Genomic DNA, 144,179 nt, shown 5'->3' with positions numbered 1-144,179 from the left:
TACAGGTATGTGCATAGTTATGTTGGAAACTATGCAAGGATTGATCGTGCAGGTGTCGCAGACATTGTTATTAATGCTTTTTGACATCTAAAATCACTTTCATCACTTTCAAAGTGACTTTCATCTTTACGCAGGGCTGTAAGCTGTCTGTGAGGTGTGAGCGTTTTTAAAATAGTTCATGGTGGAGAATAGCTAGAACTACAATTAAAAAAAAAAAAGAACTAACACAAATAAAATACGCTTCAATTACATACTTAATAATAATAATAATTTATTTTCCCAAGCCATGCGGAGCTGCAGTGTAAGGATGAAAGAGCCTCATGCGGCTCGGGACCTCGGGAGTCTGACAAGGATTTCATCCCAAAACCTAATGGCACTTAGGGGGCTGTTGTCTTATCTAAAGAGGTCTGTGCATCCCTCCATTTATATGCCTCCCCAGACCATCACTGACCCACCACCAAACCGGTTAATGGTAAATGATTTAGCACTCACCAAAACATTCTCTATGGCTTCTCCAGACCTTTCATGACTGTCACATATTTTCATGTGTTCTCATCTTTGAAAAACACAGGGACCAAGTGGTGGAACTGCCAATTTGAGTGAGCTCCATGGTGCTGGGCAGTGGAAGAGTTGGAGTGCCTGTTCAACCTTTGTTGCATTGATGCTCAAAACCCCCAGAACCATTTCCTCTAACCTTAACCAACCTTAACCTGTGGTGTGACAGTCGTGTTCTTTTTATTCCCTCCACAGACCGCAATCACATTATTTTACAACATTTCTGTAAATAGGAGTACCACTTAAGTTATTAAAAAAATAAATAAATAACATGATCCATCCAGTGCTTAAGAAAAACAGAATTTAGTGTGCAATTTAGATAATATACTATGGGACAACATCTAATGGCTGCAGGGAACATTACATGGACATTTATGTTTTCATCTATTTTTATCAGTTTTATTTATGCTTGATTTGCGTGTCTGAGCCTTTATTGTTTCTTTTTTTTCTAATAATATTTTGTCACAGTGGCAAGAAAAAGTAATGGAATTTCCTGGTTTACTGTATAAATTGCCCACAAAATATTTCTAAGCCAATACAACTACTGTAAAACAGTCATGATATTTCATGCCATTATTGAACACACCCATTAAAATGCCTATAAAAAGTATTCACCCTCTTGGATGTTTTATATTTTATTGACATTATAAATCAATCATGGTCAATAAAAGTTGGCGACTTTGACAAAAACATTTCAGAGATCTCACTAATGTCAAATTGAAAACAGGTTTCTACAAAGTAATGTCAATTAAATACAAATATATAAGGTGAAATCAGTGTTTGCATTAATATTCACCCCCTTCAGGTCAGTATTTAGTATTTTAGTGTTTAGTAGATGAAAGCTGAAATCACAGCATGGAGTCTGTGTGGATAAGTCATAATTAGGCTTGAACATTTGGACACTGGAATTGTATGCTATTCTTCTTTGCAAAACTGCTCAAGGTCTGTCAGGATCAGGTGTGAACAGTCCTTTTCAAGTCCATCCACAAATTCTTTATTGGATTGAGGTCTGGGTCTTTGATTTGGCCACTTCAGAACATTCACCTTGTTGTCGGTTAACCATCTCTGTGTAGCTTTCATTGCATGCTTCGAGTTATTGTCTTGTTGGAAAACAAATCTTCTCCTAAGCTCTAGTTGTGACCTTCCAAACACAAGTTCCTTTATACTGCAATCACTTAAGACATATTCACTGCACTCAGGTGATCCCCTGGTGAACGGTGGGACTAGTAGCACCAAATATCTGGACCACTGGAACACTGATTTCACCTTATATATTTTTATTTAATTAACATTACTTTGTAGAAACCAGTTTTCACTTTGACATTAGTGAGGTATTTTTCTGAAACTAACTTTTATTGACGATGATTGATTTATAATGTCAGGGGGTGAATACTTTTTATAGACACTGTAAGTCCAATCAAGGAAACAAGAATGGTGGTGTGGTGCTACCTAAACACTCAAACAGTATCACTGTCAGATTCACAGTGATACTGTGAATCTGACAGTGTGAGGCATCACTCACATCAGCTGATGCTGCCTTGCAAAAGAAAAATAAAAAATAAAGATCTCAGAGGAGCTACAATCAATAGTTGTTGATTTGCTTGTATCTGGAATGAGTCATCACAAGAATTTAAATATTCACCAGTCTACAGTTTGACTAATTGTCTATAAATGGAGACAATTTGGTACCGTGGCTACTCTCCTTAGGAGTGGGCACCCAGCCAAGATCACTCCAAAGGAATAAGAACTGTAGAGTAAAAGCTACAGACTCTAAGATTCAGTGGAGGTGGTTAACACATTTGTTCTAAACAGCTTTATAGCTTTGTTAAATTCACTTCCAGGTATCATGAAAAAGAAATGAAAACATCCTAACTGTTACTTTGTATATGTGAGATACCTTCTTTCTACACTTTAGAGGTGTTTGTATGGCAGCATTGCACAAGTTTGCAGTTGCAGATGGCACCAGCTTATGTGTTGGAAAAGATGAATCTTAAAGCAGGCCGTGGTGATGTCTCAGACGCAGACATGTCTGCCAGCCAGGCCTCTCCGATTTGCTCAGCATGTTTATTATTCTGCTGTTATTTGTTAGGGCTCTGGCTGCCTCTGGCCTCACATCTCGCTCAGCATCTCACTGTACCCTCCAGTCTGTGTCAGCCTTGATAAAACCAGAGCCAGATAAAAGTGAACATCGGTCCCAGTGTCTTTGCCGCTGTGAACAAACGTGACACAAATGTAGCCAAAGACGACAAATGAGCTAAAATATAAGTCAAAGACAACACTACTAATTGGGATTGCTACCAGCCAGGCATGTGACTTATTTGTTTATTTGCGCTGCTGTCTGGGTGGCCGGGATGTGTCACAGACTTGCATATTGTATGGTTCATCAATGAAACTCACTTTCTCATTATGCATCCCAACGCTTTTACCCAAAGCAACTTACGAGTGAGGTACAAAGCAAGCAAACGTCTAAGCCAAGTGAGATGACCTCTGAAGTAAATTGCTCTAGAAAGAGATGTTTCAGTGTCATGGGGAAGTGCAGAGAAAGATTTAAGTGCAGAGAAAGATTCGGAAGAGTTCAAATTCAGGTTTTTGAAAGTTGAGAGTGCAGAGGTGGGTAGGTCGTTCCACCATCGTGGAACCACAGAGCTGAAACGTTTTGCCAGGGATCTTTTGAGTTGAGGTGAGTGGGACCGCAAGACGTCGTGCATTTGCGGAGTGCAGTGAGTGAGAGGGATTGTAGACCTGGAGGAGGGAGTTCAGGGTAAGCTGAGAGTTGGCCACAGAGATCAGATGAAGTGGTGTAACGTGGGTCCGTTTTTGGCTGGGACTTAATGCCAACATTCAGACAGGAAGTAGCAGGTCGTATGGTGTGTGAGGTAAGGCCTCTTTTGTGTTCTATGCCATTGGCTTGGCTAATTGATGAGTTTCTACGCACAGCAGTCCCTGTATCACCTTGTTTTAAGCACAGCCTGAATCTTAATCTTCGTACAACTAACACCTGTGTGTTTGATGCTTCTACACCACAGACAGTCTCTGCCGGAACATGCGAGTTAATGAACCTTTCACTTATGGCGATCCTGAACACGATGCATAATATAATGCAATAGTTGTTTCAAAATAAACTCTACTTTTTCCATAATTACACATGTTTCAGTGTACACTCTAGACCTGCACCAAGAGAGGACTGTTTTGTATTTGAACAGAATGTAGACAGACACTAATTAACCTTAGCATGACAAAAATGCCAAACTAACAGCAGCTCTGTAGAGGTGAGTTCACCTGCTAAATGTCGCCACAACAGATGCAAAACAACCACTTGCTCACTCTGTTCACTGAGACTATTATATTGTTAGAACTGATTCAGTGTTTTAATAGAGCAGTGAGGCAATTTAGACAGCTGTTACTCTGAGGGAAAACATCTGGACACATACGATCCCCTCCAAAAGCATTGGAATGGCAAGACTAATTCATTTGTCAAGATCAGAAGATCAATATTTCGGTGGAAAAATAGTTTTCATTAATTGGGAGGAGATTTTGTGCAGTGCTCACAACTTCAAAGAGCTGCTTAATGATTGGTTTTAAAGTTAAATACAGCATTCATTTGAGCTGACGGGTGTGTTTTATGCATTTAGTTGTAGGTTAAGCTGTGGAGTTACAAAATGCATGACGTAATTGAGTGAGTGTCCTCACAGCCGTGGAAAGACGAGCGAGCGTGCATGTGTGTAATGCTACAGCTGTTCTGTCAGGGATGAGAAACGTACCTTGGTTGTGACAGAAGTGTTGGTACAGCAAGAAGCATATGCTGCGCTTTTATCACAGCGGCACCGTCACAAGAAACACACACCAGCATGTCAGACAAAGTGGAGTAACTGCATCTGCACGTGTCCTCTCGAATGAGGGTTCATTCGAGAGGACACACACACACACACACCTTAAACTGCACAGCACTTCATTCATCAGTGGTGCATTATTTATCAGCAGCAGTGTTGCTACTCCTCACGGTATTTACAGCAGGGACTACATTAGCAGTGAAGGAGGCAGGATTGGAAAAAAAAAAATTCTTCCAAATTAATTTGCACATCACAACTCCTACTGGAATAATGAGACAAGATGTACTGGTCCCACTGAACACAAGTGGGATGGGCTCGTTTAGCCCCTGCTTGTGCCTCTCCTTCGAGTCAGACTCTCCAGATACCAGATAGGTGGTCGGAGTCAAGAACAATCCTGTTCAGTAACGGAACAGTATCATGTTAGTCCATTCCTCGGGAATCACGGTTTATTTTCCACCACAACAAAGATGATGACGTTGTCATTCAAAGAAAGAAAATGTATTTTATCATTTGCATTTGTCATTTATTATCTACAATTTTTGTCAATATCATCCTTGTGTACAAATACTATTTTCCTACTGCGCACAGAGAAAGCATCTTTATCCACGTGAAGAAGAATTTGTCATCTCAGAGAAATGGACAAAAACCACCCAAGGGTAGTCCACTTAATGTAATCTAATGACTACAGCATGATGTGAGAATATCACTTAGGAGCAGGAGTTAGTACAACATATTGGATAACCTGGAGAAAGAGTAGGGACTTAACTGCCTCTGTGATTTTTCCTCTTTCTTTGTTGCGTGAGAACAGAACTGTCCATTGTGGATGTGTTAACGTGAAACATAATAAGCTGTGTTAAAACCGATGGCTCCCACCAGGGTAGTAACTCGGCTTGTAACATTTTCAAAGGCTAGTGAATATTAAATAAATATCAGATTTATGATTCACAAGTGCACTGCCAGTTCCCTGTTTTGGAACTAAAGACTCTCAAAGGTCACTTAACCAAATTCAGGAGGTGAAGAAAATTATAACAAACATATCAAGGAACAGATGCAAAAGGAATTTTAAATGATGCTGCGCCACGGTTACAGACGGAGACACAAGGGTTGTGTTTGTCCTCACTAGAAGATTCATGTATGCTCAGAAAAACACAAAGCTAAAAGTAGACCCTGAGCCTCGGAGATTTGGAGGCAATTAGGAGAATCTATCCTTCACCTATACATCCATCCTTCTACTTTTATTTCTAAGAAAGATACCCAGTCTGGTTATGTTACAATAGAGGAGTGCTGTTTCATTTCACTCCCTACTCAACAGTAATAGAATTCAAACGACAATAAAGAACCATGACAAGATTTGAGTAAGTTCATATGTGAACTTGTTTTTCAGCAAGAGTTCTTTTATCTATCTACCTAAATATCTAGTAATCTATCATACCAAGGGGCAATGGTAAATTTGAGAATGTCAGGCAGTCTGTTCACCAACTTCAGTGTGTTAGGCACGTTGACACACAATTTAATCTTGCATTTGGTTATACATTTATGTAAACCAAGGCCAGTAAATAAACAACAAACCCACTGGCAAGTGAGATGATAACACTGATTATCTTGTTTAATTTGGCACCAGTCAATGGGATGGGATATGTTGTGGATGTGTTTGAAGCTGGAAGGATTGGTCTACATTTCTGGGAGATTTTGACGAGGGTTAAATTGAAGTTAAAGTTAGAGCATCTTCAAAATGCCAGCTTTTGCTGGATGTGTTACACGCTGAGTGTTTTTGGTCCCTTCTAACAGTCGTCCCCGTGACATCTTATGTACTGTGTCTTTTTGTCTCCCTGCAGAATCCTCCCCCCTGTGCATCATCTCCTTTTTTTCCTCCTGGCTCTGCTCGTCTGCTGATCTGGTCATCACAGCTGTTTTTATCGTCATCATCTTGCCTCCACCTCACCTGTCATTATTTGATGACTTTTTCTGTCATATGCATATGTAGTGTGTCATCAGCCTGTCCCTTTGTCCCTGTTCGTCTCTCTCTTCCCTGACCACCAGCTCGTTAACATTGAAATCTGTTTGTGTTTATCCTAACATTTGGTTGTTCTCTCTCCTCTCTTAGGAGTTTATGTGTTTAGTCCAGTTTTTGTTCCTTTTCTCCTTCAGGTTTTTTCTTCTCTGCAGTGATTTTGTGTTCTCCTTATTTTGCTTCTCTTATCTAGTTTTTTCCTCCATGTGGAGCTCTTTATTTCACTAGATCTGTCTGTTTAGGTTTTTTCTTTCTCCTCTAGTGTCTGTTTTCTCCCGTGTGGCCTGAGGTTTTTTTTAAAACAACTGCTAAATAAACATTCAGGACTTGTACTCTGTGAGCGTTGCTACTCTTGGGTTGTCTTGTCAGTGGTTTTTGTAACAGGATGTTTCCTAGAACCCAGTAGTCAGCCTGCCAATCAGCGGTAGTGGTATAAGGACGGACAACCAATGAACCAGTGATAGGGTCATAGGTAAGAGCCCAAATCTCAGTGTTGTACATCTGGTTTGATCTCACAGAAATGCTACTGTAGCAGAAATTGCTGAAATATTTAATGCTAGCCAACTCAGAAAAAAGTCATCTCTTACCAGGATATACTACTAGAGGCCAATCATAGCAGCCCCACCTCAAGATTTACACAACTACAGGACAAGATGAAGACTCATGGCCAAAGTGGCAGACTGAGTCACCCACTTTTCCATAGCAAAAGCTGCTTGTAATTATAGATAATCTATATATACACCAAATGTGACCCATCCGTTGTATTTAGTATTTGTGCTACAAGCATCCTTGATTCTGAATTCACACTGACTGAGACCATTTTTCTTAACATTACCCCCTGTGAGCACAGCAGCTACAAAGGAGCTCACAAAACAATCAAACTTTATTTCATCATGCTGACAACCTTCTGAAATTAAATCAACTTATGTAGTATTATTTTTAGTACTCTCATTTTATTGATTAGATACAGTTCAAACGAAACCCAGTGTGATTCAAACGCACACTTTGACAACATTGACAACTACACTAGTTTATCTGAAGATAAGGCAGACGGCTGTTTCAAAATCTGCTTTTATTTTTGCTTTTAGTTGCTACACTAACAGACTGTATCCACTGCTGCTGTCTGATCAGCGAAGTGGTAAAAGGTCACGATGTTGATCAAAACCATGGTTCCATCAGACAAATGGAAGCATGTTGCATGTGTCTTGTTAAAACTAATTCACTTCAGCACTGAAGCCAGTTGGAGAGTCCAGTTGGCAGGGTATATTTTATGTTAATTTTTTTTGTGTCAGAATATCAAGCACCAGGCATGGGTACTTACCATAATTGTGGAAAACATACTTCTAGCCATACCTAATTTTGTCACTTGGGAAACATAAATCAAGGACTTTCTCACACCATGACGGCCCATTAACTGCGGGTGCTGCTGTGGCACTGGCTCCTTTGCTACTAAGACGCTATTGAAAGATATTGTAAGAGAAGCAGTCGGACTAGTGTGTACTGCCAATTACAACAATGCGCCTATTATCCCATTCTGAAAGTCTAACAATGCTATGAAGCAGATTTAAGAAAAAGTGCATTTGTGGGAATGTTCGCTTATGAGGAAGAGGTAGATCTTATTAAATTCAAATTTATGGAAATTACAAAACATCCCTCATGATGAGCGCTCAACATTTAAAAACAAAAGGGCTTGAGAATCTAATAGTATTAAACAATATGATAATCTAATACATACATTCTTACAATAAGTAAAGGCGGGGGCTGTTGTGCTTGTGCTGCTGTTTCATGCTGAGGTTATATGATCGCAATAGGACATGAGAGAAGACACCTGCTGAGTAATGCACAGCGTGATACAGCAGGAGCTGCAGTAAAGCTTCTAAAAACTGTGTGGGCCGATATAATTATAGACACCTTCTCCTATGATGTATGCATTATTAATACTATTGGATTCCAGACTTAACTAGTAAAGTGGCAGTAAAAGTAGCACTTCTATATAGAAACAATTAGAAAAAACTACAAATAAATGTCCCACACTGTGACATTAAAAATATAGATAATTAAAAGTATTGCTAGCAAAGCTGACTTTGACCTTCAGTCCTTTTCAAACCCAGCCACAAATTCTCAATTGGACATTAACGCTGTTGTCTTGAAACCATGTGTATTGAGTCAATGAAGATTCCAGTTGCAGTGACTCAACTTCCAGATATTTGTATGGAGTGTTGGCTGTGTGTTTAAACAAAAGACAAAATTTTAGTTCTCATAGCTAAAAAGCTAAATTTTAGTCTTATCAGACCATCTTCTTCCAGCTCACTTCAGATTCTCGCACAGTTGTTGTATGTATAGTACATCTACAGTCTCTCTCATCTCAGCTGAAGAAACTCCTCCCTCAGAAGAGTCACAGGAGTCTTGGTGACTTCCCTTCTCTAATTAAACTAACTAACTTCCAAGGAGGAAGAATACTTTTTATAGGCTTTGTAAGATTCAGGACCATCACCATCCATCAGGACCACCAATAAGGCTGCTTGAATTTTAAGAGCCATGAAACCAACTGTTCCAGTACGGTGTATTGTGCAGAGACAAGAGCAAAAAAAGAAAAGACAAAAAAGTTTGCACTGTACTAATTATATACAGTTATTATCAGTATAGTTATTATCATATCCAAACAGACCCCTTGGAATGAATCATCATATTTCCAAGTACCAAAATGTGTAAATGTGGTGCTTAACAAAACACACGCCTACTACTTTGAATCTGTAATGTGGGAATGCAGCACGAGAGGTTTGCTGGCGCAACAGCAAAGTCAGGTGGCTAAGGTCTTTGCATCTGAGGGAGTCATTGTTCAGATGGCCACAAGAGGCTGTTCATCAGCGAAGACTTCACAATCATATTCGGCACTGAAACAAATCACCAATGCTGTCTTTTCTCTGGCCAGGAAACACATACACCGCAAATGAGTCTGGAGTATTATTACCTTTACATTTAGTCGTTTGGCAGACGCTTTTATCCAAAGCAAGTTACAAGGTAAAAGGCAGAAGTAGAGTATGTGTAAGGAGGTGTATTTGCCAAAGGTGGTGATCTTGCCATTACGCTATCCAGCCAAGACTCTATAGCAGAAGGAGGAAGCAGTATTGGATACATTGACATAAAAATATATAATAACCACTGTATTATTTATGCCACTTACAGCCCACGGTAAGTCGTGGGAACCATGCCGTCCTCTAGTAATCACTGCTGTAGATAAATAAAAGTCACTGTTGAAGGTCTTGCCCTAAAGGTTAATCACAACATGTCCTCCGACCTTCACGTTCATATTGGTTGCTTGTCCTTACTCTTTTCACATCATGTACCAAAACCTACTGCTTCTTTTACCTTCACCTGCTCTGCATCATGTGATTTGTTTTATACTCAACTTAAAATCCAGTCTCCTGTGGGTAAGTCCTGTATTTTGTTGACTCGTCCATCCATCCCAACCTCCTCCTGACAAGCTTTTATGGCTCCAAATACTAAATGACTATGTAATGTTCACTGTAAACAGGGGGGGGGGGGGCAGTCTCATTTATCATTATCTCATCACTCTTATATCATTCAAAACAGCAGTTTTGCACACAGGAAAATTAAATTGTGATTATGGATGTTGTGGAAAATAAATACAGCTGCTCTTTGTTGTAATATTGCTGTATCTTGTTAGAATGAACCAGTCCTGAAACCAAAAATCCAACGGATTTGCATGAAAACATCTGAAAATACCTTTAATTATAGTACATTTAAATGTCTTCTTACCTTAATAGGAACAAGACTAAATGCAGCACACTACAAACTCCAAGTGTCAAGGTGAGACAAAAAGACCTCATCCTGAAATCCTATTATGGCATCCTTACAGCTCATTTGTTAATTTTCCCCTCGCTGGTACACTAGAATATGATGTGTGGATAAGGTGCTTAACCAGGGGAAACAATGCAGTCCGTTTGTGTGCTATAAATGAATCTTATCCTTAAAACAGGAACAAATGGCTGGTGTGCATTTGTTTGTGGTGAGACGCGTTGTTGTACACACAGACAAATACGTGCTCCTGCCAGTTCTCTGTGCAATCTCCAGCTAAGCTCCTATACTATAATACACAGACTGAATAGGAAATGTGTCCTGAATCTTGGCGGAGATGCAGCGCGTACTGTATTCTGCAGCTGATTCTTCAAAATAAATCTGTGATGAATGGGAGTATGTTGACCCGGTTAGTGATCATTAAAGGTATAATACAAGAGCGGTGCAGCTGCTTCGCTGAGCTTAGCCTGTTGAAAGAGGAGCCCCAGAATTCTGATGTGCCTTAGCCCTGTGAATTATTTTACATGGCATATTGCAGACGCACATTATCAAACAAGCAGCACTCTCTGTTTAGTCAAGCTGCAAGCTTCCTGGCCTCCTAAACTTGTTTTGAACACATGCCTGATATTCCCACCAGTCAGTTCATTAGGTAAGCAGCTTGTTGCAAGGCTTTTCTCTCCTCAGCATTCCTTTGGAAGCTAATGAGTTTGCTGGTGGCAATCTCAGCGCATGACCCAACGCGATTCAACTCAGATTTGAGAAGTACAGATCAGGAGTGGAACCTGGCTACCCTAGTATGTGATACACAGAGGTGCTTCATATCCAACACTTTGCATTTACCTTTGTTGAACAATCCTAACACAGTGGGGAAAGCTCAAAGATCACAGTGTTGACCAGGACAATATTATTAATAATTAATAATGTTATATCAGCTTAAAGAGACAAATGAATGCACTTGCCAAGTGCCAACACACTTAAATATTAGAGAAGAATGAATGCACAAACAGGTTTTATCCAAATGACTAAATCTATAGTCTTGGGTTTCTTTATTAACTGTCTTTATTATAGTGAGAGTCAAGTTTTTGCTAACGTGCTCACTGTCATTGTACAGGATCAACTGATACAACCAAAACGTAGCTAATAGATACTGAAGGTGTAACAACTAGAGACTACACAGCGTTTACTTCATCTTGGGTTTGTACAGTTTATTCTTGTTAAGCAGTTACAAATACCATTTGGTTTTTTAGATATTTTCTTCTTGCTGTCAGATAGATAGACACCTCTGCTATTCACAGACTTACATAGCAACTTGTGCGGGAGAGAAAGTTTGTCAATTACTGTCAGCAGGTGATAACTGATGAGTGATGGGCACTGGGCCATATGGGCTATATAACTGCTGCCTTGAGATGACACAACATACGTTCATCAGTTGCCACATGAGTGACACCAACGCTCACACACACACACACACACACACACACACACACACACACACACACACAAATAATAAATGTAGCAGCCAGTTGCGCAAGGCAAGGCATCCCTTGAGGGCACAGACACACACACACACACACACACACACTAAGAACTCCTTCTATTTACTCCCGCAGCGGTGTCTCCTCCTCCAACAAAGTCACACACACACACACAAAATATTCAGTGTGTGTCAGAAGAAGCTCCAAGAGTGTGTTTTAAGGACATGACAAAACATGGAGGTGTAGCTCAGCCAGCTCACCAGCTCAGGGGAACATAGAAAGCGTGTGTGTGTCTGAGTTGATATTCAACTGTTCTGATTCCAGCTTCTCTCAGGACCCTGCTGTCAGCACTGCTGAAACAATGAAGAGCTGCAGGGTGGAAACTGCCACAGACACTTCCTTGGCCGGAGCTGTCCCATCTTCACTGCTATACATCACACGGAATCTCGCTACGAACCTCTCTGGTGTTCTGAGTCTATAAATCTACTACCTGACTAATGTATTAATCAAGCAAAAAATTATAAATATGGTCTCATTCCAGCCAGATCGACCTCAACATTCAGATATTGCACTAAGGTTTTTCCGTTACTGTGCTCAGTATTAGCCATTTCCATTCACTTAGATTGCACACGGTATGTTGCGCAGTTCAGTTGTGAAGCACAATTAGTTTTCAGTCAACAGTCAACACTTAGATTACCTAACAGTATTCTTATATTATGAAGTTGTTCATCTTTAGGATGTGTTTCCTGATTGGTTCGGATTGATTCTTGTTTACAAGTCCTCCAACCTGAACGCACTTAAAGTTGGTTTGCCTCCATTTCAGACCACGCCCTTTCCCTCCTGCCCTGTGAGCTCTGTGGTGTGAGCACTCACGCTGCCTGATCAGCTCCACTGTCCTACTCACCTACATTGCACTTCCTCAACAGTATCAGTGCTATTTGTTCTGGCCCATGGTTTGTCATAGGTCAAGGTTAAGGTCACAATGACTTGACATTCATCTAGTTCTTGCAGCCCATTCTTGTGTACACAATATGTGGAGAATTATTTTAAAGAATTCCTTAAACAACCTTCCTTGAACAACATCTTGGACTCTGAAGAACTGATTAGATTATGGTGGTCTGCTTGTCCATTTGGACTTAAGGATGAATTAATTAGAATATCAATCTGGAAAATTATGCATGTAAACAGCAACGAGTGGTTGGCGGAGGCAGACAACCTCAAGGCGGTAATTCTATTCCACTTAATTTTTGTGTTTTTTTCAGCTGGTGAGGGTTCAGAGATCTTGTCCAAGCTTTAGCCTCTGACTTTTTTGTATCTTTACACAATACAAGTCAGCCTGATGCCATGAATCAAATTAATATTTAAAGCCTTTCACAAGTTCTTTATACAAGTCAACTGGAGACATTCAGTCAGAGACTGTCAGTAACAGTTGCCATTTCATACTTGAGAAAATTAGGAGCTTGCTTTCATTTACTTCTGTCTGAGGGACTAAAAATTTATGAATATACCAATAATTTGATTGGAAAATCTGAACCCCTATCGTTGTAAAATGCATATGCAACACTGGACTGGAGCTTGACAGCTGTAGCGACAGTAACTTCGGAGATTACTGGAGGGTCAGTTTGCACCATTTCTAAAGAAGACGTGACAAGATAAATGGATTGGCTGCAAATTATGGAGCATTTTCCATAACAGTACAATTTCTCAAATTGTACATCAAGCTCATCATATGCAATTCTGACAAGAGTGAAAGCTTAATTCTATAAAATTATGATGAAGACTATTTCATGATTGGCAGCAAGCATGAATATCCCACAGTTTATTCTTCTGATTTTTGACACAAACCAAATCTATTCTCTTGTAGCCTTCTCTTGTTGCTATTGATTTGTGTTGTTAAAATATTCAACATGTACTGTATTTGATCCACTCAGCAGAAAACGTCAATCAGCTTCATCAAGTGGAATGCACGACTAAGGTCTATTATAGCTTAATCGACAAGATGCCAACTTGTGCCAAGGAAAATGATTGACTAATGGACCTTGTGTGTGCATGAATTATACAAGACAGCATAGTAAAGTAGGCAAAAGTATGTAGCGGTTCTCTAGTTAATTACTAGAGAGCCACTACATGTTAACACGTTAACATTTGTTATGTTAATTTCATGATTTTTTGAACTATGGTACCACAAAGGCAAAGCTAAATAAAAATTTTAAAATAAAAGAAGTAAAAATTTTAACTGAATTTAGAGGAAAATCAAATTGTGTTTCCTCAACCTCAGTCTTATAGCCTTGCTGGTTTGATTCTACTTGCACATCTTCAGTCCTAGTCATACTAGATGAGTTACTCCCGAGTGGTACTGCCTTTTCATTTTTCTCCACAATAATCCTAATTCCCATCCAGCTTGGCAGTCTGTTTTCACTGTTCAACTGTGACTGAGTTCAGTCAAGCCCCTAGAAACTAACCATGTGTTCCTCATCATGAGGTCAGGCAGAAGTCTTTTTACTCTTACATGTTGGCAATCATGTTTTGACAATCTGCTCATTGCAGTAGACAGATGGTTGCCTGAACTGCACAATGCAGCTGGAGCATGCATGCTGTGTGACAGTGACATCCACCTGTGAATGTGTTAAGCCTAGTAAATCGCTGGGTGAAGTCAGTCAAGAGCTGATAAATATTATGGGCACCTAAGAAACTGATCGTGTTCGGGACAGAACTCAGTTCTTCCTGTGACATTTGTCTGGCCCCTCAAGGGTGTTAACATTCACTTCATACATACTGGCTCATTTAAACAGGATTCTGCCTGCATAACTTCTAGGGTGCCAAAGAATAGCTCAGGTTTATTAAAACTAATTAAAGTCAAATGAAAGCACAATATTATATGAAAACAAATGAACTGCAGTAATATCACATACAGTTTTTTTTTTTCTCTGATAATATAGTATTGCTTTTAAACAGAGGTATAATGAGTACTACATTATTCTATCAAAGTAGAAGTATTTTTAATGTTGTGAAAACCATGTAAACAATTCTAGAATCTATTTATTAAATTTAAAAATCTTACAGAAACTTATTTTAAACTTACTTAGTGCAAACACTAAGACTGTTCTTTACAACTGAAATGGTTAAACTTAAATAAACTGGTTCATGTGGTCCATCACAGGCCAAAAGAAACATAGCATGGACTTCTATTTGAGCGGCTCTGACTTAATATATAGCACGAGTTACCTGCTCTCTAGTGGGTTGAGTTTAGAGGATGTTAAGTTTAAATGTTGAATTCAAAACATGCAAACAGACTAATCCATGCCCTGGTAATAGTCGAGTAAAAGGATGAGTAATACAAAGAAGTGTATAGATCTGTAAGAATCACTTTGCACTCTCATTGGGCCACCATACAGAGCAGAGTCTTAGTCTTCTATGGGACATAAGGACTGTGATTTATCATACTAACAATCGGATCAAAGACCATTACACAAATCAATTAAGCTGAATGTCTGTTTTTGTAAACGTATAATAATTTTCACACTCTTATCTTCAAAGGTTCAGGGCAAGGTAATAGGATTGTTATTATTATTCGTACAGTAGTATTAAGCCTTTTTGTCACTATAAAATAAGGCCACTGTAGCAATTTGTATGGATCAGAAAAAGCATTTATATTCACATTGTGTATTGCACGTATGTATGTGTGTACAGAATTAATATTCTGACCCTTTAAACCTGGAAATTCAAACAGAATCAGACTGAACATGCTTTATTGTATAGACCTTGCTAGAAATCCACTACAGAAGAAGACAGGTGTGTACTTATCCCTGATTCTTGCCCTATCAATAAGCTAAATGTGATTATAACCCTAAAACTAAGTCTTAACCCCCAAAGTCCCTTAGATGTCAGAACTGCCTAACATTCTACTCATCTGTTAGCGTACATTATAGAATATATTTCTCCAATTACCCACTCAGTGCTTGTATAATGTACTTACTGTTTGCAGTGTCTGTGTGTATACAGTAGGTGTGCTTGAATGGCTGTGTAAAGGTGTACCTCACTGGTATCCAGCAGTACTGCCAGAATAATGAAGTCTCCATCTTTTTAAAGACCTTTTAATAGTTTTTGTGTCCACGTCGCAAGTCCCTCCAGCAAAATATGGATCTGTTTTCAGCCTTCCGTCAAACGTCGGCAGCAGTATTCACATTTACAGATAATCTAATAGTCCCCTGCTCTGGCATCTGTATAGAGCGCCAATCTGTTTGTCCTTGGCTCTGACATATCTCTGCTGCTTTTGTTGCATCTCACTTCAATATTCTTCACCCGGGGCTAAACCACTTTTAGGCATATTAATGGCTGACCCTGAAACTTCCTTGGGAGTCAAAGTAAACAGGCTTTGCCCACTCTCCCACCGGATCCACACTAACAGCAACAGGACAGTAAGGAAGACATGGCAGATAAATTGAAAGCAAAAATAGGGAAAGGTTGCTTCGCTGTCCGGCCTACAGCTTTTTACAGCAGCATTATGTTTTTTTTCTCTCTTTTGCTGCAGCAATCAGTATTTTTCAGTACAACTACCCTACAAAAAGTGACTAACTGGTGGACATAGTGGATCATTTAGCTGGTAATGAGCCAAATATTTCCCCCCAGGAGGTGGTAAAGTCCAAAAACAGAAGTAAAATACTGAACTTGCATTTGCCAGATCAGTAGCTCAAAGGTCAAATGTTAATTTCAAGTGTGCTGTTCGCATTGGAATGTGTTGTTGTTGTTATCCATCAAGGCCTGAAGTTTAATGTGAATTTCTAAAATCGTACTGTTTATGTGATGTCAGGACTTTCAGTCAAACTTTGAATGTAGTTCATTTATCAAAATGATGACTGATATTACAGTAATTGATCATACAGTGCATACTAAGTTGCATTTTGGACAACCCAGCAGCAAATCCACAGAGTGTATTGAACAAAAACAATCTGTAACTTTTAGGAAATATTGCTTCCTTTTTTTCTTACATGGTGTTTGATTATTTAAGGGGCCAGTGGTCCAGAATTCTTCCGCAACTGAAGAAGACAGCTTTGTACTTTTTGAAAATGTACTGCCTTCGGAATAGGGCCACTTCTATTCTTCCACTTGAACCTGTTCTGGGTAACTTACATTAGGTCTAGTGAAACTAGGCAATTATGGTAAAAAAGCGACCATCCTGTGCACAGGATGTATATGCTCCTCTATCTCTAAAGTGTTGAGGATGAAAGGAACCAAGAAGAGGCTGGACATAGCAAGTAAGTTTTAAGGTGTTTATTACACTCATGAAACATGGAGGGAAGTTGAAGCTGAGATGAAGCAGATGGGTTTTTTATACAGGAACCACCCGATGATGGGTGGTGCATGGACAGGATCTGGAGAGGAGACACGGGTGAATGTGGAGCAGTTTAAGCTTATGCTTCTCTGAAGGAGCATCAAGGTTGTATTAAGAGTGCAAAGACTGAAGTGGTGGTTAGAGCTGGCCAGGAGCGAGAGGAGTCAGCAGAGAGGTAAGCACAAGATAGCAGGTCAGCAGAAAGAAACAAGATGGCGGCCTTCAGTGTTGGCATTCACTGCGTGGTCGAAACAAGATGAATGGATTCAGGCAGAGGCAGACCAGGAAACAGGCAGGGGTCCAAAAACAGTGGCAGCAGGAGGCAGAGTAAAGAAGCTGCATTGAAGACGGACCGTTTCTAATGTTTCTAGCAGAATTCAAGCTGCCATTTGTTTTAGAAGTCTCAAATACTCGAACGTCATTTATGGTTTAGCTTCCATATGACTCAAATATTTGCCATGAAGGATTCAAATTATGATGAAATGCAGTCAATTTACACTGTGAGTGGAACTTTATGGTTAATGCAAAACATCAATTAGTGCATAGACTTTGATTTTTGATCTGTCTAAATAATTTGTGCAGATGTTATTATAGTAATCTGAAAGAAATATGTCACTTAATCATCTAGTTTGAGACTAAAATCAGCTTTTCAGACAAGTCACAACATGTATCCTGTAAAATAATCGTCACATTGAAAACTCTGACTCATGAAATAAAAATATTTCAAAATAAATAAAAGAAGAAATGCTGAATAACCAAACAGATCTTAGATCAGGTGAGGCCAGGCATGTCCCATTATGCCCTGAGGTCATAAAGGTTTAATTACATATGCATGACGTCAGAGTTGGGATCAATGTACTTTCAATCAGCAATATTAAAGGACTGGCACTAATGGTCAACAGCTGATCAGAGAAAAGACAGAACAGGCCAAACAGAAGAAAGTTGGTTGGTTGCATTGCTTGTCCCCCTTCTTATATGTCCTCTGTAACTGTTGAGGCCTTACGAACTGCCTTTTTCTCTGCTTCTCAATCCATTCTGTTTCTTTTTCCTCTAGGCACTACAAGGTACAAAAAGATGATAACCTCTTGACGCCTTCTATCTCCTTTTCATAGACAAAACTTGTCTGTCTCTCTTTACTTTCTTCCTGGCCCTTCTATTGCTGTGTTTCTTTGTCCCATGTTCCTCTCCACTGGCAGCCAGACTATGACCTCCATGGCTTCTCCAAATCATAAGGACATCTCTATCCCTGGGGTAAAGTGCTGAGAAGAGACACCCTGTGCCTAGAAATGACCTGCATACCAATTATGTGGCATCTGCTTGACACTGCAGCCAGGGTTGGCGAAAGATTTGTCAATTTTTATTTTCTATCACGCTCACACCACTGCTACTATCAGGTGACTAAATGTTAATGAAATTAGAGCTGGGCTTACTTTGTTCCTTCCTCATTTATGATTGAACTTCTTGACTAAACCAAATTAATCAATCACAGCTCAAAGATTTACTAAAGGTGGCAGGCAAGCAGACGAGTCAGTGATGAAAAAAGAATTAGAATTTTTTTCTCTTACCATTACATTGTCTGACATTTCTTTAAGAATGTGTCAGAAGACAGTGTTGACTTTCTTGTCTGCCAGTGGGGCTGGTTATTACCCTCAAAGTCCTTCACTGGAAATAAAAACTATTCAGAAACTTTAACTGCATAGTATAAATCAGGTGAGGTGCATAAAAACATTTAAATTTAGCCATTTGACAGATGCTTTTATCTAAAGTGACTTACAAGTGAGGTATAGGCAAACAAGCAGAAAAACAAGACTAAAGTGATTGTGACCATGTCAATAAAATGTTTATTGTTGTGCATGTCAGAACCCTCTTTGGTCTCTGTAAAGTGACCATTCTATGCTTTATTTAAGGTTTATACTATATTCTTGGGCTGAATTTATGTTTTACAAGCTAAAAAATTGCAAATACATGTTCTAATGCTTCTTTATGCAGTGACACCCTCTGGCCTTCAGACTGATACGTCTTGTTTGGGCTCTTACTCCACCCCATTCTCTTATCTTGTCTTTCAATATTTCAGATACTGTCTTGATAAGCTGTAGAGATGTGCCGTTCATGTGAAAGCATGAGTTAAACAATACATGTTTTTTTGCAAGCAGATGTGGTTTTACTGTTACTGTGTGATGTATAACAAATTGATACAATAGTCCAACTAAATGACTGGTGAAATGACTATTCCTATATACACACACACATACACACAGCTCTCCTCACCTTACATAAAGGAATATAGATTATTCTATGATTGACTGAAGCATGGCCTAATTGAAAACTTGGCCTTTCACTACCAGCCAGCGTGCAAACACACATCTACCTCAAGCTTTGAGCCTTTGACTATGTCTGACTTGGGCTTACTGGTTTTCTCCTATAAGGTTCTCATAGCATATAGCCACATCTTCATGAAAGCCTGTCACCTCCTGTTTCTCTTTATAAATAGGTTTTCATTAAGCATTTGAAGAGGTTCAGGTTCAGTAAATGTTGTGCCCCATTTCACCTAGGGATCACCTGCAAGCCAATCAGTGCTCTATCCTCATCTGTATGCATATATGGAGCCTAGTTGTTTCACAACATTGTTCATAGAGGGCAACAAATACATTTACCCACTACTGTTTTAAATACTAGAGAATTCAGCCTTGCTGGAAATAAATATTAGCCCTAAGAAGTGCAACATTCCTGATAGTTTTTAAACTCCTTTTACAGTATGTACAGGTGACTTGAAAGGTGGAAGCACTTGTGTACATATAAGCATCGAGTGAACATGCATCCAGACCCATTTTTAGCTTCAGTTTGTTAGTGGAAAAGGCTGCAGTACCTTTGTATAGTTTAATTTCTATCCACTCAAGTTGCCACATAAATGTTAATTTAACAGAGGCTTGAAGACTGACCTACATGTGTGCCTTCTCTGGGTTTAGGACAAGATAAAGAATTCTTATGAACCTATAGTGGTGCAGCCATGAGCTTTAGTCATGATCATAGACAGATTAGAATCAGGGTAACAAACTAACCAGTCACCAGGGGCAAAGTCGTCAGGAGTAAATGAAGCAAGATCAAGTACGAAGCAATGAGAACCTTGGCTTGAAACGGTGAGAGTGCTGCTTAGTGAACCTCTGTTGAGTCTTTGAGTGCCTTATATACTGTGGATGGTTTCTGAAAATGCAGAGCAGGTGAGTACAAAGGGCTAGGAGTTGATTGGGTGACCACGCATGGCAAAATGAGGACAGTGGTGGAAATAATAATATTTAATACATTACACAAAACATGTTCCTCATGTTAACAAGCAACCAGGCCACACATGCCATGCTAACCAGTATGCTGCTTCATTTCAAATAAACCAGCCAAAGGTCCACTGCCTCCTCGTTTAGCTTTTATCCAAAGCGACTTACAGGTAGGCAGGGTAAGCATAAGGGCCCCTACTGGAGGTAGGCCACAGCTGGGATTCAAACCCCAGTCTCCCACATGGAAGGTGGTGATCTTACCACTACACTAACCAGTCACTAGCAGCCAGAAACCACTCCTGATGTTCCATCAAACAAACCAGCCAAGGCTCATCTGCAATTACATTTCAGTAAGGACCAATGTCAAAACATGCTAGTTAGTTAACATGCTGCCAAAACCACCGAACATGTTCCATCTTGGTTTGAAGCCAACCCTCTAGAGGTGTCTCATCTTAACAGACATTATCGGCCAACACATGGCTTCCTGAGTTCTACAAGTCCTGTACTTAACTGGTCTCCTCCCCAGTCAGCCATCCACTGATGGCAGTTTCAATGCCTGTTTAAGGCTTAACTCTTTTATACCTACTGGGTGAACCTGAGCTTCGAACCCCCACCCCTCTGCCAGCTGTGTATGTCTCTTCCTCTCATAGATTACCTCTGCAGCATGCTGCCATGTCCACTCACGATTACATACATATGTCATTAAATAAATTTACACATTGAGTGCCAATGTACAGTACACCATTACAGTTTAGTTTACTTTAGTATAATACTGTTACCTTGCAGTGTTGTCTACATTAGGCACCTTGCAACTCAACTTAAAATGAGACTCACCGAGCTCACAAATGTATCCTCCTAAGAAATCAGATACAGAGTCTGTCTGTATTAATTTCACTATTTTTCAACCCACCACTGTCCTTGCTCAGTGTGCCTGAAAAGGGAAGTCCCAGGCTTTGCTCTAGGATGTCAAAATGAAAACCCATGATAAGTCATTATTACAAATATTTAATTTTATAAAAGCAAAACAGTCAATGTTTTATTGTTGTTATTGTTTTTTTTTATCATTTAACACTTACTCAGAGTTCTGTGGACACTTTATTCTCACCCTTCTTAGTATTACAGGACGCTCCATTGGAGAATGACGCTTCCCTCTTGAAAGTTCCTCAAACTGGATCCCTGGGGACAGATCTATGTGAGAGGTAAAGAAAAAAGTGAGGCCTCAACAGTCACATTGTCACATTGCAGTCACTGTACTATTCTCTTTCTATTTCTTTTTTAATTTTTCTTTTTTTTCATTTGTTCACAGATTACAGTGTTCTTAAAACCTCTCGTCAAATAGTACATTGGATTTAACTGGTGTTTTTACTTTACTGGACTTGTTGTGATGTTTGACAACACAAACAGATATATGTGTATGTGAGAACAACTGCTGTAACTGCACTACTGTAACTACAATTAAACACAGTATAATAAAAAACAGATGGGCGTCTGTTAGGCTTACTCCTATTTGCTCTACACCAGATTCATAGAAGAGTGTGAAAAGGGTATTTTGACAGGTGAGGATTATGATTTGAGTGTCGGTTGTGTGGAGGCTGGGAGCCTCTGCCACTCATAACTTTGGGTATTCCTGCCTTAACACAGATAGAAACTGATATGAATACACATAAAAGAAATGTGCGGGGTGGTAAAACTAGTTTTCAAGTCACTGTTGTGAGGATCTAAATTTGATTGCTGCTCAGTGACATTCATCAAATCTGTATTTCATTGTCTGACATTGTAAACTATAATAAGAGATTAAACACAACAACTCAACTTTGTCATTGCAGACAGGTTTACTCAGAATCAGTGACCTCTAATTTGTGCTGTGGCCCGTTATGATCAGCTATCAAAGAACAGCTGCTCTAATAATTAATACCAACAACCAATGTACTTACTTACATCTGCGCATTTGCTGTAAGAGCTTGTTAACGCCAACTCAGTTTGTGCTTCTTCATATGAATAAGCTCCCCACCTTCTTCTCCCCTTCTACCTGTACGTGTGCACATATCACTTTGCAGCATTCTACACAGAGGAGCAAAGCAAATTCAAATGTCAAATTAAAATATAATGGCTTGTTATTGGTAATTTGAAACGTATGTGCACAGCTCTGCCCTGGGCTTGACTCTATCAACTGTCAACAATGCTTGTAATGTATCAGACACATGTGCAAGACATTTTTTATTTATTACCACAGTTCATTGTCTACTCTCATTTAGTTGTGTGTATGTCACGCAACCAAACAAGAGTTGTGTGTACAACAGGCAGGAGCACACCTCCTGACATTGCATTTACTTCACCAACACACTCCCAAACCAATTTTTCTACACAACCACACAACCGAAATATCCATGTAGTAAACTTGACATAACATAAATACTTCTGATGTTTCAGAAGTACACTGTATACTATACTAGTATACTATTATTTTCCATCAGATCTTGATCATTCTACAGTAGTCCACCCATTGGGGGTAATTAAAGTAATATATGGTAACTAATAATGTTAAATTAACAAAGCCATTGGTGACAACTGACAAAGCTGATTTTGCTTTACAAGAAAGTTTTTGCCATTCCTAAACTCAAACTTGATTTTTTAATCTCACATTTGAGCATTCAACTGTTACGTAAGGCATACATCATCCTGCACCTATCTCAAGCGCTTCCCAGCAGGAGAGCCTTGATGCCAAGACAAAGTCAAACCCTGAGGACTGACGTCCAGTCATTGGCCTGTATTCTCAACCTGTTGCTGTATGATAGGTAATCAGATCAAAGGGACACCCTTTGCTCACAGATAGAATCACTAAATTATACAACAAAGAGCACTCCATTCTCCTGCCTTTGTCTTGATACTGTGACACACTGATATGCATGCAGGAATTATATGGTGAGTATGTTGGCTTTTACACTGGAATAGATCAGGATCAGCAACGTACCAGATGTTATAAGATTATTTATTTGGCGATGTCATTAGGAATCTGGTTTTCTGAATCTGAAACCACCCGCTTTTGATAATTGATGGAAGGTTTTACAAGCAGTCAGTCCAGTACCACCACAGTGCTGTCTTGGCTGTCAGTCCAGTACCACCACTGCAGTTTCAAGTCTTATGGACTCTAGAGCCGTTTTTCTTGAATGAATCCGCTTTATTTGGCTGCATTCACCCTTCTCTCAGTTGCTAAAAAGTACCTCCATAAAAATTATGCTGCTATCATCATACTTTACATTAGAATTGGTATTACCCAGATGATGAGCAGTGCCTAGCGTTTGCCACACATAGTGCTTGGACTTCTGCCAAAAGAATTCAATTTTATGTCAGAAGAACACAGAATCTTTGTCCTGATGCTCTTAAATACTGTTTGGCAAACTCCAAACACTTCCATATAACTAATCGGGCCTGACTGATAGAATGTTACCTTCTGCCAGGTTTTCTCATCTCAGCAGAGGACTTCTGAAGCTCTGTTAGGATCAGTTCAAATTCCAAAATTTTCTATTTCACAACTACTGAGGCCTTGGTTTTCATCGTGATTTGAAATGTGAGTTGTGGATATTTATATACCCACACATACCTACTGTATCTAAAAAATCGTTTCAATTTGTGAAGTGAAGTACTAGACACATTTCTAGAATAATTAAAGCAGAAAGCACCGGGCCACAATTTAGAGCCACAGCAAAGGGTCTGATTCATTTTATGGCTGAGAGATTTTTAAGTCATTTGCTAAATTGTTTACAAATACAGTACATTTACTGTATTAGTTTGTCATATGGCATTATTGTGTAGCCTGATGACTGTGCACAAATAGGTGTTTTCCATTTTTAAATAAATCTACAACACTGTAAAATGTCCAGAAATAGATGGTAAACCATCATGTGACAGCGAATCCTGGATCAGCCTGTACTGTGAGATTGTCCCATCCATTAAGTTTATGACGTGAACAGCTTCTGCAATGCACTCCAGAGCTGAACCATCCTGACTGAATGAGGAAATGAATCTCGTTTTCTATGGCTGTATTATCACTGCGTTAACACTTTCAATAAATTAACCTGCATGTGCATATTGTACATGCATATTTCTAAATGCTGTAATAATGTGACAGTGGCTAGATGTAGACAATACCCAAAACCTGCATCCTGCGACAGACAGCGACTCACTGGTTGAAGGCATTTTAAGCCTGCCCACTACTATATGATGAACATGTGCGTTATTTTAACACATTAGTTAGTACAACTTGTTAAAACCTTTGTTTGCACCAGATCGCATCTGCTCGAGAAACATACTCTAATTTTAAATTGAAGGAAGAAGAACTTGAATTAATTTTTAATTCCAGTAAATGATCATAGGTTTATATTTTACTACACCCCTTATCACCATAAGTAGTTCCAAACTGTACTGTTTGAACATATTCAGGTTAAAGCTGTGAGGGGATGCCGTTCAGATTTCTTTTTCCAAATCAAATTAAGCACCTTTAGTGACTGTGAAGAAGCATTTTCAAAGTGAGCCAAAAAAAGTGCATAAAAGATAGAAGTAGACCCATTAAAAAAAGTCTACCTCTGCAAAGTTTTTGACAAAGTGTGATCTGGGTGAGTGCTTATTCATTCTGTCTTTAAATTCTCCCTCTTCCACTCTCCCAAAACCAATTGTCCTGAAAAGTTAAACCTAATGTTTTTAATAGATTACATAAAACAGCAGCTAAGAGTAATGTGTCTGTGCTGCAGGTGTGCTTATTGCAAGTTAATCCATTTGTCAGCAGATGAAATGTGAGAAATGCTTTACCAATCTAAATTATTCAGAAACAAATTAGAAATGAATAGGGTAATTTGTTATGCATTAGTCAGTAACAGTAATTGAGCTTGTAGGGAAATGTGAAGCATTAATATGGTCACCCTCTGCTCTCCACACACAGAGCATGTGAAGCCTCATGCTTTCAAGAATATCTCAATACTCTTACCACCTTCTCTAAGAAAACATCTGGCAGTAACAGCCCTTCATATGCTTTTTGATAGGGTAAGCTGTCTGAACATGACACCTGCTTAATACATGACAGCATTTTGAAACTTAATGCACAGAACTGATGCATCTCAGTAGCACACAGGTGTCAGTTCCTCTGGTAGCGGCAAGTTAAATACGGCTTGATTTATGAGGCAGACTACAGTCCCTGCTATAACATATGGTAAAGACATCCTGTATGCATGATGGGGCATCCATAAAAAGAGCCACAGCCGCTGATTTATGGCAGCGCAATACAAGTGCAGAATCACCAACTTCCAGTTTTTGTCAGAGTTAATATTTCAACTTAATTCAACACTAGAATAAAGATTACCAGGAACTACTTATATTAATCAAGTGCCAAATACATGGAAGGAATACAAAGAAAAGCACAAGAGTCCAAACTACCAGGAATTTCGCTTAAAAATAGACCCAAACTTTACACATCATCCATGGGTGACACAGTGCTGATGTAAACAAAATCAATTCTGACTCATGCCAGAATGCATTTTTCCACTGATTCAGTGCACGGAAGAAACTAATAAGTGGATAAGTGGGTTCAGTGGGTTTTGGAAAAGAAAAAAAAAGAACATCATCAACCTGTAACGCAGAAAATAATTAATCATTAAAGTAGCATGCAGTGGATGATGGGAGAGATGTCATTTTTAATAAAACACAAAATTTATTCATACTCTCTGTTAGACCGTTGTTCCCTAGCTAAAAGAGTCCAAAGTTATTGATATGCAACAGTTTAAAACACAGCATACAATCACCATATTACATTCGAGTTTAGTAGTAGTAGTATCTCTCATTGCTCTGGAAACAACAGATCGAAATCAGCTGCACATATGGCAAGGTAAACTATCAACTATGAGAAGTTACAATCAGCAGTGTAGAGCTGAAACAAAGCCCTTTCTGCTCACTACTCATCCAAGTTGCTTCATCAGTCTGAGGAAAGTTGGTTGGAGACCATTCATTTATCCTCCAGGCTGGTTTCACTTCATACCTGCCCTCATTAGGCTCGTATCATCAAAAGCAGCATGGACATACTTAACTTCCTCCAGCTATACATTAACATGATTATTATTATAATTATGTTTCTATACAACTAAATCATAACCACAAATACATTTCTGTGAGGAAACATCACTGCAGTCAGATTAGGTTTTCTGTCAACATCTTGGTTCATGAGTCCTAAATACAGTGATATCTAATGCATGAATGAAATCTAAAGAGGAATCATATTGTGGTCTACCAAAATATCTACAACATCCTGTTTACTGTTCTAGACATGTAACTCCAGTGTCATTAAAGTTTTTAATGATTGGGTTCAGGCATCACAGCGCCAGGTTAAGGTCTGGGAAAGACTGGTGGCTGGGTTAATAGACTGATCCATGAAAGAGACCCAAACTGGTTTGTACAAAGATATATCCTACAAAAGACTAGCAAATCTAATACATAAAACACCCCAGCTGTCAGACATAGCAAAATATACCTTTATTATTAGTCATCATCACAAAGAAGAATTCCAATGGAGTTGAGCTTCCAGACTTCACTAAATAAGGAGCCGTAGCTGTCAGTCTAGCCACTAATAGGTAGGAGGAAGTCTTCTGTTCAGAGAGAGACAGCTGGCTGAACTTTAGTGGTTTAACCAACACCTTGTATCTTCCCACACTCAAGAAAAAGACCGAACACTACAAAGCCATCAGGCCTTGTGAGACCTCCACCCAACATCATTTGTCGGTGGGCAGAGGAATCTGCAGTTAGGTGTTGTTATTTTTCTTCAGTGCTGGAGCTGAATCTGAACTGATTTCTAGTTCAAAGGTAAAATAATAAGCTGCACATGACTTTGATTTCACTGAAATACACAATGAATTTCAATTGCTACCTACACTGTCCCCCACTGCCTTTTATCCTGCACAATAGAATTAATACTGGCAAAAATAATTAATGGAAAAATCCTTTCTGCTGTTTCCAGGAAGTAGCCAGAGACTCACATTCTAAGTTGCAGTGGTATAAAAGCTCTCACTTTCTTCCACTCACTTGGTTTTTGTATATCATCCAACTGTAATCTATTGAAATGAAAGTATGACAAACTCACTAAAGTTCTCCCCGACAGAGCTCTGCTTGTTAAAGGAGGCAGGTTGTGACTGTCAAGCTTGTTCAATATTTGGCATTCAGCTTGCGGTGCTGAAGATACTGCATGGGGACTTCATGGCTCGCCAGATTTGTTCTTGTCCCAGTGTCAGACAGACTCATGTCTTGTTAGCCGGCTGACACTATTTCTACTGCCTGCAGAGTTTGGCAAGACTTTAGACTACAAACTAGTCCCTACAATAAAGGACTTGTGGTCCATGTTTGTCTTACAACAGTTCTGCATATTTATTTATAAACTAAACTATAGCTCTTTATTTCTTAATTATGCTAACATTAACATAGTCATGGTCTATTTTGTAGTCGTTTTTTCCTGGAAAACGATGATTTAAGTAGATTCAAGACATCTTAATAAGTAAATGTTTTCATTATGTTTTGAGAACTTGTGATAGTGGAGATGATAGTGGATTTTATCCTCTGCAACATTTCGGTGAGTCCTTCCGCTCAAGTGGGAGCAGAACACCAAGAAGGCTCAGCTGCTGTAGAAGTTCCACCTCCCTGTGAGGACGTTGGTGAACTTCTGCACTGCCATCACTCAATCCTTTATCTTACCCTCCGTCACAGTCTGGTTTTCTGCAGTCACGGCCAGAGACAAGGCCAAGCTGCAGAGCGTCATCCACTCCGCTGAGAAGTGAGATCAGCTGCAGTCTCCCATCTCTCCAGGATCTTTACGTCTCCAGGAACCGGAGACATGCAGCCAGGATTGCTCCTGACCCCTCTCATCCTGGACATGTACTCCTTCAGTCCCTCCCCTCTGGCCGCTGGCTGCGGACAGACTGTGTCAGGACCAGAAACTCACACCACACAACAACATACAGTTTCTTCCCCACTGCAGTCAGCCTTCTGAACAGTGCCCCAATCCCCTAAGGTGACCCCTGCCCTCCAACCTACCGACAGTCATTCTCACTTTTTCACTCCCACATTTTTTATTTTTTATTTTGATATGTTGTGGCAACATTTAGCAATTACAGTATAACTATAAATGCTGGAATGTAGCTTAACTGGGGTGCAAGAAATTTTTAAACACAGAAATTAATTTCAGTGTTTGCAGATAGCAGTTGATATTAGCCACTATATGCTACGAAATGTGACGCAGACATCTCACCTTTTAAAGTCTTTTATATATCGATATTGGATGTTTCCTCTCTTCTTGTCATAAGAAGACACTGAGACGCTAACGCAGTGTCTACATACAATAATGCTGTAGCACAAGCAGCCTGTCAGGCTTCCAGTGCATGTGTGAAAGCAGCTCAAGACATCAGTGCCTTCTTCCACTGTGACATATTTCCCTTCATACTGCATAACAATGCACTAATTCATCACAAGCGTGTGGGAAAATGCACACTGAAACTATTACCATAAACCTTTAATGTTGCACTGGCATCTGCAGGTGTATAATGTGAGCAGGTCAATATGTATGCTGTCTCAGTTTAGTAAGTTACCAGTACAATGCAATAAACCGTATCTGGATATACTGTGCAGTAAAAGCTCAAACATCCATTCTGTGGAGTGACAAAGACAGCCCACATCCAGGTAGATGCTCCACACTTCACATCCCGTGGACAAAACCATATTTCAGTCTGGCTCTTTAGTCAGGGTCTTTGTGGAGAGAGTTGTTTGCGCTCTCAAATTTGGACGATAGAAACACCATTATGCGAGGTCATTTTAAATCAGGCAGTATCCCCATTTAAGTGTCCCTCTCTATAAAGCAGGGGGATAAATGAATAAAAGCAACATGTAACTGGTACTAACAGGCAGTAAAATGTTCAGCACTGGCCATCACACCCCCATTATCCTGGTTGCATTTACATTTACTCGCCTCTTTATGGCTCTCACACCCTGCAAGTGGTAATTCTGACTTGTAAAGCGAGCAGAGAGAGAGGGAGACACTCTGTTTAAAAGACATGCACTGAAGAGACAAAAACAAAGTGAGTCACTTTCTGCCTTTGACGCCTCTACTTCTTTGATGTGTTCTTATGACCATGATCGGATTGGTAAAAGATTACACGTGAAGGGATACTACCACTCTCTCTACTGAAGTTCACATGCCTAGACGTGTACACAGAGCCAGACTGCTTCATGTCTTCATGACAGTTCCTCCTTTTTCTAGTCTTTGTGCTATGCTAGGAATGTCAGAAATGAGAATGGCTATTGGTTTTCAACTCCAAAAAGTCCTTACATCATGCACCTACAGGAGTGGCCATGTCACACACACAGCTGCCTTCTTTTCTACCGCCAATAACGACATATGCGCACAACGTGTGAAGCTATAATGAGAGGAGAGTTGCATGAGATGCGAAGATGCTTGTCACTGTCCAAACGACTCTTGTCCAAATTGGTTGGAAAGTCCAACTTTAATAGGAGAGAGAAATCTGGTGGAATCAGGACTTCAAATTTAATTGGCCTGACACTGCAGGTGAAACATTTTGATCTACCTACGCTGTTCTCTCTGTGATTCAATCTATCATTTCAATTCTGTATTCATATTCAGAACTCTCCCATGCCTGTGCACACCATGGACTCTCTTATTCCATCTGCGTTAGTACCTACTGCCACCGTTCCCTTTTTTCTCTGCTTTATTTCAGCTTTGCTTTCATTCTCTGTTTGCAGCTGTGCTCTAACTGTGTCTTGTACTATTGTGTAACCGGATTTGGATTTCTTTTGTTCTGAGAACACTAATTTAAAGCGTGTGAGGAGACATCTTTGCATATGTACTCTTACGGTTGTTCTGCCCTGGCCTTACACTCCTCCGCCTGTTCAGAAAAAATAATTCAGCTGTGAGATTTGTTGTTTGTTGTCAGCAAAACATTTCAACTGAAATGAGCTCGTCCAAAGATGATCATTCACTGTAGGAAACAGGAGGCTGATGCAGAATTTACACTCAAAGACAGATATGTACACAGATGTAGCTCTTCTGTACTCTACTTCACTCTACTACGTTACCTAAACCTTTGGTCAGGTGTTTTCAACATCACCTTCTTGCTCATCTCACCTGCGGACACTCTCAGCACCTGCTGTACCACCAAAGGGCACAGGACTCCTGGCTCAGGCACCTTCATGCAGAGTACTCTGTAACAATTACACCTAAAGAGATTGGACACCGTGACAGAATTACTGTATGCATGCTTATATTTCCCATGTCCAGTACTATCAAGGTTAGGTCTTGAAGAAAGCGTAATTGTATGTGTCAATGGGAATTTCGTTATGTCTGGACATGCACCCATCAAAGCACTAACACTAGTGGAGCTCGCTGTGTTTGGAGGTAGAACAGAAAAAGAAATTTTGCTCAGCAGCTCTGCTGTGCTGTTCAGGAGGTGATAGCGATGGGGCACTTTCAGAGCAGCTGAATGGAGAGTTGTTGTACTGACTGGAGGATTAGGAGAAGGATCTGTCCAGCAACCTCTGTGCAACATTTATCAGCTCACCGGCAACAGCAGAGAGGAGAAAGCTGAGAGAGAGAGAGAGAGAGAGAGAGAGTGAGGAGAGTTTCTCTGTGGTGCTTCAAAAAACCTGTGGTCGATGTTTTCAAGCTTCCATTAATGTTGCAAACCTTGTCTCGACATTGCGAGAGTAGAAAAAGCAGGAAAGGAAGAGAGAGATGAGAGGGATGTGCTGGGAGGACAGAGTTGTGAAGGTGCAGAATGTTTTATCTCCTGGAAAAAATAGAGTCCACTGTATTTGATTGCACCGCTGTGGTGAAAACTTCTTAGAGTAACTGAAACGTTGATCATTCTCTCGCCTTTATGGAACTGTTTGTTATGAGTAATGGGGAGAATGCCATGTAGAGGAAGTACCCGCATTTCACTGTTCTGAACACATCGACCAGGTCTGAATGATACAGGACTTCTTGCCATATAGTTTCATTACACTGATGTCTGTTCTCACTTGGAGATGTTGTTTTTTCTTTATTTCTTGGATTATGTTGTGATATCTTCATATAATATTTTTTTTTTTTTACCACACAGAATATTTGATCAACAATATCTAAGTTTCAAATTGGGCTGAAATGAAGAGCTAAACTGTCATCACCACCATAGATGTATGTGCTAGAAGGAATCGAACCACAGAAGTCAAGCTGGTGATCCTGACAAAATTGCAGCAAACCACTATTGTAAACATCACTCATCCTATTGGAGATGATATTAGTGCAATATCACTATATTCTGAATACACATACTCAGAACACATATCTATAGCATCATGCGTGCTATTTTAACCTGTTGTAATCATGTTTCTTCAATATAAAAGCCAACCATGGATCAGTTTAAACAAATTGATTTATGATAGGTTCTGTTTTCTTGTTCCAATGATTGACTCCATTAACACTCCTCTACTTTGTGTCTGTTTCCACTTCCAGCTGTACATCTTGTCTATTCACAGCACAGGACACAGACAATTTAGCGAGAATGGGAGAGATTCTTTTTTTTTTTTTTTTTGTCTGCATCTGTGATCTAGAAACCTGCTGTGATATGTGTGATATTTTAAATGCACTGTAAAATAGAATTTAACTAATATTCACATTATTTTTTAAATACATTTTAATGAAATACTTTATTGACCCCCTTGGGTTGGACAGCTGCCAGTACAGTACATGTCGGCGCTACTATAGGGTGTCAATGTCTCGTCCAAGGACACCTCAGCAAATAGCCAGGAGGAACTGGGAATCGAACCACTCACCCTGGGGTTTGTAGATGACTGCGCTACCACCTAAAAATGCTGCCGCCCCTAATAAATCATCACATTGAGTTATTATGATTAAAAGACTCTTATTATTCTGGCAGCTAATCTGTCAGATGCTTCCAAAGCAAGCGAAGAACATGTATGTGCCTGCCCGAGGCCACTTCCACTGCCAACCGTGCAATTAGTTGATGACCCAGTCTACCTCCTGAACCACAGCCGCCACTTTTAGTGTAAACTTTTTTTTGAACAATGAACACACACTTTCTTTAGAAAGGGGAGATGCTTGCTATCTTCTGTGAAATCAGTTCCCAATTTTCAACCCTTAGAGATAGGAGTTGAACTGTAACCCATCAGGGTTTCACCGATTCCTAAAGGCACAGGAACATGGGTAATAGCTTCCACCATCCAGCATTGGGAATATGTCATAATATTTGGTTCACTTGGTATAATAGGTTAGAGCTCTGCATATGCAAGTAGGAGAATAAAATAGCTCTGGTTGTTTGCCAAGAAGAGGAGCGTATTCAGGGAAGTGCTGATAGTACCAATCCATTAGCTTGAAGAGCCAGAGAATGAGAGAATAAACAATTAGAATAATTACATTTTCCATTCTGTACTTACTACAAGTGTTAACCCCAACGCTGAAGCTAAACTCATTACTGAGAGAAAAGACAAAGGCGGGAGAAATAGGGAGAGAGCAAGATGCGTGGAGAAGATAGCAAAAAAAAAAAGAAAAATCATAAAATTCTCCTATTAAAATTTGAAACAGAACTTAGGGTACAATTACTATTCAGTGAGTGTGTGTATGTGTGTGTTCTTGGAGCTTTCCCTCGACAGCTAGGGAGATGTAACACCAGTGGAGAGCTTCGGCCATCCACTACAATACAATACACTCCTGCTGAGAGAACTATAGTCTCTCAGTGTGCACACACACACACACACACACCTTAAGGAGAGAGACAATTCCCTTCAGTAAGAAATCAGCAGTTCTATTGGTCATAACCAGCAACAGATGGCATCTCCTGTGAAAGTCTAATCAGTTTCAGATGTGTGCTTCTAGCTGAATAATTGCAAACTCACCCTTAACGACAGGTAATGGTGACTTCACATCCTGCTGGCCACATGCATTGTGTCTCACAGGCAGGGCTCGAGTCCCAGTTATACTTGCTGAGTGTATTAATTATTGCAACCATGACAACAAAAGTCCAGAACACCATCACCAGCAAGTTCTTATAGCAACCATGTGAACTCACGGCATCAGTGGGGCAGAGGCAAAGACCTCTATGCTTGTTCAGTTAGGACGACTTGTTGCTTCCCCCCCAACATGTTCCTCTGCCACATTCCTGGATGTAATAGGAAGGGGTTCATCTGCTCTTTAATGAAGCAGTGCGAAAACAAGGTGGATTGGTGCTACAGTGCACGTTTTGTATACGTGTGTTTGTGCTTTGATGTGTGTGCGTAGAGAGGGAAAGGAGGCACAGTAACCAACCTGCTGCGCCCGACATTCTGCTTCATTGGCTTCAATAACACCACCCACCCACTCAAACATGCACAAACACACAGACTTAGCAAAATGCTCTCTCTGATAATTAACTTTGGCCACATCTCCATGCCCCTCACGCAATACACACATGCGACTACACACATTCACACACACTCACTTGATCCCGAGGGGAATCCTAGGGGGTGATCAATGTTGAGAGTCGTCTTGTGTTTCACTTCCCTGGTCATTGGTTTTTACTGTGTAACAAATCTCATTGAATATGCTCACACACACACACACACTTTATTTTTGTTTGGCAGTCACTGTGAGGACTCTGACATAATGCATTCACTGTATGTCTCTCTCAATGTATTTCTGTGCCCCAAAATATCCGATTCACAACATTCTGTTTTCTTCCAAACATCCAAACTTGCAGTAGAACGTGGTTTGTCACTTCATACACAACATCTCTACAACAATTTCAACCTTCACATCAAACAAATGCAGCGTTTCACTGGTTTGAGAAATTGCACCAAAACATCATACGACATTGTATGATTGCAGCGAATGTACAAAAATCACAGTTAGTAACAGTCATTGTTTAGTTACATAGGATTCAATGAGACCCAGTACTGTTCCTTTAATTAAAGGGGTAATCGGTTATAAAATAGGTGCTAAACTAAACAACTAAACGTTAAAAGAATGTCAACACTAGCATTTAGTTGGACTCCTCTTTGGCAACCAACAAAAACAGCTATGTCTGCCTCATTCATTTTTTTAATTTCTGAAAAGTCATGATTTAAATAAAGCTATTCTGACTTTGCAGAATTGTATGAAATGGTTCATTTTTAGCACTTGTCTGTCTAAGGGTGTCTTTAGGGTTGTTCAGTGTGAAAACCCATCATCATAGTATATCATCATTAGAGTAAAGTTGCACCTAATTTGGCCTTGACATCTGGCCTCTTTGAGTAAATTATCTAACTAATTCTCCCTTCTTGAAGATGTTACCATAACATGATTTACATGGAACTCTAAGGTTTTAACAACTGAATTACAGTAAAAGCTGCATCAGCATCTGTGATGAAGTTTTCAGTTCAGCTTGCTTTCTCCACAGAAATGCAGCTTAGCACAAAGCTGTCGCACAAAGGAATAGTCTCAACTAAAGGAACATGAGTTGTAAGCTATTTCCACTATTAACAGCATCAACACATACCAGTGGCATCTTGGCATGTCTGAGTGGAAAAGTTAGCATGTCTAAGGCTATTAACTGCCATCCTGGTTTGACAGCACCACACATCTCTTCGTGTATATTTTAAGGGCTTTACATTCCATACAGAATATTTTTATCTATTGCTTAAACACTTGACTTGTTGGTAAGCAAGTTGAAAACATTTTTCCTAAACTAATGCAATATTAAATGTTAAAAGTCCAGCTGTTGTGGATTCAACACACATCAAGCCCACTTTATAATGTTGAATGATAAAGACTAAATAGTTTAGGCTTCCCAGACAGTTTTACGGATAAGGGAAGGTTGTACAGCTGCCACAGGAATCAAGTTTGGTCTCCATTCAGTTCCATGTGACACTAAGCTCTGAGCTTTTTTCATCATTAGACTACTGCACACTGGATGGACACTAGGGAGGACCGTTTTGGAATGGATGAACGTCTGTGGGTGAGCATGGACATTTATTTAAATCCATGCTGTATCCTGGTGTAAAAAAGGGTACTGTGCATATTGCTGCCCCAGATTCAAAAAACTTTATTAATCCCAGAGGGAAATTGTTTTGCCTCATTACAGTTGTTCTCAACAAAAACAGAAAGAAAGACAACCACAACCAGGAAAGATTTACACCAACATAAATACACTATAACATCAATACAGAAAACTCAATATACACGATACTACAGATATCCAACTACAACACAGGTGATTCTTCTGCAAGTAACGTGCAACCACATTACATTTTGGAAGGAATATGATTGCAGCCAGATTATATTTTCTATTAATAAGGCAAGTCACGACCTATTATTTCCAATAATAGTGCACAATATTTTGTCCAATTAAAAAAAAGAAAAGAAATATGTTTTTTTTAATAAAACATGAAAATGGAAATTCAATTATTAAAAAATATGCTTGTTTTCTTAGGAATGTAATTAAGAGTAATATTCTCTTAATATTGCATACCTCTCTAGGTAAGTATGTGAACATGTAAAACATAAAACTACATTTTGAGTTTCAGTTTCAACCTCTGATTTAGACAAATAAACGTCAGTTACAGGCTGGAGGCATCATGGTAAAATTGATTTTATGCACAACTGGGTTAGGGTTAGGCACAAAAAATTCAGAGTTCAATTAAAAGATAAAGAATGTACTGTTACAACACAGTGTTTATGTACAGTAAATGGGAAACCTGGCTTTTTACAGCACGCGCATAACAAAAGCTGCCGATATCCACAAATCTACTACTATCAGCTAAGAAGTGCAGTTGGATGAAAGGGAAGATTATTACATCTACATATATTAGTGATGTGGCCTCAGTTTTAAAGCCACACCTTTCAAAATGTGACTAAAACTGAAGCCAACTAAAAGTGTCCTGTAGACGTCTTAATAAGTCATTTTTCACCATGTAATTCAGTTTGTGCTGTAAAAATGAGGACTGTGACTTTGCATCTGTTTTAAAGAGCTTTCAGTCAAGCGGTCAAAGTAGATGAGCTGTAATTTACTAGGTTACTATGAACGTGTTGCATTACGATACATACATCGGGAGATATTAGAACACACCAACTAATTTTTAAGATTGTGGCTGATCAGTGTACATTTGCTGTAGATATATACATTCTTTACCACAGCAGTTTCAAACATGAAACTGAAAAGTGTATGATGATGTACTGCATGTGATGTGTGTAACCAAAGAGAAAAGTTAGGACAGTCTCTTTACATCTCATTTCATACACTTTCTGCTTTTGTGCACCCAGGTGCACTTAACTGAAGCCTTAAACACTGAGAGTCACAAATGATTGGACAAGATGAATCTGGGTGAATGTGTTTTGAGATTGGCAGTTTTGTGCAGAATATTCCATGCCTTGAAAATGGCACCATTTGTGCAGGAATATTAAATGATGACTCTTGGGGGGAAAAGGCAAAAAGCAGGTAACCTGCATTTTATGGAAATTTTAGTGAGCGAAGACAAAGAGTGAATTCTGAACTGAACAATTACCGTACATTCACATTTAGTTAGTTTAGTTTAGTTAACTTACAAGTGAGGTACAAAGCAAGCAAATATCTAAGCCAAGGAGAAGAACCTGCAGAGAAAGATTTAAGTGTATAGAAAGTTCAGAAGAGTTCTGTTTTCAGCTAGTTTTTAATGTTGAGAGTGAGACAGCATAGCATACATGCATGGATCATCGTGAAACCACTGAACTGAAAGGTTTTGCCTGGGATCTGGTCAGGAGACAGGTTAGTTTTACCCTACTAGTGCACCCCAACCAGCGTCAGGTTCTGTACAAGTGTGTGAAGTGGCAAAACATGTTACTTTGTTGGCAAACATTGGGATTCAGTTGTTGTGGCCACAGCAGTGGAGGGACAAATAGGAAGGTTTCATGACTTTCATGACACCAAAATATAAATAATGCTCTAAAAGTCTTATGTTTGGAAAATAGAAATGCTTCAGAACTCCTATAAAAATACTGGAGTTCTTCTATTCATTGCTGAGAGGACAGGATGTATCCAGAGCATTTGCATTTTACTTCACAACCACTTGTGACAACTGACTGTTGTCAGATACATATCCAACTACTGGATGTTGATGGAGACACAGACTCTCAGACAGTAAAGAGTCTTCAGTAGTCAGTGCAGGTTAACTGTCATATTGCCAAGCCAAGGGAAGAGGAAAGGACCTAGTATGACAAAGAATGACTTTTGCTACACATGCTCTCAAGCAACATAGATCTTGAAAATAAATCTCTCTAAAGTTTCTTCTTTATTCCAGCATTGCATATATAGAATTGGAATACATAGTGTTACAGTGTCAGATTGATTTATCTAATCTTGCTGAACTGCACTTGAGCTCTCTTTTGCTCTCACAATGGCAGCCAGTCACTGATTGCATAATAACTGGCTGCCTCGCTAAATCAGACCATATTTATGGGCAGATTGTGGGTGCAAATTGATTAAAATGTGCAGTGCAAATTGGTGCTATGCTTTATGAGAATAATCTAGTCTACAATCTCTAATGGTGTACATACATGTATATCTTCAGATTGACAAATAAAGAGTTGACACTTACTGGTCCTCTCAGTATGTTGGAAGCAATTTAGATTTGCTACTTATTTTACAGCCAGGAAGATGAACACATTGGGAACTAATGCAAAAAAATGTAATTGTGACATGTTTGATGTGACATTTTAGCCACAAAGACACAATGCATTTCAGTTGGAAGTTGGAATTAGGTTTAGGTTAAAGTGAGGGACTTTCAATGAGTGCACAGTTCCAACAGCTGTCACAAATTTTTAGTCTTTGCCTAGAAAGGAGCATACACTTGACAACTAAGTAGTGTGTGGGCTACACAATAAACAACTGGAGTCCATTTAATAGAGAGTAGAATTGCACCTGCATTGAATTACTGCATTGTGTTGTATGACTTTGCCGCTTGTAAGTTGTTAAAGTTGTCATTTACATGCATGTCTGTCCAGACTAATATTCTAACAAGTGTATCAGATATGATCAAATTCCCTTCAGGCGTTTCTCAGATGGCACCTAGAAGAAACAAATACATGAGATCACATTGATGTTGACCTTTGACCACCAAAATCTAATTGTTTTTCTCTGCAGTCCTGGACCAAGTAGTTCTGGCCAGTTGTTACAACTCACATTCATAAAAGGCTCTAAGTGTGTGCCTACTTTTAGGGTTAGGATAACGAGCTGGGCAATGCACTACTGTAAGTCTGCTATTTTAAGGCCGGTGTGTGTGTGGGTGTGTGTGTGTGCCCAATTTGTGCTCCTTCAGCTTGCTGTATGGAAGCCAAACACTCAGCCTCTCCAGTAATCACACCCCCTCTGTTTTAGTGCAGACAAGCCTCCATAATTAACCAAACTGTTTCATAACACAAGCTACATGTCAAAGGAATTTAAGTCATGGTTCAACACATAACAAATCAACTATTTACCTAGTTTTCATGACTGAGATGAGAAGATGCCAGTTACAAATCTGCCCATTTAGGGATCGATTTGCCTATCTTAGCGTAAAGACTGGAAGCAGGAGGGGTGCACAGCTAATATTTGGCAGTCTGAGCTGCAGCCAGATGCTGCACAGAGGAGCTGGGCAGACGGAGAAAATGTTTAAGAAATACTTCCAACATGAAGTGTACCTTTATTTCAAGTCACAAAGAGTCACGACACAATGCAGCAGGTAATTACGACTCCAACCCTGACTAAGGCTCATATGAAAGAGAAAAAGAAAATCATGTGGAGGTCTGTGTGAATGTCAATCAGTGGCATTCATTGGATCCCCACACTTAAGTATTTGTTATTTATAACCACAAATTCCCTGGAAAATATAATATGGAATGCCTGTGTTCTCCTGTGTGGTGCACATAATAAAAACACACAATCACAACTGTGTACAACTCTGACACTGTGTAAACAAGGCTTACAGTATCTGTAGAAAGAGGTTCTCTACTAACACCGTGACCTCAAGAGAAGAGTCACTCATATGGTTTATATGAAAGAGTAGGGAACACCTTAAACAACCTAAATGGTTGGAGGAGGCTGATTGTTGTCTTCAGCTCCAGCCAGCGCTGACTGAGGCGATGTCTACACCTTTTTGACATGTAGTTGTACTCCACCTATAAACCTATAAGCTGACAGGCACAGTAGGTGGTTATCATGCGGTGTTGGTGTGGTTTAGAAGGATGCTGACCCTAACCTTGAAACAAAGTTGTTGGCTTAAAAGAAAAGTACCAACACTAACTGTCAGGTTGAAATGGGAAATTCACTGGTGACTCTCACCAATCCACCCCAACCTCTTGCATCACCTACTGACAGTGCTGCGTCATATTTACTATAGCTGCTACATGAACAACCTGCTGTAGTACTGGTCAGTACTAGCTGATCTTTGAAGCACTAGGCTGAATGAAAATGAATGATATTTCTAATGATCACTGACCACTGAAAAGCAAGAAGCATCAAATCGGCTGATTTTAAAATCAAACTTATGATGCTACAATCAAAGGGGAATTGAACAATCTTTGACTTGCTCTAACTCACTTGCTTCCAGTCTGCTGAGTATAGTACATCATAAGCAGAGCTGGCTCTAGCTATTTTGGTGCCCTAGGCGAGTTTGTGGTCTGTGTTTTTATTTATTTATTTATTTTTTATTTTGCCATTGAAATAACCCATCACTTCCCAAAATAACTTCATGAAGTTAATGCTTTATCTACACCCACATTACATAAATCAAATCTGTCCTGTATTGTTCAGTTTAATTTAATAAATTCATCTACGTCCATCCCTCCTCTCGATTTGTCACTGCTTTCTGTATTTATGATCGTACTGTTTAGACTAGCTAGCTAGCTAGATGGTTAGCTTATGTCATGGAGGGACACACACACAGTGGATGAAGTGTGCGGATGACTGAGGCTGCGTGAGTCAAATGCAGCGATTTCTTTTTGTTTGACAGTGAAAAAACAGCCCGTTCCCGGGGTGGACTCAGAGAGGTGTGGGTCTCCTCTCCTCTCTGCTCTGACTGCAGCTGCGGGAGGCTGCTGTGACACTGAACACCTGTGAGCACTGTGGGATGTCGGAGGGGCTCAGGGTGAGAACGCTAACTGCAAAATGATATGCAACAGCAGCAAACAGCATTTTGAATGTTAGAAAAGACGACGTGCCTCTACTCTTTTCTGCCTCTTCTTTCCTCCACCTTCTGAAAGCTGCACCTCAGCTGCACCTGAGGGCTTGGACAACCTTTTCATGACTTTTTGACGTCTGTCAATAGGAACCGCTACTTCAGATGCCACCATCCACCTCTTCCCACCCCCTCCTTCACAGTTCATGGTGCAGGACAGGTTCATTTAATTAATCCCTTCAGCACGTGGCGCCCCAGGTGACCAGCTGTATGGCCTGTGCCAAGAGCTGATCATAAAGGATGCTACTAAATAGTATTTCAACCTATTCTTTCATTTGGTGCATTGATTGCACTGTTTATTGTGTATTAAATTGCCTTTAAACTCTTATTTTTATAGAGTTGTGATGTCCTGACTCTACATTAATATCGACACCTTTAACTTAAAAATAAATTACACTTTACATATACAGTATACCCCCATATAAACACATAGTCCTGTAGTGATTGATAGCATACAGATTTGCTCTGGCTCCATATAGACAAAGTTAGGTGTGCTTAGAAATGCAAAGAGATGTAACTTTACATTAAGCTTTATGGCACAAAGACTGAAGAAATGCAAGATGTCTGGGTGTCAGCTGTGATTCAGTGCATCTGTTCTCTTTTCAGCACAGTTCACAGTATTGTGGGGGGTGTCGGGGGGCTTAGTCTCGATAACTGATGCAGTAAATAAAACGTGGGTAAACTATGACCATCAGTCATAGAAACTGCTACACCAATATAAACATAGATCAGCTCCTGTTTCCAGGCCTGTTTATTGATGTTTTCACTACAAATTCATCTCCTCGACGTTAAAGTCAGCCTAAAAAGCAGACTTTGGCTGAGCTCGGATGGTTTTACCTCCCACTACATCCCTTGTGTTTTGAATTTATTATAATATTTGAAGGCAAGAGGCATCACGGTAGTGCATTAGCAGCAACATTATCCCACCATAGGCAAATAAAGGTCACGTAAAGTGAGATTACAAGAACAATGGGGTTTGATGCTGTAATATTTAGTGAATCTGAAATGACTGCTTATGGTTACATACAGAAACACAAGAGTGACCTGTGTCCTGTATTTGGTTTCTTAAATGTGGGTGATATTTTACCCAATGTAACACGTTTCCCACTCAACTGGCTGGTGTAACCACAGCCTCAGATTCTCTGCGACAGCCAGGCTGGAATTGGCAGCCTTCAAATCAGTAGCTCCTGTGTCTAACGGCTGGGCTTTTATCCATGCTGGTTTATGCTCATGTCCTTATGATGTTGATGGAAAATCCTTAAAATATGTGTCTGGAGGAGACCATTGATGGGTTTCTCACATGGAGAATTCAAGTCTTGATTAGAATGTGTACAGGCCGCAGTTTACACATCACAAAAATGAAAATGCATTTATATTTAGAATCTCATGTCTTTACCTTCTCAGGATTTGAAGACAACAGGTTTAACAAGAAGTCAGTTTGTTTTATCTAATACTAATGACAATAATGACATACTTTATTGATCCCCTTGCTGCAGCTGCAGTAGATGATGCTCTATCATGGGGTCAGTGACTTGTCTTACTGCTCTACCGACTGAGCTAACTGTCGCCCCCATTCATTTATAAATGTGACTTGTTCGTGTTCATGTGGTTTGAAACCATAAATAACCTTGTTTTTACATTTGAATGAACATGAATTGTACTTTTTTAAATGAAGTTAACAGGGAAATTGATTGACTAAATTCCTGTGTGATATACTGTGTATGTGTACTAATGGTTTGCACTGAAGCCACCACAAGTTGCTCTAGATGCACAGGAAATTAAATTCTCCATTACTAGGCAACATTTGGTAAACTCACAAGCACACACACCTTAATATAACTCATGTATAAAAGCAGTGGTAGGAGTCAAAGTAAAAGGAAGAGAGAGACATTGAAAAGCTGAGTTAGTGTTCAGCACCATGGACAGCGCCACACTCCCAGACTGCTGTTAACCTGGGTACCAACGGTTACCAACAGGATGAATGCACATGTTTCCCCTGTATGTGTGTCTGTGCACTCATACTCACAAAAGAGAGAGGTCTGATGTACGGCAAATTAACAGTCACACACACACAGGGAAGAAGAGAAAGAGAGCAAAAGAGAACTCCAAAAAACACTGTGGATGAAAGCAACATCAGAGGTGGATTTCTGTTTGTCTATTCCTCTTTGAAAGCCAGCAACCGGTCTGAACATGCTCACATAACTACTCAGAGTGAGTGATGATGCTAGGCTTTGTTGGAAACTCCTTGGCCATCCCCTCATTAAAGTTAGTTAGTACTACTATATTAAAGTGTACATGTTGTACAATTAACAATTCATTTTAAAAAAATTTATTTTTCTTGGGTGAATATTTTCAGTCGTCATGTTTTGCTGACATGTTAGATTGACAATAAAAGGAAGTCACCAACTGCTCAACTGATCAATACCTCTACACATGTGCACGTGGAAAATCGCTCCCTCAACATAGAAGGAGGCCTTAGACACAGTCTGCTTCCCATTTACCATGCTGCTCTTTCATCCATCCCCAGAAAAATCAAGACCACTTCACACATCACCAGAAAGACCCAGCTGAAGGAGGGGCTAAAGAAACTATCTTTGATTGTCCATGTAAGGAGCTGGGGTGGCCAGGGTCAGGTGAAACTAACCTGGAGGATAAATTTGTGGTTTTCACCAACTTCTCTCAGCTGGAGAAGCTGCTTATAAGTATGTGACGGGGTATAAGTCACCAGTAAAAAATTAACACAAAAGATAAACGTTAACTCCAAGGATCGGGTCAATGTTCACTAGCAGCAGATACATTTCTGTACAGCAAATCTACAGTACTATTAGACAGCTCTATCAAGCCATTGAATGGTGACTTTGACTGGTGATCAGTTTTTATCACACTCATAGTTAGACAATGTGTTGTCTGGTAATGTTTTATTGATTTGTTCAGTATTTACGTTAATAGAGAACAAATTTGATAAAATGTCATCCAGTTTCAAATATGTTCCCTTCAAAAACATGCTTCTGAATGCTGTTTAGCTGTATAGACGTAATGGGAATGGGTTGTGTTGTCACACAGCATCTAACAGTAGAATCACACTGGGGTGTCAGTCTCTATCAGCAAACTTCCGGAGTCACTGGCTTGTGTGTTACTGTTACTTCTAATGTGAGGCGCTAGGGTCACCTGCCACCTGCGTTGAACTATATCTATCTGATCTTGCAGTACAACATCCAGTTTGACTGACTACAGCATTATTGAGTGTTTTATAGTTGCGTTCGGGCACTCACAGCACTTGGTAAAGGTCAGGGAAAGATTGGCTTAATAAAGAAATAATTTACAGTCATTTCACATACAGTGTGTTAATTCAGTTCTAACCCTAAACAAAGTGCTTTGTCACCCCACAACACTCTGGAGTCGAACTTTGGTGCCTGATTTGGCAGTTTTTAATGTTATACGCTCTACGTCTATTCACTTAGTAACCACTACTGCTCACTTTCTGTTAATAAATGTAACGTTTCCTTTAAAAACTACATTGATAGATCACAACTAATTATTACATGACTACGTTAGCTACATACACACACAAGGGAAATAAACTATGAATCACATATACTAGTGTTGATATTAGATTTTTATTTTTTTTTACTTCCATTTCATCTAAAAACCTGAATGAAAACAAGAATTCAATGAAGTGAAATCAGGTTTTTCAGTCAGGGTCCCACCTGCGCTCAATGACAGGAACACTATATCAGCAAACACCACCTTATTTCCCTGGAGTCGGCTTTTTTTTCCAACAGGAACTGGTACAACATCTTCTGGATTGACAAAGTGGTTAATTTTTTTCTATCAAATTACTTCACTAAACGTTGTTTTGGATCTGTGGAGGTGATTTAAGGTTGTAGCAGCACTCACATCATTTTAAAATAAAGGATGTTTTCATTTACACTTGTTCACTGAGCATGCCTACGTCCCTCCCTTAGTTCAGTTTAGCGAACATTTAATGCTCCTCACTAGAACCTCCAGGGTGCTGAATGGCTTCAGGCACATTGTACTGCCCCGACTGTATGGAGCATGGATGTGGACTTTTAGAAATGCACAGCTGATGCTCTGAAATGAGTTTTCCTTCCTCTGCCAGGAAATGGAGTTGGAGGATAATGGGGAAGAAAAAGCCTCAAACTGAATATAGAAAAATAGCTGAGAGAAAAAGGATGCTCTCACCTTTGCAGCCCTCTCAGGCCACTGCCTGGAAGCATATACACTCTACATGTCCTGATAAGCAACATGATCATTTTCATTCCCACAGTGTATAGCTAATCTGTTCAACAGCATGTTAAGAGAGATGTAATGAGATTTGCACACAGAGTAGGTAACTTTACAAGAAAGACTTTTTTTTTTCTAAATCCAGTAAAAGTGTGATTTACACTTTCAATGACCAAGGAAACATCACGCAGAATTGGATCTGAAGCTGTTAAAAGCCCAGAGTTTCGAGACCAAAGTGATCTGACACACTGTGATTGACCTGTTGAGAGGAGTGGATAACAGCCATTAGGAGACAAAGATCAAATAAAGACATGTGGTGAAGACCCATGAAGTCAGATTATATTTGCAGTAGTTCGGTCGATCCTAATTGGATCTCAAAGACGCTGGGGTTTGAATTTTATACATTTTCTGAAAGTATACTGTCTGCTGTTTATTTGATTCCCATGCTGAGAGCTAAAAATCAGTGTCCATTTGTCTGTCAATCCTCCAGCATCTCGACAATATTTTTCTTCTGCTCTTTGACGATGATGTGTCTTCACTAACATTGATGTTAACGTGACATGATTGACCAAACTCTGGTGCCTCCTTAACTGGTTGTTTCTTAGGCTTTAAAAAATGCAGGAGACTCTCTAGGTCCTAAAATAAACAGTGCAAAAATAACCATTCATCTCACCTTTGATGAGACTTTTACAGTGACTGTTTCATTGAAGCAGGTCAGCGCTGAACAAGTGGAGCATAATTAGAAATCAATGACACTTTGTGAGTTGTCAGTCACCATGTCAGTTACCACAAACCTCTTCAATACAGAGCTCTTATTATATACACACACACACACACACACACACACACACACAAACAACCATTACTCTTGGTTTTACCTTTCTTAGCTAAAATCCCAAAGTAGGTAATTATTTATTGATGGCAAAATGCTAAAAGAGCTACAATGTCATGTCTGTGTTTAAATACATAAACTTCTATATACAGTAGTTTCTTCTATGGTCACTGTAGTGACTGTTTTACCATAACACCAGTTACCATAAGACCAGTCCATAAGGCCACCTGGTCTCAAAATCTCTTGCTCTGACATAATTTCCACAAAACTTTACTTTCTCATGCAAAACTTCAACATTTACATAAGTCTAGTGCCAGCAATAATACTTGCAATGCAGATTCCAAATTTGCACATCAGCTTGGCCCATTCCTAACATATTTGCAGGATTACACCAACACTTCAATACGTTGACACAGTCAAAAGCTTATTTCAATAGACACCACGTTGCCTAAAAAAACTTAGCCATGCGCATTATAAAATTGCCTTAAGGCACTATATCTGTCATAAATAACAAAAGTATGTTTGTGAACCTTTTGAAATGTCCTGGTTTTCTGCATTCATTTGTCATAAAATGTGATCTGATCTTCATCTATCTACAAATATAATTTGCTTAAAATAATTGAGAACAACCATAAAAAACCCATAGTGCTGGTTGAAAAAGTATGTGAACCCTTGGTAGTTAACAGTAACCTCAAGCAGGAACTTCCTGTAGCTGTGGATCAGACCTGCACATCGTTCAGGAGCAATTTTAGCCCATAAGGTGGAAGTACTGAGGTCTGAGAACCAAATACAGTTCCAGAAAGTTGAGTCCAGGTCTGGAGCTGAGCAGACAGAGGTATCAGAGACAGTACAAAGAGCCAAAACATTAAGGGAGAGTAGCAAAGGTCCACAAATCACAAGGCAAGAGCTAGGCAGGGGCAACGTCCAGGTGAAAACACAGTCAGGAAACACGAAACAAAATCACCAAACAAAAACAGTATACAAGGTTCAGGATGCTGGGCATAGTGGCTCGAAAACAGTGTGAGAGCATTAACAATCTGGCAAAGTAAAGGTGAACAGGGTGGTGTTTATGATGGGAGATAATGAGCCGCAGGTGATAATAATTTATAGGTGATCAGTGAAGAGGAGTTCACAGGGTTTCGAACTTTTTCCAGAAGCACTAGGTTTTTACGTTTTTTCTTAATAAAGACATGAAAGATCAGGATCTTCTTTGTATTATTCATTTTAGGCACAATATTTGTTAATGCTCATGACTTGGATGAAGATCAGAGCACATTTTATGACAAATTAAAGCAGAAAACCATGAAATTCCAGAAGGTTCACGTACTTTTTTCCTGCCATTGTATTAAGTTGTATTTCAGGAATAAAAGGCCTAATAACAAATTACAAGATAACATAATACACTGTTCTACGATACAGAGCATCACTCCTGACACTTTGTCAATGGAGGAGAGTGGATCATGGAAACTATAAACACGTTAGAAACTGAGCCTAAGCAATGTTAATTCAATAGCTGCAGGCACAGTAACTTAAAACCCCCTGAAGTTTCAAATTAAGACGTCAACATCTTTTTAAAACTCCTACCTCTGAGCTGACTCCTGGACCTAACAGCTGGGTTCTGTCCTTTGAGGTAACAATTATTTTATTATTTTATTTTATTTGTGACTAAACATATTTTTATGTTGATGGCCATGTTAGTCATCATTCATTCATTTTGGGTCAGTGATCTGTCACTAATCCAACTCATTTATATTTCTTCCTGTACAACTGTACAGAATTCAAACACAAGGATAGAAAATAATTTCCACTTGTCAGCAATGCAAATGAGGAGGACATCATTTCAACGTGTTCAACAAGGAAAAACAAAACATTTATTCAATACTTTTTAATTATTGTAGTTCCTCACCAGCAGAGAATAACAGTCTGCCCAATTTAGCATTAAATAGACGGCCTTGTGTGGCATTCCAAAGTCATAATGTGGTCTATAATTCACATAGGCAGAGGTGTGGGCTCAATTGATAGGTTTATTAAAACAATGCTTGTCAATGGAACAATGCAGTCGTTTCTTGGTGTAACGTAGTTCGTTAATTGGCTCTACAAGCTCACACAAGACAATATTTATGGATGGGAAGGGTGGAGAGGGCTAGTGGAAGGGCGGTGGTGGGGGTATGCAGTGAGGTGTCATAAACACTTCATTGCCCCGGAACAGAAGTTGCCATTGATCTTTGTGATGAGCACAAAAGATGAGAGCCATTACGGGCTATGCGGCGCTCTGTAGCCTATAAATACAAGCCCTAAATACACCTACATGTCCATATGCATATTGTCCTGGTGTAACCTTATCTCATTTTATTGCAGATGAAGGTTTACAACCTCCACATCTATAAAATGTATTAGATTTCTGCAAGCTAAGCAAAACTGTCAACAAAAGATGTGATTTTTTTTTCCCTTTAACTAAAACTAAAACTCAGAGCGATATTGTTATAAAAAGTAATGTTGACCATGAGGAAAAGTCGAATATCTTTTTATTTTGCGAGTGAGTTATTCTCTTACTTTGCATCATTGATGTAGAAAACCCTTCAGAAGTTGTAGAAGAACTAGATAATTCATCTAATAATTGATCCTTGTTGTCTAATTAATGTATGAATTACTTCTTGAACAGTTAAGTCTTTGGTTAACTCATATTTAAAGTATGCATGACTCACTCCCAGATTACCTACACTGTGTACTGTCCCTGAACACTCCAAACACATTGATCTGTTGCACACAAACTGATGCACATCATCGATTACGTCGATAGGTTGTTTCCGGCCCTCCTGACTTCCCGTTGGCCCGTCCAGGCCAGGTTACGGCCAAACCTGTTGAATCAGGAAATCACTTAAATAGAATCTGCCTGACAAAATGAACCACACCACTCTACCATGCCTACCAGAATGACTCCAACAGCACAACAATGATACGTCCAGGAGGTTATAAAAGAATCCAGAACAACAGCTGCAGACCGAGCTGCCTCGGTTAACGTCAGTGTTCATGATTCAACAACGAGAAAGAGACTGGGCAAAGTAAATGGCTCAAAAATAACTAAATGAGTGGTTTGGAGTGGTCTTGTCAAAGTCCTGACTTTAATGCAGTTGTCATGCTGTGGCAAGGCTGGTTAAAACAGGTTTCAATGATCAGATTATATAAAACCCAATATTTTCCCCACTGTACCTTGACGGCGGCTCTGAGATTTCTGCTGTTAGAATGACTGTTGATGATTCACATGCTTTTGGAACAAACCATCTAGTCTCCCATGTTGCTACAGGTAACTACGGTGTTGTGCTGCTACATAATGGTACATGATTATTCTTAGTCTTTTTAATCATATTACAAAAACCTAAGAAAGGGTCATGATCTAAAACACATGGTATTTACACAGTTAAGTAGTTCAGTGCTCTCAGAGTCTCAAAGGCTTAGTTCACATAAAAAGATCAGAACCCCTAAAGCTTTTTAATTACAGAGCAATTACATTTTAATATTTATATTAGCAGCGTTTGTGATTCAAGGACCATGCTGTAGTTTTTTTTATTTTTTTTTTATTTTAATGTTGTTAAAGTTAACAACTCCAGTGATGAGTATCCATGCACAAAACCACACATGGTGAAACACTGCTCCAAATCTGTGCGTGTGTCCTGGATGTAAGGTGATTTACCATCCTAGTAATTACAGTCTCTCTGGGGAGTGTCCCTCCACACACACACACACACACACACACACACACACACACACCACAGAAAAAAAAGACAAGTTCTGGGCTTGGCTATCCATAACCCTGACATTGCCGCAGTGGCTCTAACATGCACACGCACACACACACACACACACACACACACACGCGCCCTGGCAGCCCACCATCCTCGCGTCCTTATGTGTCACAAAATGTTTTATTGATCCACCAAACACACCGATTGCCCCCACAATATGCATCCAAACAATTAAGCTGACATTATACTTTAAATTTAATCAAGTAGCCACTGCAACTTGCCCCCAACATCACATACGGGGGCCAAGTTATGCTGTATCATGAGCAATATATTCAAGGTAGCACACACACACACACACACACACACACCAAACTCAGCTACCTCTCATTTAATCTAAAGTGTAACAGCATCATTTGGGAGCAGAATATACTGAGGGTCTGTAAGAGTGTCTCTAAAATATTTCCAGAGCACCTTTTTCAACCACACACACACACACAGATCACTGCTGTAGGTCTCTAGAGTATGGCCCTAAAACATCTCATCCTTTTTTTTTTTACTTTCCCCTGCAAACTATTAATCTAGCCAGCAGATACTTATCTGAGCACTGATTTACCTGCAGATAAATCTGATGCCATATGGGCTGGATTAGGCGTTGGCATGCAGTTCTGTTTATAGTGCTGGTTTATGATGAAGGCCCAGAGGTCTGTCTCTGGGTTTGGATTAACACTCTCTCTCTGTCTAACTCTGTCTCTCTCTCACACACACACTTTCTATCACTCTCTTTCTCTGTGTGTCTCTCAGTGCATGAGATTATATCAGGATTAAGAGTACAATCAATTTTCTTCTGATTTCTCAGTGCAGAGGGCTTGTAAATTACAGCCATAGGTTGATTTTCATAAGCAATAAAAAATGTAACCTGTATTACCTCTTTCTATAAATATTAAAACCTACAGTGGTATGCCTCATAGATTATATGTGGTCGTGTGTAAATAGTTGAGAGTGCAGCCAAGATTTTCGATGTGTACTTACTGCAGTGTAAAATCTGCTGGTGACATTAAGCAGCTGCTGGCTCCAAGCTTATTTTAAAAGCACAGGTGCACTGATGATGCTTCCACTCCTTTAGCTAAACCAGTTAGACAAAGCAAGGAAGCAGCAGGCACAGGACAGCATACCTCAATATAATAAGTCTACAATAACGTTCATTGAAACGGGCTGTGAAATGTTGAAGTTCAATTCCTCTGTTTGCTGTGTGTGGGTAAAACACAAGGAAAGATCTGAGGCTCTTTAAAGTGCTTTGTCTGTGATCTTAATCAGTTACGGGCTGATGGTTTTAATTAATATCACTTTCACTTCTTGAAATTAATTTTATTTCATTAGCAATCTCTTCTTCCTCCTCCCATTCCTTTTTAATTTTAATTAGAAAATGACATTTACATTGTCTTTAATGTAACTATTAATTGTTTTATTGAAATAGCGTTTTAACTCCAGCCCCAACCCCAGATGTTCTTAACCCTACTAACAAATATCCTTTAAGTTTTCCATATCCTGCTTTGCTACTATAACCCACTTTCAATCTTTTTTTTATTCATTCACATATTTTAAAATGGTGCACCTTACATAAAAAAGAAAGGGAAACATCTCATCTGTATTATTCCATACAGAATGTTTTTCAGGGTTGGATATGCTAATAGCTGCAAGATGAACAAATAATCATCATAAACCAATCCAAATTGATCCAGAAGAAGATGTAGAAGATTGTGTAAGTAGTTAGGAACAGCATCCATGTGAAGAAAATTCTAAAGATGATCCTTTCTTTATTTAGATTCATGTTCCTGAATATATTTAAGCCAATTCTTACACCAATACAAGAACTAATAATAATAATAATAATAATGAAGTCTGACTCTGTCCCTTTTCCAAGTTCCAGACTCATTTCCTCTTACACCTCTTGCCTAAAAGAACCTATGGCAGCCCTGAGATGCAAAACACATTTGGCATTTTGTTAAACACAACATTTTACAACAAAGAGCAAATAGAACCAATGTCCAACCAATCACTGCCCCACTTATCTGACAATATCCCCTACATTACACCCCTTCTGAATGAAATACCTGTGTTACAATCAGTTTTTGCTGCTATGGTTTGTTGGTGAGTGTAACAGTTCAAGCAACTTTACAGAATAATCAGGCGGACACCCTGCCTGTCCTCTTTACCATCACCCACACTCAACACAATCCTCCTCCAACACAGTGCAGTCCATCTTGTTAATGAAATAAATCAGCAAAAATGTGCTACCTCATGTCGGGAAGTAACTAGGACACAGAACAAGCAAACTGCATGCTAGCAACCAGCCATGTTGGCCAGGGCACAACCAGTTTTTAAATGCTCATGTTGCCAAACAGTATTCAAGACCCAACTGTCAAGTGACACTGGTGCTTCACAAAGTGTTTCATTGGTTTACAGCTTGAATAATTTGGTGCTTTACTATGCTACATAAGATGCCTCAGACTCCAAGAAATGGGTTTTGAGAGAGCAGTTTGTATATTGAAAGTAATGTCAAGTATTTCAAGCAGCAAAAGATCTGTGTGTTCCCTGTATCCCTGTGTGGGAGAGTTTTGATTTGATGGGATTTCGGATATTGAAATGTTATCATTATCATGACCTTCATAAAACCTGGGACCTTAGTAGAACCTGGGACCAAGAAGACATATATTTTCATTCAGGTGTGTTGCTTGTTGTGCACACAGGAGTTGTCATATAAAAATACATCTCATCCATGTTGAGCACAATGACAATCATGGCCAGCAAGTACAAACAAGTGAAGTGGTAGTAGTGTAGTGACAGAGGTAAGATACCTATATTAAATTCTTGGAAGAATAGAAGGGTCTTGGAAAGGCGTTAAAGGTTGTGGTGGACACATGCAAAGATCAGAGAGAAGGCCACTGTGGAGGCTCAACAGGCCACAGCCTGTCTCACTGCCTAGTCACACTGTAGATATGTGGACATCCATTAATATGGATGCATACTTTTCCATTCCAGGCCATTTTTTGTTGGACAAATGAACAGCGTCTTTTTAGGAGTTCAAAAGTTCTCTGTCACACACAGCGGCCCACTTGGCTGATGCAAGTAGTGACATCATAGTCAAGTGGGACATTACAGACAGGGTCACTAGTATGATCACAGATGACATAAGTAGTGACATCATAGTCAAGTGGGACATTACAGACAGGGTCACTAGTATGATCACAGATGACATAAGTAGTGACATCATAGTCAAGTGGGACATTACAGACAGGGTCACTAGTATGATCACAGATGAGGCCCACAGAATTGCTGCAGCCACCTGGGTATTTACATTACATTACATTACAGTCATTTAGCAGACGCTTTTATCCAAAGCGACTTACAAGTCATTACAAGTTACAAGGGCCGGCAGGGCAGCGTGAGGAGGTCTTGCCTAAGGACCCCTACTGGAGGTAGCCATAGCTGGGATTTGAACCCCAGTCTCCCACATGGGAGGCGGTGATGTTACCACTACACTAACCAGCCGCTTAACCGCTGTATTTTACATGTATTCTTTTGCTCATGTGCTCAACAAGAAAGTGCTTAGTTCAGTCCAAACTATTATGGGCATGGCTGTACTCAAGCTGGTTGTTGACACAAGGATCAGCAATGGAAGAGCACTTTCACCATGGTACAGAGGCTCTATGCTAGAGACCCTATGGGAAGCTTGGGACATACGGCCTCTAAGTGCAGAGAAGTATAAGGCAACCGGACAGAGTTAATATAGAGCTGTCTCAGGAGTAAAAGCTAGTAAGGTCTAAGGCTTTTCCCCTCATTAAAATGCTTAAACAATTCATTGAATGACAGTGTGGTCAAATGCCCCAAGGCACTGGTGCCTAATTGGCGACTAATTAAAAATCTAATAGAAAAGCTGGAAAAGGTTATGGCCTTATCGGTCATCACGTTGCTTGACCCCAGATTTAAAGAAATGCCATTGTGCAACCAGATACACAGCCAATCTGCAGTCAAATGACTAACTTATGAGTGTCCAAACAACAGGACTTCAACTTCTGGGCCCTGTTGGGTAATCAAACTCAAACTCAAAATCAAATAGCCAACTCCACAGTCAGCACTACTGTGGAAGTGCAGAGGTAATTTGTTGTGTTCATTCTCTATGTTCTATGTAAAATTTTAAGCTAAAATTTTATTTTTATACATCTCTAGTCATTGGAAGGAACCACACGTGGGAAGATCTAAAGACCTTCTGAAGTCCTTGCTGACCAGATAAGCATTCAAACTAGTGCCCAAGTATCTATGTACACCTGCATCAACTTTCCCTTGCGAGAGAATCTTTACTTAGGCTGGGGAAATAGTCAGTCAGAAAACGTGCCGTTTACATTGTCAAAAAAATCTGTTTTTTAATTTGAATCTGTGAAAATTTATGTTGCACAAAGCACTGCCACTTTTTACAATGTCTATGTTCACAAGCGAACTACTAAACTACACACCGCTACTGGTTGTGTACATGCACTTTTAAATGAGTTTTACTGTACACTTGGGGATTGAAACAATGATGTTTTGTGCTAGTGCTTCTGTTAAATTATGAAAAAATTGCAGTCTTCCACCAGATTTCACTGTCCCTGCTCATAGTGAAGCCCCAAAGCTCTGAATCATTTTTGGAGTAATAAAGAAAGTCTTAAGGCTTCACAAGGCTTCATTTGCCCATCCCTAGACCAAACTACAAACTAGCCACACTTTGATGGTGTAGCACATGATGACTGGCATTTTACCAAGATGTTGACAAACATTAAGCATCATTCAGCTTCTTCAGTTTTGCACTTACCTTTCTTCTAAATATAATTATAATTCACTGGAACTTGCTGCACTTGTGAGAGGTGTTGGGTTGTATAAAGAAATAAGTCGGTGCAACAGGTTAGTTTATTGTACTGAATGAGGTTGATCAAGATAAGATGCAGGAGATGATGGAGTTCAGCAGGACAGCAAACAGGATGGTGGAGTCAACAGGAGTACAAGAAGGAGTCATCAACCAGGTGAGACGGATGGTGGTACCCATAATCAATATTCTTGCAATAGAAATATTGTTTGTGGACATGCAATCCAATAATGCTATCCAGAGTTCCCAAGCCACAGATATTATCCACTGATCCATGTCATAGTAATCGAAGTTTCCAGAAAGAGTCTAGAGTTTCAGAATAAAAGCCTGTGTTAAAACGATTCAGAATCACACTTACAAAGCTAAAAATGTGAGTGAGGGGTGTCAGGTCAGACAGCCAAGCAGGTTCAGAATAAACACCTGAATTCATTCTGTTCAGGAACAGGTTGGAAAGTCTTCTTTAAAGTAAAATACAAGACAATCATACAGAGGAGCCAGAGCCAGAGTCAGGGAATGAGAGGGAAATCTCATTCAAAGATTAAAAACTACCAAGATAATAATCTGCCACACTGGAAATCAAATAGAATTGTGACCACACAATCAGCCACATTTATTCACTGCCTGACTCAGGCTTTGCCAACACAGAGACCTTATATCCAACACAGAGACCTTATATCCAACACAGAGACCTTATATCCAACACAGAGACCTCAGTTTTTTACTTAGATCTGCAAAATCTGTGCATACTTAAAGTTGATCTTGAGTGGGACTCAGCAGTCCAAAATGGGCGTCAAACTACATTTGACCAGAGAAAAAACTTTTATATTAATCACATGGAAACTGTTTTGCTTTCTTGAAAGTCTATCACATACCAATGTAAAATATGTATTTTGTCTAAAGTCATCATTAAACTTCTTCTGACAATGTCTAGAGATTTATTTCCAAACTCTTTTACATGTAGCACATCGTAGTTTTCACAACAGCAGATTGTCCGTGTTGTGAGTTCTCTGGACAATTAGCCTACCAACCGTATTCACATGTGGGCTGAAATGGACATTCCTAGGAGTTTGTAATAGGGAGCTTGTAGTGTAGTAATGCCAAAGTCTGTCTGTTTAATGCCAAAGGATATTTGCATTCTTACATAAAGTTGCTCTAGGTGGTGTCTACAAAAGTGCAGGATTGCAGTGCATGTCTAAAAATGGCTTGACAATGATAATAATAGAACAAAAGGGAATAAATAAACACACACATATAACATTGTATCCACAGTTTAACACCAACTGAAGGCGACCTAAAATAAATCTTACACCACTGCTGAAAAATGGTGCTTTGCCTCAAATGACAATGAATGTTCAGTGTCAAGGCTTTTAAACGGATTCATTACCGTCATATAGCAACTTCGGTGTGCTTATGGCAGGTGAGATGCTGAGTTTTAAATGTTCAAAATGCCAAAGTGATTCAGTCCAAGACCGGACATTGTGTCTGGGCTCCAGTTTGAAAATCAGACGCCCCCCAAACCACACTTACTTCAAGTACTTCCAGCACTGGCAATAATTATTGGCGGCTGTAGACTTAAACAGCCAACTGAGCAAACCAACAATACAGTGTTGAAGTGTCCTTTACTCAGTACACTTGAAAAAGGGAACTGGACACAGACAGTGGATACACACACACTTCTCTTGTGTACTTATTCACACTTGTACAGACAGCACTTACGGGTCATGAATGTGTATATGCTCATGCCCACGTGGAATAGTGAAATCTGATCTTCAGGAGGCTCCCAACGGTCCAGTTCTATAAAGCCATGTATACATTATTACTAGAGCGCAAGCTAGTTGGCTCTGTCAGCCAAACTAAAATCACTAAATGTAGAGCTACAGTGAAGGATCAACAAACTAAAACGCCTTACAATAAAGGCAAACTATGAGAACAAAGGGAAAACAGCCTCAGGTAAAGTCCTACAACAGAGACTGCATTCATTAACACACACACACCAAATCCAGTTTGACGCACATCAAATTACTGCACTACATGCTTTCAGGACCTCACATGAAAAGCTCCCAAGGCCACAGAACGATGCAGGAACAAGAAAGAGGCAACCATACCCCAGCTGATGTGCTAAATACGTCTAAACGGTATAGGCAGACTGAGTATGACAAGGCCACCAGGTGCTGTAAAGCCTCCGGAAATCACATGGCCTCTCGGAGGCGCAGCCATGTTTTTGTTAACACGACTGCATGCCTAAAAGGTCTCGCAGTGATGGTGAGGTGTATAATGCAAGAATGTCTGCATTGGATGTCAAACCCAGTGTGAAATATTGTTTTTACAAAACACACAAAAGCCCAAACCACACAGCACAAGCCATTATGGTTCGAGAAAGAACCGCTCTTCTGATCCCTTGCATGACGAGAAAGTCATCCTACAGTACAGTGCTACAGCAGCTGCCATTCCAGGGCTATTTGTACCGACGCCTGCTGCCACAGGGAACATTTCCTCATATTTCAAGAGGCACCTGCCCGATGCCGTTAGGGTGCAATTTCAGTGCGTGCCCACTGCCAGAGAGGTGGTTTATATGGTTTATAGTTTATGGTTTGCAGTTAGACAAACACAAATACTTGTGCAGGGACTCCTGGTTTGTATCTCGTACCTGTGCCCAACTACTTTTAATATGTTTTACAAAAGCCAAGTGAAGTCAATAAAGATGGCGACTTTAGACTTAATTGAGAATGATAATGATGATTTTTATATTAATGGTAGTACACCAAAAAAATTCAAATGCAGCGTATTGTTGCACTGGGTGTGTCACTCCTTCTTGCCACAGGAGTGACATTGCTTGTAATCAATGAAGTAAACATCTGTTGAGTTATTTAATGTTTGATTGTTTGATTGTGTCGAATAAAAAAAACACAGTCTTAATGACAACAATATGAAGACCACACAAAGGTTAAGTGTAGTAACATCCCGATTACTCCACAAAGTGGACATAATAAACTACTATTACAGTCACTAGAATAAAGAGATTTGTTACTTACTGCCTACTGTTCCCTTTACACTACCCCCAAGTGGCCAGATCAGCCCCCCTCACCCAGCCCTCCCTCCTTATCTCTGCTTTGCTCTACTCTGCTCTGCCAGGTTTGTTCTGTAGAACCTCTGTACTGTTGCCAGACTGTTCAATGGGTTTGGTTCACAGAAGCCTTTGACAACACCTTTCTACATTAAGATTTGGTTTGGACAATATTACTAAAATAAATAAATAAATAATCTGGTATATAATCAAAAGTAAACACTGATGCTTACAGCCACCACTTCACTGTACATAACCATTTGATGGTAAGACATATATTCTAGCCTTTTCACATGGATCTGTGCTTCTCATTACTGCTGATGGAGCGATAGGCAAAAAAAAAAAAAAAAAAAGAAAGAGCTGGAGTAAAAATAAAAGACCTTCTGCTGTCTTAAGTTCTACTTTTTTCTATAACGTCGAAGTATACTTTGTTTTACTTTACTATAACAAAAGGCCTCTCTTGGCAATGGGAGTGATCTCTCTTTCTCTCTCTCTCTCTCTCTCTCTCTCTCTCTCTCTCTCTCTCTCTCTCTCTCTCTCTCTGTTCCTCTGTAAACCGTCACGCCTAAGCTGACGAATCCTGCCTGTTAAAACACTACTGAGTAATTGTCACACAACAAATGCATAACAAGTGAAATGGAGCCAGAAGTAGATAAAGTTACTCAAAGCTGTTTCTTCACATCTCACTTATAATTGGAATTTATTCTCATATGCTCATATCCAACCTTAACCATCACTGGGGGCATCTGTTCACCTTAAAAGAAAAATTTAATATATAAAACTGTTTATCTGTTGTTGAAAATGTAGGTTATGTTTGTTGTACATATTTGCTTTGAGCCTTTGAACCCCTCCTTGGCTTCCCAACACACTCAGCTGTGCTCTGGCACCAGACTACCTATTGTGAGCCAGCTGTGGCCTGTATTTGGCTGCTAGATTTGGCAAGGATTTGGGGATGCAGATTTGTATTGCTTTGGGTTGAAAATCACCTGGGCCAGCTTTGGCCAATTTCAGCACACGAAATTAGATTAAGTGTACTTAGGCTAATTCTGGTGTGTGCCAGTTAATTTGCCATGGGGAGTATTATATAGCCTGTACAGATTAGACTCTTGTGTCTCTGGAAGAGTTTTTCAAAGTCTGACAGTACAAAGTAATGTGAAAAGTTATGAACTCAGGTGTGGACGCTGATGCCAGGAGTTTATGGGAGCGATAGGGTCGCTAAGTCTGAGGAAGCGCGCCCAGCTCGGGAAGCTCCCTTTAATTTTCAACAGTGTTAGATCACATCTGGAGCAGCTCCATATCGCAGGTGGACATGGACCTCTCTCCTGGTTGCATCATCTCAACTAAATATAAAGAGAGAACATCACATGAGCTAAATAATTATGTACTGTAAAATGTTTGTTTGTGTGAGAATAAGTTTAACTATGGGACATACACTGTAACAGACTCAGACTCTGTCCATGAGGGCTAATCCAAAGGTACCAGTAGCACCCCTCGAGGCTCAAGTGGCTGACCAAGATTCATTTCTAAGATAAGTCACCATGTGTAGGTTCTGAAAATTTGAATTGGTCCTCAGAATAATGGAGAAAAAAAGGAATGCCCACACACACACTCTCCCTCTTCAGAGTAAAGGCCAGTCATACCCACCTACCCTGCAGCAACAACAGAATCAACAAAGTAGAACCCATGAAACAAATATAAACAGCTATTTATATGCAACAGAAAAAACAACATAGTGACAAAGCTGCGTGAGTGCGTCCACCTACCACCATCATCCACTGCCCTGCCACTGTCTGTCTCTCTCCTCTCTCTTTTCTCTCTGTTGCGCTGCGAGTTCACCGTCTTTGGCCCCTTGATGTCGGCTTTCTCCCACCTCCACACTTTCTCACTCTCTCGCTCATTTCTGGTTCCTCTGTTCTTCTCTGGTGTGATGGCAGCCAGGCTTCCTGTGGTTTGTGCAGCTAAATACAGCTTTCAGTCACACACACCACACACACACACACACACACACACACACACACACAGACTTACAAACTCATTCCTTCACAGACTGCCTCTTTCCAAACATAGTTTCTGTGACTTACATTGTACCAAATTAGAAAATGTTGTTTTTCCTTGTATCAAACAGATTTGTTTGAAATAAATGGCAACAGAATATTTTTAAATATTTAAAATTGTTGTGGGCAGTTTTTGCAATTTCTTTGCTCTCCAGCTGCCTCAGATTTAAAAACCATGTGCTCACAAGGTGGGTATGTATTAAAGGATCATGCATGAAATGATAACTCCTTCTGGGGGTTTTGGTTAAAGATGGGTTAGTCCTGCAGAAACTGCACCCATGTTGCTAATATACTGAACAGGTCACATACAGGTCTAGTCTTTTGCTGACTCAGTTGGAACCTCTCAGCCAATATAAGAGGACTATCATGGTCATGATGATCATGATGATTTCGTTTTACATAGCCAGTTAGTCCCTATCCTGTGTGTCTGACATAGATAGGTCTATGTAAAAGCCTTTAAGTCATCATGTTGCATGTACTTCGACTGTGTCAAACCTCCAAAAAGCTAATTGGAGTCAGGCATTAGCACAGCTGAAAGACTGACATAAAAAGCACGCACATTTTTTGAGTTTGCTCCGCACAAGAAGAAGATGCTTATGTGAGCCATACCTCGCCAAAAGAAGCTTTTAGAGAATATATGATCATGAATTGATGATTTACAATGTGTCACACAATATAGAATCATTAACCTGGCAAAAAACATGCAAACAAAAAACAGCTGCAAGAAAAAGAAAGGTTTTCAAACAAATCCAAGCTATAGCTTTGACTTTGTGCATCTCTGTTTTTTTGTGGTTCTCAGTTTTTGAGAGTTTTCAATGAACCTGGGTTCCAGGGGCACGGATTCTCTCTGCTCTTCTGTTTTTTAGTGTGATTCATGCTTATATCCTGCAAGGAAATTGAGAAAGTGAATTTGGGTCGGAGTTGGCCAGTGTGTGAATCCACATTTCTTTGTGATGTTATTACCAGACAGCGTTGCACATAGTAGAAATGGGAAGAAGAAGAGGGTAAATAGAAACACAAATCATTTGACTATCTATTTAACTATCTTTGTGTGCGTCTTTGCTCTGTCTCTCCACCCTCCCTATTTCTCTGTCTCTTACTTCTGTGTGGGTGCTCTATTGTCTGGGAAAAAGGCTGTCATTCAATATTCTAAAGAAAGTCAACAGACACACACACACACATCCCCAAAATCCACACCGTCTTCAGATACACACACACACATGCGCACAAACATACACCCTCAAAGACAAAGACAAATATTGTTATTTCCAAGTAACTGCCACTCAGGGAAGCATATATCACCACCAGAAGCACTAGAAGATGATTCATACTGAATAGCAGGCTTTTAGGCTCAACATTAGCCATTGTCCTCCAGCCATCACCTTATCTACCAGTGGAGGGGGGAAAAAGACAATTTACCAACGATGTCATTTTTATCTACGTTTTACTGAGACCTAACACTTGGAGGGGGAATAATCATAATGACTGAGGGATCAAACTGAAATGGGGAATAGATGAAAAAACAAATAGGAAGCAAAGGGTGTGGGCTGGGAGAAGATTAAGAGATGCAATTTGGCCAGTCTACTTTTTATCTAACCCTTGAGGTGGGTTGAAGTAGTGATGCTGTTCAGATGCTAACAAGTAATTTACTGCACGATGGATGGCAGAATTCATCTGGAGTTGAATATATCAAATATACTTTGCTATTTTCCAGCATCCAAGTATCTTATCAGTATCATCGCTCACTAACCAATCATCAACTAATCCATTCATACATATTTATAAACTGTAATAATCTACTAGAGACAGGAAATATGACTGCACTCCTCTAAGGTTTGTCAAACATATCCTTGCTACTTCAAGGCCTTGGTTATTTCCTAATGTTTATACATCATGTCTACTTTTTTATACTCTACCCAGTTTTAAGCTATAAAATTGACCTACTATTTCCAAAAATTCAAAGCATATGCTACTAAATGAAGAAATTGGAAGCTCTGCCCTCAGCCTGTTTTCACAATAAACTTATTAAAGACAGTGTTCTCTGTCTTTTAAATACACTGCTGTATGTTCAGTCAAACGTGACAATCTCAGCAAGCTGTCTGGTTTAAGTGATGAATACACAAACTGCCAAAAGTTTGGGGAGAATTTCCATGGAAGCCCAGGATTGATGTTAAAGTGTTCGCTTGGTCCAGCAGTGGGTATCCGTCCATACTGTTCTAGATCATCTAGGTCCAACACAGGTGACTCTATTCTCTGGCCCTAACCCACCTTTCCTTTTAAATTGTGTCTGTGCTGACTGTGCATGATCTATATACACATGACTTTGTTTATAGTCCTGTTTGCATGGACAGTTTCAATGAGCTTGAAATAAAGCTGCTGATATTTCCTGCTTCTGACTGCAGAAACACATAGCAACTCCAACGAGAGTGACACTACTGTTATGTGTGTGTGTGCTCAGTGTGGAATTAGCATAGCTTAGCATAAATACTGAAAGCAGGGGATACAACTAGCCTGGCTCTGTCCAAAGCTTTTAAAATGATGCCTACATTCTAGACTTAATTCCAGCACTGCCCAATAAAACTTTAATATACTTTAAAAAAATAAAAAGTTTTATTTATCATTTTTAGATGTTAGCCATGGTAGGTCTCCATCTTTGCTTCCCTTGAAACCCTTTTTAGAGACATCATTCACTCTGTTTCCATCACCTTCATCTGTCCCAACCAGCCCCCAACGAATGACAGTCTGGCTTGCCTTGCGTCATCTAGCATAAGTCTCAATGATCCATACATCATTCCTTTTATCCCCCCACTCCTGCAGGTCACAGCTGCCCCTCAGAGAGTATGCTCAACATCTGTTGCCAAGCTGTTGTCGAGGGTACCGTCTCTGCGGTTGTCTGCGTGGGCCTCATTATGCTGTGTCCTGTATAAACAGACAGATGCTGCCATCCCACCTGGCCATCTCCACTCCGCTTCTATTACAGAGTCTGTTAGGCCATTAAAGATTAGTGAAGCACACTGTAGTTCACACACTGAATGGATGTTGGACTTCTGCCATTAACCTAAAGAACTTAGACATGCCTCAGCTGACAAACACATTCTGTAGTGTGGACAGCAGTTAATGCCCCTTTCAAAAGCCTCAGCTCAGGCAGTGGTAGCTCCCATTGAAGTCCAAGCTTCTCAGACTCTTTGGGGATTAGGTTATTTTATATGCCAACTTGTCATTTGTCAGTCAAACAAAGTTCTTATCCAATAGTATGGTTTTGTGAGGGCACCAATGGTAGAGAGAGAAAACATAATAGAATAGCCTTTTTAGCAGCTGTGAACAATACATATATATATATATATATATATATATATATATATATATATATATATATATATATATATATATATATATATATATATATATATACATATATATATATATATATATATATTTAATATATTATTACAGTTTTATTCCTGCATTTGTGAAACTAAATAACCCACAACATAACGCCACACTAAGCTGAGTGCATGTCTAGAAAACAACAAAAGAGGACCGTGGCAAGCTGGCCCTCACCAAGCCAAAGGTCTCCTGCATCAACCCTACAGTGCCATAAACAAACAAAAGACAAGTATGGTATTATTATGAGTTCATATGGTTTAAAGCGGCAATACACCCCTTTTCTAATTTGACTGTTTTTTTATTTTTCACTTGGGATTTAAACATTTTCTGGAATTAACTATGAGCATTTTTTTTTTTATTCTCAAATGGCCATTAGTCCTCTAATGGATCAGTTTGCTAAATTACCAACAAAAGCCTTCTACCATTACCGGACATCTCCCATCCTGCTGATGCATGTCAATGCAAAGCAAGCAAACCAACAGCAACACAAAATGTAAATGTAAAGTTGGATCCAATATGTTCAGGACGGTTGATGTCAATATGGAAAGGAACTCTGGAATGTTTCTGTCCAAACACAAAGTTGATATTTTTCAAATCATTTCATTCACGCCAATGTGGACCACAGGTGAGTAACTAGCTAGATCAGCAACTTGTTTCGTTAATATCTGTACTGCAGTTAATGTTTAGACGGTATTAGCCTTTTTGACGATCCTGCTTTTGTACATGTAACTAGAAACTGGTAATTCTTCAAGGATTATCTAATAAATTAAGATAAAACAGTGACATTAACTGTTTTCTTTTCCGTTATACTGAACACTGTCACTCTTTCTCCTAGTAAGTATGTTTACATACGACTTTACTGCTGCCACTAGGCCACTGGGCCAAATATAATATAATAAACATAAAACGTAATAGTACATAACATTAGAGATTTTTGGTTGATATTATAGTTACATCAACTTGTATTAGCTAGTACAGTGGCGGCATATTAAAGTCATTTCTAGGATACAGACTTGTAATGACTTGTAATAATGCTTGTTTCTCACTACTGGCTGGTGAACCAGAACAACAGCTGAAAAAGGAAACAAGCAAAGATGAGAAACAAGAGGACGGCAGAGCCACAGACAGAACAGTCAGAAGCATCACCCACCAGTCCTGCTGTGGCTGACAGCACAGGACGAGAGGTTAAGAGGTTTAAGAAGCAGAGTGACATCAGCTATGAAAGAAAAGAGAAAGAAGATAAAGACAACACAGAGGGCGACAAAAGAGGGACACAAACTGAGCACGCTCCCAGGAGGAGTACCCTCACTTCCCCTCCTTACAGGAGGATCTCCCTGAAGAGACTCCAGAATGTGGAGAACAGTTTGGCCTTTGGGATGGAGATGCTACCTGCCTTTAACAAATCCCTGCGCACCTCCTCCTCAGTCCAGGCTCCCGTCCCGCCCTGCACTGCACCTTCTTCATTCTCAGGAGATCCCAGGCCTGGACTTAATCTTAACTTCCTGCCTCCAGTTGACAAAGGGCTGTTTACACTGTTGCAAGATGCCAGTGTGTTCTGCAGCACGAAGGCATACGAAGCAGCTGTGAGCTCCCTCTGCACTGCCCTGCAGGTACGGCCTCAAGAGCCTGAATACAGGTGCAAACACTCCCCAGAATGTCTGTGAACTTTCTATTAATGTTACAGATGTTACATTCACTCAAGCCAACATCACAATTTACTGGTCATTGCTCTCTGATTCCACCCAAGGCAAGTGCGGCGTGTGGACCTGGAACATGTGTGATGCCAGATGCGACCAGACAAATTCAATAGATTTGCATCTTCAAATACAAATTTTTTTTTTCCCTGATCAATCCAATTAAATAAAGCATCTATGCACTAATCTGAATGAAAAGGTGAATTATATCCACTGCTGTGTATAGACCCACTGGCAGCCTTGAAGCTCTGTAGTAATGAGTTAATGTGACCTTTAATATTTACTGGCTATGTACAGCAAGTTAGCTAGAAGTATAATTATTAGGGAAAATGCCTAATCTCAGCTTTTATTACGTTAATGTAACATTAACATTTATGTCAAATGACACCCAGAAGCTGTCACTCCAACACTTTTACAAGAAAACAGGATCAGTTGCACTATTAAACATTACAGACCCTTTTCTATCAGGCAATTCATGAAAAACTGCTTGGTATGTTTTGTTGTCTATGCAGCCTCCCATTAAAATTAAGTATACAGCAGATCCAAGTGGAACATTCCCACTAGATGAATGTTGAATTCATCCACTTCCATGTGCTTGACATCAGTCAGACATGCTGATGGTCACGCTTCAGCTTTCAGGCTTATGAAGACAAGACAAAAGGCTCTACGGATGATAGTAGCAGCCCTCATTAAGATGGCTGCAAGAAAATGTCCCACTAATCAGTTATAATACTGCTTATCTTGTTCAAATTCAGACTTTTGTTCTGAGCCGGAGCTGTCACTCAAAGCTAAAACTCACTCATTGTTTCTGCTTCATTAACAGGCTAAAGGCCAGATGATTACTGTGATTCCTTCTTAACAATGTTCCTTCTTTCAGTTTAATTTGCCATACTGGTCAGCTGAATCATAAAGATAAAACTTTTTCCCCCAAACTCTATTTCTGCAACTATCTGCTCTAAATTGTAGTTCGACTGACACAAAGGCCTTTACCTCGGTGGTGATCTGGGGCTAAAGAAGTTAATGATTGCTACTTTGAAAGCACTATTTTAATTAGACTGTGCTGTCACATACAGACGCCCCTGACTCGTGGTCTCTCCCTTATTCTAGCTCGCCTCTAAAGGCCATGTGCTGAAGGGCATGCAGCATTCAGACCCAGAGGACATCGACCTTGTCTTCAGCTACATCCAGTCAAGACTGGTGGCGTGCTATCTGAGGATGAAGAAACCCCAGATGGCCCTCGAACATGCACACAGGTCAGCTTTGCACACACGCACGCCAAAGTTTCCATGAGCAAGACATCTTATTTTCTCTCCTTAAAAAAGTCCCACATGACAACAACAGCTTTTATTCTTTACTATCTCAACGATCAAGAGGAGTGTCCATGGCCCTTGCACTTATTTCTACACTTTAAATTCTAAGTAGATAACATGACTTAAAAAACATGCAATCTCAATGCCTTAAAATACTAACGTGAACTGTAAATTGTCATTTAGTATTTTGTAATTCTAATTGTTGATGAAAGTCAATTTTAATTGACTTGATCAACAATTACATTTTCTTGTTTGAACCATGCAAACCAATGCCTTAAAAATACCAAGCAAGTCTTCTGTAACTGTTTTGCTATATCACAGTAAGATGTGATAATTGGTGGACCCCTCTAGTGTCTCTCTTGCTCTCTGCTTTGATCAGCAACAGTGCTCCGTGCCGATTAGCTGTATTTCCCCAGTGCTCGGATCGGTGCCACCACAGTGTTAAATTTACTCCATTGCTAAGGCACTAAGTGAATATGAAATCTATGTTTACTGGCAACAGTGTAAATTTACTGCTCCCTCCCTCCTTGGCAAATGCCAGCAGAGGGTGCTCCGAGAACAGATGGAGAAAAGCTCCATTGTCTCGACTCTTCTTGCATTAGCTTGGCGAGGCACCAGGATCGAACTGTGTCAGGCCGCTTGGACCTGCTCATATTTGCGTGCAGTTTTCTAGTTTTCTACACAAGGCATCGTTTAGTACATTGCTGCCTCCCAGTGGTGTAGTAATGTTATTGCTACTGTACTTGTTTAAGTTTTTGTGTTTCATGTTTTCGTTTCAAGGTAGCAGTAGAGCGTTAAGATTAAAGTTTGTGAATGTGACTAAATAATCTAAGCACACTGAGGTTGTGCAAAACTGCATCGATTCACCAAACTTGGATCTTATTGATCATTAGCAAATGTCAGTGTACAAAACATTTAGCTAATAATTTACTATGTTATTTGTTGATAAAATGATTCATGCCGTGCATGTGCGTAGAGTAACTGAGAGTTTATTTTTCATGCTTGAAGCCTATTTTCTACATCACTGTACAACCAACAGCTAGTGGACTGTTTCTGTAATCCTACAGCGTGATGTGTTTTCATGCTGATTGATCCCATCATGTCGTTTTCTGAAGACATATTCTTCCAGAAAATGTTTTACAAATGTTTTATAAACATAATATTTTTGAATCAGGACCACCAATGTGTCAGATACATACTTTATTTAATGCAGGTGATTAGAAAAACCAGATTGGACTTTGTCTTTGGCAGATACCCAATATTAGAGAACCAAGACTGGGCCCAGGTCCTAATATTAAATAATATTCCAATAAATTGACTTGACTTTGGTGCCTATGCAGACACAGTGTAAATCAACAACTGAGTTTGTTATAGGTCGGAATATTTTTTGCAGTATATATCTTAATGATGCTCAACTGCAACACACTTCCACATACTAGGTTTTAAACTAACGTTTAGGAGATGAGATTACACATTTGACAATGTTTTATTCATGTTAATGTATGCATGCATGACACTGGACACTTACACTTATGCTGTGCAGCTTCCCCACTGAAATAAAATACACATACCTGATTAAACATATTCGCTATTTTGTTTTATTTCATTCAGTCAGTTGTGAATGATGGTGATTGGGATTCTTCCTCTGATATTATCTAAAGTCATCCTCTGTAAAGTATTTCAATTGCCTTCAATATATTGTTATTCCATTAGTGCCGCAAATTACATTATAATACAATTATAATTAAATTCCAACACTAATAATATCATTAAATTTCACACTGATTGTATTAATAATTAATTTCTAAATTTGCTGTTAATCCTCTATGAGACTGACCTGAACACCCCGGTTGCACCCAGGGTGTTTTGATTTCCTGTCGACATTACACACACACCCACACACACACACATACAAATGTGAATTCCTAAACTTTGTAGAGATAATAAGACAAAATATAACTGTTATTCTTGCTGTATATGTATATGTTAAGATACCAAACATTTCTCCCTTAAACCAAGGTGAAACAAGCCTAATCTTTATTTGAAAAATAAAATAAAACCAACAGTGAACTACATCTACACAGTGTCTGTGAATCGAACGTCTAGTTCATCTATAAAACAGCTCCGCAGGCGTAACAGCACTGGTAGTGCAGTTGCTTACATAGTGCCAGTCATACTTACTGTCAGCTTGCAATGGCACAGGCACTTGAGTCAGTGCTGTTGAAAACAGTGCAAGCAGTTCAGCATTTTCGCTGAATGAGTAAGTGTTTATCAGCTATGGAGATGACAAAAGCAACAGCATCTACATATGTTCTCTCATGCTGAGTTCGGATGTTACTTTCTGACCATTTTACCAAGCACTAAGTACTTTTTCCTGTTGCTAAATTGTAGGTTAGTTGCTGTTCACAAAATAACTGCACTGTCATCATGTATGATGTCTCCTGGAATCCAGATTTCCAGAATCCTATTTACTTATCCCCCCTTACAGCCGTACAGCTTGCTTTATGCTTCTGCATTGAATTGTTGAATCTATTCAGTCCTCGTATGTTATAGGTTCGCCAAGTGTCCTACTTCTTTTCCACGATTGAGCCATTTTGGTCTATTATAAACAATCGCATCTAAAACTGAGCAGACCATGTTGGAGTCAGAGCTAACAGTTGTTGAACAGCAGTTAATTTTAAGTGAAATTACTTACTTATTAAGTAGAAAAGAGAAAGGAGGTCTGCGGGAGCTATCACGGTAGTTGAGGTCTGCATTGCTTTACATTTACATTTACCTCCTGTTATTTAGCCTAACATTGCCTCTTTTTTGTTCTCTTCTTTTAGTTAAATCACAAATTGCAGAAATAATGAGCTGTACTGTAATCGGATTCTTCTCAACAAATCATTGCTGATCGGTGCCACTAGTCGTCAAAAACTTTATTCAAATGTTTCTATATGTACATTATTTTCCGACTTTAACATATGTTTCTGGTTGTCACTGCCTATCGTACAACAGATTCATCTGCTGATTCTCTTGTGGCTGGAATTCTTTGTTAAAGAGACAACAGAGCAGTTTCATCTCTCCATTGTCTAGCGTAGACATCTTTCAAGTGGATTTCTTGATGGATGTGACATTTCTGTGGCTCCGGTACCAACTGGTTGTGTTTGAGTGGGGTGAAGCTCAGAAACAGCTGCACGATGCACAATGCTCTCTTTACGCTGCAGAACTTTGTGTGCTTCCATGCATAATGGGATGCCCTAAATTTGTGTGTTTAAGAAGAGCATGAAAAGTCTTCTGGGCGTTATATGGGGGGTATGGATTTGAACAAATTTACGCTCAAAGGAAGAGTACATTTTCCCCGTGGAGGAGTTATGTATAGGTGTGCAAAAATACAAAACTACAACACAAAAACAAGTAGAAATGAAAAAAAAACTAAGTCCAGTGGGCCGGAAAGGAAGATTCAGATGCTCAGGAGGCAGAGTAAATGAGGAAAAAACTTTGCTTGATCTAAAGGCTGGCTTACGAGAGAGCCAGCCAAATGAGGCAAACAAATCCAAAGAGTTTAGACAGGGGGGCCAGGTACAGACTGGGTGAGGAGGATCGTGCTCAACACACTGCCAGCAGACAATCTGGCAGAGAGAATGTGAACAGATTAACTGCTAATAATCATGATTAACATTGTACATGACACGTGGCTACTATTAGAATAGCCCCTGAGCCTTTTAGCTACCGTCAAATTAGCCATATAATGAAAGCTTTCATTTACAGACACATAATCCTACGTACCAGCTCCATTACTGAAATACCATGACAACATAGTAATATTTCAGCTGGCAAACTTGTCTTCTGCATCAAGGGTCAGGGTTCATCTGGCACTGCTTGTCTAAACTAAACTTTGCTTTCTCTTGTAGCATATACTGGATGATGTTATTTCTCCCCCTCATAGTGGAAACACATTCCAAATGTGTTTCTTTGTCAGTCCCCACTCCTCCAACACTGGCAACCTGGAGGGGCAGCTGATTTTACTGTTGTCATGCTATTCACTGGTTAGTTGTTATCATTCCTATAGCATTTACAAATGTTTTTAAACGTTCAGTAGTCGCTGGACATGCTTTAATACATATTTGTCTTGAAGATGACTGACAATACTCACAATCTGCTGCTATAATCATTGTAGCAGCAAATAGTAGGTTTGCATTATACTGTATTTTCTGGTAAGTAAATAAACTCCATTTCAAACAAACAGCAGAAGTAGGATTTACCTTTTTAAACAATTACTTAAGCCCATTTTAAGTGACTGTTATACAGAGATGGTTAAAAAAAAAGACAAATCATCTTAGTAATGTTCAACTATGAGTCTTCAAGCACTGCATTCTTCTAGAAGACACCCTTGCAAGGTGGGGGTCTGTTTAACCGTAAGGCAGGCAGGGAAACATATTTTGTAACGTCTGTGTCATCAAATGTGTCACCAAATGGGGTCGCCTCCGTAGTTTACTGTTGGACTAGTGAGGCTGTACTATGGGTACATCTGTGTTGGGTACATCTGTGTTCCCTTAATTGATCATTCCTTGATCCTCACACATCCCTGGAAGGGGCTAGATAGTGGTAGCAGTAAGATCGCTGCCCTCTATGTGGGAGACTGGGGCTCCAATCCTGGCTGTGGTCTACCTCCTGTAGGAGTCCTTAGGCAAAACCTCCTCATGCTTACCCTGCCTTTGCTTTGTACCTTTTACTCTTGTAAGTCGCTCTGGATAAATCTGCCAAATGACTAAATGTAAATTTTAAATTGCTCTGCTCCTCCATCTTAAAGGTGGAGTGTGGAGAGTGTGAGCATGCATATAAATAGAGCCAGCAACATATTTATTGTTTAAATTATTTAATTGAATCTGGATTAATGAGTCATGAATTTAAAAATAGTAAACCAATCTGCAGACATTGCACGATGAAAAGATGCAATTGTGAGTGCAAGTTATTCCACAAGTGTTTCAGGGTTGCCTAAGTGAGCTGTTTGAATTGGACCGTACCAGACTTTGATATAAATGTAATATTTCTTACCAGTTCCTCAAGAGAGAACACATTTGTAGTATCAATTCCAAGCCAAAGCATTAGCAACGCTATTGCAACTTCTAACAAAACGTTACTGGTAGATACTAAATCTAGGTACTCTCAGGTGGGTGATTCAGGATGTATGCTTTACTGCAATGGTGCACAGTGTGGACAGAACAAAAGTATGCAGCATGCAGAACATGCATTACACACATTGGAAGATGAAGAACTAACACGCGTAAGTGCATGCGCCAGTGGAACAAGCAAATTGGGAAAAGAGGTGTGGGTGGGGGGAGGATATCAGGTGGCCAGCACAGGTGGAGAAGTCATAGGAATGAAGGGGAAAAGTCTATATGAAATCAGGAGTCTGAGGCAGTGAGATTTTGACTGACAAGGACAGAGAAACAGCATTAACGGACAGAAAACGTGATAGCAAGGCAAGTGAATGAACCAAACAGCATGCGGGTTCTTACAGGATTATGTTTTTGACAGCTCCAGGCTCTTAACTCCCTGTAGTGGAGATTGCCAACCTTTCATCACAACTCTTGGTTAAATAGCCCTGTGATGGCCGCACTTGCTGCCACACAAGTGAACTGTGGGTAACCTCAGGTATTGGTTTAGATTTATATACTTTAACCATCATATTCAGTTATACCTTTCAGAAAGATTAAGTTTATACACATAGAAGGTAAATAAGGACAACAGTCAAAGTTTGTTTAATATACTTTATTTAGTTTGTTGCCAGTGCATTAGTTTCTATTTGTAGCGCGCACATTTAGTTATCTTCTGTACTCTTATCCTAAGTTTAACAATTCTTGCATGTGTTAATATATTATTTTGAGTTACCAGTGCAGAGGTTGCAGAGGTTGCCGAGGCTAGTTGCTGTTGCTGCTGCTGCTGCTGGTCGTCTTCTCAGGCCGGGGGCAAAGGACGCGGCCCTGAATACAGACCTGTTTTATATAGGAAGAAACTAATTGGACTGTGCCATAGCCTACCACCTGTGAGGGGGATTTAGGTTGGCATGTTGTGTACTTTGTTGGTCAATGTTAATATTGGTCCTTTGTTGAGGAAGTTACTTTGATTAATTTAATTATTTACAACTGAAAAGACTGACTGTTATGTTTAGTGGGTTTTGGGGTATTGCTGATATTAATTGTTTGTAGTGACCCCCTGTGTGTCAAATGGTCTGATCAGCCATTATATATGTTCCCTTGTGTGTTCATGTAGGGAGGTCAGTTGGTTTTTGTTAGTCTGTTTAGTTGAAGTTATGGTTGTCTAGTCTACTTTGTTAAGTTTGGTTTATTTTGTTGACCTCTTTTATGGGCCCTAAGACTTCTTAAATATTTTGTGTCATTTTTCCCTCACATTTCTGGATAAATAAATTCCTTTTTTGACAATCTACCTGTATTTCCTCTTGCCTGGCTGCTTGGTCCCTTACATATGGTGGCAGCGGTGGGATCAACTGGTTGAGGATACAGGTGTTTTTTTTTTTTCCTCTTTTCTCATCATGACTCGACAATCTTTGTTGTGAGCCATGCAGCGTGGAGGAAGAACAAGAAGTCAAGCAGAGAACAGAGACCCACACAGTGGACAGGGAAATCACGTGGATCAGGAAGATGAGACGGAGACTGAAGGTTGTGGAGTGGCTTCTACTACTAAAGGTGAAGGAGCTGGAGAGCCATCACTGAAAGACTTGGCTGGCATCCTCCAGGCCTTCATGGGGCAGCAGGAGGCCCGTGAGTTACGACTGAAAGAAGAAGCCATGCGACAGGAGCATCGGCTTAAGACACTACAGCATCAGTTCCAGCTCTTGCAAATGGAGGTGCAGGTGCGCACGTCTCCCATTCCAGAAATCTCTCCAACCGTGCTGGATCCCTTGGAGACTTCCAGTGTGGATGACCATGCTTCACAGGCCCAGGCCACACCTCCCCCAGAAAATGTTTGCCAACCCCATGCGGCCTCAGGTCAGTCTCGATTTTCTGTTGATCCAAGATTAGAAAAATTAACAGAAAGTGATGATGTTGAACACTTCCTGATTACATTTGAAAGAATTGCGACAGCATGTCGGTGGTTAAAAGCGGACTGGGTCTTTCGCCTAATACCACTGCTCACTGGTAAGGCCAGAGGTGCCTACGTCAACATGGATGTGGATGACTCGCTGGATTATGATAAGGTGAAAACTGCCATTTTGCAAAAATATGACATTAATCCTGAGTGTTACAGGCAGAGATTTCGCTCCCTAGATGTTGGATCCAGGGAGAGTCCCAAGGAGTTGTATGTGAGGCTAAAAGAGATGTATGGAAAATGGATCCAACCCAAAGGTAAAACACTCCAAGAAATCGGTGAACTCATTATACTGGAACAATATTTGAGAATGTTATGTCCTGAGCTGCAGGTTTGGATTAAGGAACATGGACCTAAGTCAGCTGCTGAGGCAGCCAATTTGGCTGAAGTGTTTGTGGCTGCACGGAAAAGGAACCAACCATGGAGCAACATCGCTTGGAAGACATCTAAAGACACTCGCAGGCCTATATCCACTTATCAACCACCGAGGCCAATGTCAGGAGCGGGTAAGACTCCTGTAAAGGAGAATCAGCAGGCCAATGCACCAGCAAAACTCTCTGGCAAAGCACCAATCTGTTATTTATGTGGACAGGAAGGTCACATCAAACCATTATGTCCAAAGAATCCAACTAAACTCACTCAAATGTGTTTTGTTCCACGTCAGAATCAGAATGTCGAATGTAAGAGTAACCAGTTTATGAAAATGATAACCGTAAAGATCAATGGAGAAAAACTCAGAGCCTTGATTGATACAGGTAGTACTCAGACTCTCGTACACAGGCAGTATGTACCATCAAATGTTGTTTGTGCTCTCGAGACCATTCCAATCTGTTGTGTACATGGTGATGAGAAGCCATACCCCACTGCTGATCTCTATGTTGAAGTGCAAGGGCAGACTTATCTACTGAATGTGGGAGTTGCTGATAATTTGCCCTTTCCAGTGGTTTTGGGCCATGATCTGCCAGTTCTTGTTGATTTATTAGGCACAGAACACCACTGTAATGTTGCAGTTACCAGAGCACAAGCAAAGCATGTGCAGGAGCATTCTCCAACTCTTAGTGCGTTGCCTTTTTACACTGCTGAGCTGGAGACACAACCCGGGAAGTCTCGCAAGTCACGTAGCCAAAGGAGAATAGAAAAACTTAAACGCACTGCTGTAGATTCATCGGTTGAGACTGCTCCAGACATGCCTTTGGGCTTCCCATTACCTACCAATATAATTGGAATGCAGCAGAATGATCCGACTTTGTCCACCTGTTTATTGACTGCAAGGGAGACGGGGCTAGGGACTGAGCCCGATAACAAAGAGGAATACTTTCTGCAGAAGGGGATTCTTTATCATCAGCAGGGCCAGACAAAGCAGCTAGTGGTTCCTCAAGAAGCCCGAGATATGATACTTAACTTGGGACATTCTATTCCTTGGGCTGGCCACCTGGGGAAACATAAGACCACTGCTCGGATTAGACGTCATTTTTACTGGCCAGGCTTAAGCAGAGATGTTGCTCAGTTCTGTAAGAGCTGCCCTCAGTGTCAGAAGACTTTTGCTAGAGTCCCTTCCAGAGCTCCATTGCACCCCCTCCCAATCATTGGGACCCCGTTTGAACGCCTGGGGATGGACATTGTTGGTCCAGTGGAGAAAAGCAAAGCAGGAAATCGTTACATGCTGGTTATCACAGATTATGCTACTAAATACCCAGAAGTATTCCCACTAAAATCTGTTAAAGCAAAAGCTGTAGCATTCTCATTAGTTCAGTTCTTCTCAAGAGTGGGTTTTCCCCGTGAGATCTTGACAGACCAAGGTACTAACTTCATGTCTACACTTCTGAAGCAGGTTTACAAGCTGCTGGGCATTGTGAGTGTACGGACCACTCCTTATCATCCACAGACAGATGGACTGACAGAGCGCTTCAACCAGACTCTTAAACAAATGCTCCGTAAGTTTGTGAATGAGACTGGATCTGACTGGGATCAGTGGCTTCCTTATGTTCTCTTTGCCTACAGGGAGGTACCTCAGGCCTCCACTGGCTTCTCCCCTTTTGAACTGCTCTATGGGCATGAGGTAAGGGGACCGTTGACCTTACTTAGAGAGACGTGGGAAGGAGACCAGGATAGTGTGGAGCCTGTTAATGTGATTTCTTTTGTTCTTCAGATGAGAGAAAAACTACAGAAAATGAGCGAATTGGCCCAGGCACACATGAAGGAGGCCCAGAAATGCCAGAAAACCTGGTATGACAAGTCAGTCCGCCAGAGAAGCTTTGAACCAGGTCAGAAGGTTCTGGTTATGCTACCTACCAGTGACAGTAAGTTGCTGGCAAAGTGGCAGGGGCCTTTTGTGGTGGAGAAGAAACTTGGACCCACCACTTATAAAATCTCTACTCCAGGGCGTAAGCAATCCAGCCGGGTTCTTCATGTGAACCTTCTGAAAGAATGGATTCCAAGAGTGAAGGAGGGTGCCGAGGTGTTGCTGATCCAAAGTGTGAAAGAGGAGGAGGAAATGGATGATCAATACCTGCCCTCACCAGAATCTTCAGAGTTGGATGTGAGTCATCTTTCTGAAGAACAGCAAGCTCAGGTGAAAATGTTGCTAAATCCAGAAATATTTCAAGAATACCCCGGCCGTACAGAGCTTGTGGAACATGAGATTGTGTTAAAGGACAATGCAGCTGTTCGACGCATGAGTTATCGGATACCAGAGCGTCTTCTTGTGTCACTGAAAAAGGAGGTGGACCTTATGCTGTCGCTAGGGATTATCAAGCCTTCAAAAAGTGAGTGGTGTAATCCGATTGTTTTAGTGCCCAAGAAGGATGGAACAATCCGATTTTGTATTGATTTCAGGTCTCTTAACTCTATTTCTAAGTTTGACTCATATCCAACACCACGGATTGATGATCTCATTGAACGTTTGGGAAAAGCTAAATATTTGACCACTATTGATCTCTGCAAAGGATACTGGCAGGTGCCCCTGACAGCCCAGTCCCAAGAGCTGACAGCTTTTCGAACACCCTGGGGGCTCTTCCAATTCTCAGTTTTGCCATTTGGGTTACATGGGGCTCCAGCAACTTTTCAGAGACTGATGGACCAAGTACTCAGTGGCGTAACTGCATTTGCATGTGCATATCTTGATGATATTGTTGTCTACAGCACCACCTGGGAGGAGCACTTGGGACATGTGAAGGTGGTACTGGAACACTTACATTCTGCAGGACTGACGGTCAATCCAGCCAAATGTGCTCTTGCTAGAACAGAAACTGAGTACCTTGGTTTTACCATTGGAGGTGGGTTGATTAAACCACAGGTTCATAAAGTCCATGCTATTAAATCATGTCCTCTTCCTCAAACTAGGAAACAGCTCAGGTCTTTCCTTGGGATGGCAGGTTTCTATCATCGCTTCATACCAAACTTTTCTGCCAGGGCTGCACCGCTAACTGATATGACTGGCTCGCGGTGTCCAAACCAGGTGCAGTGGACAGCAGAAGCAGTAACGGCTTTCCAGGATATCCAACAATCCCTGAGTAAGAGCCCAGTTCTACACAGTCCAGATTTTGAGAAGGATTTTGTTTTGCAAACAGATGCCTCAGAAAGGGGTATTGGAGCTGTGCTTTTACAGGGACCACCAGCAGATCAACATCCTGTTGCTTACATCAGCCGCAAGTTGCTCCCTAGGGAGGCTCGCTATTCAACCGTGGAGAAGGAAGCTTTGGCGATCAAGTGGGCCCTGGATTCCTTCAAATATTACCTCCTTGGGAGGGAGTTTATGCTGGAGACCGACCATAAGGCATTACAATGGCTGGAGAGGATGAAATATACCAATGGACGGATTACCCGGTGGTACTTGGCTCTGCAGCCATTCCGGTTCACAGTGAAGCACATTCCCGGCAAGAGCAATGCCACTGCAGACTATCTTTCTCGCTTTCCCAGCGAAGACTCTGAAGGGGAGGGGAATGTGATGGCCGCACTTGCTGCCACACAAGTGAACTGTGGGTAACCTCAGGTATTGGTTTAGATTTATATACTTTAACCATCATATTCAGTTATACCTTTCAGAAAGATTAAGTTTATACACATAGAAGGTAAATAAGGACAACAGTCAAAGTTTGTTTAATATACTTTATTTAGTTTGTTGCCAGTGCATTAGTTTCTATTTGTAGCGCGCACATTTAGTTATCTTCTGTACTCTTATCCTAAGTTTAACAATTCTTGCATGTGTTAATATATTATTTTGAGTTACCAGTGCAGAGGTTGCAGAGGTTGCCGAGGCTAGTTGCTGTTGCTGCTGCTGCTGGTCGTCTTCTCAGGCCGGGGGCAAAGGACGCGGCCCTGAATACAGACCTGTTTTATATAGGAAGAAACTAATTGGACTGTGCCATAGCCTACCACCTGTGAGGGGGATTTAGGTTGGCATGTTGTGTACTTTGTTGGTCAATGTTAATATTGGTCCTTTGTTGAGGAAGTTACTTTGATTAATTTAATTATTTACAACTGAAAAGACTGACTGTTATGTTTAGTGGGTTTTGGGGTATTGCTGATATTAATTGTTTGTAGTGACCCCCTGTGTGTCAAATGGTCTGATCAGCCATTATATATGTTCCCTTGTGTGTTCATGTAGGGAGGTCAGTTGGTTTTTGTTAGTCTGTTTAGTTGAAGTTATGGTTGTCTAGTCTACTTTGTTAAGTTTGGTTTATTTTGTTGACCTCTTTTATGGGCCCTAAGACTTCTTAAATATTTTGTGTCATTTTTCCCTCACATTTCTGGATAAATAAATTCCTTTTTTGACAATCTACCTGTATTTCCTCTTGCCTGGCTGCTTGGTCCCTTACAAGCCCTTACACATACGTGTAGTGTGTGGTTCTTTGTCTTTTTGAAAAAACAAAGATGGCCCCGTTAGGCACCAACCAAATGATGGTAGTGTCTCACCAGCAAAGCCCCCACATCACACGTCCTCTACACCCTATGGCGAGAATCAGACATGCAGATATCATCCACATTCTCGGCATCTTTGAAACACACAGTAGCTGGAAGCAAAATATTAAATTTAGACTTATCAGGCTGCATTCATCTCTTTCTTGGGCCCAGGGTTAACTGATTAGATCATGGTGGTCAAAGGCCAAGGTGACTGTGACTCCAAGTCTATCCTGTTCCTCCCTCCCATTGTGTGAATGTGATATCACAGGTGGCAACAGCTGGAAGGACATTTGAATTAATGTCCACTTGGACTCAAAGATAAACTGATGAGAATTAGGTGGTCGAAGTTCACTGTGACCACATGTATGCCTCATTCTCATCAGCCTGGAGAGAATTTCATTACCTGTGGCACAAATATCTGTTTGGACTCATGCATAAATTAATTAGAATATGAGTAGACAGACATGCATGTAAAGTATAATTTTACTGGTTGATTGCATCACATAACTGCACAATTCCATTGATTTCAGTACAGCAGCTGAATAATGAATAACAGATGGAAGAGAGCAGTTTGGATTGTAGATTTGGATTAAGCGGTGCAGGGAGGTGGAATAGGGAAAGAGAGGAAAACAGGGAATACGAAATAAGAGGTACGTATAAGATGACAAATGTAGTAAATGGTGTAGGAATTAGTTGAGAGTAGAAAAAAAGGCAGAAGTAGAAGTGAAGTTGATGTTGATATGGAAATGAAAAGATGGTAGAGAGATAAAGGAAGAGTCTGAAAGTCAAGACTTAACAGGAGAAAGAGAGCTGAGGGGCATGAGAAATCTTGTGTGTGCTGCTTTTTGTTGCTAATGGAGTGTTCCATCTGCAGGACAAGGTCAAGAAAACAATCTGCACTGACCAGCTACAAAGAGTCTGTTTTTTCCACCTGCTAAATCCTGCTATTCGTTCACACTAGGAAGAGTTACCTCTGCTGCAGAGGATAACGTCAGTATAGTTACAGGCCCCAGAAATCACCAATTAACGGCGCTTTGGACAAGAGACTATATTAATGCTTCCCAGAGTTCAAGCAGAAGACACATCTCAATTCTACCTGAGTTAGGTCTTCAATTAACATTAAGAAAACTGCAGTGTTTCTGCAGATGATGGTGATTCGTGCTGCTTTATAAATCTCATCTTGACTGCACAATGGCTTTTTTTTAAATGAAAGAGGTCCAGATAAACTAATTGTATGATTACCTGCTCTGTTCTGCTACAGTAAATGTTGAATTCAAACAACAGCACATATGTCAAGGAACACTGTCAAATTAGAGAAGCGTGAAGGGAAAATAATGTGAAACGTGGGGCTGTCACTGATTGCACCGAATGATCAATGGATGATAATGCCTTGCGAGGTGCTGCACATTCTACATGACACACAGTCATTTGATCCATTGCTAAAATAAAACTAGAGATGTCCAATTATGGTACATATATTTTAAAGAAACAACACTTACTTAAGGAAAACTGATCAAAATTCAATCTTTATTTACTTTCACTGTGCTGCTGCAGTTCTTAGCCAGGGGTCTCAATTTGTCTGTCCTCTGTGTGTTTATACAGTCATACTATGCTCACTATGGACATTTTCTTTCCTCTTATCAACTTTTCTCCGTTACGATCTTTATGCCAAGCTGCCCTTCGTTGATTTGTATACTGCTTTATTTAGTCTGAGCCAGTCTACTGGCTAATACCAACATACTGTATTTGTGACCAAGCACCAGTTTCTGCTTTAGCCTTGGCACTAAACCTGCAAGTATAGCATAAAAATAAAAACAAAAAGCTTAGTTGATAGCAACTGCAATTGTCACTGTGCTTTTGAGCAGAGCAATTCAACTTCCAGCAGCTCCAGGTTGTAATGCATGCAGCCACAGTTGGTATTCAGTTGACAGACAGAGTAAAGCTTTTGTAGTGGGTTTATTATAATAGCTCACAGGCTTTTGATGAAGAAACCCCTTTATTACCAACTCAAATTTCCATAATTCTGCACGCATCTCCACAGGATTCCAATACTTGCTGAAGCTTCCCCATAGGAAATATATTTTATCCAAACAATAAAATGACCCAGACCACCTGGGGTCTTGAGCAAACTTCTCCCGGGACCCTGGTTTGACCTGAGGAAAAAACACTTCCCACACAGTTGCAACAACTCTGCTGGATACTGCCACCCCCTTCGTTGACTGGAGTTGAGGCTGCCCCAATGCTGCCTCATTATCCAAGTGATCCTTTGCTTGAAAACATAAACAAATGATTCATAAGAAAAAGAAATGGCTGAACTGAATTAATTATGTTATGGTACTGTTAGCTACAACAGATTGTACTTTTTCCCAGCCAGTAACTAAGTGCTGTGAGATTCTCAACATTACCATGATAAAGACAGTAGTAAAGTAGTGACTAGAATTAGAGGCTTAACTACCACAGAAGATATTTTGTTGGAAGTTATATACAAACCCCCTTCCCAGAAAAGTCAGGACTTTTTCTAAATGCAATAAAACCAGAAATTCAGAATTTGTTACTTTGCTAGAATCTATGTCTGACATGGTGCAAAGAAAATACCTTCAATTTGATTGCATTTTGTAAATATAAGCAAATTTAGAGCCCAATGCTGCAACACACTAAAAAAAGGGAACAGTGTTGTTTACCACTGTGTTACATCATCCTTTTAGTTACACTTTTTAATCACTGGGGAACTGTAGATACTAATGGTTGCAGTTTTGCAAGTGAAATATGTTCCTACTCTTGCTGGATACAAGACTTCATCTGCTCAACTGTCCGTGATCGCCACTGACCAGTTCTTCAGTTTATGACATGCCATAGATTTTCAACAGGAGAAAGATGTGAATTGAAGCCAACTCAAGCACATGCACTCTGTGCCTATGAAGCCACACTGTAGTACCATATCCAGAATAAGACCTGGAATTGTCCTGCTGCATTATCCACCGTCTTCCTGTCAGAGCCCTGCCTAGTCTAACCACTCTGTTTTTTTTTTTTTTTACTACATACACTTACCTTTCTCTCCCCTCCTGCCTTTGTTCATTCAAGTGCAGGATTTGGTCAGGGAACTTCCCTTCAAAGTTAAAAGTCTAGTCCACATTTATCCTGCCCAAAGTGTAGGAAGTGTTCATGAAGACATTTATTACAGAATGTCACACCTAGTCACTCCTCAGCCTTCCACTTCATCAGGGGATGATGGTAATAGAAAGAGAGGAATAGGAAGAAAGATTTGATGATCTGTAGAGTGTGAAAGACAAGCCACGATGAGGACAGTGTGGTTAACTTAGAACATATCTACTAGAAGATTCCCAAGAGCACAGTAGAGTCTATAATTCTCAAATGGAAGATGTTTGCCACAACCAGGACTTTTCTAAGAGCCGTCCATATTAAGCAATCTAGGGAGAAGGGTCTTAGTAACAGAGGTGACCAAGAATTTGCTCCCTTAAAGTCGCAGTCGATCCCCAGTTGCTTCTGCCACTTGTGCCTCCTCAGCTCACCACGTGATTGCACTTCTGAGCTCTCCTTGAGGTCCGGCTGTGTCGAGTGTACACCTATCAGTCATACCATTATGACGCCTGACGGGTGAAGTGAATAACACAGACATGTTTTTAAATAAAAAGTTATAAGAACCACAGTATAATTACATATCACAAACAGTATCTGATACCAACTCTGGTTCTGAAAATAGGGTTTTGACATTGCCTGTAAACACTCTACAAGTATGTGTTTAGTAGTTTGCCAAGTATACTGAAATAACATGCAACAACACATCATCATTCTAATAGAAACTAATTTCGTTCACAATTCTATCTTCTACCAAATGTTTTGTCACTTTAATTATGTATTTCAAAGACTCAAAACAAAGCTGTTTGTGCTTAAAGGCGATTCAGGTTCCTAAAGACTATTGGACTGTAGTCAAAATGACATGTTTAAAGCAGACCATCATGTTAAAACACTGCAGAATTGTTTTAACACACCAAATAGAGAGGACCCAACTAGACAGAGGAGCAATACAGGTACAGTATTGGTAACCTCAGTGTTTACAGAAAAGCAGTCAGAAACCTAAATAAAACGAGCATTAAAACCAGGCAGACAACTCAAACTAAAGATAAGTTCAAAACCCAAGACGTGTCCACAAAACACAGTAAGTTCGAAACTGGGTAATGAGAGAAACAGGTGAGAAGAACCTGACTGTTGTGAACAGAAAGCTCAATCTGGAGAGGAGCCACACACTAATCAGTATAAATGAGAAGTATCTATACAGATTAGTGTGGAGACAAAATTGGACCCTAATGTGTGGGATTTATGGAGCACAGTCAGGAGAGAAAGGTGGGCAGACAAATCAAATGGGGAGGGACAGGATAGAGGGCAGGAAAAATGCAGGGACATCTACAATAACAGAGGGCAGAGGAGAAGACTGGTCAGAAATAAAGAAACGTCACATGGACACTAGGGGATGGAGAACTGGGGCTCGTGGGAGTATGTTGTTAGACAATGAAAGTTTGTCTGAAAAACACTACAAAATGTAAAAATGTGCTCAAATTCATCGCAGATCACAGCGGTGTGGTGGTTGGACTGATGAGATCACTATCTTGGTGGTCATTTATGCTTGTGAGCCAACTGCCCAATATAAAAGAAAGACACAAACAAAGACCCAGTTCTTTTTCTTGTCCAGTTCCAAGGGTAATGTCTTAAATGGAGCTTAGCAGTTGCACCATGTTTCTCCTAAGGCAGGTTTAAGGGAGAAAATTATTTTAAGTTATTTGCTTCTCAGGAGACTAAAGAAAGACAGTTGGAAGCAACACAGTCTGCCTCTGGGTCAATAGTCACCAGCTCAAAGTAGCACTACTTCTGATTTCTGTCCAACTGAGTACAACTTTTTTATGCCGCTGTGCCAGCTGCAGCCATGACCAGAGGGATTATGTTTAAGTCTGTCCTTCCCATTCAATGGAACATGATCTCAAATACAGCTCCAGAGAATTTCTTCAAAACCACATCCCAAATGCCTATTTGGACTCAAGGATGAACTGTAAACACACCTGGAAGGACTTTCATTACATCTGGCACAAATGTCCACTTGTACTCATGCATAAATTAGACTGTGATGAGACACACATGAACTACACGTTCACTGATTGGCTGAGACACACAGTACAATCTTACCTTTATAATTACAGTTAGTTAGTAAGAGTCTGGAAGATACTTTTACTATTGTTGACTGTGACGTTGCTATCGATTTTGATGTTTTGAAATGCTTACCAACACAAAAATTAAGTAACTGCCAAACAAGGCAAAAAAGCCCTGCAATTAAAATAAATAATTAAATAAAAATGAGGCAGTTGGTAGCAGAGTTGCTGTGGTTACAGCAGCAGCACACATTTTAATAAACAAATACGTCTCTTTCTTAATCTAATTAGTAGTGAGTGCGAGGAAGATTAGTTTGTCTGCATTCTCAGGTCAAAACAAATTTGTCTCCATGATGTAGCAGCCTTTAATAATAATATTAAAGGCAAAGGCAGTGTTTACGGAGGTTACTGGACCATAGTAGACTTTTGAAACGTTTGTGTCTCTCAAACTGTCTATTGCTTCATTTCCATTCAAGCTAGCTGTGCCACTATTGTAGACTAGTTTTATGGCATATTTGGCACTCAGCTTTAGTTTGACTTGATGAGTTAAATTATTACTAATCTGTGATTAACAAAAATCAAAAATTTGGACTTAACTCTAGTTTGGACTTAACTCCATTGTGAAACCTAGCACATTCAAAGCGGTGCTCTCCCTGATTATAAACTGTAGATTAGTGTGTATGAAAATGGTTTGTGATTCCTGAATAGTTAATGCCACACTTTTGTCAGACCCCTTGAATTAAAGCCAAAAGTCTCAACTTCACTCACAAATTGAGTGAAGTTTTTATAGACCTTACTGTACATATATTATTCTAGCACAGTAGTTTTTTGTGTTAGTTCTTGATTCTTTTAAATCTCCTGCTTCCTTTATTCCTGTTTCCTCCTGTTATAATCAATAGCCCATTTTTCACATTTAGCTTTGTTATTGTCACTCACATCACTGGGCTTAGTTAAATAAGCCAATTAATAAATTGAGCCACTGAGACATAGTAGTGGACACATCTCCTTATTCATGGCTGATGGAGCTGTACACTGTAATGTATTGGAATGCACAGTTGCTTTAGTGCTCTGTGCCATGTTGATCAGGCTTCATTTGAAACATCATTGATAGATACAGATGCTTGGTTCTTGCATTCCTTCACACGCCTATTATTCCTCAGCCTGGATCAGTTGGTATTCATTAATTGCTCTTCTAATAGGAGCAGAGAAGTGGAGAAGCACAATAGATGAATATAGGGTGGCAGTAATTGTCCAGACAGAGTACTGTTCAGACCTGAATTTCACTTGTTAGGGATGATAACGTTTCAACGTGTTTGCCCTTCTTTGCTGCTTCCACCACCACGTTGTGTCGATGTGTCAGTGTGATGTCTGCAGGTTGTTGTTCTGCATGCCACCACGCTTTCATCTCTTCCTTTTTCTTCTTTTGGCTTCTTCTGAAACTTTTCATCCACTGGAGGCAGTTATATGAAGAAGCCCTCTGTTTTTCATAAACTCTTGCTCGGCAATGCGAGTGTTGCTTGCTCATAAAAAATTGAATATTGCAGTGTTCTTTAAAGTAAAAGCTTACTGTATGTTGCACAGTGTGCATCTTGCTATTACAGCTACAGTAAGCACGATTTCAATAAGAGCAAAAAAGCTTAAAGTAACTTTTAAATGCTGGTTTGTCTGCTGTATGTTTTTTCTATGTTATTCATCCCTCAAAATACACCTTAAATCATAAAACATGGGGAACCATGATGTGTTCATAAACAAACAATTCTTGGTGAAGAGCCTGTCTGTATGGTCAAAGGGTCATTCTTTTGAAGAAAGACATGCAGCTGTAACAGTATGTAGGGATTTTTTAAGTTTTAAACATAGAGGGGGCAGATTGAATGAGCTGAAAGAAATTAAAACACAAGGATTTTAACACAGGTCTCCACAAAGAACAAACAAATCATCCTGAGAAACAAAAAACTGTCTCTCTCTCAGTAACGTCTGGGAAAAAACTAAGGCAGCAGGAGCAGGCGGAGAGGCTAACAAAAAAACATCATGGGTCAGAGCAAAAAGATCTCACTGCAGTCCACCCACGAGAGACAGCCACCAGAAGCACATAAAAGCAATGCTGCAGAAAGCAGCGGGGGACTGACAATCAGACACAGAGGAAAGTGCAGCCTGAGCTTTAGAGCAGTCCTGGATCAGGTAAGTGGACACAGGTGTGGCCAGAGATGATCGGTGCCAAGCAGGTGAAGCAAGTGAGCAAGCAATGGAAGGGGGAGGGACAGAATCTGAAACAAAGAGGAGAACACGAGGGTGTGTAACAGCAAGTGGGAAATGAAAATCAAAGCATGAACAGAATAAATCATGACAGCAACATTGAGTGAGCTATTTCAGAGCTAGGCTCTCTCCCAGCTGGGTGTTGAGGAAAGAGTCCGTTCGAATCACATCACCTTTACTGCCAACAACACAACTGAACCAGTGTTTTGGTCCTAATGAATAAATCTCAACACATTTAACACTGTGTGCTATAAATAACTGTTTTGGGTTAGGAGTGCTTTCTGCAAGACGTGTTTAGCTCGGCACCAGCTCCCGTGCACCCAAACGAGCAAAAGCTGATCCATTCACAACTGCTGCAGTTAATTCTAGTGCTGTTGGCTAGTACTGAGTACTACTATGGTGGTCAAGAGCCTACTATACCCCCTCCAGTCCACATTCCTTCCAACGGCACATGGCGACTTCAACCACTTATCCTAGACCACACACCAGACATGGGATGACAGAGCTTCCATCATGATCTGGAATATTAGTGTGTGTTATAATTTTTAGTTTGTGTGTATAAAGTGTGAGTTTTTTGAAAAGTGCTCTTCAAATTGTATGTGTAATTATTAATGTTTTTATTGTTTTACTGTAAAATTAATTACATTTCTAATATCAAGGTTTACTTCATGTAGGGGTCATTTGTTCCTTTCTGGCATATTAGTAAAATTAAAAAAGCCCAGATGGAGAGAAGTTGAGCTCATTGTGCACGAGCAGCCAAGAATATTAGATATGGAACAGAAGAAATAAGACTAGTTAAAAAGTGGTTGTAAAGCACACACAGAGCATGTGATTTGCCTTATTAAGGATGGCTGATTATGAAGGAAAGAACCACAACATACTGTATATCGAAGTTGTTTCTGTAGCTGTACAGTTCCATTTTATATTTACTGTATTCTATACAGAAATCTTTGCTTTGCTCCACTGTGACCTGATTAATTTCCTCTGATCTTACTGTTAATAATAATTGGGTCAGGTGGTCCTCTCAGATTCAAATAGTGGTTAGAAGTATTGCAGATTGTAAGTACTAAGTGTGTGTGTGTGTGTGTTTGTGCTTTATATCAGGAGCATCCAGCTGAACCCCAGCCACTTCCAGAACCATTTGCGGCAAGCTACAGTCTACAGGATGCTGGGGAAACCCTGGTTGGCAGCCAAGTAAGACCTGTGTGTGTGTGTGTGTGTGTGTGTGTGTGTGTGTAATACATATTTTTGCACTATAATGTAATCACTGATCAGCATCAATGACCTGCCAGTCATTGTAGCTACTTAGTTAACAATATACACTCACTATGCACAGAGAATGTGTTCATGTGATGGTGGACAGGAGTCAGAATGAGCACTCCAACCAGGCCATTCAGCCCCATCTACAGCAAGCTGTGATGCACTGTGTGTTCACCTGACAATCATGGCCAGCATAACATTTTTCCTATGCTAACTTCTGTTCACTACAACACTGTGGCTCCACAGGTAATGCTAATTCTCCACTACCTGACATAACATGTTTGTTCAGCTTACTCTTCTGCTACATTGTCTGCTTACCTGAAACATCCACCTGTAGGCTTTGGGTCTACATTCACTTTGGGGATGGTGCTATCGTCACAGACATCACACCATATAAAAACTAAGTTCAGGGAACCACCAGTGCCAGCGCTTTTCTGGCAAAGGTCTTGTCAGCTGTTCCGAGCTTCCTCCTCAGCATCACACTCCAGACTCCTGAACCATCGAGTAAAAAAAGAATCTAGTCATGCTTTATAGAAAGTCAGCTTCTCTCTAATTCATCCAATAAAAGAAAAGAAATAGGATAAATGATGAGTGAGAGACTGTAGATGCAGTTGTGTTTTCACTCATTATGTGTTATTGGGTCTACGTTGATGGGATAAATACTTACTGAAGTCCCTGTATACTGTTGCCAGTACGCAGGTAAAGAATATATGACAGACTTTTCAAATCTCTTCATCATTTTGTGATACACGGTTGCCATTTGGCCTGGATGCTGAAGGAGCAGGACAGCTGAGAGATTCATGCAGTGCTTTCAAAGTGCCCAGCTCACAGCTCCCCTAATTAGCATACTTGATTAGTCAGTGTGCCCTGAGAATGGAAAGACACCTGGAGTTTGCCAGGTAGGGAAAGAGAATCTGTTAGTTCACCAACATCCAGAACATCCAGAAGGTTTGCATACATCTCTGGCTGTCTCCTAGTTTTAACAGCGGTTCTTGTTAATTGGTGTCCATGCAGTGTTAAGGGATTCTGCACACTTGCTGTTCCAGCAGCTTTATTGCTACTCGTGGTGTGAGGTGAGATTAATGTAAACATAAGGAAAATCAGAGAATCTGTTTTTTTGTTTTTTTCTCCCTCTCTACACAAGTACAGTGGAAATGCCAGCTAACTTTTGTTTGTGTGCTGGGTTGTGTGTGTGTGTGTGTGTATGCATACAGAGTGCTGACACCAAGAAAAATAACAATGAATGCAAATATGGCTTGCAACATTGCCGCCTGCCGCCTGCCTGCCTGTTTGCCTCCTTGCAATATGTTTTAGAAGGGTGCTCCATAACTGTTAAGATCATAAACATCAACATCCATTGAGCTCGTCTGTCTTCCCTCTCCTAAGAACACAGGTCATCCAGCTCGCACCACTTTTACCTGTAGTGAAGCACTTCTTCCAGGTTGCCATAAATCTGAGATCAATTTGTCAGTTGCTAACACCAGCCAGTCCAGTCCATTTATTTATAGTGCAGCCTTTGTGTAAATCCTGGGTTTCTGCTGCACTTTCTCTCTATAGCTGCCATTTTTGCACCTGATGTTAAAATGGTGCAGTTTCAAACATACAGTACGTGTTTATGTCTTATGTGTCAAATGCAGTAACCTACCTTTAAACAATTATTTATTGATATCCAGCACAGGTGACAGATATCAGGTAAATATATATAACATTAATACATTTTTTTTCTTCATTCAATTTAAATTAACTAGATTTAGTTTGTGTGCATAACTCTGACAGGTGTATAAAGATATTTTATAACCCTCTTGCAACATTTTTCCCCTGTTTAATCATTTCCTTTGTTTTATCAGATAAGATGTATTGTTTAATCACATTATTGTGAATAAATGTATTTAAAAAACATTAGCAAATTACTCAGCAACCGCTACTAGCTAGTTACCTCTGCTATCTATTCTCACTAGCTGCCCCCACTAACTACTTTACAGTAAATCTACAGGAAATTATTATTTATTAATATTATTATTAGTGGCTGCTAACAAATTCTTTAGTTTTATTTAAACCATAGACTCTACAGTACAGTATATAAAGAGCAAATAAACAAAGAGAGCTGGAGCTGAAGTTTAATCTATAATTTTTAATCTATAATCATGGCCGCTCTTTTTTTACACCCATCAATAAATACCAACTCCAAACCCAGCATCTTTTATGTAATGTATGTAATTAGTAATCAGTAAATCTGATGTCCAAATGATTGTCTGTGGGTGTTTTTTTCTTGAGGGAAGACCAGTTTTGGCCACGTTTCCCTAACTGGGGGGTCAGCAGGCTCTCCCCCACCATCTGGCTGCCTCCTTGTGGACGGTGGGTGCGCTCAGTGGTTCCAGCTGTATGATTCAGCATCATCAGTGCACAGGGATCCTCTCGTGGCCGGGGCCAAGATTTGGAACAATTACAGTGCAGTAACTCTTTGAACTGGGGGGCTTGAGAAACCTCAACCTGCTCTTTAATCTGTTGTGTATACTGTGTCATTTATCAGCCTGTGTAGCCGCCTGACTCTCAGTCTCCTTGCAACAGCGTTTCCCCCCACCTCTGTTCTTATTCCCGTCTCTTCTCTATCCATCATATTTTCTATCCAGACAGCTGTCAAAAGGGCACCGGTGTTATTATCTCGACATGAGATACAACATGTCGGCCTCTCTCCCTCCTTTTCACACTAACCCCCTCAGCCCACCCCCTTCATTCTCTCTCCATATATCAGGTAATAGGCATATTGATCTCCGGCCACCTCTGTTGCTGTCCGACAGAGGGACCAGTGGGGATTAAGTGGTCAGTCTGCATTATTGGCCTTCTTGGCCTTTTTATATCTCTTTCTGTGTGTATGGTCATATGCAGAGATGCGTTATTGTATTGTTTCTATGTGTGAAGGTTTTCTTCAATTTCTCACTAAAAAGTGAGGATATTTGGCCAAAGCTTAGCCACACTGATGGCTCGATGGCACTGTGATTGATCACACACCCACCTGAAATTGGGGAGTCTCCATTTTCCATAATGAGAATCAGATGCTTATATCAGCTTGGAATGTCAAGAGCAATTTGGAGAGGTGGAAAATGAAAGCTGTTTGCATCAGCCATGAGGCACTGTGTCCACTGGGGACCTCTTTACAATGTTGCCTTATCTCTTCTCATTGTTTACCGCAGAAAGGATGAAAGGGACACACAGATGACAGCTGAGGGCTGAGAGTATGCTCAAAGTGCTTAGCCTCTAAAATCATGTATACTTCAGCTTGAGCAAAAGAGTGAGATATTTCAAAATCAACTTCCCCTAGTAGCTGTTGAGCATTGAGAAATAAAATGGAGATTCTTTGCAGATGAATGCTTTCTGTGTTTGATGCATATTGCCCATTTGGGTTCTGTTTATTGTCATTTCCATACAGGTACATGACGTACATAGAAATAGAGAGAAATTTGTTTTTTTATGCACCACAGTGCAAAACAGAACAGACATAAGGATGAGTGCATGATGATAAATAGGTTCAACAAATACAGTAAAATAACCGACTGAAAAAAAATGGAAAGTGAAAATGAACAATAATACCACATAGTTTGAGCCTGAGTGAGCAAATGGAGCTTTGTTTTGTGTGCACATCTGTAGTGTTAGGTCTTTTACCTTCCTTTATTGAAAGGTAAATACAAACTACACGCCACCTGCTGGTATGGAGATTTATTTATTTAGAGGGCACTGTAGTGTTGTGCCACTTCTTGGCCCAAATGGAGGTGACATGAAGCAACGGCCTTGGTTGGAGCTCGTTCTTTGATGTCAGCCTGGTATGTCTCTTCCCTCAGAGATAGCACTCTTAACATTTGCAGCAATACCTTGAAGGGAAACAAGATGTAGCGTTCTTTCTCCTCTTCTGGCAGACTCTACATGCTTGTAGAATTCTGGCAAATGGTGCTCAGACTGCTAAATATGCTGTGTGCTGGGGTGAAGAAGCTTTTGTACGGGCTGGCAACAGGTCTTGATACTTTTGCACCTTTGCACAGATGTTAAAAGGGCGAAGAGACTATGTTGGGGTGTGAGGACCTTTTCAAAGTGTTGGAGGGCCACTGAGTTTCATGGGTTTCCTTCACACTGGATGTTTTTTCTGTTCTGAGTCTTACTGTAAGTGAGAGTTTCTAAATAAAAGTTTCTGTCAGAGGAGAAAGAGGAATTCTGCAGGAATTTCAACCTCCACAGAAGCACTCTAGCTAATTAACAATAATACTAGCCCCTACGTCCAAACCTCTGCATGAGCACCTAAACCAGCAAGAGGTAGTCCCTTTCCAGCAAGAGTTATTTAGACAGGAGGCAGGGAACTGGAAAATTTGTGAATAAACTTCATGGACAAGTATCCTACCACTTTATCTATTGTATATCCCCAATTCAGACTAGACAATTAATGTGTTTAATCCTTAGTGACGAGATAAACTGCTTTAAAAAACAGCAATTAACCACAAAAAAAGTTAGCCAGGCACTCTCCTGTTATATATCCTTTTCTCCACAGATCAGTGTTTTATACCCGTTTTAATCACGTTTTATATCATCAGCCACTATAGTAAATCACATGTATGCTGGCCCAGAGCATGCTGGTAAGGCTACAAAACTGCAGATGTGTGTTGCCAGTTTCACTGGTGTAAAGAGACATCACTACAGTTGATGCTGCACTATTGTATGGAGTGGCATTCATACATGCCAAATGCCATTTATACCAAGGGCGCTGTTCAGTGGCAACTGGACTAGCTTTAAGATCCTGAAGACATTTCACCTCTCTTTATCAGTTCTAACTGACTGGTTTGGAGTAGCAGGCTTGTAAACTCTCCTGTGGGCTGTTGTTCCACCTTCATGTGTGTCATTAGGACTGTGTGAACGACTGTGAAACCACCTGGGGAGTGATGAAAGGACTGCATTGTATGTCGGTGATAGATTATGCCTTAGGCAATGTCCTCTGTTGACTTCACAGAGTTTATAAGCCCGCTACTCCGAGCTAGTCAGTTAGAACTGATGAAGCCTTTTAGATGATTGAGAATCTTCACAGACAAGTGCCATTTGCTACAGCCTTTATAAACGCGGCTGCTGAAATAAAACTAGATTAAAACATGTATTAAACACCAACCAGGGAAACGGAACAAATTATGACCTCTTTTGCTTTCAATACATGAAAGATACATGAATAGTCCAGTGTAGCTCTCTCCTCACTATATTTATTGATCAGTCTACCAAACTCCCAAACACCTGCGGTTGCTGGCCCTGTGTGCTAGGAGACACACTCAGCTGGTCAACAGGGCCTGGAGGGGCACTTGCATGACAAACAAAGCTTGACCTTGACTGCAGTCATTTAAATAGCTATCTAGTTTGTCTTGTTAGTGTTTACTGGGGCAAATGGGAAATCACATCTGTACCACCTGCCAATACTAATGATACTCCTCCATTGTCCCCTCAAAAACATAATGGGGCATGTTTATGTCTGGACAGTAGGAATGTCGGGATTACTATTTAGAAGGTGTAAAGAAATATGTAACCAGCACACGCATACATGGGCACACCACTCATGCCTGTGTAAGCTCCCTGCAGTGGGCACATACACAATTTGCATTCACATGTAGTGACAGAATGTTGCTTTTAATGTTTCACTCTTTCAAGGGAGAGCCAGGTCTGTGCGGCCTCTACAACATACAGTACATGCATATTGTCAAACACGTTATAAACACACATTCTGCTCTATACCCTTGCTCCATAAACTTATCACTCTCCACTTACAACATACATGCAAATTCAGACACACATATCAATGCACACAAGCACACAAATTCTAACATGCTTGCACCTAGTGACAGTGCAGAGAAGTGTTTTGACTGGAAGGAAGTCAAAGCTACAATATATGTTGCCCCCACGTAACAGAGCAAAGAACAAAAAGACAAGGAGAAGCTAAATCGGTTTAGTCAAGTTAAATATTGACTTTAGATGAAGGGTTGGTTGCCCTGACAAAAAGCTTTCTCACTATTATCAAAGAAAGAAATAAGCTTGTCTCAGAGTCTCCTTTCTTTATGTTATTTTTCTTTATTAACTTTAAATAATCTCTACTGGCCAGAATAACATTGCGGCTGACAATATTCCCCTTTCTGACGTAATGTCATAATATGAGTTTATATTTGGATTTTCATTTTTAGTAAACTAAACTAAACAACTAAAAACAGTCGGTCTCTACTTGTCTCAAAAAAGGAAGGTTATCTCTGCTAGATATAGCCAAGAGATTAAAGATATAATGGTATTCACTGCAGCTTCCAGAGACACGCAGCGACTTGATCCAATCAGTACAGAAGATGCAGTGGTAGGCCCAAGTTTACATATTTCCAAGAAGACAAGTACTTAAGAGAGTCCTCCTTGAGAAACAGAAGCTTCACTGAATCCTGACATTGTTGAATAGAACAAGAGCAAAACCAGTGCGCACAGACACTGTGTTTAGGAGTCAGCCAAAGATGGCCAGAGATGCCAAGAAAAAAAAAACCCTAATGAGGTTGGTACATTGGAAAAAAGATTTGGAGTGGGCCATGACACACAAACAGGGGTACAAGGTACAAGGCATCTTAAATCGATATGGATACAACTCCATACTGAAGAGGCTTACCATTACCTCTGAGCCATGACTGATTGGTGATAGAAATTTTGCAGCAAGAGAGTGACCCCAGGCATTCTTCCTGGTTGTATAAAAATTATTTTGAAAAGAAAGTAGCTGCTGGAGTGCTGGCCAATTTAGTCACCAGTTCTGAACCCTTGGACTGAAGCTAGACTGAAGAGTTCAGGAGTACTGTCCAACCAGCACAGCAGAACTTTGGGGAATGCTGCAGAAGGCCTGGGAGGAAAAAAGCACACCTACATTTCTGCAAAAAAAAAAAAAAAAGTTGTGAAAGTTGATGAAAGTTTAAAATGCTAATTTAATTTGACTTTTATTCTCTGCTCAATTATATTTTTTAAATACATTTATAATTAATTAATTGATTGAATTAATTGACATTTTATTTGTGATCCAGTCACAACCATTTGACTGAATAAAACAAAAATAATAAGAAAATACATAAGGTGTTTTTCTTGCCAGTCATACTTCACAATTTAGAATTTTGAACTAACATTCAACTCTTAACACTTTCAAAATGCACCTAACCTGTGCTGTCTATGGTCTCTGTATACCTCACGCAGAGTGTAAAGTGTATCAAATGAACATCTCCCTTGGAGCTTATGTTCACCCTGGGTGTTAAATGATACTCAGGTTGCTTAGTTGTAAACTGATATGTCAAAAAACAAATGTAGCATGTTTAGTTAAATAAATCTTAGGGTTAGGGTTATAGGGTTGCATACTGTATATGGTAACCTTGTCTTTGCAATGTTGCTTTCAATATACTATCCTGATCCCAAATTAGATCCACAAGTACATATTAGCAATGTAGCATAAAGCATGATGAATCAGGAAATTCAGACTAATGAAAGTGATGTAATACAGCTACAGTGTGTTTTTATTAGAGAACACTGTTGGCCTCATTCAACCACACAAATACACAGGGCCAAGACTTGTGCGCCTCTTTCTCAGGCACAGATGTGATGTGTTCTGAGCCAAACACATGCTACATTTATCAAACTGCTCCAGCAGGCTAGAGTCACAGTTTGTGTGTCATTCTAACACATGCACAAGGTCTCTCTCTGCATTGCACAATGTACACTGAAGGAAGGATCATGCAAATAATACAAGGAGATGTGTTAACCAAGGATGATTCAGTACAAAGGCCACTCCACTCCATCTGCACAATAATTTACATTGTCATGCATTTCTTTTACTGTGAACTTTGTGTTTGGCCATTGCTCTTAAATAGCTGCTCCGTTTAGAAGGACATGTTAAAGTATTGTAAAAGTTATTTCATTACCAGCTGGTACAAGCTTCAGTGATTTTCCTGACACATATATTTTTTTTTTGTCAACAGGAGTGTGCTGACTGCTGACTGGCTGTATTGCACTGTGTTGGGTGGCACTGAGCGCCATATCAGCACGAAGCTCAAACTCTATTGGCAGGTGAGTAGGACAGATGGGTGCTCAGCGGACGAGTGTGTCTGTGAATCATTATTTGAGGACTTGCCGACTGGGGTCTTCACCAGCCTATCAATCAGGGCTGTTCAGCAACTGCTGGCTGCTAAATTAGGCCTGCTAAAGTCTTTATGATGAACCCTCAAGGGTGAAAGTGTATGTTTCAGTGTGCATGTGTCTTGACCACATACTTAACCTCAAAACTGGTAGCCTATAGTAAAAGGTGCAGTCCATATATTAGGATATATTATATATTATTAGATGTCTTCACATCAATACCTGACAGTGCCTTTTACTGGAAAAAAACACTTAGAAACCTGCCATTTATTATTGACTTATGTGTTGCTTAGGCTTAGGTTTAGAGAAAAGAGCATACTGTAGGTTGAAATAAGATTGCAGCATTCACAGTTTGAAATGGGAAAGGAACCGGTGTCTCATTTCAAAGTCCCCTGTTTTGACTCCCACTCACCTACTTGGATGGCAGTAGCTCAGTTGTTAAAGCAGTCGTCTGCAAACCTTTAGTTTCCTCCAAACTATAGGCACAAGATATCACCTAATCACCACATCTATCAATGATCAACTACTTAGTGACTTACTGGTAGGCCAACTGATAACTCTTAAATTGGATGGCACAAACACTGTAACAAGGTTATTGTTTGTTAGCACAGACACAGGCATTCTATCAATCACAGCATTGCTTAAATCACATAGGGAATCCTTCTCACAGCTCTGGCATAATAAAGTTCCTCTGGGGCACTGCCTACATTTCATTCTGTGGCATAACAATGATCAAACGATTGACTGCGTGAGACCAGATCTATGATCACGACATTAGGAGGAGAGAGGACAAGCTGACAGTGAAGAAGCGTAAGAAGACCTGTCAAAGCTGGAGGACAATACAGAATGTGATCTAGAGCCTGTACCCTTCCAGTTCAAAGAATAGAAATGTGTCCTGGTCTTCATCCCCATCTCATAGAAGAGACAGATTGTCACCTGAGAATGTTATAAGAACGGCCCGAGGGCCAACAAGGCTTGCTGTAATGTCTTACTTATGACATCTACTTCTGCTTTGAGCAGGTCTTTGATTACCTAGCTGGTTATCAAAAGGTGGAAAACATACACCATGGCCTTTCATATATTATGAGCAGGTATATATATTATATATATAATAAATTTTTAAAAGTTTGAAGATCATTTCAGAACATTGATGACTAGAAAGTGCTGAAAGAGGTTTTTAGGGTCGAGTTTGGAATCTGAATCAATGAAATGGGGTTTCACTAAAAAAGAAAAATGTCGTGTTAGAGACGATCCTTTGGACAAGGCAAAACCACTGTGGCGGATGAGCTAGAGGCCAAATGCAAAGGTGAGACATGGGTGACCTTGGACCTTGGTTCTGCATTGTTGGACAGCTGATGAAGCTTCTTAACGGGCATACATGCTTTTGGAGTTGTTATCCCTAGAGCCCTCCGGAGGATGGTAAGAAAAAGTTTCCAGGGCCAGCATCAGGCAGGAGCCATAAGACAACCAGGCTGGTAGGCAGCAGACCTGATGCTAGCTGACTAAGGAGACTGGATGGTATCTAGAACATATAATGTTAAGTTAGTTTGCAGCTAGCAGGCAGCCAAAAGTGAAAACATGGCAGCTCATTGTCTGCAGAGGATACATTTCTGCTGAAGGAAGGATACTATTCTTTGGGACATGAGAATGTAAGTAACAGAATTGGCTATATGTCCAAAGACGTATATTCACTGGACTGTCCCAAGCTGCCCAAGAAAATTAGTACTTTAAGAAATGAAACATTTAATTCAAGAACATGAACAACATGAACTTAAAGTCGAAAAGTCAGTATTTGAATGTCAGCCTTAACAAATACTCTTTCAATTCAACACAAACACAGTGTGCTTCACAGTAATTGTCCTGTTAAATACCTTTCATGAACTGACAGTGTGATTTTTAAAAGTTCCTCTTTATCTCCGAGGTAGACTGTGACTTTCAGGCCGGCAGTGTGCAAACCAAAGTCCTGCAATGAATGGGAAATATCACACAGACGAATTAGGAGCTAAATAGGCTGGCTCACCTTCTCCACATGTACACCTTCAGTTCACTGAATGTTCTGTCTCTTTCCTTCAGGAATGCAATTTAAGTCATAAAACCAAGGTAGACATAATTTGTTGTCGTCTGCCTAGACTAAACTCCTTAATGTGAAAATGTGGGATGTGTTGAATGGCCAAAGTTGAAGGTGCTCAGCTGATTTTGTTCATTACGGCTCGCTAGTCTCTAACAATTCTCTTATTCACATCTATTAATGCACATACTAAAATCAATATAGGTAAAGGTTTATTATCTATACAGTAGTTATTGATGTAGGTACTTATTTATATGTATTTTGCACCCCCATACCATCAGATATGTAGGCTTTTTAAATGAGCACTGGAATGTCCCTCTCCTGTTTAGTCTAGACAACATGGTGCTAATAGTTTCCAGAAATGATGTCAAATTTCTTCTGACCACATAAGGGTTTTTCACTTTGCCACATATCATATCAAGTCTTATTTTATGTTGAGAAACATTCTCAGCTTTTGACGGATTACTTCTGACCCAATCATGTTACTGACCTGTTGCCAATTAAGCTAATTAGCTGCAAAATGTTCTTCCAGTGCCACTTACTTAAATAACAACAGCCTTTTTGTTTCTTATGTAGGTTTTATGCAGTGTCCTTCCCAACATTGGAACATTGAACTGAGGAACTTTTGACTAAAAAGCTAATCTAAAACCATTATTTGGGGCTGGCAAAGCTCAACATGAACTGACCTCTTACTGAAGTAAACTTTGCTTCAACAGCTTTTTATCCTCGCACATCACAGTTCCACGCATTGAGGAAGTGACTTTGTAAGCAACAGGACGTGTTTTTGTATTTGTATTTGTGTGTGTGTGTGTGTGTGTGTGTGTGTGTGTGTGTGTGTGTGTGTGTGTCTGTTGGGGGGGCAAAGCCAGCTTTTTGGCAGTAATTCAGAGCTTCTTCTGCTTTAAACAAAAAAAAAAAAAAACAAGGGCAAGGCAGAAAAAAGGAAACCCTTGATGACAGAATTTTTTATAGTCTTTGTTCTCTTTTCTAATTCCCCCTCCTGTTTAACCTTCTTCCTTTCTCTCTTTCTGTATCTAAGGCCAGGGGATGGATATGGCTTCACCACCTAGGACAACATGGAGGCTCTCCTCGATGCTTCCAACCTGGAACAATGCCCTGTCTTTGTCTTTAGGACTGTTTTACAGATTTGTGCCTCTCTCTGTGTGTTTTTGCCACCCAAGCTCAGACATTTGCATTTGCTTGATGTGAGATAAGTGCAAGGAGAGATTTCAGTACACAACACATCAAGAGACTTTTGCTTTCTGCTCTTTTCTCACCCCTTCCTTCTCTATCCCAAAGGCCTTTCCAAATGTAGTGTGTATGTGTGCGCGAAATGTGCCACATTTGGTTTGAGGACTCTTTAGTTTAAAAAGTTTGAGCCAGGGAAGTTATTTATCTATCCCACTACAAAAACACAGAAGATCCACCAGATTGCAGCAGCACGTCATGTGGTTCGGTATGAATGATGAACCTCCTTTCACTTAGAACCAATCTCTGTTTTCCTTGAACAACAGAGAACATTTTCATCACCTTAAGGAGATGATGTAGGACACATACCTTAATTGTTTCAGTAATCCCCAATTTATAATGGTCAGTTTGGCTATGTCTCCTAGAAATTGTGTGTACATATCATGAAACGTTTTCCCGATTGCATTGTGGAAGCCATCATAAGCAGACCTCCATGACCTCTATAGGAAGCAGCTGTTGAATAAAGTACAGTCCAGCCTTTCTGACAGCTTCCATCCCCTATACTTACAGTTATTTGTGCTGGTTCTGCCTTCTAGGTCTCTCTTTAGGCATCTACAAGTCACCTCCAATGGATACACTCTTTTCTACCCTTAGCTATCAGTATGGTGAACATGTTGGTTCTATGGTGTAATGGTTAGCACTCTGGATTCCAGCAATCCGAGTTCAGATTTCAGTGGGTGAATACAGTGATTAAACCATTGTGGCACTATTTCAGGAGAAGCCTGAGGCCAAATGGGCGGTGTTTGCTCATATTTCAAGAGACACCTGCCAGCAGCTATTGGGATGCTCAGATTCCTGTTACCATAGGGGCGATACTCCAAGACATACATCTATGGGACATATGAGGCAGTAGAGACAAACACACCTTACAACCTTGTGTATGTTGGAGAACTTGTTAGTAAATGTCGTGAGTGACCAGAACCACATTTTTTAATGCTGTAGTCCACTTTCTCTCTCTTGCCCCAGGCTATGCTCCATGAGGCCCAGCTTAAGGAGGAGGGCATCTCTGTGATGTACACACCATACTCTGGAGATCCTACAGCTGAGCATGTCAGCCAAGCAGCAGAGGCCTTCATGATGCAAAACGGTGCCTTCACTGACTTCATATACACAGGTATGTTTCAACTCCACATCTGAAAAAAGGATTTTAGTAGCATGAATTAACAACTGAATGGATTACTGTGAAACTTACACATACAAAGAATCACCATCCCCAGATGATAAATCTGGGGATGCTGAAATTACCTTTTTGGAAATTGTGTGCATACATTTTTATTTCTCAGTCACAGTGAGTTGTTATCACTAAATAAGTTTAAATTTCAGCCAGCATAAGCAGCATTTTGTGTCTGGTGTTAATTAGCCAGTTTTTGCATGCAATTATGCTAAACTAAAAGAAGAAGGGTAAGCATTATTTGTATTAAAAATCAACATGTTAGCATTGTGTTAGCATGTTGACATTAGCATTTAGCTGCCTGAATACCGCCTCACATTTTCATTATAATTCCCAGTGATCGATCTCCTGCATCCTATCTAGTGCTGCCTATCTCAATAAGGTCTCTCAGTAGTTAACGAGCCCGGTCAACCAGTCACTCAGGCTGTCTGCTCTGACAACATAGATGACCAGTCATCCCGTATCTTGTGGAGTCAGCTAGTTAGCCAAGCCTTACAGACACTCGCTTCGCCAGCAGGTCATGCAGCCAATCAGTACAGCAATCAGTCCACAAGCGAATCAGTTTTTCCAGGCAGTGAGTTAGGAAAGGGGGAAATTTTGCTCAGCAGAAATGAGCACTGAGGAGAAGAGAGAGCGAGAGAGATATGGTAACAAGAGGTCAGAGGAGGCGAGGAGCAGAGAGGCAGGACCGAGCAGAAAGAATGAAAGATGGATGCTGAGGTGACAGCGGGTTACTACACTCCCACAACCAAGCTAAATCTCCAAGGACAACCCTGCCTCCCTCTGTAAATGCTAACCATCCACATCCTTTGGGAAAGGACTATCGTGCCTGGGATCACAGGTTGAGATAAAACAGACATGGGTCCAATAAGGACCACGTGACCAGCATCTAAATGATCAGTTGAGCCTCAGTCAGTACTCTACAACTTTATAAAAGAGAATGGGATCCAGAATCATCCAAAACCATATAAACCGAGAATACTAATGATGTTTCCAGAGTAACAGATACATTCATAAACACGCAGCCTGGAGCTGGGTGTGCATATGACCCACATGCATCGTTCAGACTTTCACTTATTCCAAACTTGGAAACACACACACCCCTCTCTACTTCTCTTATACCCAACATAAGGAAAAGGTATATATTTTCGGGGGTTATTAACTTTGATGTGTAACAAAGTGAAATGTTATACATCTAATATTCTCCAGGTTATGTTTTGCATAGCTTGTCTCCATTTACTTTAATTTAATTACTTTTCATGTCACATTTAATTAATAGGTCAGAAGCTGTTAAAATGTCATGTATACTGTACTTATACGTATACTGTCTGCTTTTAATTGCAACCTCAGCCACAACTATTCAATCATTTACAGTTCTACTGTTTTAAAACCAAATCTGTGAAGCATATGGTTAGGGGTTGACCCCCCAACCATAATTGCTATGTTATGTACATGTCATAATGGGGAATCTGCTAAAACAACTGATGCTTTCTCACATCAGTTGTAATAAAACTGCCTAGAAAGTTGTTCTTTATGGGACAGTCTAACAAACACACATACAACTAAACTAATTTAATTTCATAAAATTAACAGTAACAACAGTTACAGACACACACACACACACTCCTGTGTGGCCACAAGTAATTCACCTTTGAAATAGCAGACCAAACACAGGACGGGACAACTTTGTGGTAGTAGATCACTACTCTGTGACACTATGTAGTTGGAGGCTATCACGCTCTGCTTTAATCCTAGGTGTTCTTTGTCTCTGCCTACTCTATTATTATCATATTTCAGGACACCTTGACTGATATAAGTGACCAGTGTTGATGAAATTCTCAGAACTCCCCAGTGAAACACGTGAATGCATCAGCGGAGTCCTCGCAAATGGAATCTCCACCTCGGGAATGGCAAACTCTCCACTGAGAGTTGTAATGAAATTATAGTAGGGGAGATGGCAAAGTGTCCGCTTCACGAGCAGAGATCATAAATCCCCCAGTATAAACCCCAGCATGCCTCATCAGTAATCTAGCTCTGCTTTTTCCTCCTTTTCACCTTTGTCTTTAATAGGACAAGATGATATTTTCTCCCCTGTTCTCCTTCCTTCTCCACCTTTGCACAGTCCCAAAGACCTTAACATGAACTCTCTTGATATTCCATTTATCACACATCAGATTTGTTCTGTTATCTAGTTTTCTTTCTGCCCATCAATTCCACTATCAAAAGAACGGTGACCTTAACTGATGTACTCAGTCATTTCAATGAAGTTTGACTGCACAGATTCTATATTACTCTATGAATATCACTCCCAGCAAATCTAGTAAATCCTTTACATTTAGGTTTGTAGTCTGTTGCTATCATGCTACTGATGACCAGTGACAATATTGTGTAGTTTCTAAGTGATACAAAGCCAAGCTTTACAATACATGTATATCCACATACTGTACTAGTACAGTGATCAGACAGAACATTAACTCCACCTGGTGGTTTTAATGTTGTGGTGGACAGCGATGTGGATTTAGGATGTGCACTCCAACCCACTACGCAGCCCCGTACACACCAAGCTGCAATGCACTGTGCGTCCGACAACACTCTCCTCTGCTGGCCCCTGTCCCCATAACATTAAAACCACCAAGTGGTATTAATGTTCTGGTTGATGGCATGACAGTTCCATACTGTTTCTTTAAAATAAACTGGAAACAAATATGCTTTATAGATAAAATATGACAAATATAATGAGAATGGATTGACAGTTAACATAAATAACAAATCTCATTAATAGATACATCACTAAAATCTTCCAATGTGTCAGGATGTGGTGTTAATCTTTTTTATGGTTGTGTTAAGGCACTCATACATTATGCTAATGGTTAAGGAAAGGTTATGTTCTAGCTTATTAGAAAAAAAATGTAAGAATGAGGTCATGTTTATTAACCTTTGAACAAAACCCCAATTTTTCCCTAACCTTAATCAAGTGCTGTGAGTTCCCTAACACAGCCATTAAATACATTTCCTAATATTGTAGTGACACAAACTGGATGTTTGCCTGAACTTAATCACATGGGACTAGAACCTAGAACTAGAAGGACTGTGGTGTCAGAAACAATTTCAAATTGTACACTTAGAAAAATCATAATATGGTAGCTTGACAAAGAGCTAGTTATTCAGCATCCATATTATATGTACTGACCAAAGTACAATTAACAGAACTGATGCTTGACTCACGATGTACATTCAGATTCCAACTGTCTTTTTCTTTTAATCTCCTCAGATCCCAAAGGTGGTCACGTCCTCCCCCACACTGTGGACTGGCTGTCTGCTCCTGCTGCACCGCAGCAGTATTTCATTACCTTGGGATTTCGCAAGAGAGAGGACAGCCGCTTGCTCAAGAAGATACATTCAAGAAAATGGCCCCCTTTTCCAGGTTTGTCTTCAGAATGTGTGTGTATTGAATCTGATTCATGCTGTCAATACACCAAAGAAGTTAAGTGCTTCATCACTTTGGCCTTATGGTGAAATGTTATACATCTAATATTCTCCAGGTTATGGAATAAATAAATATGCAGTCTACAACAAAGCTAAACACACCTCTGGTCATTAGCACTAAAATTCTAACAATTACACTGATTACCCTAATCCAACTTTATTTGATTTTAGCCAATGGTCAAGAGGAATGAAACCTTCTTCTTCTTTTTCTTCTTTCAGCTTTTCCCATCAGGGGTCGCCACAGCGAATCATCCTTTTCCACCTAAATCTATCATGAACATCTTCTACCCTAACATTAGCCAACCTCATGTCCTCTGTTAAGACATCCATATATCTCCTCCTTGATCGTCCTCTTGCCCTCCTGCCTGGCAGCTCCATCTCCAACATCCTTCTACCAATATACTCACTATCCCTCCTCTGAACATGTCCAAACCATCTCAGTCTGGCCTCTCTGACTTTGTCGCTAACACAGGCAACGTGAGCCGTCCCTCTGATGTACTCGTTCCTTATTCTGTCTAACCTGGTCACTCCTAAGGAGAACCTCAACATCTTCATCTCTGCTACCTCCATCTCAGCCTCTTGTCTCTTTCTCACTGCTACCGTCTCTAACCCATAGAGCAGAGCTGGTCTCACCACTGTCTTGTACACCTTTCCTTTGAGTCTTGCTGACACTCTTTTGTCACACAACACTCCTGACACTTTTCTCCACCCGCTCCAACCTGCCTGCACTCGCCTCTTCACCTCTTTTCCACACTCTCCATCACACTGAACTGTTGACCCCAAGTACTTAAACTCCTGTACCTTCTTCACCTCAGCCCCCTGTAACCTAACGCTTCTACCTTGATCCCTCTCGTTCAGACACATGTATTCTGTCTTACTACGACTGACCTTCATGCCTCTTCTTTCCAGAGCAAACCTCCACCTTTCCAGCTGTTCCTCCACCTGCTCTCTACTCTCACTGCAAATCACAATATCATCCGCAAACATCATTGTCCAGGGTGATTCCTGTCTGACCTCATCTGTCAGCCTGTCCATCAACATAGCAAACAAGAAGGGACTCAAAGCTGATCCTTGGTGTAGTCCCACCTCCACCTTGAACTCCTCTGTCTGACCTACAGCACATCTCACCACCGTCATACTTCTCTCATACATGTCCTGAACTAGTCTGACGTACTTCTCTGCCACTCCAGACGACCTCATACAGCACCACAGCTCCTCCCTCTGCACCCTGTCCATATGCCTTCTCTAAATCTACAAAGACACAATGCAGCTCCTTCTGACCATCTCTGTACTTTTCCATCAACATTCTCAAAGCAAAAATGGCATCAGTGGTGCTCTTACGGGGCATGAAACCATACTGCTGCTCACAAATCTCCATGTTCTTCCTAAGCCTGGCTTCCACTACTCTTTCCCACAGCTTCATTGTGTGGCTCATCAACTTTATTCCTCTATAGTGTCACCCTTGTTCTTAAAGATCGGAACCAGAACGCTTCTCCTCCATTCCTCAGGCATCTTCTCACTCTCTAGAATCCTATTGAACAAACTGGTTAGAAACTCCACTGCTGTCTCTCCTAAGCACTTCCACACCTCCACAGGTATGTCATCAGGACCAACAGCCTTTCCACTCTTCATCCTTTTTAGAGCCTTCCTAACCTCATCCTTTCCAATCTCTGCTATTTCCTGCTCCACAACATCCACATCTTCCTCCCTTCTTTCCCTGTCATTTTCCTCGTTCATCAGCTCCTCAAAATACTCCTTCCATCTTTTCTGCACACTCTCCTGGGTTGTTAGTACCTTTCCATCTCTGTCCTTAATCACCCTTACCTGTTGCACATCCTTCCCATCTCTATCTCTCTGTCTGGCTAGCCTGTACAAGTCCTTCCTTTGTGTCTAACCTGTCATACAGCTCATCGTAAGCTTTCTGTTTGGCCTTTGCCACCTCCCTCTTCACTCTACGCTGCGCTTCCTTGTATTCCTGTCTACTTTCCTCAGTCCTTTCTACATCCCACTTCCTTCTAGCTAACCTCTTCCTCTTGACACATTCCTGTACTTCCACATTCCACCACCAAGTGTCTTCACCTTCTTTCCTCTTTCCAGATGACACACCTAGCACCTTCCTACCTGTTTTCCTGATAATCTCTGCTGTAGTTTCCCAGTCATCTGGAAGCTCATCCTGACCACCAAGAACCTGTCTCAACTTCAGCTTCTGTTCCTCACAAGTTTCTTCATTCTTTAGCTTCCACCACTTGGTCTTCTTTTCTGTCTTCCCTCTCTTCTTCTTCCTGACCTCCAGAGTCATCTTACACACCACCATGCGGTGCTGTCTGGCTACACTCTCTCCTACCACCACTTTGCAGTCACTAACCTCTCGCTTCTGGAAGTAAGTGTTGACTACAGCCATTTCCATCCTCTTAGCAAAGTCCACCACCATCTGTCCTTCCAGATTCCTTTCTTTCACACCAAACCTGCCCATCACCTCCTCATCACCTCTGTTGCCCTCACCAACATGCCCATTGAAGTCTGCTCCAACAACAACTCTCTCTCCTCTGGGGATACTCTCTATGACCTCATCAAACTCACTCCAGAATCTCTCCTTCTCTTCTAACTCACAGCCAACCTGTGGCGCATACCCACTGACTACATTCACCATCACCCCTTCAATTTCTAGCTTTATGCTCATCACCCTGTCTGAGACTCTTTTCACCTCTAGAACACTGTTTACAAACTCTCCCTTCAGGATCACTCCTACCCCGTTTCTCTTCCTATCCACACCATGGTAGAACAGTTTGTATCCTCCTCCAATACTACGTGCCTTGCTGCCCTTCCACCTTGTCTCCTGCACACACAGTACATCTACCTTCCTTCTCTCCATCATGTCTGCCAGCTCTCTGCCTTTCCCTGTCATCGTGCCAACGTTAAGAGTCCCTATTCTCAGATCTATGTCCCTGCCTTTTCCCTTCTCTCTCTGACCACGAACTCTTCTGCCTCCCCTCTTTCTTCGACCAACAGTAGTCAAATTTCCACCGACACCCTGTAGGTTAACAGCATCGGTGGCGGTCGTTGTTAACCCGGGCCTCGACCGATCCGGTATGAAAGTCTTGTGGATGATTCGCATGGTTATTTTGGCAATTTTTACGCTAGATGCCCTTCCTAACGCAACCCTCTCTATTTATCTGGGCTTGGGACCGGCACAGAAGTCACTGGCTTGCAACCCCTGTGGCTAGATTGTCAAGAGGAATGAAACCAAGATTCATATTAAAGAACCAAATGTAACAAAAGTCAGTTCAACCTTCATTAGTGAGACCCCAAACCTTTTATTCTATCAAATATATACATTTTAGTATGTCTGCCTTTATTTGATATTGATAGCAGATATGATCCACCACAATTTTCATATCTTTAATAGCTACCACTATTTGTAGATAATTCTTTCTAGTTTCCCTTTGGAGGGGTTTTGGATTCAAGTCAAGGTACAGTATGTGTGGTAGGTTTGGTCAGGTCAATACCAAGCATGCCTGGTCCATCTGAACCTAAACCAGTTCAGGTTTTCAGTACAAGGTTTGATAGCTGATTTCTTACTTGTTGAGACAAGTAAGAAATCAAAGTATGCTGAATCATAGTTGGACTCATTGTCGAGAGAGACCACTCTGATTGGCTGTTTAGCTTAGCACAAAAAGAGAAACTGATTCCAGCACTATTTGCAGCCACCCACTGGATAAGAAAGGCCACTTTTTGATCCAGGTGAAGGCAACTTTAGGGTGACGCATCACTCAGTCTTAGTTGCCTCTAGTTCTTTGATATCAGCTTAGTGTGTCATAGCCCTCAGGGTCCATATTTTCCATACCGTTCTATGTAACCTGTAAAATATTCAAGACAATTTAAATAAATACTCTAAACTTGAAATACAAAAGACAAATGCTAAAGAAGAGTGCTGTGAAAACACAAGTGAAAGAGGCTGCAGTGAAAGCCTTAAAAAGCATCACAAAAGAAGAATGCAAACCTTTGGTGATGTCAGTTGGTCACGGGATTGATGCAGTTATTGCTAACATAGGATTTACAACTATTTATTAAGTCTTATTCTCTTTAATCTATTAAGTCTACATTTTCCAGTACTTTTGCTCACATGAAAAATGGTTGGGTCAAACAAAAGGTGCTATCCTCAAGATCCTGACCCCTGGAAATAAAAGCTGAAATTTAGATATTTTGTCTCATATTTATCTCTTAATTTTTAACCCAAATGTGTTTGGTGTTTAGCAGAAGTTAAGCAACTGGCCTCACTGTTCCTCTACTTTTGGAGTGAAGTGTAGTTTATCTTCAAACTCAGATCAGTGAGATTTTAATCAATGTTCTAAAATGTTTTTCTTACAGCTGCCATGTAAACATAAGACTTTTAGAAACTAACTAACTGTATTCATTAACTACATGTCATCCAAGTATCCATGTCTTTATCTGTTGTGTCACAAACACACAGGAGGAGAGGAAACATTGCGAAGTCCCAAGCAGGAAGAGGTGGAAATTCCGAAATTCCGTGACATGTTCGAGAAGATGCTGTCAATTCTGGATTTGATGCAAGCCACTCAGATTAATGTGAGTAGAAAAAAACAGTTATAGCAATAATTGATTCCTAAGGTGATGGACAACATCAAGCCATCCAATTTACATAAAGGATAGGGCAAAATGTTTAGAACCATGTCTTAACACACTTCAATACGACTCCTTTGCCCACTACGAATTCAATAACAAACACATTATTATCATCTGACAGTGACATGACAGTTTCATCAAAAACTGGAAAATCACAACCTTGTAAAAATTGAATTCATGGCAGAGCTGCTGTATAGGATTGCAATAGTGCAGGTGTACCAGTGGCCACTGAGACAGACGATGCACACAAACATCTGTAGGGGAGCTCATGCACACTCTTCTGCAGCTTATCATGTTTGACCCTTAATTCTCATCACAAACTCAAGTCTTAAATCTTACACTGTAAAGTGACTCAATATAACTTCTGTTGTGATTTGGTGCCATTCAAATAACATTGCATTGAATTAAAACTGAATCAGTATCAATTATTGCAGCACTGGTGAATTTGGTTATGAAACATTACACAAGTCAGGTCTTTTTTATGGTCTCTCTGAGTTTATGACAGTTCTTAAATGGTACTCAGAAAAATATCTTAACACATCTGAGAACAGTCTCACTTATCTGCCTAATTTGGCTCTGACATCAAAGCTCAAAGGCTACTGTTTAAAACGGGCTTAATGAACAACCTCTGCAGTCACCCAACATCTATGCACCATGTGCTTTTCTTCATTTTCCTGACTTCATAACATTCACACAACATACTTTGTCATCTTGATGTATGATTTGTTCAGTAGGTAATTTGAGAGAGCACATGTTGAGCATGTGTCTTTCTGAGTGATCAAAGTGCTCACTCGCAAAGAAACGGCTGAGCCTTAGACCAGACAAAGACCAAGACAGGTACAGAGGGCTTAATGCAGACAATCAGTTGTTGCACCCAGACCCAGAAAGAAAAGATTACAGGATTAGTGGAGAGAAGGTTATAAGGGTGTTGGTCAGTGTTGAATAAGGATTCGACCGCTCTGCATTCTGTTTATTCTATGCCTTAACAGAAAGTTGTACATTAATTCAATGAGAAATCATCATAATTAAACTGGTAAGTATATTAGTCATCAGAAGTGACCATGAATGAGTTTCTTTTCTGAAACAGCATGCTTTCCATCTGTTGCTTCATTTGCTTTCACCTCCTGGCTGATGCAGGTCATGTCATTTATATTTTATATTTGATTTCCATCTTTCTCCATTATTATTACTTGTTTCCCACCAGATGCGTGTGTTTTATGCATGGGTTAGCAGTTTATTAGGCGCATAACGCTGACGCAGTCTGATCCAATAGCAATAAATCTTCCATCATCAAGGTAGTAGTGTACAGTTTAGTTGATTTATACAGTAGAGGCGTTAATTCAACAGTTTGACATTTACAGAACAATCCACCTTAAACACTATCAGCATCAAGTGCGCTGGACATACCTGCACATTTGAGTGTGTATGTTTATGCCCCCAGACAGACCTTACACAGTGAAAATATCTTTTCTACTTCGTCTGCATACTGAAAAATGCACAAAATACCCTTCTACATTAGCGTTTTCTACTTTTCTGGTCTTACTTTTACTTTTAACAGTAGTGTCACAAGTAGAACACACAGACCCTAGGGAATACACACTACATGCATGACAGTTAGACTCCATTAACCTCCACCAGCTGGAAATCAACTGAGAGTTGGGGAGAAGTGTCCTACAAAGCAGAATGAGAGCACAAAGAAAAGGTAGAGGAAGAATGGCAGATTCTCCACTGTGAATTCCAGTCTATTCTTTAATTATTGCTCGACTGTGAGCAAGATCTATGTATGTGTATTTGTGTGCTGACACCGGGACATTGTACTCTGACCCTCTCTATGAGGGCTCATTGTCTGCAGAACCTCGAGTCCACTACACAAGAGAAAAGCAGAAGTTTTTCAAAGGCACTGCAGTCTTTTTACTCCATCCTGACGAAACTGGCATATTTGTCACTGCTTACACATAAAAAATCTTATCTGAAGGAGGAAATTCTGTTGTAGTTTACACACGTCTGGCATGAGTCCAAGCAGATTTTAGTTTGAGATGTAATGAAATTTATTTGATACAACATTGATGAGAATGGGACATAAAGGCACAGAAGGTCACAGAGACTTTGACCTTTAACCATCAAAATAAATAATAGTAACACTTCTCTCTGACCAATCAGTAGTTTTTTTTTTTTTTTCTACGTCACCTTTTGGTATTACCCCAGCTCTTTGGAAACATTGAAACATCAAGAAAAATATTACCAGATATCAGTAGCAGAGAGGTTGAGCTGAGGCAGTACCATGCTGTGGGAAAACCCTATAAATATTTGTCAGTTTCAGAGCATGGAAGAGCTTTGGCCACCCTAAATGAAGCAAAAAGAAACTATTCATACACTTATACCCATGTCATTATCTCAATATTGAAGCTTGATTATTTAAACCACTTGCATACAAGAGCTTTACTGTACCCAGCTAACCTCTTTCACAGAAAAGGAAAAGAGTCTGACTTTTTAAATTGGACCAAAGGTTAAAACTCTAAATAGGGACTCCAAGGACTTTTTAAACAAGCACGGTCAAAACTGAAGCACTAGAATATTCAGAATATTCAGACTTTTAATCAATAGTATGAGTCAAATTGCTACAACACTGGATCCTGCCCATACTGTGATGCAACCCATACTGTCTTTTCCGTGCTAGTGTTATTTTCCCTAACTTGTCCAAATCAAGAATAACAGAAGACCTGAAGTGTTTTCACTGACTGCGTATATCTCAGCATGATTGGAAGGGTGACTGTGGAAACCATTTCACATGGCGGTTTGTAAAATGTTTTATAGTGATGGTGATCAAGAATAATCATAAAACATAGTGAATAAATCTGTGTAGTTATTGTTGTACACTGAACAAGTTTGGATTTGGTACTGTTGGACAAAACAAGGCATTTGAAGAAACCAATATTATGATGGACCTTCTTTATTTATTGGTAATTAAATAAATAAAACTGTCGAATACATTATATAAATACATTAAAATTACTATCCAACCTAGGGGTTTTTAAACACAGCCTGCCCATTAAACAAGCCATTTAAGCAGATGTCCACCATTTTTTTCAACATAGCAGAGATAGCAGCTGTGTCTCAATTTAGGGGCCAGATCCTTCAAAGGATGAGCTCTACATGAAATGAATCAACATGTAATGATCTGCTCTTTGGAGATTTGTATCACCAACTGTTCCTGGTTGGATGTGGGCAACCAAGAGGCTGAGCTAGTTATTAGTTAGCTGGTGAGCTAACTAATGTTACTTACTGTAACTTAATATGTTTTATGACATTTAAATATAAATATCCATTGGATCACTCAGGTCAAACTAAGGATTGATTGTCTGGAGCCTTTGTTGAACAAGGACAAATTTGCTCGGCCATATTTGAACAAACTTTCGAAATAGGACAGCTCTGTTGCAACACCATCATGCAATTAGTCTTCAAATGCTGCCTTTGAAGGATGCGGCCCCTGAATGCAGATGTTGTTGTTCTATATATGTATTATAGTTTGTCAGGCATGTTTTGTTCACCCTAATTACTGTGAGCAGTGGTCTCTTTCAGCCATCCTCTCATTCATATTAAAGTGTGCTACTGAAGCTGCAAACCTTTTTGTTCAGCATAGCGGGGCAGCGTTTCAAAAAGTCGCACATAAAGCTATAAAGGACATTATCAGCAAACGAAACGGCAACAGATGACAAACATCGTGAAGCAGTAAACTGGTGGGAAACTGTGACACAGCAGGATTCTGGCAGTTGGTGGGAGGCGGAAGAAGGCAATTGAAATATCCATTTTGTATGAGACCAGTGTAATATTTCTGGTCTGATTACTTCACTTTGTGGTTTTAACACGTGTGAAAAGTGTGTTGTACTTTCTACTGTGTAAATAAAAGTGTAAAATTATAAATGGAGAGTATCAAACTAATTGTAATAAGGATAAGTACAGTGTAAATAAACAATCATGAATTTTAACGTGTTCTTTAGTCCTAAAGTAAAAGTTGGCCCCTATTGATTGTATTGAATTTGTATCCACCTCATAAGTCATAACTTACAGAACTAATACTTTTGTTCAATTAGGCATTCTGTGTGAAAAAAGAAATCGGAGCAGACACGGGGCAGTTAGGTCTATTTGTCCATCCATCATATCCATTTATCAGACATTAATGAGGTGGTGTCATGTAGCATACTGGCTTGGTGCTGCTGGTGGGTCACTGCAGGCATCATCTGCGTGTGTGTTTTCAGTAATAACTCATGTCTTTAAAACTGAGCCAACACCGTTGGCTGTTGTCAGAAATTGCTGACAGATTGTATGGAATGGATTCATTTCTTATCACCTGAGAAAACTGTTGCTGCCATGAACAAAGAAACAACCATTTTTTGGCTTTGTACTGTGAAGAACCCGCCATCGTGTCTGCTCTGTACAGCTCCCTGACGGGGGACTGCCAACTCTATTCCAAGGTGGCTATGTTTTCTCTGCTCCGAAACTTGTGAAGAGGTGCCAGATGCCGTTATATGCTAATTTACATATAAAAGTAGCTGCTTTTTTACTAAGAACGTACTCTCACCTGAGAAAGAGATTAGTGTTAAGGAAGAGCTATGATCAACCTCTATGGATTTATCAAGCAAATAGTGCACATTTACATTTCCACTGGACCAGTATCAGCCATTCCATTGTGTCACCAAATGCTGAGGGAATCAATACAAAACAATGCTCAATGTGGTTGTTTGTCAAAACTTACTTTTCAGACCATCTGAAATCTGCTGAATATGGCAACCGACTCATGTTGGCAGCAGTTTGTGGAACAACTCTAGCTGGTCTGAAAACAACAGAAAGACTGTCAGACTCAAATATCCTAATGTCAGCAGGACACATATTGTATGTTTGAAAGTCTCATCTCAAATGTTAAATTCACTGGGAAAACAATTTGATGTTCTTGAAGACATTTCACCTCCTTATCCAAAGGCTTTTTCAGTCCTAAATCACTGTTTAGGAGAATATTTTAGATTTGTCCTGGCATTTAGTTATTAACACGTGGAGGGTTCCCGAGCTCACATGTAGATCATTGTCTTACTTGGGCATTAAATGTGTCATTAGGGTCATGTGTCAAAAGTGCACTGGACTGCGGGGATACCAAGACGGCACTATAAGTGCGTGAATAAGTAGCTTGTTTTATTTAACATATTTTCTGAATAAACATTGTAATAAATCATCAGTATGTTTTTTTAGCAGTAACATGAATGATGTAAAGTGATACAAATGACCTGAAATGAAAATAAAGACAATCTATCCTACAATTGTCACATTTTAATTTGTCTCACACTTTTTCATTTTATGACAAAGGGAACGTGCACATACTACACTACAAAAAAAAAGTTTGTACAGTCTCAGTAATAATACATTCAACAAAACAGTACGTGAAATAATGACTTGAATCATTTAACTTTATTCAAGTTTTTAATAAATAAATATATATAATAAATTTAATTTAATAAAGAAAATAAACTAAGGCGTAAACATCCCAGCATGTTTTAAAAATTAAAGACTTTTAGGTTAGTGGTTAAAAGGAATATTCCAGACCGCTGACACACAAAAAAACAAAACAAAACAAAAAAAAAAAAACATTGGAATGAAGCTGACATAAATGTTTAAATTCAAACATCTACCTAAGTAGTTGAATAAATTAACAAATCTATATGAACCAAACTAATAAAAGTTTCCACAACATGCAATATTAGAGTATAATGAAAACAATTATAACAATTAATACAGTACAAACCTAACTAAAGTGCAGAGGAGGTTTGATGATAAAAAAATATAAATAATATTCTTGTGATGAATAACTAAAATGCATTTTAACCTGTGTAAATGTTCTGTACATTGTGTTTCTCCTCCAGTCAGGTGTTCGTGTGGGTTCAGGTCTGATTGAGTGGCTTCAGTATGGCAGCCTGCTGGTTAAACTGGGCTACCACAGAGAGCACAGCACCATAATGCATCGCTGCCAGGCTCACCTCGCCACCGCTCCCTACCTGCCACAGATCAGCACCCAGCAGGACAACACACTGGTAAGCAGCTGTACAGTGTCTGAGTGTAGGGGGGTAATGAACGGATCGTTTTAGTAGTTATCTGTGAGCACGCAAGTGTTTCTATTCAAATGATAAAAAATATATATATATATATATATATATATATATATATATATATATATATAAACTGTTCTTTCATAAAAGCTTTCCTGTGAAATAATAAACTGAATCAGAAATTGTCATAAAAGGTATTTTTTATTCAACTATAGAAATGAACCTTCAGTCTTGAGCAATATGACTAATTCTATAATTAGGGGTACATGTCAGGTCCATGGAACATAACAGGAAACGTTACTGGGTAGAAAAGTAACAACAGAAAACTGAGGCGAAGACACAACAGAAAATCACTGCTTAGGTGCGGGCACAACACTCACAAGACGAAAATTAAAGTCCACAGTACAGTTTGAAATTCTGAATGAGACCCAATTTAAGTTACAGACAATCAGAATCGAAGCATGAGCTTCAATCCACAAATAATAATAATAATTATAATAAATTTATTTATAGAGCACTTTTCTAAACATATGTTACAAAGTGCTTCACAAGACAAACTGGTTGGAACTTAACATACACATACAGTGAGGGAAAAAATTATTTGAACCCCAGCTGATTTTGTAAGTTTGCCCACTAACAAAGAAATGATCAGTCTATAATTTCAATGGTAGGTTTATTTGAACAGTGAGACACAACAATGACAAAAAAAATCCAGAAAAATGCGTTTCAAAAAGAGTTATAAATTAATTTGCATTTCCATGAAGGAAATAAGTATTTGATCCCCTATCCGTCAGCAAGATCTCTAGCTCCCAGGTGGATCTTATACAGGTAACGCGCTGACATTGGCAGCCCTCTCAGCTCGTTACCTGTATAAAAGAGACCTGTCCACAGAAGCAATCAATCAATCCAGATTCCAAACTCTTCACCATGGCCAAGACCAAAGAGCTTTCCAAGGATGTCAGGGACAAGATTGTGGACCTACACAAGGCTGGAATGGGCTACAAGACCATCACCAAGCAGCTGGGTGAGAAGGTGACAACAGTTGGTGCAATTATTCGCAAATGGAAGAAACATAAATTAACTGCCAATCTCCCTTGGTCTGGAGCTCCATGCAAGATCTCACCTCGTGGAGTTTCAATGATAATGAGAACGGTGAGGAATCAGCCAAGAACCACTCGGGAGGAACTTGTCAATGATCTCAAGGCAGCTGGGACCATAGTCACCAAAAAAACAGTTGGTAACACACTACGCCGTGAAGGACTGAAATCCTGCTGTGCCCGCAAGGTCCCCCTGCTCAAGAAAGCCCATCTACAGGCCCGTTTGAAGTTTGCCACTGAACATCTGACTGATTCAGAGGAAGACTGGGTGAAAGTGTTGTGGTCAGATAAGACCAAAATCGAGCTCTTTGGCATCAACTCAACTCGCTGTGTTTGGAGGAGGAGGAAGGCTGCCTATGACTCCAAAAACACCATCCCCACTGTCAAATATGGAGGTGGAAACATTATGCTTTGGGGGTGTTTTTCTGCCAAGGGGACAGGACAATTGCACCGCATCAAAGGGAGGATGGATGGGGCCATGTACCGTCAAATGTTGGGTGAGAACCTCCTTCCCTCAGTCAGGGCATTGAAAAGGGTCGTGGTTGGGTACTCCAGCATGACAATGATCCAAAACACACGGCTAAGGCAACAAATCACTGGCTCAAGAAGAAGCATATTAAGGTCATGGAGTGGCCTAGTCAGTCTCCAGACCTTAATCCCATAGAAAATCTGTGGAGGGAGCTGAAGGTTCGAGTTGCCAAACATTGGAGAGGATCTGTAAAGAGGAGTGGGCCAAAATCCCCCCTGAGATGTGTGCAAACCTTGTGGCCAACTACAAGAAACGGCTGACCTCTGTGATTGCCAACAAAGGTTTTGCCACCAAGCACTAAAGCACGTTTTTCGAAGGGATCAAATACTTCTTTCCTTCGTGGAAATGCAAATTAATTTATAACTCTTTTTGAAACGCATTTTTCTGGATTTTTTTTGTCATTGTTGTGTCTCACTGTTCAAATACACCTACCATTGAAATTATAGACTGATCATTTCTTTGTTAGTGGGCAAACTTACAAAATCAGCTGGGGTTCAAATAATTTTTTCCCTCACTGTATCTCACAAAACTCATACCCAGACCACTCCATCAAAAACATATAAATCCACAGTTTGTTCAGATCCTGCAAAGATGGAGGAAGAAGAGAGAGTTCTGTGTTTATCCACGTTACAAAGGTGTACAGTGTCCATGGTTTGCACTCTGCAGCTGCTGTTTTGCTGTTTTCACAGTGAATCTGCTGTAACTGTAAGTGTTCAGTGTACTGTAGGTTGTCACAAGCAGGGATTGGGTCTCTGACTTGACAATATGTCATTTTGCAAACTATAAGTACTTTAAATAGTGTACCTCCCATGAGTTAAGTGCACCGTCCATCCTTCATCCATAGTTAGCTGTGCCTCCAAAACATCTTCAAGTTACACTGTAAGAGCATTTGGTACATTTACATACACTTCAGGGTAATTCTTTGTCATGTCTTATTTTATAATTACTTGTCTTGCTGACTGCCCCATTTATTTCTTGAGTGTTGATTTTATGTAACGAGTGTTGTCTGGCCTGATGGTAGTAAGTTTAAAACTTTTTGTCTAGAGAGGAGGCAAAGTGCAAATATTGTATTTGTCCTGGAGGTATGCTTGGACCTTGGTTTTGTCCTGCCAGGATTGATTGGTTGCAAGAAAATGACCTCTTTTTTTCGATAGGAAATGCTTTTACCTTTTCCAGGAAGGGTATTTCTGAATTCCTGAAGAGGATGGATTTTAGAACCTCATTATGATACCAGGTCAGGTATGTTTATTAAAGAGCTCCAGAGACAGAAGAGTTGCAATAACAAGGGGTCAAAAACAACAGTAGTTCACGTGTCACTCATGTTGCCTCAAATAGTTAGAGTGTGATTGAGATTGAAAAAGACAAAAAAAAACAACACATGCTGTGATCCTAGCTGATTTCAACTTTACTATTAGAGTCAATGATGGTGTTGCCATTGTCCTACTAAATGCAAATGGTTTACTTATCTGTTGACAGTCTGCTGTAGTAAGGTCTTGCGCTGCTCTATCATCCTTTCTTTGGAAATCCTGTTCCATTACATGTGTAGCCCGGATGGCACAGTGGAGTAGTGGTTAGCACTTTCGCCTCACAGCAAGAATCCACAGGTCTGCTGGGTGCCTTTCTGTGTGGAGTTCGTATGTTCCCTCCGTGTCTGAGTGAGTTCTCTCCGGGTACTCCAGCTTCCTCTCACTATCCAAAGACAGCAGTTAGGTTTATTGGTGATAAACTTCCCATAAGTGTGAGTGTAAATGGTTTTCTGTCTCTCCCAGTGTAACCCTGTGATAGACTGGCAGCCTGTCCAGAGTGTTCCCGCCTCTCACACAATGTCAGCTGGGATGGGCCCCAGCACTTCCACCTTTAAACATTTTCCATTGTTAAGGACACAAAGTTATTTTCATTAATGTCTTGCTTGTTGGGACGATGCTGCTTACACTCAATCCGTCAGCAATGTTCTTCTGCAGTTCCACTGTAAGGCCTGACCACAAGTCTGTGATTTTCCTCTTCTCTGTGAGAGTCTTTCTGCAGACCTTGTACAGTACCAAGACCATTTTCAGCACAGCTTCCTGCAACCTGCAAGTGAAAGTAGTTCCATTTTACTTGGCAACTTGTTTCTTTCTTGAACTTTCTTCATACATCTCTTTCTCACTTCTGCTACAGGTTTCATATGGTGCATAGGGCAGAATATACTTGTGAAACCTGTGCCTCTCTGTTCATAATTATTTAGTAGCATTATAAAATATATAATTCCTGATTAAAATTTAATGCTTTGAAAACTGTGGTCTGCAATATTGATTTGAAATGTTTAATCATTTGACTCTAGTTCTATGTATCTGAATTCCAGTAATAACTACTGCTTTTAATTAACTGGATCATTGCAATGACTACAGGAGGTTAGAAAATTATTTGAACAAATTCAAAAAGTGAACATTATCAAGATGCTTGTTTTGCTTAAAAAACACATCTAACAGGAGTAAAGCAAATGTAAATAATCCTATTTAAGATACTGAAAATAGCTTAATAATGAATTCTGCAAAATGGGGGTATTGTCAAAATATGTATGGACACATATATTAGCCCCTAAGTAACAAGAAACTGCAGCACAAAATTGCAAAAAGTGTTTTTTTAATGATGAAGCTAATATCCTAATAATATGAGCACATGCCATAGTAACGCTGGATCCCCCGCTGTGAAAATAGTGAGTTTATCCCCCTACAGATAGCAGTTAATAGTTGTACAAAGGCCAGATACAGGAGTACTGGAGCACGTCTTTTACTTTATCACTTTCAATTTGAAAATGTGTTAAACTAAGCATTAAATTCTCTCAGTCTCTCAGTCTGGACCAGCTGTGCACAAATCAGAGAAGTGCTGCAGCACAGTAGCCGTCAGACTACAGACATCGCAGTCAAATACAATACACACGCAATCACAGTGACAGGCAAATATAAATTTGGTGTACATTTTAACAGCTTCTGCTTTAATTGTCCTGCTAAATTTGTGATAGTTTCACTGTTGCCATCAAAGTCTCTGGACTGTTGTGGCGCACACCCCGCTCTCCCACCTCAAAGTAGCACAGGATATTTTTATAGACTGGTGATGTAAAAGCATATGTACAATCTATAACCATTTTCATCTAGGCTACTTGAAGGGACTGGCATGCAGCTGCCTTTCACTTATTAAGGCTATGGAGATATGCATTTCTGAGCAGTTCTGCATAAAATGATGGATGGATAGCTGATTGCTAGAATTAAAGAACAAACACTGGTAATGAAAGTAACTATGAGTATAGAACTGGGTGGCTACACATAGTCCTTCAACACATTACCTGCCCTTTTGGTCGTTAACTAAACATATAAAATCTGCATTTCTCTCTCTCAGAGGAATGCTTTTTAGCAACAGAGAGGCAGAACTAGGCTGGCTTGTTTTAATGAAGTCTTGAATTATGCACAGCAATAAGGAGAGCCTGGACATGAATATTTATGAACTGAGAGAAAGAGAAATAAGAAGGTAGAGGCTGGCCCTGTTTCTGTCCTATGTTTGTGCATGTTTGGGCGAGTGAGAAAAAAAAGAGTAAACAGTGGGAGTATGTGTATACGGTGATAAGTACATGTAGTGAATGAGAGGAAGTGTAAGTGGAGAACAACTGTGCAAGTGTTTTACTGTGGGTGAAATGAGGGGCAAGCAGATTGTGTGAGTGGGTGCATGTACTAGTGGTTAGCTGGGATTACTGTGGTGGAAAAGATTAGCTGAACTAAATTATTAACAATAATTAATATGAATACCAGTTACGGCATCTGCAAAATATCACACAATTTATCACCACCATAGGAATGAAAGTGCCCATGTCCTCAACACTCTGCTGCACGAGTCTGCACTTTCCCTTTGCATAGGACGATCAGGACAGGGTGTTGTAGTTCTATAAGATCTCCAGTCATGCCAATCTGCTTAGTCTACTGGCTACTTGAGGTTGAGCAGCCAAGTGATCAGGCAGGGTCCAAGAATTAGAAAAATGTCTGCCTGCGCAGAGATGAGGACCAGGATGAGTGCCATCAACTCTTTGCAGTAACCAAATGGCAAAAGTAGAAAGAGAAGGAGGACTTTCAACTGGCCTTGTTGTCTGCTTCAGTAGCTGCTCCACTGTACAAGTAAGCTGAATAAGGGGCACTTGACAATGCGGTTTTGGGTGCTGATCTGTAGAGCTGAGACAAATGCTGGTTTTACCAGGCCTATAGAGGACTAAAGCTCCAGAGCCAATGTAAAGAATGACCCTTGAATGGCCCTCATTTACTTTACTCTGGACTGTAAAAGGTTCTCAGTGGCTAGTCACCTGCAACTTATATTGCTTTTTCTCTGCTTCTCAGGCACTACATCCAGCTGGTGCAGGTATAAAGTTGCATTGGTCTTATACTGTTTTACTTTACAGCAATACTTTTGGTGGACTTGAGTTTCTTATTGGTATGAATGTATGCAGGGCAGTGTCATCTCTAATTATCACCACTGCTCACTTGTGTGAGCAAGTTGAACGCCCATCGGACACATAGTTGATTGATGGCTCACCCCATCTTGCTTGAACTTGCCCAATCCTGAACTTCTAGCATAATGAATATTGCAGGAAATGCGTAAACCCTCGACTAATGTTCATAAGCTTGTCACTACAGCAAGCCAGGGATTTTCTGACCCACCCATTCCTCTCAGGATGCTACATAAAGTAACATATTAGTATTGGAAGTTGTATTTTAAATATTTTTACAAAGGGAAAAGTAATATGGATGTATATCAAATGAATGATATCAAGCAGTAATTATATTCACTATATATATTATATATATTGACTGGACCAGTAAACAGTTGAATCAAATATTTGTAAATCAGTTAAAATGAACTATGAAAGCATCATGTTCTGTCCTTGACAGCCTACCAAAATTACACTGCTCCAAAAAATTAGAAAATTAGAGGAAGCAAAACATTCTTATCACAATGTGAAAAATAATCATGCTCAGAAGTTTCATTGACTTGATGCTAAACTCTGATTAAAAAGTGCAACTTTAATTTGTCATTACACTTACAAACATACATACACACATACCTATACAGTAAGCTTTTATTCTCTTTTGAAAGTAAAAGCTCCTACAATACCGGGCTTTCTTTCTGTTCCTCCCTTGTCCAATTTATTTTTTTTTTCCTTTTTTTTCCACCACAGTCATAGACCATTTACCACCCCACTTTTTTGTCTGTGGCAAGTCAATTTTTATGCAAGTGAAGTATTTGCTGCTTCAAGTGCCAGGCCTTGAGTACATACTAGCCAGTCTTATTCACCCTAGCAGAGGGGAGCTCCATGGCTAGGATGTCAATTAATGACACACGCCACTGATGCAGGAAAAAATGTGCAGAGGCTTCTTTCTTATACCCCACATGTGGTTTCCAGCAAGCCAGAGTTTTTCCCAAGTCATGTTGGGAGAGTTATGGGAGGATTTAATCATATTAACTATGAGGTACACAGGGAAGTACATTTTTTTCATTTCAAAGTTAATATACAGTTATTTTGTCAAATGATTATGACTGTAAAGTATACCCTATTACATCAACAAGTAAAATAATATGTCTGCTTAAATTTAAGTGGCAGTGGATGTATAGAGGTGAAGTACTTATATTTGGGGTTTATAAACAGCTTATGTAGATGTTTATATATTAGCAGAACTGTTTAGCAGTCTTGCCTCACCATTAATTGTGAAACATGATTAGAAAATGTATGTATGTAAAGGGAAGCCAGCTTAATGTGCGAGACAAAGTGAGTTGCAATACTTCTTTTGTCTTTTAACTTAACCTAAACCTGACAAAGAAATGACTCTGATGCTCAGCATTCCATGAGCAGTAGTTAGTTATGTAACTGGCAGGAGGAACTCTGATTAGTCAAGGACTGATCAGAATTAATTCATCTTTGAGCTTCAGTCCTGAAAGTAATCCAGCAGCCATGAAACAGTCAGATCTTTACATAAACACACATATACTGGACCCCTCCTTGAAAAACAAATAAATCCACCGTTTGTTAAGATACAGGATGTGTGCAGTAAGTCTCAATGAGCTGTTTTGTGCATTTGTGTGTAAATATAACATAACATTAAATCAAACTAAAACGTGACTGCATCTAAACAGAAAGAGAAAGATATGTTGACATTTTGTAGAATCCTGACACTAAGTTGGAAAAAAAACAACTAATGGACAGAACATAACAGTATTCAAAATATTCAGGACACTCCAAAATGAAAAAAATGCATTTTTGGAGTATGGACTATTCTGGATAACTACAATTCCACAATATTGCTCTCTAACTGTGGACTGGCAGTGCTACTGCAAGAGTCACAGCCTGTCATTTGTCAGTATCTTGTACTAGCCTAAAACTTGAAATCATCAATCTGCTCTGCTACACTCTGCCACGCTCTGCCCAGTGCTTCGGGTAGTCTCACTGTAGTGCTACCAGCACCATGCCACTGTGTGTGTTTTGGTGCAGGGCACGAACAGAAAACATTTTTATCAGTACATACAGAAATAAAATATCAGCAGTAGTGCATGTAGAAATGTATGTCTGCCACATGGGGAGTTAGCTTAAAACCCCTCTGAATGGCACAGCATTCTGCTCAGTGACAGCTTGGCACACATTGTACAGAGCTCACCAGGGTATGAAAATTAACACCCAGCAAATGGATTTTTAATTAGCTATGAAAATGTGTGTGTGTGTGTGTGTGTGTGTGTGTGTGTGTGTGTGTGTGTGTGTGTGTGTGTGTGTGTGTGGTGTGTGTGTGTGCGCACAGTGGAGTTATGAACAGGCCAAGCGTGGGAGTACAGATGGGGAAGTTGCATGTTTGTCTGTGTGTTGATGTGCCATAGTGTGTTTAAAAGGAAAAGCGTGGCCTTACTCGACTGACTAGAATCTGTGTGTGTAACTCTTCACAGCTGCAGGCTCTTCTGACAGACATCGTGGATGAACTAGGAAGACAGAGTGGCACTGAGCGTGTCTGGAATAAAATGCTTAAGGTAAAGTGATTGACATGTGTCCCCACATCCAACTGCAGCATGGTTACAGCAAGGAACACATGAAGCACTATTTAAGGTGACTAACTTTTAAAACGTAAAAGCCAACATCGTTAGTTTTCCACACACAAAGGTCTGGAGCACAGTAGACTCAAATTACAGAACTCCAGCGGTGCAAATAAATGTTTGCTAAATAGGATTACTCCAGAACTTGCCTGAGAATCAACTTTTATATGTTTTCTTCAGACCTAGTTGTTTGTCCATGTGCAAACAGCAACTATTAATGACTAAATCAGGATCATTTTAATGGAAGTAATTTGCTAAAGTACGAACAAAAATAGACTAGAAAGAAAACTGGATTTATTATGTTATTATTATAATGATAGTTTTGAAAATTAGAGCATGTTATTCCTGAGATACAAGCAAGACAAGGATTCATCTTAGATTTACACAATATCCAGTGTGTGTGTGTGTGTGTGTGTGTGTGTGTGTGTGTGTGTGTGTGTGTGTGTGTGTAGACATTAATGTGAAGACATTAATGTGAAGACATTTTGGTGTTTTAAGGATTAAGACATTTTTTTTAGGAGTAATAGTAAATTAGACATTAATTTGGTTAAGTTAGGGTTAGAGTAAGGGGCTGGGGATATAATATGTGAACTTGTGTCATCACAACTATAGAAAAGAAGTAGTTTTCTTTGTCCTTCTTACACAAGTGTTGCTACTTCCCCCGAATACTCCTTTAAGCTAAGCTCACAGCCAAAAGGTTCATTAATACTGTACTGAGTCAGAATTCAAATGTCAGTATCAAACATGCATGAAAAAAAAAAAAATAGAAATGAATATACCTCCAGTAACTTCCAGAAAAAATGGTCTGGCTTGTTTTACCCAAAAACCTACTACATGTTCAACAACATACTAGTTTGGCGTAACAATTTGATTCTAGGTTGTGTCTTTCATCCGTCTTATCTGGTGTTCCTGTAAGATAAATAATGCCCCTCCATGATAAATTATACAGGAAATACAAAGAAAATAGATATAAATAGGAATGTTGTAAGTATAAGGCAGAGAGTTCTCTCTAATAGCTGTTATTTGTTTCCTGCTGGAGCCCAATGTGACAAATACTGTAGTAGATCTGCAGTAACTGTTTTTTTCCAGTTTGTTCTGCAGCAGTTGGAAGGTTGAACAGTTCATTTTAAACCATACAGCTCTTTTCAGATTAGCAAAATAAAAGTCAAACCAAAGTAATAGAAAGAAAGGAATTCAGCTCGCTTCTGGAGAAAAATGCTAAACTGAGAGTACAGACTATTCTAAATGTGACTACCTGGGTACTATGTGGAATTTCTTCTGTTATGGCAGAGCTGTGAGTGAATGAATGTTAATATTATAATCTTTCCAGAGTCTCGCTTTCCTTTCATGTGGTGTAGAATTTGTCTACTGGTTCTTTTCATAGTCTGAGCATTTATTTATAATGATAAAGGTGAATTGTGCAGTAACATGGGAGTGATGGGCTTTCCAAATTGTATTAGATTGCATTTTGTCCAGATTTCAACTGGATTAAAGTGATTTTTTAGACAAGGCTAGTTTATATGTGTAATATCATTAAAGAATAGGGGAATGACAAGTGCTTGACATAAGACATAACAGTTGATAGGGCAAGATAAATGAAATATAATGTAAAAATAAAACAAAATACAATAAGACATCATCAACAGTGCATGATGTGAATAAATAGCACCTGTTTAAATTTACTATGTGACTTGTGGTTTGTTCCACACGTGGTGACTAAAATTGAACCTTGCTTTTGTTTTCCCCTCTGGGGTTCACAATGCAGCAGAAGATCAGTCATGTGTTTTTGGCCCTTAATCATCCAGAGCTTTATAAATCAACAGCAGTATTTTAAGCTTCTTTGAAACACAGGTCACAGGGCTTGTAATTGTCTCAATGCCAATCAAGCTTTGTTTTGTAGTCATTAATCTTAGGAACTGAAGTTTCACAGATTTTAATCATTTTTGACTCCAGAATTAATTGTTTGTTAATATCTTTAACTGGACAATTTCTCAGGGGCACAATTCTACACAACCTTTGTTGTGTAGAATTATTATTTGGGGAGACAGGGTTCAGTAGTAGATGTTGAGAATTTTAAAGAGTCTGTAATATTACCAAATTGTTTTAAAATTGCAACTCTCATTTACATATAGTGGAGGTTAATAGTAAATTAGGCTTGTCATTTGTTGCTACTCAAATTTTGGACAACCTAAAAGTAACTATAAACTGTAGCAGTCAATGGATTGTAGTGTAGTAAAAAGTATATTAATGGTATTTTATAAGAGCACAGTAGCATCATACCAAATGCACAGCGCACTACTGCAAAGAGTAAATTTGTACAACCACATAAAATTTTGTTTGTGGTGTGTTCAAAATCAGAGAAAGAAACAACATTAGACAAACAAGTGGTTCAACAGCAGTGAAACAGGCAAGAACCAACCCTGCTGGTGGAGTGATACTTTGATAAGATAGTCGATCTTACCTGACTTTGATTAATGAGAGCCGTGGAGAGTGTGGTAAAAGAGCAGCAGTGAGATAAAGGAGGAAAATGCCAACACACCCACACACACACACGAAGCAATGCAAAAGCAAAGAACAAGAACACAACTAATTAATTTTAATTGTCAGACAGTCATTCTAGCACTTCTTGGCCAGACTACTTAACAAACCCACCAGTCTGACCAGGCACATCTTCCGGTGGTTACGATATTGAACTGGAACATCGAGAATGTGTTTGGTATCTCTGTGTAATCTCTAGTGCACTTGTCAAAGAGCACCCTGATACGAGGCTGGACAGTTGATTAATTCAGAGCCCTGTCTGAATCCTTGTTCATTTATTCAGAGCATCACCTTCATCACTCTGGGAGATAAAGCAGTTGGTGCAGTGAAGTGTCCCAGTGTTTGAAACTGCAGTGAGGGGTATCAGGCCTGCTGTACAAGCTACAGTACAGCTCACTGGCTGCGAGAAATGCTTCAAATACATAAATGTGGTTTGGTACTTAACAATTCAGAAAATAAATAACTTTCACCTTGTAGAATAAGTCTTAAAAATATACACTGTGCGTGTTTTAGAGAATATTCTAATATGTTTTAACATGGAACATTTCCATTGACAGTAAGCTGCGTTGTCAAACCAGACTGGATAAAGGTCTTATTCTAATAATAAATAATATTTAGCATTTGATAGAGGACATCACCTGTTAACAGTTTTCAAGTGTGATGCTAACATTATCTAAGTTAGTGATCATGTGTTCAGGACCATGTTTGACTTCTCCACATCACAATCTGACGTCATTGTACTTATTCAGTATCAGATTTATGGTTCTGCTGACAATTAAATATTTAAATTCAGTTTTGTGCAGAATATGGTATGTGGAGGAGAGATCTACATTAAACATTATCATGTGCTTTTGTTGTCTGTAATATACTAAATTATAGAATGACATATAGAATTATCAGTAATACCAGTTAGAGACTGTAGATATCACACTGTGATGTTTGTTTACTTCAGTCTTGATAAAACACAAGTCTTCAATCAGCAGAAGCATTTATGAAAACAGGTGCAAAATGTGTGGATAGTGTTTTAATGAGTCACAAGAGGGGTGTTTTGCATAACTGTCACTTTAGGGACAAACATCTGGATTTCTATAATTACAGTGCCTGGATCAGCACATCAGTCACAGCTAATAGTTTATTATAATAGGTTTTATTATTTGTGAAGTCAACTGACTTACACGACTGAAGTTGAGGACACACGTGCACAGACATATTGTCCTGGTTATGAAACCTATTCCCTTTCTTCCTATTTCTTACGCAGCCGCATAAGCAACGGAATCACAAGGTCCTGAAATAAACTGCACCCAGTAAGTGTCAGTCCTTCAGCAGAAACATCCTCTAGTCTTTTCTTAGTATCAAGTGTGTAGTATCAAGCTACAGGCTGAGCAATGGGTTTTCGTGACAAGGCGAGCCTTGAATGTCAGAGGTAGACTTTAAAGATTACTTTGAACAGCAGAAAATCATTCTAGCTAATTCTTACATTGTTTTTGACAGGTAAAACAGACCTTTCTACCTTACATGTGTTGATCCAATCTTCAAAACTAATTTGATGTGGAGCAGGTTATCTGTGCAGCATAGGTACCAACTGAGCCAACACCGTATAAAAACTAAAACATACATTTTTCTATTTAAGTCACATTATCACTCATAACAGACATCATCTGTAACATAACATACATGTCTGTATGTTCACACATGAGTAATATCAGTGAGACAGATTTCTCTGCAACAGCACTTTATAGGTGGAACAGGCAGAGCATCACACTACAACAGATAATCTTGACTTACACTCGGAAGAATATCACCAATGGTGCAACCAACCACACTTATGGTTCAACATCTGCTTCTTCCAGGACACTACAATTTTGTACAGCAGATTACTGTTATAATATATTTTTTTTATGGACTTGAAAAACAGTGCTACTGGACTGATTGTCTATAGGATCTTCATTTTGTCAAACAGCTTGCTATTAATAAATGTATTTTTACAGGCATAAATATCTGTATCTGCACAATACAGGTAAAATTTTATTTTTTTATGTGGATGTATACATTTTACATTTAAAGACATTTAAAAACAGTTATTTTACAAAAGCTGTAGATTCTCAGTTTAAGAATATATGTGAATTTGTTTTTACAGAACATCTGTTAAAAAAATCCAGATTTACTGCATCTTTAAGGTAAAATGTATAAGAAGAAAAGATCCGCTTATGATCTAAACCCAACTCGATATAGGACTTCAGAGGGGAAAAAGTGAAGGTTTTAGACTGGACTAGTCAATTGCCAGACCTTAACCAACCTTAACCACTTTTGTGTTCCACAAAATGAAAGCCTATGTTTTACAATGACAAGGTTCTGAGATGTCTGAGGTCCAGTATGCTTGTTGCAGATAGTACATCATGAAAAACCACCATGGCTTCATATCAGAGGCTAGTGATAAATTAATGATATACTTGTTGAGGTTGGAGTTGTTAGTAAAGGTGAAATGGACTTTTTTAGTTTGTGTTAAGTTAAGTGATTTAAGAAGCAGCAGAGAGAAAAGTGGAAGTGGAGTTTATGGCTTCCAAAGCAGCGAGTGAAGCTTAGTGGACAGCAAGAGCGGGAGTGTGCAGGTTGAGGGAAAAGAAGAAAGCCAGAGCGCTTACCTGCAACTGAAATGATGAATGGGATAGGTGTGTGTGTGTGTGTGTGTGTGTGTGTGTGTGTGTGTGTGTGTGTGTTAGATGGCAGGCCAGGCAAGTCTCTCTGCTGCTCAGTGAAGTGGGACTGCTGCTGTTACTGATGGTCGGAATTAATCACACCATCAGCCACTGACTGACGCACACACAAACTAACACACACACTGGGCTCACTGTGGTATGGCTGCATTGCTCTCCTGCTGTGTGTGTGTGTGTGTGTGTGTGTGTGTGTAACCAGTGTTTATGTTGTAACGAATCATCCTAATGGCTTGATTAGCCTGGCATTCGCTGCCATTACCGCCTCCCTGGACTACAGCGTAATTGCCCCTTCTTGCTTCCTCCACAATTTTAACATCAAAGGCCAGAAAGATGCCAGTCAGCCAAATTTATATTTGACTGGAAATTCATGCATCTGTAAAAAGAACAAAAGTCCTAATGAAGGCTTGTCATTTCCAGGTGCACTTGAACAAAGTAGGAAATGTCTTTTAAAAGACCTTAGTGCCACAGCTACGGTCCTTTCTGTGGTCGGGTTTAGAGAAGAAAAGGACTTTTCTTTAAGGTTAGGGATAAATGTAACACCTTGGTTATATGTACATGCACATTTTGTGCCTGAAGTCACATTAACTATTGCAGTTTTAACCAGACTACAATTTTTCCAAATTTATGATTCAGTTCAGTTCAATTCTATTTATATTGTTCCAAATCACAACTAAAGTCGTCTCAAGGCACTTTACAGTGTAAGGTTTAAGACCTTATAAAACCTTGCACTGTAAAGTGGATATGTACCACAGCACAGGGTATTTTTGCAGAAATCATGCTGTCTGGGAACATTTACATCACATACAATTATTTCTGTCAGAAAATTGTTGCAGTTGCAAATGTTTTTTACTCACATGTTTATTTTTTTGTAGAAAAGTCAAATCTTATACAATTACACACAGAACCCAACAAATGCACTGGACAAAATGATTGGCACCCTTACCGTAACATTTGGTAGCACCCCCTTTGGAAAAAATAACTGAAACCAATAGCCTCCTGTAACCGTGAAAGAGTTTTTTACACCTCCCTACTGGAAATTTGGACCACTCTTCTTTTGCCAACTGCTCTAGGTTATTCAGATATGAAGGATGTCTTCTCCCAACTGATGATTATGATACCGTTCACACAGTCAAGGCATCCAGTGCCAGAAACAGCAAAGAAACCCCAAAATATATTTGAACCTCCACCATGTTTGACTGTAGGAATTTTTCTGTTCCTGTACTTTACTGTGTTTGAAGGCCTCATTTCTTTTTCTGTAAACAGTGCCATGATGATCTTTTACCAAAAGCTCTACTTTTGTCTTATCTGTCCACAGTATGTTCTCCCAGAAGGATTGTGGATTTGTCACATAAGTTATAACAAACTCCATTCTTGCTTTTTTATGCCTTTGTGTCAGCAGTGGTGTCCTCCTGGGTCTCCTACCGTAGCGTCACTTTTCATTCAGATGGTGACGGATAGTGTGAGCTGACACAGTTGTAGCCTGTGTCTGCAGATCAGCTTTAATTTGTTTGGAAGTTAATCAGGGTTCTTTAGCCACCATTCGAACAATCCTTTATTGTAACACATCCAGGGAGGTTGGCTACAGTGCCATCGGCTGTACCTCCTGATATTGTGCACAGTAGACATAGGAACATTAAGATCTCTGGAGATGGACTTGTAGTTTTGAGATTGTCCATGTTTTTCCACAATAATTTTTCTCAAATACACAGACTAGTCATTACACTTCTTTCTTTTCTCTATGCTCAGTGTGACACACAACAGTCAACTTTTCTCCATTTCATCAGATTGCAAGTGAGATTACTATACTTCCCACATCTGTTACTTGTCACAGGTCTATTATTTCTAATAATTTTGTCCAGTCCATTTTTGAGTTCTGTGTGATTTTTATGTGTGTTTTTCCAGTGCAAACAAAAACAATAAGCATGTGAATACCAAAGCATTTTCAATTGGAACAATTTTCTGAGGGAAAAGTTGTGCCGATATGTTTGGCCATGGTTGTACATTATCAGCACATTTGTGGCATGTACATCACATAAGTTACAATTTCTACTGAACACATTTGCTGTTGGACATTAGCTGCCTGTAAACATAATTTAGGAGACAGGTTTGGACAGTAAGACATAGCACTATGTTCACATTTGTACATTTTTATGCAGAATTGTAATGGCCACAAACACACAGCCCAGGCACAGAAGCACAGACTTAAAAATGGGTTCCTGTTCCTGTGGCCTCTATCATTATCACGAAATTAGACGTTAAAGAAAATCAAGTAATATTTTATCATTAAGACACAACTATAAACAATTTGCGTTAGAAACTATAAAAAAAAACACTTTTTAGTTACATTTTGGAACTATTTATGGCAACAATGGTTAATACAGTAACAGTTGCTGCTTATGAAATCAACCCATCCCCTAAGAACTCTGGACTTGCCGATGGTCGTCGGATATCTGTTTTTGTTTGTTTTTTTTATTATAGACAGAGTCACACTTGTGTTTTTTCTCTTGTTCCAATAATATTGGCTGTCAACCCGCCTGTCCACTCACTCAGTCATACCCTCTAGAGTTTTTTGTGGCACTAATAACATGACACTACACTCACCAAAGCCCCGTGTAGGACTGAGGCATAAGCAGAGTCCAAAATTGACACATGCCTCACACCAAATGTGGACAGATTTTCCGTTTGGCAAGTAGATCTCAGAGGGTTATCTGCCAAACTGGCAGGTAAATGTTTGTAGCAAAAATAGTGACTACAAGTTAACAGGACAAAATTGAATAACAATAAATAGGAAAGCAGACGAGAGTTGTTGATTATTTAAACAATTAGTCCACCTCATCTGTGTTTGGTGTGGTTATGTAGGAACTAATGGTTCCCATGTATTTATAGATGATGTCAGTGGTGACAAAAGTCTTTTATATAGCTTATATTATCTGGTCACATTCAACTTGATTGAAATGTTGAAATGCTAATACAAACTCTGAATTAAAAATAAATAAAATAACTAAATAAATAAATAAGCTTCTGCTGGTCCAGTCATAAACGCTGCACATAACTGAGTGATGTTCATTAAGTGTTGCTTCACCCAAAACATTCTCTGAATTTCCAACATGAACTCCTAATGTTTTGATACAACAGCAATCATATATTGTTAACAGGATATTTGCTCTCTGAGTTGACAGATCCGTTTCCTATTGTGGACTACCCCGCATTAAAAGTCTATTACAAAAAAATAAATGCAAGCAATCTCACCTTCCTTTTCTTTGCCCTCGACTTTTTCTTTGCCTTTTTGTCCAGCTCACTTTGAAGCAGAACAGTGGGGGGTTGTGTTGCATGTTTTCCACTCCATAAAATGTCCATAAGGGAATTTGCAGACGGTGCTGCTCTGCTGCAGATGTGATAGGGGTGCTGTTTTTGTCTCTGTTGGGAATATTTCCAGACATTAGCTCCCACATCATCCTGACTATGCCTTCATTTTCTTCTCTAATTCATCTTCATCTTGTTTCCCTCTCGCCCTTTTCACTTTTAGGCTATGTTGTTTGTCCCTCTGTGTCACCTATTTTCTTTATCCCTTAATTGCCTTTTTTTTTGCCAAACACTCCTATTAGTTTTATTACAACCATCGTAAACATGATGATGATAGCTGTTGTGCGCACACTTTTCCATCCACTGAAAGAAGCCTATAAGTTTGCTAGCTAGACGTGGTCTTGCAATATTTCCAAGGTCAAGTTAAATATTTATTGAGTTTAGCAGTTTGCATTGAAAAAGGATTACAACAACAAAATATTCAATAAACTCTTACATATTCTGCACTTTTCTGAACTAAACTTTAACTTGAACACCTACTGTGATTAAAAACTACAAGCTAAAAAGATTTGAATAATTCTGTTGACAGAAAATACTCTCTGGTTGTCTTAAGTCACGAGCAGCCAACACTAAGGCATCTTCTTTATCCACGAGTATGCTCTTTGGTGTTTATTTCACTGGTTTCTCAGTCAAATTCCCCAGCTTGAAGCAAACCCACCACAACATTAACACATAGTTCAGTTTCCTTGAGGGGATCAATAAAGTATGTCATTATTTTTAAAGATGCTCCAGTGTGTGAGTCAAGTGCCAAGTTAGTGGCACCTGGAAAGACCCCTTAAAGAGGTGCTCTTTTTGTGACTTACTTGGTCAATACAGTCCTCTTACTGTGAAACTGGTAAGGCATTGAATTTGGTGATATGTTTTGATTTCTCTAAAGCCAATATACAATGTGTTTGGCCTCCCTTCCTGAGCTGAGCACCATTGCCTCCTCTGTTAGCTCAATTATCCCAATGGGTAACAAATAGTCTACATCATTTTTATCAGTCCTACCTGGTACATGTTCACACAACAATTAATAAAAGTCAACCAAATGAAGTACATCCAGCATCTGGAGCTCAGTTTGATGCTGCAAATTATCTTTAAACAACACTTCAGGATCCGTGTTTACACTATCTGGCTCTGACTACTTCAGGAGGGCAGACTTTTTGGTCAGCTATAACTTGCAGAGACATGACCCAGCTCACTGCCCTTACTGAGTGTTCATATCCTTCCAAAGCATTTACACTTTCAACTCTGTACAGACCAACAAGGCTGTTAAAGTTATACTGTATTTGCCTTCCCAGCTGACTGCAATCTGGCCTTGAAAGCTAACATATACTATTACATCACCTGGGATTTTTGGTTACACCACCTGTTAATTTAACAAGTGTATGGGGCCTCTAATCTTTTGGCCAAATATGAGCTTAATCAGGATGAAACCCAGTGACTTGGGAAGAGAATCACAATCAGCAAACAACACAAAAGAGATGTTTTCATCTTTTTATTAATCACTGTGACTGGAAATAAATACCTTGGGTACTATCTCTAAGTCAGCCATTACTTGTTAATACTCTCAAGGGAGTTTTCTTTGCACACAAGTGTCCACCACACAGTGACTCACTAGCAACACACCATGGGGGTAGCACTATATCATCTGATAGAAGATTTTCTGATTTCCTGATTTCTGACCACATCCTTGAAGTATTTTGTTTTAGTTTTGTGTATTTATTCATATCAATGAACTGAAGCCAACACTGGGCTCCATTCATGGGGAGTGACCATAGCTGTCCAAGTAGCTCCAGCCCTGCAGTCAAGGAAGTGACACTGAAAGCAGCAGAAAGTTGACCAGGGTCAACCAGGTTTCTGGCGCGACCAACATCTTTGTTGATAGTTGAAGGTGTTTTCATAACACATACAGTTATTAGCTGGCACAGCCACAGGGCTTAGCAATAACTGAATCCCAGAGGCATTTATTAGAACTAGCTGTGCCTTGATGTGTTGAGATGCACTTTTGAAGCATTTTAAAGGTAAAATGTTTTTTTTTTTTTTACTACATCAAGTGGAAGTAAAGTCTTTGCTTTGAAGATTTTAGGTGATACAGTGTCAGTTCTGTATCAAAGAAACAGTGCATGTGACAGCACCTTAACAGTCTTGTAAATATGGATCATCTGTAAGCTCTGATGTTTTCCCCCAAACATTTCTGCTTTAGATAATATCCCTGTTTCCAAAAGGTCATACACAGTATATTCATAATGATACTTTATTGATCCCCTTGGGAAGTTGTTGTTGGACAGCTGCCAAACAGTAGATTCCTTTCACTTTCACTTACTGTCTGTCCTCACCATGTTTCCTATTAAAAAATATGTTATGCAGTTCAAAATTTGTTACTTACCACTGCTGAAATCAGGCAGGGGTTAATGTCAAGCCCTGGTCAGTCCAGTTTGCAACATTCTGATAGTAAGCATTATAGGCAACAGCGTGTTAGCATTTGTATCATGAACATGCCACTCTGACATTATCATTTGGCTCAAACCACTGCTGTAGCTTAAATATGGATGTAGTAGACATCTACAGTAGTCTATAGGAAGAGTGCTCTCAATGCATCATTATGCTAAGAACAGCCAGAGCTAGCATGGCTATAGACATAGACACTATATAGACACTTTTATCTTTGCAAAAGTACTAAAATAGAAGTTACATTTGTAAATGTCATGGCTGGTGAGGAATAACAGAAATCTACTGTCATAGGTAGCTGTTACAACAATACTGTAGTATGTGGGCCAATTGTGATAATTCTTCTTTTAAGGGGAGAAGCTGGGCAACTATACATTCGCATGGAGCATTTATTGAAAGTAAGCCTTTATGAGCTGAAAAAAGCTGTTGCAGCGGTGGCAAAGGTTTGTTTATTTTAATTTACCGCCCCCCAAACCACCCACACCGTTTGTTCAAGTGGACACTCTCAGTGGTTTGCACACAGACACGGGTGAGTTGTGCACTCCGGAGGGAAAGAAGGTGGGAATATGTATGCAGGGCATGACTCCCTCCACCACCACCCCCAGTCATGCATTTGTCTGTGCACCCACACAGATTACAGCTGACAGATATTACTTAGCCTGAGTGTTAGGTGTCACTCATCGCACACGTGAGCGTGCGTGCATGTCTCTGTTCCACAAAACTCACTAAGTTTAACTTTACAATGCGTTCTCCTGCATTCTGAAATCAAGACACAAGGTGCTGAAGCCAGAGCTCGCTGGCACTAGAAGCAAGAGGACCACCAGTCATCATAATTTATCCTGACAGGCACCATGTATAGGAAATTAACTCAATTCGGGGAATATTAATCAGAACAATTACACATTTAACCATTTACCCAGCGATATGGCTTTGTAAAGCATGTTATAGCACTACTTCCAGATGCACTTGGCGCATACTTCCACTTAGTGCCCTGCCAAGAGATGGTCCTGTTAGAGCACTCACAAGCACCTCCAAATCCCAATGTTTACATTCATCAGTCAAATTCAGGGACTGATTCTTAAAGATGATGCACAACTGCAGCGTATAGATGGCTCCTAGCATGTGTGTTGTGTGTTTGCATTCAGGTGGGGCAGCTGGAGAATCTGTTTCACTCCGTGGAGGAAAAATACCTCCGCAAGACTGCTCGCAGGCATTATCAAAGACAGATGGAAAAAAAGGTAAGAGTCACATACTTTTGGACCATATAAAATAAATGTAATTCATTTTAATTATATAGTGGCAATTTTATTTATATAGTGGCAAATCCCAACAAAGTCATCTGAAGACCTTTTATGGTTTAAGACCTGGTCTTTAAGTTGAGTGAGGGCAACTGGAATTCCTTTTTGTTATGTCGAAATGTTTCACTACTCATCCAAGTAACTTCTTCAGTCTGAAGATAGTTGGTGAGAGCCCACAAATGTATGCTCTAAGTTTGGTTTCACTCAACCCCGGCCTGAATTGGAGGGGAGGTTGTAAAGAATGTTACAGACCACTGAGTTAATGTGGTCTGTGATGACCTGTACCTCCTAGATCTTGATCTTGACAGCACCCAGGTGTCATCCACATAGCTGAACCAACCTACCAACCTTCCATATATAGGTTGGGTACAATTGGTGACACTGGTTAACCCATGGCACAGCCATGTTTCTGTTTGTAAAAGTCACCTCTGTACGTGGAGTACATGGTGTTCAGGCACAGGTCCGGGAGCAAGCAAGCTAGCTGGTCTGTTGAGGTGAGGTTGCTTCTGGTGCTGAGAAAGCTGTCCTCTTCCAATCTTTCCTATAGAGATGTTAAGGCATCTGTAGTAGGAATGCTGGTGAAGAGGGAAGTGATGGTTTCATCAGTATTCAGGTCCCTGTTTCAGGTCCCTAACCTTCACAGCAAACTCCTCTGAGTTGTGGGTGGCAAAATATAGATAGACTAAGGGAGAGGGGATAAAAGGTCCAGGAAAGACATACACTAAACTAAACAGGGAGCTAAAATAAAGGGAGTATCGATAGCATTAAAAAGACAGAGGTCATGTACAAAAATAGGTCCAAGATCAGAGTCAGAGAGGAACAGCAAGGCCACGGTACACAGTGATCAGAACCCACAGTTCACAATTCAAAAAGCAGGGTAATTAGGGCAGAGGGAATAGAGGTGTGAAACACAGGTGGAGTGGATATCCAGTCCATAGCACTGGAGTGGGCATAGCAGGAAATGTAACCAGGTGAGAGAGAGAGAGAGAGAGAGAGAGAAAACAAAGTGGGCCAGGACCAAGCAGGGATCTTGACAGTGGTGGCTCTTCAGCCGGTGGATAACCAGTTATTAGAAGATTTGCAAGTCGAACCAACTCTGAAGCTTCCAATTAAGCTCTTTCTATTTCTATTTTTAAAAAGCAGTGCACCCTAAGTGCCTAGTACTAGTGTTGTAGCTTTTGGCACAGAAATCCACTACATGTAGTCCCTGAGCAAATTTTATAGTATTTTTTGTAGAAGACCTTGCAATTACATTTTATTTCACTTCAGAATATGGAAATAAAATACAAACTGTATTTGAAGAACTTGCACACTGCTGCAAGTTTATTGGGGAATTTTAATGGAGTTTTACAAAAAGACTGTCAAACAAGAAGATTAAGATTCATGGTCAAAGAGAAGTTATTTCACTGCTATCATGACTGCATAAAAGCAACCAGTGCTTGTGGCATTAAATATTAATATGAAATCTGTTATCAAGCAGTATTGTTACGCTGCTCCAAACTGAGTACATGAGGAATGGAGTCAATAGGACTTGAAAGCCTTGGAAACCCTTGTAGTCGTGTTTGCAGCAGTTAGGCTTTGATAGTTAAAGACACTATTGAATATTTATAAATATTGAATATTTATAGTTTTCCCTTCTTTGGCTTAAGCATATTTATGATCACGATGTTCTGATTCAATACTTGACTTGACAAACTGAGCAGAGTCAATGCTGCATATGAATTTACAACAATGTAACAGAACAATGACACAGTTATTACTGACATGGGTCACCTTGGACCTGGGACCTCATTCTGCTCATAGCATTGCCAAGTTGGATGTTTCACCCCTCACTCTGTAGGACAATGCTTTGTAACTAACCTTCATTAACTATTGAATAATGTGCTATTGTGTCAGAATTTGAAGAGGAGGCTTGTAAATAGATTGCTTACAGTAAATGTCTTGTATTAAACACCAAATGAATGTTGTTTAAGGGATTACCTAGTCTAACTCCAATTTCTAATGGACTGCTTTAGATTAAGGATTATAGAAGTAAACCTGCTTTTCTAAATATTTAATATCATATCATATTTATGTATAATATATTCTCTCCACAATTTGCCTTGACACAAGTTACATTTTACTTACTTTCTCTTTACAGGCCAAAGAAAGCAAGAGATCCCGCATCAGCAGAGAATTATTTCCAATACCTACTACTGCTACCAAGAACTCCTCATAGCTTATCAACAGGACTAATATATGCGGTGACAGGACAGTAACATGATCCACATAAGAGCATCCTTCAGAATGTAAAGTAAAAATGTAAAATGTGAAATTAGCAAGACTGACTTGTTAAATATACAGTAAATTCTACTGCAAATAAACGTGCAAATATTCTTTATTTTTTAGTTTTTTTACAAAAGAAATGTTAATGTTAATTGTGATTAAATTACAACAGGACATTGGTATAAACTCAAGAAGGTCCTTGGGCAATGTATTGAACAAGTTCCTTGTCTTGTGGTACAGCAAGAAGATGTTTCAATTTGTTGCTTGCCAGGTTATTGTAGGAAAGATTAATGAAACCATGTATCTATGTGCCCAGTAAGAGTGCACTGCACATAGCAACCTAAAAACATTTAGCTGATTATAGAGTGTATGTAGTGGCAGGTGGTAAAGATGCTGCAGGAAACGTTTTTTCTTTTCAGGTGATGTTAAAAACAGGAGGTTTTTGCATTATATTGGATGATGGAAGGCTTCCCTTTCTCCAAACATCTTAAAAAACATTCTTCTCCAACTCTACAATAGGACACTCTCTTACTAAACCATTGCATTTGTCTTCAGCAGCATTACTCTTATTGTGGCACATATAAATGAATGTGTCACAGCTTTGTTATTCCCCTTTAGATTTAATCCCTCCCATCTTTACGCCTTCTGTTCCTCCTCATGTCTTCTCCTGCCTCACTACTCTCATTCCCAGTTAAAGGGGTGAGGGGATTTCTCTGCACTGCCTTGATGAGAAGTCAAACTGTGGTGGTGGAAGCAGTTGTACAAGTGTATCGAGCACTTGACTGTATGTAATAGTTTGCAGAAGGCAAAGATCAGAAAGGATATGACATTTTTTCTTAAGCTTTGAATGTTTAAAAAACACAGTGGGCTCAATAATTGTGAAATGGAAGAAGACTGGTCGTTCCAGTCAACTGGCCAAACTGAAGAACCAGAGAGGAAGGGCCTCCGTGAGGGAGCTGACCAAGAATCCAACAGAACTTAGTAGATCTGCACCGATATGATGGTCTGGCAGAAGGACAAACACTCCATCAATCATGCCAAGAGTTTTCCAACCAGCATTTAAAGGGCAAAGACACTGTGGTCTGATGAGACACTACTCAGTTCATCATCTCTACAAGGAAGTATGTTGGTGACAATATCATGCTGTGGGGGGGCCTTCTCAGCAGCAGGGACAGGGACATTGATCAGTGTTGATAGAAGGATGAATGTAGATGTAATTACTGCCAAAACATCTTCTATAAAGTCTTCAATGAATGGTCTGACTACTGAATAGTATTACTAGATTAACGTTTTAATTAATTTACTAAATTGTAATTGATTTTAAAAGATTTTACAACATGCTAAAATATGCACACAGTGAAGGGGTTTGAATTAGTTCTGCTGTGACTGTGTGTCATGAACTGTTTATTCTTTCTCATTCAGAGGTACTGGGCACAGCACCACGCAGTCATGTACACATGCAAACACTTTTTGTTTTTTTTTTGTTGTTGTTGTTGTTAAGGAGATTCCATTGTGATCATCATGTTTGTACTTGCTTGCTGTGCAGCCATTTAAACAGGTCAGATATCTGTCTGCAAGCTGTACTGGATGTCTCGCTGTGAAGTCTCCTCACTTTATGGATGATTGTTTGACGATACTTTATGTTCATGCATACATGCACAATTCAAGACAGGTTGGTATTTAAAAAGAGGACGTGTCCAACGCCCATATGCCAAAGAGTTTTATAACTCACAATCAGGTTCATGCACATTCAGTGTTTCAGCACAGAATCCATGCAGAGGTGTAGAAATGAGGCTTGTGGTACCTCCTAGATACTAAATAAGTCTGCAATTCAATTAATTAGCAGTCTTAGCATCTACACATCATTCATCAACACTGATCAAAGTGATCGAGACACTATTAAAGCTTTTTGATTGTGCTACGGGACTCCAGCAGCACCTGCTTCACACAGCCGGAAACTCTCCAGGGACACAAGGCGCACATCAAACAAACACCCCTAAGCCATCATTTTTTACCCGACTCAGCTGCAAGTTACGGATGAGCCTCCGACAGCTGCTCTATCTTGAGCGTGTGAGTGTGTGTCAGTGTGTCAGTGTGTCTCCAGGGTGACAGGTTGTGAATAAACAGTGGAGGGAAGCATCGGCATGTGGATCTTTCCAACGACTCACTCACGGCAGCAGAATCACTGAACTAGCAGACAATAATTAGCTACTCAGCAAGTGGGGTTCCCCAACGATGTGCAATCACAGCATTGTACAGGTGACACCAACACAATTGTGCTGCCTTTCACTCAATGTAAACCTGTGTGTGCTGCATGTTAGTGAGCAGTAAGAGGGCCATTTTTTTTTAGGCTAGATCCTTACTATTATATAATACTAGTGCAGTTAGTTTGTTATGTCTGCATGTCCAAACAAAGATCATGTTAAATGGAATTACACCACTGTCTACTGAGTGTGGTACAGTGTGACATGGGGTCAGGACACCTTGGAGGAAGCTGCTGCTTAGCAAAAAGAACATTTTACAGAAAACAGAACATTGCTGCACGCCTGAAGTTTGCCAAAGAGTAAATAGTCACTTCACAATAGTATTTGGAAAATATACTATACTAAATATACTATAACATGTCCACAACAGAATGGTTTCAGAAAAACAAAATCCACCTTTTAAAGTGGCCAATTCAGAGCCCAGACGTCAACCCAATAGATGCTATGGGACAACTTAAAGAGAGGATAGGAAAAGAACTAAAGCAGGTCTACAGGAAGAATGGGCTCAAATTCCTCCTGAACAATGTGCAGGTTTGATCCACAGCTACAGGAAGTGTCTGAATGAAAGAGATAAAGTAATGAAAGATCAGAATTTGTTTTGTGTTGTTATTTTAGGTACATTATATGTGTTAAAACTCTTGACTTAGATGAAGATCAGATCACATTTTATGATAAATTCATGCTGAAAACCATGAAATTCCTAAAGGTTCACATACTTTTTCTTGCCACTGAGGACTGTGCACTCTAGAATTTTTATGCCAGGCCTATCACTAGGTGTAGGGCCAAACTATAACATACAGGATATCACATACGCCTGTGTATGAATGAATCTTATCTTGGTCTTTGACGCTGTCATCTCCTTCTGTCACTCTCTGAGGACAGGTTTAGAGGATGGTAAACACGCTGAGGGTTTCCTTCAGTGTGAGTCACCAGCTGGCAGCTACTGTAAATCACCAGGGATTACAGCAGGCACTGACATATACTCTGCAAAAACATGACATGGTCACATAGTATTTAGTCTCACAAAAATTGTGGGAAGTATAGAGGAGAGGGGCGGTTGGGTCAACACAGCAGAGGACCAGAGATTGATCACCAAGTTCTGACAAAATGCACAGCAACATTTACTAACAAAGAGCCAATTACCTCTTTGTCAAAGCCCTATGCCACCCCATGTAATATTACACCAATGCCTACCAAACCTGTTGTAATCCAGCATTTTATGACTGGATGGGAAATAGTATTAGTACTCTGTCCATTTTCCTTTCTTTGTAAGAGACGACAGCAATTACTCTGGTGTCTGCCAGACGAAAGGGCACCAGGACACCTGTAAAGTTTTCAAGGGTGCTATTTCAGCAAATGTTTCTGTGGCTTGTTTAAGAGAGAAGGGACGAACAATACATACGGTCGTTGGTTGAAGGACTTGTTGGATAACACACGTCTAAGAATCACATTTGTTTGTCTAGAGCAGCGTGACTGGAAGTGTGGGTCAGAACAGTTCCAGAAAATGTGCAGCAACAATGCATTAATGCTTAAAAGGTACATAAATAGTAGCCTGTGGATAGGTTAGGTTAGGTTAACCTAAAAAGAATATTCACTATTAGTGTGAAGCAGTAACCTCCCTAAACGTCCCCTAAACAAGCCCTAGCTGCTCCTAGCAGCATGGCTCTATGGATGGTGATGAACTGCTGGTCAGTGCACCACTCTGTTCTAGGCTGAAATATCTTCATTACCCAAGAGGACTTTTGTTTTTAGGGAAAACAACTATCAGATTGATTAGATAGATTGATACAGTAATGATGTTGGTGATGTCTGGATTTTCCTTCTGAAGAAATTCTTAACTCTGAACAGAAGATGTCAACCTCCTGTAAAATGTTGGTACATGAGTATGAAATCATCAGGCAGAATCGTGGGACTGGCAGTGGCTGTACTAGGTGATCGTAGAAAGATTCAGAGTATTATATTATGAGCATTATGAGTCATTCTTCAAATCTCCCCACATTATTATTATTATTATTATTATTATTATTATTATTATTATTATTATTATTATTATTATTATTATTATTATTATTATTTTGCTATAATGCCCAGCCTTAGTCAAAGAAAGCCTGTCAATTTTGAATCTTTAGGAGTAAACAATACATTGCTGCTCCTGATGAGCTCTGATAAGATGAGCACGCTTTAGATAAATAGGTTGTAAAAGTGTTTAAAACCTTTTTCAAATGGCCACTGTTCTAAAAATAGTGTCTATTGGACAACATACCAAATGTAACATTTGAAGGACCCCAGGCTTTTTTCAACTGCAGTCCCTTTAACTTGTTTAGGATTACTTCACTAGTATTCCAGGCAGCACAATTACTAGAGAGCAGAGAACATGCATACAGAATCAGTGCATTGAAGCTGTCCTTAAAGCCTCTGTTAAACTGTACATTGGTGTTCAAACGTGGTTCATGGTAGATAATGATGTCGTTAAAAAGGTGTTCAGGCTCATTGACTTGAAGACATTCAGCATGTTTGTCTAGTCAATCTACAAAGGCTGCACTGAATTCTCAAAAATTCTCCAATATGCAGACGTGTCAAATTTTAGTCAGATTATTTTTAAAGTACTTATACTAGTAATAGGACTGACGTGTGTGTCCGTGCGTGTGCACAGCTATGTCAAATGTCAGAATTAAAATCAAATTCTACTTTATAATCATGTCTGAGTACAAAAAAAAAGGCAAAGTCAGCTTCGTGTACGTTCCTGTTCCACACAGCCTGACGCTTCCCAAGGTTACTCTGCCTCGCTGCACCCGAACAGACACTGGGAGTGCAAAAAACATCCCACTAAACATCCTGTCTTCTTTGCTTCAGCTGTGGAAAAGAGAAAGTGTAAATGGTACTTTTAAATGTCCTCCCTCACCTTGCAGCACAAAACAACAAAAGCGTGAAACAAACGTGAAATGACAAGCTTAGAAAACTATTTTATCTTGTGTTTGGACCCTGCAGGACTGTTTGATGTCAATTATATTGTACAGTAGTGCTATATTACTTGTTGATGATGGCTATCATCTCCAGCATCCCTAAATACTCTACACACCCAGAACAAAGTCATCCATCCGTCCATTATATACACCACTTATCCCGTTAGTAGCCACGGGGGTGCTGGTGCCAGTGCCAGCTGTCAGTGGGTGAAAGGTGGGCTACATCAGGTTTTCAGTCCATCTGACATATGGAGACACACACACGGTTGCCTTTTAGCCTAACTGCATTCTGTCCATTGACTGTGAGAGGCAACCAGAACACCCAGACGTAGAGAACATTCAAACCCAAAAGAAAAGTTCCTGTTAGTTACTGTCAACTTTCTAATGTTGACACTTTGCACAAATCACAACTGAACCTAATTCTGAGTGTAATGCTGCTGACAGTGACAAGTCGAAGTCCCACGACTACAGTGTTTCAAGAATGTTCTGGTCACATTAGCGAACATTTGGTCACTGAGCATACAAAGGTTTTAACGTTGTTGTGCAGGTGACATCTCCCTCATTGGGGATCAGCAGAGGGTGTACAGAGGTTAAACCTGCTGAATGTAAGAGGCCTTTCACTTCTACTCTATCATCTCTGTTTGGTCCCCTCGTCTCCACTGCTAAGGAGTGCAGCACGGCATTCACTGGGCTGAGAGGGGGAGTTACAACATGTTAAACTAAGTTTATCCGCTCAGTACCTAAACTATAGGTCTTAACTTTAGACAACAAATACTATTGACCTTTCCTGCACTGTGGTAAACACTACCACGGGTTTAGTTTGTGTGCTAAGTCTTGATGATTTTTATTTTTAAGTAATTACATACAAATGAAAACAGAATTATGAAGACGCCATTTGATTTCTGATTCTTCAAGTGAACAGACCTGACAGCACTAAACCTATCTAGACATTTTCCTTCCAGGAGTTTAATAGTTGCTGCTGTTGCCACAGTTATTTTTCCTATTTCATGTCTCTGTGAAAGTGAGCACAGCTTTAGCTGCTCTCTCTTCTACTACAACTCCTTTTCCTCCCTCTCCACATCTCCTCAGTCTGCTCTGTATCGTTTCCTACCTCTCTCCCCCGTCCCATATCTCCTCCTGTCCTCTGTCCCCTCACCACACCTTCTTATCACCCCTTACCGAATGAGAGCTCTGCCAAGTCTTTTGCGAACAATCAGTGTCGTAGGTACACAAAAGAGCGCACAAAGCTCTTCTATTCCTCTCCAGAAAGTTTTTGGATGAAGCAATTACTGGAGAGGAGATTGGAGCTGGGCCAATATGTAAAGAAGGGAGGAGAAAGAAGGAGAGAGAGAGAGAGAGGAAGAATGAGAGAGTGTCAGATGAGGCAAGGGAAGTGAGGCTTCCTGACTGAGGCATATTTTCCCTGAGCAATAGAGGGAATCAAACAGTCGTGTCGGTTGGTGTAGCACACAACACCAGTATCATACCATCACCTCTAATAGCAACAAGCCCCAAACACTATTGGTCTATGAATAAAAACTGTCCTACATGGTTTGTACAACATGATCGACCCAAACCCCAAATTAAAAATCAGTCTACACTCTGTGTGATTATGAAGAGTACTTCATGCAACACACTAAGTCTGACTTGTCCAAGAAGCCTGCAGAGCACACGCCAAACATGTTTACAGCAACACAGCAGCAGTCCACGTACGACCTGTAAAGTCAAAGTAAATCAAAGACAAGGTGAGAGTCTGCTAACATCAGAGCGCTTCTAGTAGTAGTAATAGTCCACCATGATGGATACCTGAAACAATCACCAACAACCAATCTAATGTTCCAAACATAACTTTCATTTTGTAGGTTCTTCACAACACTGGACCACATGCACTCTTTGTTCCCCTCCTTCAGGCACACCGTGTTAAGAAAAACACTGTATACAGTAAATGAACACTGAAATAATTAAACAGCTGTGTCCCCAACACTAGAAGACCAAGGGTATTGTAGAGAAATGGAAGTTACAAGGGTGCTGTTAAGAAAACCTGTAGATAAACGTTTGACCTCCTGGAATTCCGATACTGTGAATAAAATGTGAAATAAATGGGCATTAAATTTCAAAGTAGAATGTCCTGAGAGATGTGCAGTAACATGTAGATGTTAGTACATGTGAATGTCTGACCTCAGCTGTACATACTACCACATACATCTGGTCTGAAGCAGCGACATCTTTAGGTTTGTAGGTGACAGCACATGAAAAAGTGCAACATCTACCCTACTTGCTTTTTAGATTGTGTCTTCATTATGTTCCACTGTCAATGTCACTCCAGGAGGAGCACTGTT

The 144,179-nt window shown here is 39.9% G+C and overlaps 1 protein-coding gene across 1 annotated transcript; it reads left to right on the top strand.

Moving 5' to 3' along the window:
- The first annotated feature begins 63,350 nt into the window (after positions 1–63,350).
- Positions 63,351–136,698, top strand: LOC113151934 (spermatogenesis-associated protein 16). The gene is made up of 12 exons (XM_026344800.1): positions 63,351–63,373; positions 63,813–64,358; positions 65,550–65,695; positions 86,263–86,352; positions 94,419–94,506; positions 98,858–99,005; positions 102,334–102,486; positions 107,020–107,135; positions 113,102–113,269; positions 121,859–121,939; positions 134,196–134,288; positions 136,489–136,698. The coding sequence occupies exons 2-12, from the start codon at positions 63,843–63,845 to the stop codon at positions 136,564–136,566; spliced, it is 1,677 nt and encodes a 558-aa protein (XP_026200585.1). The 5' UTR covers positions 63,351–63,373; positions 63,813–63,842; the 3' UTR covers positions 136,567–136,698.
- The last annotated feature ends 7,481 nt before the right edge of the window (positions 136,699–144,179 follow it).

Source organism: Anabas testudineus, chromosome 4 (genome assembly GCF_900324465.2).
Source record: "Anabas testudineus chromosome 4, fAnaTes1.2, whole genome shotgun sequence".
Classification (NCBI taxonomy): Eukaryota; Metazoa; Chordata; class Actinopteri; order Anabantiformes; family Anabantidae; genus Anabas; species Anabas testudineus.
The sequence above is the reverse complement of the archived record's forward strand: the minus strand, read 5'-3'. Positions and strand labels throughout refer to the sequence as shown.

Excerpts from the sequence above, each read along its gene's own strand:
- LOC113151934 (XM_026344800.1), top strand. The coding sequence starts at position 63,843 with ATGAGAAACAAGAGGACGGCAGAGCCACAGACAGAACAGTCAGAAGCA. Across the intron at positions 64,359-65,549 it reads CCCTCTGCACTGCCCTGCAG|CTCGCCTCTAAAGGCCATGT; the intron begins GTACGGCCTCAA and ends CCCTTATTCTAG. Across the intron at positions 113,270-121,858 it reads CCCAGCAGGACAACACACTG|CTGCAGGCTCTTCTGACAGA; the intron begins GTAAGCAGCTGT and ends AACTCTTCACAG.